Here is a 144179-nt window from a genome sequence, read left to right as displayed (position 1 = left end):
TTGCGATTACTATAGTTTCAAAACACAGCTTGTTTCAATGACATAATTGACAGTCTACACTCAAGCTATCTATCTATTATAAAAACATACAAACACAAAAAGAAGAAATTTAATAACATATGCTGCATACATGCTGAATGCAACACATTCTAAGCATTACAATGTCAAAAACTAGTTAATTAACTAGTTATTTATCAGAGTTAATGAGCAACCTATGTACAAACGTGGTTAATTATCAGCATTTTTTTGCAAAACAATAAATGCTTAGGGAGCCAAAACCCTAAACAGGGCAAACATTTACGAATGATTAAGCCAACTAGTATAGATTCTGAGTACAAACGTAGTTAACTAACAATATTTTTGCCAAAATAATAAAACGTAGCTATTGAAGATGACACAGAACATACTAGTGAAGATTTACTAGTTTCCACCTAATAGCATAGAGCTTCCAAAATTATGCCCACCCCCCAACTTAAGAGCTTGCTCTAGCCCTCCTAACTAAAGCGCTTCATGAGATCACGTTCCTTACTTATGTTCTTCCATTCAGGAGAGACAGTCAAAACGTAATAGGCATCATCTAACCCAAAATACGGTCACTCAATTGTATTTTCCCCTAGTTGGAACCTGGATCAAAGAGATTAGTTGGAACCTGCATCAAAGAGATCACTGACCCTCATCTCACGCCTTCTTCGAGAACACCATGGGTCAAAACCCAAGCTAGCCAGAATCAAGCACTACCTTCACCCTTCTAGCATTACTAATTCTCCATCTCATCCTAACAAAAAGAACCTTTCTTCCCTCCAAAATAATGTGACATGTCCACGATTGGTTCAAATCCATCTAAACGCCAAGAAATGAGTCATATACAACGAAAAGAAAAAAACATCAAGGAAGATGAGGAATAGTACTTTGTCTTCAATACGCATTGCACTAACAATACATAAATCTGTCATCAACAAACAACAATACTGATCAATGCTGGATAGTATTAGGGAAGGGAAGGTAATATTAAGCATACTAGTGAAGATGCTGGACAGTACAAACGTAGTTAATTAACTGCGTTTTTTGCAACAATAAACCCTAAAAAATAAATTAGAAAAGGCAAAAGCAAGTTCAATCAATGCTGGACAGTACAAACGTAGTTAATTAACTGTGTTTTTCGCAACAATAAACCCTAAAAACAATTTTAAAAAGGCAAAAGCAAGTTCAATTGAAAAAATTAGGGTTTCAACAATACTGATCAATGCTCCACAGTACAAACGTGGTTAAGCAAATGCATTTTTGCAGAAATAAACTCTAAAAAACAAATTAAAAAAGGCAAAAGCAAGTTCAATCGAAAAACTCAAAGTAGGGTTTCAAAAATTCAATCGTATGTTCAAAAACATTGCATCTCCCATTTGAACTCCTTGTTTGCCTACAAACATTGCTTACTTTTTAGTCCCATTTGAACTCCTTGTTTGCCTTAGCCTCATTTTTCAGAATGATCACGTCTGCTATCATTTTTTAGAATGATCACGTTTGTCGATCGTCTTCTCGCGATCTTTCTCGCGATCGCCTTCTTTCTCTCTTGTGTGATCTTCTTTTCGTCTTCTCTCTCGCTTTCCGTCTCTCTCGGTCTATCTCCCGATGGTTTTTAGTCTAGCGTGTGTTCAAAAGGTTATTTGTGGAAGAAAAAGTTAGGGCAGGACTTGGTGGGCTATGGGCTACACGGACAGGGCTTTGCTGGGCTATGCTATACGCGCATAGGACCGGCCCATAAATTCTCATTATGGTATGAAAAGCCCAAATATCTAATGCCTAGGGTAAGATTCAAATCGAGAAAAAAAGAAACAATACAATAAAAAAGAAGAAATATTATTATGGCCAACCTTGTTGAAGCTTTAAAAAACAAAATTGGCTACCTAGGAGTTTTCATTATTATGACCAATACAAACAAACTTCCAAAGTATTGATTTTTGATTGACATATTTGGCCATAGCTCTAGTGTAAAAAGAAAAAAGAAAGCCGCAGCAGCTCAATTTCATAAATACGCCACTGGAGAACTGATTTCCAACAATCCTACACCATCTAAATAAGCGACTCTTTTTTCATAATAAATATATTTTAAAAAATGTAAATGAGGGGTCCCGAATACATCCACAATTTTCAAATAATGCAAAGGATCAGAGGAGCCCGACAGCAAGATCCATTTTTGTCCTCTTCTCTTCCCCATGAACCCTTTCTTCCACCATCAACAGAGTAAGAACTTCTCTCTGAATCTCTTTCACCATTGACGCCATTTACCCCGTCACTTGAGGATACTAGTAACTCTCATCTTCGTCTTTGTTTTCTTATGCTCCAGGGAACTGCAGAAATAATCCCAAAATGAATGAAGTACAGTTATTGGAAGAAAAAAAAACACATGAACCACGTAAAAGTGCCAAGAAAGAAAATATTAGTTTTAACCTAAGGTTGTTCGATTCAGGAAAGAAAACTACAGACAACCCAAGTCTGCTAAAAAATTCACGCAAAGGGTTTACCTAAAATGGAACTCAACAAGATTTCCATGTCGCCAAGAATGCAACAACTTATGGCACACAAAAAGTAAATTCGCGGCAAAGAAGCTTTACTTTGGCAACTTCCCACAATATGAATTAGACAGCTTTTTGTTCTAAAAGCGCATTCCAGAAGACCAATCACCTCATTTTCAGATGAAGCTATCAAAAATTTGACCAAATGAAGACTTAAATTTGGATGGAATCAAAAGAATATGTGGGAGAATAAAAAGGTATGGTACACAGCGAGTCGTGTTCAAGACACATGACGTTACACTTGATTCAACTTTCTTTGCCCTATTCTGTAAGTGAGAGCTGCCTCCTGATTTAAAGCAAGTCCTTACACTAAAGTGTGTGCCTCCATGACTCCTACTCTTCCACATTTTAGGAAGTGTGGTGAAAGTGATGAGCCTTCCACATTCAGTGTCTGGAAATAACGCACGCTCACGGTACATTAGCCAAATTAACCAACCCAAGTGCCTGTTGAATGTAAAACTATCATCCAGATACACGTTTTATACTCAATTTACTGGCATAGATTTTGACGCTGTATGGCAAAAATCGGCCAGATTTTGTCGTGCACAAAAACAAGCATTAACAGGCTCAGAAAAGTAATTGACTAGTGGTAAAAAAGAACTATAAAATATAACAAAAGAAGTTCCACCTGCGACACAAAGCCTTACAATAATTCAGTCATGCCAAAGATCGGTCCATAGTTCATTTCTTGGTCAGCATCAATGTTTTGGGACAAACAGAGTGTGGTAAGCCATCAGGACTGTTATCGTGCCATACATTAAAAGCTAGCAAAAGATGGAATAAAATCCCAGATAACCGCGGGGAGGAGATTAGACTAAATGAACTGCACCTGTTAACTCCATTAGTGGTCATATTCCTCGAGAAGGCCTTTTGCATGACACTTTTGTAATACTGAGTAAATGGAGCATTCAGAGTGCCCTTTTCAAGCTGTGCAACAACAATTCAATGAACTCAGATAAAGCTACATTCATCAATTCAAAGAAGTCTATTAAATATATATATATACATATATATCCGGTGAGGGATCCCTCATTTTATTAAAATGCGGGACTCTCCTTCCCGATTGAATTTCGATGATCCGAGCCGCTCAAAGTGATCAGAACGTGATTTTAAGGGTCCCCGTGAGAAATCAGCAAAAAAAAATGACCGGGAAGGGCTTCATCCGAGCAGTTTTCATTGAACGCTTCAAAAAAAACTGTTCGGATGACGCCCTTCCCGGTCATTTTTTTTGCTGATTTCTCGCGGGGACCCTTAAAATTACGTTCTGCACACATTGAACGGTTCGGATTTTCAAAATTTGATCGGGAAATGAAAGTCCCTCATTTTAACAAAATGAGGGATCTCTCACTTGAAAATTCCTATATATATATATATATATATATATATATATACAGTCCGTCTCCCGTAAGGACCACCTCATTTTAATAAAATACAGACCTCCCTTTCCCAATTGAATTTCGATGATCCGAGCCGCTCAATGTGTTCAGAACATGATTTTAAGGGTACCCGCGAGAAATCAGCAAAAAAAATGACCGGGAAGGGCTTCATCCGAGCAGTTTTTGTTTGTTTTTTATCAAACGGTTCAAACAAAAACTGCTCGGATGAAGCCCTTCCCGGTCATTTTTTTTGTCGATTTCTCGCGGGTACCCTTAAAATCACGTTCTTAACACATTGAGCGGCTCGGATCATCGAAATTCGATTGGAAAATGGGAGAAATGAGGAAGTCCGCATTTTAACTAAAATAAGGACTCCCTCATTTGAGACTGACTGTATGTGTGTGTGTGTATATATATATATATATATAAAATCAATCCAAAGAAGAATTCATTGGCTGTAAAAATAATAGTGCAGACCTGAAGAAATGATTCGACAGATTGATGATCTTTCGGTGAGAAGGCTACCTCATCTCTTTTCTTCTGGATAAACTCAACATTCTGCTCCATCTGCAGCACCAGAAAATCATTTCATGAAAGGCAAAGACAATAATAACGTGAAGTTATCCACCACCCACTAACAAAATTCAACGAAAGGTGCTGATGTGAAATCCTCTTTTGTTCACCAATTATGGCCCTATATCCGGTAAAGATCAGGCAGTAACAAGAATGAAGCCTTTCTGCCACAACCCACAAAGCATCCGGATAAGTAGATCAATTGAAAAAATCCCAAGCCCTCGAACACAAAATTTTTAGGCAATTGAAATTAGCAGACCAGAAAGAGGATAAACTTTTAAAACTCTGACTGGCCCCACCCAACTAGAGACTTAATTAGTGAGAGATAATTAGTGTTCTTTTTCATCCCCCAAGTACAGAAATATAAATAAGCATACCAACTAACTAAACAATTTTCAAGGGCACATGCCTGATCAATCAGACGCTTCACCACGCGCCTCAAACTTTCAGTGGTTGCTATTTCATGAAACTTTCTTAGGCGGATAAGTGAAGTAGTTGCTAGTTCAGGGAAGGAGATGTGGCAGGTCCACTGAAAAAAGTGCACAGAGAGTAGTTCGACAGCAGAGAAAACACATTCCTCCTGAAAGTTTCGTGATTTTAACAAATGTTTTGGCAACTGCATCAGACATCAATTTCAAATTAATTAAGGTTAAAATCAAGATGACTATTAAGTAGGAGGGACTAGTTCTTAAAATGAAGAGAAGACGAGCGAGTAGGTAAAAAAAAAATTACCTTCAAAACAGAGGAAAAGTCGCAGACCTTTCCAGGTTTACCACCCTCCTTACCACTTTTATATTCCAACACATCTAACACTAATGATGCAACAGGAATGAAGATCCCACTCGAACTAGAAAGATGATTTAGCCATTGAATGTACTTTAATCTCAAAGGGAAATATCTTGGTCCTGGAAAAAGGCAAGCTACTCCATTTATGAGCTGAATCATCATATAAAGCATATGCTGAAGATCATAATCACGTATATTCGCTGCTATAAACAAAACCCAGAGATCAATGCAGTTTGCGTACTGCCAACTGCATATTTTCTTGAGTGCTTCCTGTCCGTCAAAGTTAAAAATCGAGAATGAGAAAAGGAGAGCATGTTAATGTCCAGATCTAATGAAAAACACAAAGCAAGACAAACCATGATTGTTGCATACCTTCTTCTTTGTTCGTAGACCCTGCTTCAATATCTTGGCAAGTTGCTGAATAGACAGAAGAGCCTTATTACATGATTTATGCACATCAAAGGAGCATAGCTCAACAAATGAGCTGCCCAAGAGCTGCATATGTTTTTTATTGACTAGGTCAACAACTTTGCTGTGAGCAATATAGGCTTTATATGTCCTTATTAAGCAAATGTCAAAGCATTCGGAGCCAAATACAACAGCCACATTCCGTATTACAAGGAAGGAACATGATGATAGAACCTCTTCACCAGAAACCCAGAATTGAACTGCAACCTGCACAGAATAATGCCATTTTCAGACCAGAAGATGACATGATTTGAAAATACTACTAGAAAGCACTATGCACCTCTCAGTAACAAACTTCTTGGGGTTTCAGAATGCCACAATTTAAACTAACAAGCACATTCCTTTCCTTCTATATGCTCCCTCTCGATCTCTCGATTAGGACGAAGTAATAATTTCTAGTCAATGCTTCATTTATGCGACATTTCTTCTGTATGCAACATTTATTTATTTTTGTTTCATTTTGGTCAATGCGAGTTCCATTGAAAAAGCTAACTTACATAGAATCAAGGAAGGCCTTAATAAATCCAATAGTGCTACCAAGTACCAACAAATAATATATTACCACTTGAATCTGTCTAGTATCCAGAATTCACTAGTAAAGTACCTTGATCAACCTGTTCAATAACGATGGAAAAGCAGAAAAAAATATCATAGAAGCTTTCAATCGGCTTAAGGAGAAAGCCAGTATCTCAGAGTCTGTGAGCTGATTCAACAGAAATAATGTGCTCCTCAGGTAAGACTTGATGAGTGGCCTAAGCCTTTTCCACCTAGGAGTATCTTTCAACTCCAAAAGGATTTCTTTCTTGTTACTTGAAGAGGGTATTTTCAACAGGCCCCGAAATATATTATCAGCCTCACGTAGCATGAACATCAATATGTGGCCGAAAGTGTCTCCATTCTGATATCTTTGGCATGATGCAGTCTCAGGGACATCAATTGACTCAGTTCCATGATGGCATGCAGCACGATACACATTTGAAAGGCTAATAAGGGCAGACTCATTCTGCTCCTCTTTAACTCGTTGACACAAAGAATTAATGACGGAACTTGTGAAAATTTTCTGCTTATTCAAAACAGGACTCTCTCCATCCACTAGCTGCGTAGTGTGATCACTTGTTCCATCTTCATCAGAATCCTATCACAGAGCAAGCATATTGAATCATCACATAGCACTAAAAAACAAGCTAAGATATAGCAATAAGGTTAAGGACGAGACACGTGTTTACTCAAAAAAAATTATGGTACACCCACATCACACAGTAGAATCTTATTACTGAAAATAAGCATATGCTACTGAACTGAAGCTGCTGTGATTTCATCAAATTAGAAGACTACGAAATCAAGTACAATTTTCCCACTGTCGCTTCAGAAATGCAGATTCATTAGATAGCTTACCACATCTTCATCTCGGAACACCTCAAGGACCTTCTCCTGGCTTGTCAAGAACTCAGTGAACTCTGGGTCCTGACATTTCCAACCACAATTGCTTTGATAAATGAAGAGTCCAAGACAGACGGCTATTATTTGTAAGAAGATAGCAAGAAAATTTTTGAATGGAAAACATGAAACAGAAAGAAGACAGAATGGATACCCAACTCAAAGTAAGCAGAAAAGTAATTGAAATGTCTAACACACTTTTTTCCATCAACTTATATATCCCTAAGTCAAATAACATGGTCCCTGACATACAAGAGACTTAAGACGGACACCTGATGCAAAAAAATTTTGGGCAGTTCCATTTGAGATTGCAGCCAGATGCAAATTTGATGTCATGCACAACAGATGTAAGTTAGCAGGAGACCTTTAAGCCATGCATATCAAACCCCTTTTTTTCTTCATTCGTTGAAGGAAACATATGGCAGTAGAAATATGCCAAAGGGGGTGCAATGCATGCACAACCGATGGGTATCTAACTTACAAAGCATGACATATAACAAGAAAGGGGAAGTCCCAATGATAGGGAGACAGTAGGAAATTGCATGCTATCAGCTGTTACTTTAGTTCCCTGTTCTTCTGATTTCCTTAACTTTTTCGAAACACCATGTTGACAATTTTGTCTTCAACCTCCTCTACTTAATCCCCCAAGTCTAGTTCTTCCTAAAATAAACAAATGCAGAATATAGCTAGCTTTTGTAGTACATGTCTTCAAAAATATGTCACTCTATAAAGTATGTACTAACACACAGAGAATTGAAAGCTTGAAAGATACTGACCACTTATGAAGTTAACCCTGTCTAACACAAGCTATGGGTTGAAGGGCCCTTAACAATACCAACAAAGTCTTCCTCAAGCTAAATTGCTAGATGGTTATCATTAATTTGGACAAAGAGCCCAATAACTTATGAGGTAGTGGACTGAAATACTGCACAACAAGGATACGCCAGTCTTTTTGCACAATAATCATGCTTGCATGTGTTGGTTAATAAACACATGGTATTGACACATGTCCAAAACCATAAACCACCCGATTGAGTGCCCTTTTTAGCACTACTATTTTTAATTTACCAAATGTAGTTTCTAGTAAGAACTAAAAAGCAACACTCTTCACAATGCTCTAGGGAAAAAATACGAGTACAAAACATCCAACATAAATATCATGCCTTCAACATTAGCTATGGTGACGCAAAGAGATTTACCTTCTTCTTCAACCTGTTCAATTTTTTCTTCTGCATAGCAAGTCCCTCGTTGATTTTAGCGTTGTGCTCTGATAGGCCCATCAGATTATTGTTGTCTGCATAGGTATTGATTAAATTCAGATAGAAAATGGTCAGCAGCTCACAGGAGAAGACAGGGAGGCAAAGGTAGGCTTAATCAGAAAGGGTTGAAAGACTGACAAAGATGATATCACCTTCTATCTTAATCTCAATTTGACTTGGGGTACTATGTGCACCATCTGAGTCCTGATAGCTAAAACACATAAGCATTGCAGAAAAGCCAAATAGAGAAAACAGATGCAAGATGAAATGAAAAATGTTTCCTTCGTAATATATAGTTCAAAACCTCTGAAAGAAATCCGTCACTGTCTGAAGCATCTTCGGCAACATCACTGTCGTCTTCAGCGAATATATCATCAAGAGATATATCTTCAAACTCTTCACCTTCAGGGTCCCTGTGAAGGATGACTATTTTCCTCAAAACTAATTTAAGACCATATCATGCATAATCATAAATACCATCCCTAACAGGTGTAGATAGCATGTCATTTGTAAACATAGTGAGCAGAAACACTGATGCCAATAGAAAAGTCTGTTGAAAGAATGGGGAAACGGTGCTAAAGGTATAAGGGTCTGTGAAACCATAAGCTCATTCTACGCGTATTTCGAGGTATTGATCAAGCAAATAAAGGGAACTTGCTTTTTTGTTACAATTAAATCAGATCCCACGATCCTCAATCCATACTCGAAAGTCCCAAACAACCCTCATAGATTCCACTTTTCTCAACCTTGATGCAGTGCAGCACAGGATTGCAAAGGCTGCAATTGGATACCAACTCAGAGACTCCCAGCTAAAAGAAAATAAATCCAGCAATAACAAGTTGAAGGGATCCAACTCCTAAGCTCTAACATAGGAGTAATAAACTCAAAGCATGGGTCCATAAGCATTTCAACAGAGTAACATAAATACTTAAATGCACATAATCACACCATAATGTGTATATATAGCTTATTTAAAGGCAAATAATTGCATATTCCACCACAATTGCATCCCCCTAAGATGTGAACAATTAAAACAGGCTCAGGAAAAGTTTGAAACAAAAGTTCCATTTAGTTCAGCCAATTCTTCGCTTTCCTAAAAAATCCATGAGAATATACACAGAAAACAGTGGAGGACCAACAGTTATTATCGCTGATAAGTGAAAGGCATATATATATGCAGATATAGTGAACTCCAGAAAGAACTCAAGAGGATGGATCAGCGTACATAGAAAAGGAAGGGAAAGGGAACATGTGAAAGCCAAAACAGAAACCAAAGGCTTCAAATGGTTTATGATATCACCAAGCATTGATTTCACCTTCTTACCTTTGTTTTGGGAGGACTGCTGTACTCCTCACCTGGTCTTGAACAATATCCTTCTTACCTTCTGCATCAAATTAATAGAACATACTAGCTCACAAAGTTTGGAGTCAATCATAGCATCATATCGAAAAAGAAAAAAAATTCCAATAGAACAATTGTCAAGCTCAAATCATCCACTCAAGCCAGAAAATAACCAAATGCACTGAGGTAAACTTTAGACAAAAAGTTTTTTTATAAGTAATAAATTTCTTGAAATGGCCTCAAGGGATGCCACCCATGTACAGAAGAAACCCCGAGAAACCAAAAGGCCAACAGTCCGACTGCACCAAAAAGAGCCCAATCATTTAAAAAATCTATACACCCCTCTAAACACCAAAAAATATCTAACATTTCAAGGAATTGATGAAGGGCCGGGTTGCAATTCCTTGTCTCCCTACTAAATAAGCTAGGAGAGAAAAGACTCTTAATTTTAAATTTTTAACAACTACATTGTCCCCGTGAGAACATCTCCCATATATTCCAGTGCCCGTAAATAAAGACAAGGAGTAGCATATCAATACATTCTTCTACCATTATTAGTAATTGAATGTGCTATAGCACAGAGTATGTTAAAAAGAAAGTAAATAGAAATTCACGGTGATGGATAAATAACTTGGTTTGATTGGTCTTATGAATCAACATGCCTAGTATCTTCGGTATCCAATATTTTTGAAGCAATAAAAATAAATCATAGTATAGTATAAATTAGGTAGTCCTATTACATCGTTTGTACTAGTTTTTAGTGTAGAGAAACACACACTTACTGGAAGAATATCTGCTCTTGAGCAGAGCCTTGGTCTTTCGTCTGGTCTTAAGAACTGACTGAAGATTCTTCTTTGCGAACTTCCTTGCCTTCTTCCCCAGCTTCCCCATTTCTACGAGTAAAAAAAAACACAGGATAAAAATAGACAACTCTAGATACGGAACGGAAGTGCTTTTATAGTTATAGTTAAATAAAGAAGAAGTGCTCTGCTACAAATCTCAGAGAAAATATCCTCACGTCCAGATGATGAAGGGAGAAAGATTGCGAGGTGGAAGCAGAAGTAGTTTACAGCCCCTTTGAATATAAAGTGTAATTAGGAACAGAGGGAAAAAGAAAAAAGTGATTGAATTGAACTGTCTTTTTTGTAACCCTAGCACTTTGTTTCTCGAGTGCTGCTATTGGACGATACCGTAGTAGAGGTATCAAACGTGTCGTGCCGTGCCGGCCCGGCCCGTTTAACTCCGTGCTTCATGCCGTGCCGGCCCGTTTACAATATTTACTCAAATCGTGTCGTGCCGTGCCGTGCCGTGCCGTTTGTCAATCGTGTCATGCCGTGCCGGCCCGTTTACTTAAATTGTGCCGTGCCGTTTGCCAATCGTGTCGTGCCGTGCCGTGCCGTGCCGCTTGCCAATCGTGTCGTACCGTGCCATTTTTCAATCGTGTCAAGCCGTGCCGGCCCATTTACTTAATCGTGTCGGGCCGTGCCGTGCCATTTTAAGTCGTGCCGTGCCTATGCCGGCACATCACCATCCAATTTTTTCTCTATACAAAGGATTTTTCTTTGGTTTTGATGGACCAATTTTTTCTCTATACAATTATACAAAGGATTTTTCTTTGGTATATGAGTGTGGCATAATAACATGGAACACACACACACCCCTGCTGGAACACAAACACACACACACACACACACACCTGCTGGAACACACACACACGCACATTTTTGAACCAAAAACCTCCAATCTTTGAACCAACCAACTAAAAATTGCACATTTTGAAACCAGCTAAAAATCCTTCAAATTCTTGTTGCCTAGCTGGGGAAGTAACAATAAAAAGAATAGCACCTCTAATTTTTTCGAGTTCTGGTCCTATATGTTTCAAATCATCTCGCACAACTAAGTTAATGATATGGAATACACAGCGCACATGAAAAAATTAGAGACATGATACACAGGCAATTTGTGATACACAATACTAATTTATGGGACAAGCATTTTGGACGGATCCTTAATTCCACCAAAGAGGAACATCAGCCAATTTACTATTTGTTACTTGTATTTAACAATTCCTACAGTTAGATAATTTAAGAAGCTTAAAAATTCCAACTTGAATACTGCTCAGCTTTAGATGAAATTGCATTGAGTAATCCTTCAATTTCATCAAGAATCATTATCAGAGATAGGTAAGAAGCTGATTCAAAAAGCAGGGTAATATTGACAACATGTCAAGGTATCAAACAAAAATACATAATCGAGGACTAAATTGAAAGACAAACCGAATCGATCATTAAGAAAACACCTTCGCCATCACTTCACATCAACCAGACATAGCGTATAGGCTATAATCATAAGCCACTTCAAATTCGAAAATTCCCAAGCTTCGTGTAAAAAGATTAAAGAACCCTACCACAGAACAAAATTCCTAAAATCCACCAAACGGAATAAAGTAAGCGCGAAACTACATTGAAGCATGAAAATCGATACATATGCATCTATAAGAAAAAAGAAATTGATAACTATTTCTAAGCATGAAAATCTGAGATCGTGAGAATGTTTCGAGGTTGCGATACTGTCAAACGATAATGACGAAAGGCTAGAGTACGAAGACATCGAACAACGAAAAAGATATCTCACCTTAAGTGATGAGATCGATGATTCGTGATGAGATACCAATGAGCCTAGGGTTTCCGAAGTGAACTCTTGGTTTGTTTCACCCGAATTCGTCCACTGATAATGGACTGAGCCGAGGGTTTTTGAAGTGGATCAAAAATCGAAAACAGATCATGTGCAGAGTGAGAGACAGAGACGACTTGAAAGTGAGAGAGAGACAGAGAGTGGGCAGCTAGGCTGCTAGGGCTTCATCTCATCGTATTTAGGGTTAATTTTTGTATTCGTCCTTCTAGTTTTACGGTTATGTTAATTTCATCCTTCTAGTTTCAATTGCTACCAAATAAATCCTGTAGTTTGTTTTATGTTTTAAATTGGTAAAATCGTTAACACCGTTAATGAAACTAACGGAAAAATATGATTGAAAAATTAAGTGCTTCAATTTTCAATCTGGTTGAACCGATGCGAAATCTTATTTTTTTATCATTTTATCTTAGATGGTCGTAATGAATTTTTGGCTCTAAGACCTTTCAACGAATATCCGAAGACCCCTTATTTAGTTTCAGGACTCTCTTAAAGTGCTCATTGAAAAGTTTTAGAGCAAAAAATTCATTATGACCATTTAAGATAAAATGATCAAAAACATAAGATTTTTGCACCGGTTCAAACAGATTAAAAACTGGAACACTTAATTTTTTAACTATATTTTTTAATATATAAACGGTGTAAAAAATAATTGTTCCAATTTTCAATCCGTTTGAACCGATGCAAAAATCTTATTTTTTTGATCATTTTATCTTAAATTGTCATAATGAATTTTTGATTCTAAGGCCTTTCAATGAGCACCCTAAAAGAGTCTTGAAACTAAATAAGGAGTCATCTGGTGCTCGTTGAAAGGTCTTAGCGTCAAAAATACATTACGACCATCTATGATAAAATGATAAAAAAAAATAAGATCTTCGCACTGGTTCAACCGGATTGAAAATTGGAGCACTTAATTTTTTTAATCATATTTTTCCTTTAGTTTCATTAATGGTGTTAACGATTTTACCAATTTGAAACATAAAACAAACTACAGGGTTTATTTAGTAGCAATTGAAACTAGAGGGACGTAATTGAGACAACCGTAAAACTAGAGGGACGATTACAAAAATTTGCCCTTGTATTCATACTAGTGCGTGATCATGTGCATTAGTCGCACTATAATCCATATGTACTCAATAATGAAAATTTCTCGTAAAGTCTTATAATGCATCATTTGACGGCCGCTCGAGCTGTTTTTTGAATATCGAAACCATCTACCTTTTTTATGTGGTAGTGATTTATATCATTTGTGAAAAAAATGAAGTAAATTGATTATCGTTATATACTTGATCGCACATAACAAAAAATTTCCTATTAATGAATCTACGTCCCAATGAAGGGACTTCCAAAACCCAACAAATCCAAAAATTTGCCAAAGTGATTAAAACACCAAAAAAACAAAATGAATGGTATGGATCGTCATAATTGTGTCGCAGTTGTGTGGCTAGCGTACATTAGACTATAGCAAAATACCTTGGTTTAGAACCAAGTAAGTTTGGTGTATAAATTTGAAAGGTAGCTATATACTCATTTTTTCAAATGTTCGATCTAAACCGTTACGATTTAACGTCTTATCAAATTTACCATTCTCACCTAAATAGGTGATAATTGGATGTCGGAAAATCATGTGATCGGAATACATTCGGTGCTTCCAAAAGCATTAAAGTACTCTGATGCACCACTTGAGGGCCGCCTAAGCTATTTTTTAAAAATCGGAACCATCTAACTTTTATGTGGGAGGGATTAGATGATTCATGCTAATAATCAAGTAAAATACTTATCGCTACATACTTGATCGGACGTAAAAAAAAATTCAATCAAACAATGAATCAACACGCCGATGAAAGAGTTTTCAAAATCTGATGCACAAAAAAATTGGATCCCAAGATTAACACACTAAGCACAACAAAATGAACGCATTGAATGGTATCGATCGTTATGATTGCGTTGTGTGGCTATTGCTTGATGGCCTCGTTTTTATATACTAGAGCTATATATTATATACTAATTTTACAAATCTATAACACAATTTAATTGGTGGCAAATGGTTTATTTGTGTATGAAAGAACCGTTTGACCTGGGTTCAAATCCTAGCCTAGTCAATCCCTTTTTGGTTTTTTTTTTTTCTTATTTCTACTATGTATTTTTTTCCTTATTTTTTGTTTGAGACTTTTTTTCTTATTTATCGTTAGATCTGGGGCAAATAATATACTACTCTTACACATTTCCTTTCGTATTAAATTACTCTTGCACCATAAATATTTTGAATTTTTTTTTAATTTTACTTGTTATCTTGTAATGTTAAATTTACAATCCAAATCCAAAGCCTATTCACTAACAAAAACAAAACAAATATTTTTTACTGAATAAAAATTGATAATTTTTTAAAGGTAAAAAAATGATTTTTAAAAAACAATTTTTTTTAAGAAATTATTATTTTTAAAATTAAATATCTTAGTTGTTTACTTTTTTTCTTAGATATGAAAAATGCGAAAAAAATATTGAATTAGGATAAAAAAAAAGTCATTTGGCTTATTTAATATTTTTTTTTGTGTTTCCGTGCCTCGTGCCGTGCCCGTGCCCGGCTGAACCGTATCGTGTCGTGCCGTTCCCGTCCACTTTCCGTGCCCGTGTCGTGCCCATCTACGACCGTGTTGTGCCGTGCCGTGTCAGACCAACTTTCATGTCGTGCCTGTGTCGTGCCGCCCACTTCCGTGCCCCGTGCCCAATAAAATCGTGTCATGTCATGCCGTGTCGGGCCAAGACCATGCATGTGACGTGTCGTGCCACCCCGTGTCGTGTCGTGCCTGCCCGGCCCATTTGACATCTCTATATCGTAGAGTGAGCGGTTTCTTGATGCGCTGCCATTTTATGTGTAGGCCCAACACAGCCCCATGAGTCTTGTTTGGCTGGAAAATGGAGAAACAATAAAATGCAGGGCTAACTATTTGCAAATACAATACAAATTTATTATACGTTGTATGTTCTAAACTTAACTCACAAATCTTGTAACAATTTGCTATATGCAACTTAACAAATATCCATGAACTACCATATTTGCCCTTCCATACCCAGAAACCAATTCTCCCCTTATGCATTCTTCTATGTCGTCGTTTTGTTCATCTTCCTCGTTGACACCACCGCCACAGCAGCAGTACACCACCAGCACACCACACACGCCACCACAACCACCATCATCGGCCAGCCTCTACCCTTCCCTATCCAAAAGTTAATTTTCTCCAAAAAAAAAAAATTGAAATCTCCCCTTCTCCTTCTCTCTCCCCTGGTTTTCTACCACCACCACCCAACCACCACCACCTCCATAACCGCTGCCTTCACCAACACCAACAAAATTTTTTTGGATACACAGTCCTTTAAAAAAAATTGAAACTCAACATGTTTGGATACACATTCAAAAAAGTTTAGAAAATGTTTGCAAACATTCCCGGTTCTCTCTTCTCTTATGCTTGACACACCACCACCACCACCACCACCACCCACCACCACTGTGTATCCAAAGTTTTCAAAATAAAAATCTCGACATAGTCGAATACACATTTCTGAAAAATTTAGACAATTTCAGGTTTTAAAACTCGAAAATGTTTACAAAATTTGGATTCTAATTTCTGAAAATCTTAGACATATTCGGATTTTGATATCTAAATAGTTTTAGAAACAAATTCATACTTTAAAATACAAAAATATCTGACACTTTCAAGTTTTAAAACCCGAACCCTTTACAAGAAAAAGTATGTTTAGTGACGAAATTAAATTTCGTCGCTAAATGAGTATATTTGGTGACGAAAAAATAAATTTGTCATTATTTTGACAACTTCCGCGACGAAATTATTTCGTCACCAAAGGTACCTATTTGGCAATGAAATAAAATTTTCGCCGCCAAAAGAGTAAAAAATGAGACGAAATTATTTTTCGTCACCAAAGATAACTACTGGGTGATGAAAAAAATATTTTGTCGCCAAGTTGTTATCTTTGGTGATGAAAAATAATTTGGACTTCTTTTTTACGTTTTCAATGACGAAACATTTATTTCGTTGCCAAATCCACCTTTGGTGATGAAATTTATAAATTACGCTTTGTCACCAAATATATTTCGGGCATAACTCTTTGCTCAGAACTCCAATTGAAATAATTTAAATTGGGTTTGAACAATAACACAAAGGGCTACAACTTTTATGTTTATCAAAATTGCTAATTTTAATGTTCAATGGTTCAAAATATATTTAAATGTTAAATGTATGTGTTATATATTAGATATTTCAAACATATGCTAAAAAGTATGTGTGGTGTAATTGGTTAAAACTTGGCGCAAATGTCACGCCCTCGATTTTCAACATAATAACAATGACATTTTAAATACAAATTTTCACAAGAGTACATACGATACCCCAAAAATTCCCGAACCTCACAAATCTGTCAAACAGGTATAGTATTCCAAAATGGAGAAAAATAGTACAATGTGGTTTGATTCACAAAGGAAGACAAGTACTTCAGAAAATAACTTTAGCCTGTGATGTCTGCGTGCACCTCACACTCTTCAAGATTGTGTTCTTGTAATGTACCTGAAAATGATAGGTTGAGTTACATTAGCCTAGTAGAAAAATCTATACTCAATCTATATGACAATGCGATGAAGTATGCACAAAGAGTGAAAGAATTCGATAAGTAAACAGGAGGAACATGGGTTTATCACAACAGACCGCCAAAGGGTTCTAGACATCTTGTAAGTATTCCTAATAGTTCTCATGTCATGTAGAAACATTAGTTTACTCCCATTAATCAAACATACTCACAATAGGTTCGCAACCATTTCGACACTCTTCTTATAGTCTCAACCACTCTGCATTTTCGTACATTGCGTTCCAGTATGCATTACCATCCCTTGCGTTGTAGTCAACATCACCCATCATTTGGGTCTCTGCATTACCACCCCATGCATTCCAGTTTGCATTTTCACCACTTGCATTGCAGTATCCTCCTCATTCCAATTCTCAATAACCGCCACTCGAATCCCAATAATCATACAACTCCTTTCTCTAATCTCATGACACATAATTAAGCACGTCAATCAAACCGATTTATAGGTCAAACACGCATCAATAATCACATTTATCCCATGTTTCCATTTTACAAATAGCATGCTATTCAATCAAGTCCAAAGCCATTTAATCAATCATATGATATTACAAAACCAACAATCTTCCGTAACGCATATAAGCGAATACATACATCCTTACCGTACCTCTAAGTACACCCCCATACCTTCACAATTCCTTTTTCTTATAACAATTATCCATATATCATTTTCCGTATAACAAACAATCATGTTTCAATTTTCAACAGAGCAGTTCGTGTTCAAAAATTTATTAAAAATAGTATACTTAATATTTTTCAATGATTCCAACGCCAAAACATCACCAACTTACCAATCTTTCAAACCCATAAGGACCTATAACCAATAGGGTCGTTTAACCATAGCTAAATGATGAAAAATACTGCTCTGAAAGCTGCCAAGATTTTTAGATTACAGGGCAATCTTCTAAAAATTACTATAAATTGAGTTCTTAATATTTTTGAGTGATTCCAGTCCCAATAGTTGCACGATTGAACAATGCTTAAAAGGTACGAAGGAACCCTCGTCAAATCTGCACTTCAAGGATGGTTAAATAGGTGTTTATTGAAGCTACACAAATTTGTCACGTAGCAACGTGATAGATTGACACACCTCAACTCAAATGATCATAACTTTTTGTGTACTAAGAGTTTTAAGGCGATTCCAGTGGCAATGAAAAATTGACTTCAATACCTCAAAATTGATATAAAATTTGCATGAATCAGACATCGGACGAGGAAGTTATGACAGTTTGAAATTGGGCTGAAACTCAAAAAACGGACAAAATTTTCAGATTCGACCGAAAACACAAAACCTAACCTCAAGCATGAAACAAAGCACGATCTAGGTACATAAACATCATATAAACATATAACAAGAGTAAGAAATCCCTACCTCATGGGTTTTGAGCAAAACCTGACCCGTTGACCAAGTCAACCGTAGCTCCACGAGGTCCGATCATGAATTTTTTTGGATATTCAGGAAGCCTGTGCCCCGTATAGCAACTTTAATTCTCAAACCTTGTCCGGAATCACACCCTAGGTAAATAAAATCGAAGAGAGAAGAGGGAGTTTTCGGAGGAGAGGAGAAGAGAGAGACTGCGAGAGAGTGAAAGAGGAAAGAGATGAGAAATAATTCTCTTGGGGAGAATTATAGAAGTGGGAAGCAATCCTCCGCTTCTCATACCACACACTCCCATGTGCACCTCTCGAACAATCACCTTTATATCCTTCCACAAATACGTCACACCGAATATTCCTACTGTACGTCTATCTTGACGGGCTGTACGTTTACAAAAGAAAAATACGGTCTAAAAAATACGAGTCTCTACATTCTACCCTCCATAAAGAAATTTCGTCCTCGAAATTAGCTCACCCAAGTCCAACCGAGTCACAAACCACAATACCAAACCTCATACTACCATTTCATAATCATCACATCATCCTCTCCTTTCTACGTAGAATTTTCTTATCTTGATTACTCCACAAAATCCTCATTATAGGGTATGGTTCTACCACTCAACACTTAATCATGAACCTCTATCATCCTTATTACATCCTCAAGTCTTAACATCTGCACAAGAACTTAGTCCCCATAAACTAATATGACAGTCATACGCAACCCGACAAATAATAACCTCATCTTTCCCAAAGTTCAGATTCCACATTTTCATTGCTCCTTATTCTACCAAAGTACTCGTCGAACTTCCTAGAAGGACAAATTGAACTGCTCATATAAACTCAAATTCTAAACTCCAAGTTCTATCTTTCCCAACCAACATCAATCAACGAATCATTTCACTCACCAATCCAAAGAACCTTAAACAATCTCCACTGAAACAAAACTAATAAGCCTCGAATCCTTAAACCACATAATGCCTCATCACCCTTTGCTCAATTTTAAACATCCACTTACCATAGTCAAACCTTTCACGCTTCATGTTATTTATATTTCTCTCGACTTCAAGAATAAATATACCTCACAACTGATTCATAATATTAATACTGCTATTAACCGACTGCAACACCATTTTCCTTAACATTTCTCAAATGACCCTTTGCCTTGTGACACTCACCTCCCTCTCATAAGGACACAATTAACCTCCATCAGTACATCAATCTACTTAGTAAAACACAAGGGCGTGGGGATCACACAAACACAAGTTGAAAGAAAGGTTGGGATTCATTTGATCCAAGAGCTGATGTGTGCTCTCCAACTCTCTTAAGAAAACACCAACACTCTTATAAATATATTACAAAAAATGCCATCGATTCTTTTTACCCACTGCTCGGCTTCTGGCATTGGCATAAAAAAATAGAAAAATATTACAAAAATGCCTGTGCCTACGGCACTACTGGGGTGCGTAGTGCCGTAGGTACGGGCAAATACTAGTATACTTATAACACAAACTGTTAGCCATTACCTCCATTTCACATCTCTATTACCTATACAACTCTCTTATAAATTCTACATAAACCTCACATGCCATTTTTTTTCCATCTAACATTCGAATACAATCAAAAGTCTAACACTACTCTACTTTCCTTAGTCCACTCAAAATCATTACTGGTTTCTACTTTTCGAAAACCCAAACTCGCTTCTATGGAATTACATTATAACTCAACACAACACAACTTTAAAACTGTTCTGATAAATTCCTAAGTTCACTATTTTTCCTTATCACAAACCATTAACTACTCCCAACCATAGGTTGACACCTTGTTGATACCTTCCATATCTAACCTTTTAATCGTTTCATATAAAAAGATAGGCACATGCCAGATTCTAACTAAGAATCCTCTCTTCATACCCACGTACCCATCGGTGTCTACTCCGCACCGTACATTAAGGCAAATCACACTCATCGGGATTACACATCAAATTAAGCATGCATGTTAATGCTAAATAACGACAAGTTTCATACATGAAGTATATCAACAAACTATTCATATGAATTACTGACTTACACAACGCCAGATCCAGTACATCACAATCTCCTAGCTCTAGCAAGCCCAACAGTAATCATTTCATCTCATCTTCGCAATACCTTTCTTGTTTTCCATTCGCCCATCAATCTCGAATACTCACATTTAGTTACTCTAGTCAAGCTAGGTACTCAATATACTTACAATCATACACATTACTGCAAATATAATATACATACCAAACACATATACCCCCAATACTTAATCATTTCTATGACTCGACAGCAATACAACCTGGCAATATCTCATTACTCAAATAGTTACACATAATAGGTGTCATGGCTGCACCAACAAACACCCAATAATCTCGAATATCTCTATGCTAATATCTAGTCACCAATACAAACCAAATTCCCTAATACCCACAAGACTCCGAGATTTCAAACAAGTCTATATTTCTTATTATGTTCTAAGACTCCAAGTATCTCATCACTTAGAAATCAATTCTATCGCACCAATAACTTCTAACAGTACCGTTCACCACAAGTTTCACAGCTCATAAATTCTTCTCTCAACTAAGTTGTCATAACGACATCAATTTTCCTCAACGATATTCACCACAGTTGCATTCAACCTTAATAATATCAACCACACCATTCCCATCATCATCACTGCAATCACTACCACTATTTAAGCTCTAGCCCTCTCAAATCTATTACCTCAATGGCATACTTCAATGCATCCTATATTGTCATCAGTCTAGTTTACGTCACCAATTAAACATCACAAATAATCTCTATACTCTAATCACTCAACTCAAAACAATCCTCATTCATATTATCCTCACTTCAAACAAGTCTCTCACCACACACTGACATCAATCACTCACCTCAAGTCACATCGATATAGTACACCTCAAGTCTTGTTTCTCATTTTATTTTTTTCACCACACAATGCTATCACTATTTTCTACCATCCTGTCATAATGACACCACCACGACATTCACCTCAATAATGAAGACTACGACACCATAACACTTCCCTTTTCTACAAAATTCCTACGTAGAGCCATTTATCTCAAGCCTAGAGATCTAACCCCTATACACAATCCTAGTGTCCAATTGACTTTTCGTGACTTCCATCTAGAAGGAGTAGTGATCAAGCGCTTCTTCCAACTGGAGCTCATCGGTAGTTGCTTGGGTGTCTAGAAGACACATACCATATCCTGATACCCCTACCTATAACCCTCTTTTCCTAAGTCAACCTTAACTACATATAAATCACTATATAGGTTTAGCTTGCCCTACCTATGCTCACTATCACAATCTCAATAACTATCACGATAACGACTACCCGCAATATAATCAACCACAAATGTTACCTCAACCGCTTACACCTCAATACACTTTTTAGCTCATCTCCTAACATATACGTTACACTCCTCGTACTTATACTTAACACAACTCATATCTCACATGATTTACTCCATGCACATAATACTTAGTACGTAATCCACACAATTTGAATAGCTACACATCAAACATTCATCTCGTGAGTCTTATCAATAGTCTATCTCTTTCATTGCATGCCAACGTATACTTTGTTTCACAAATTGTCATTACCAGTGTCACCACTACAACAATGAGGTCAAAACCTCTAACTTTCCAACACGGGTCAACAATTCTATGTCACTTTGCCATAGTTCCACATGCAACACCTCTATGATGTATTGACTCGCTCATGCAAACACACGTGTGTTTTGTAAAAAAATATATGCAGCGAATTTTGAACCCATGAGACTAAAAGGTCACTCCACGGTGTCTAGGTATTCTAGACCTATGCTCTGATACCAATTTGTCATGCTCTCGATTTTCAACATAATAACAATGTCATTTTAAATACAAATCCTCACAATAGTACATACGATACCCCAAATTACAATACAGTTCCCGAACCTCATAAATCTGTTAAAACAGGTACAGTATTCCAAGATAGTGAAAAATAAAACAATGTGGTTTGATTCCCGAAGGAAAACAAGTACTTCAGAAAATAACTTTAGCCTGTGATGTCTACATGCACGTCACACTCTTCAAGACTGTGTTCCTGTAGTGTACCTGAAAATGATAGGTTGAGCTACACTAGCCCAGTAGAGAAATCTATACTAAATCTATATAAAAATGTGATGAAGTATGCATAAAGAGTGAAAGAATTTGATAAGTGAATAGGAAGAACACGGGTTTATCACAACAGACGGCCAAAGGGTTCCAGACATCTTGTAAGTATTCCTAACAGTTCGCATGTCATGTAGAAATATTAGTATAATCCCATTAATCAAACGTACTCACAATAGGTTCGCAACTATTTCGACACTTCTCATAATCTCAACTACTCTGCATTTCCACCCATTGCGTTGCAGTCAACATCACCCATCATTTGGGTCTCTGTATTACCACACCATGCGTTGCAGTCTGTATTTCTACCCCTTGTGTTGCAGTCTCCTCCTCATTCAAATTCTCAATTACCGCCACTCGAATCCCAATAATCATACAACTCCTTCAACAAACGCTTCTCTAATCTCATGACACATAATAAAGCACGTTAATCAAACCGACTTATAGGTCAAACACGCATCGACAATCACATTTATTCCGTGTTCCAATTTCACAAATATCATGCCATTCAATCAAGTACAAAGCCATTTAATCAATCACATGATATTAAAAAAATCAACAATCTACCGTAACGCATATAAGCGAACACATCCTCACCGTACCTCAAAGTACACCCCCGTACCTTCTCAATTCCTTTTTAGTATAACAATTATCCATATTCCATTTTCCGTATAACAAACATTCATGTTCCAATTTTCAGCAGAGTAGTCAGTGTTCAAAATTTTATTAAAAATAATATACTTAATATTTTTCAATGATTCCAACGCCAAAACGTCACCAACTTACCAATATTTCAAACCCATAAAGACCAATAACCAATAGGGTCGTTTAACCATAGCTAAACGATGAAAAATGCTACTCTGAAAGCTGCCTAGATTTTTTGATTACAGGGCAATCTTCTAAAAATTACTATAAATCGAGTTCTTAATATTTTTGAGTGATTCTAGTTCCGATAGTTGCACAATTGAACAAGGCTTAAAAGGTATGAAGGATCCCTAGTCAAATATGCATTCCAAGGATAGTTAAACAAGTGTTTACTGAAGCTACACGAATCTGTCATGCAGCAACGTGATAGATTAACACACCTTCACTCAAATAACCATAACTTTTTGTGTACTAATAGTTTTAAGGCGATTCCAGTGGCAATGAAAAGCTGATTTCAATATCTCGAAATCGATATAAAGTTTTCATGAATCGAACATTGGACGAGGAAGTTATGGCCGTTTGAAGTTGGGCTGAAACTTAGAAAACGGGCAGAATTTTCAGATTCGACCGAAACACAAAACTCAACCTCAAGCATGAAACAAAGCACGATCTAGGTACATAACCATCATATAAATGTATAACAAGAGTAAGAAATCTCTACCTCATGGGTTTTAAGCAAATCCCGATCTTTTGACCAAGTCAACCGTAGCTCCACAAGGTTCAATCATGAAATTTCTTGGATATTCGGGAAACCCGTGCCCCGTATAGCAACTTTAATTCTCGGACCTTGTCTGGAGTCACACCCTAGGTAGATGAAATCGAAGAGAGAAGAGAAGAGGGAGTTTTCGAAAGAGAGGAGAAGAGAGAGACTGCCGAGAGAGTGAGAGAGGAAAGAGAGGAGAAATAATTCTCCTAGGGTGAATTATAGAAGTGGGGAGCAATCCTCAGCTTCTCGCACCACACACTTACACGTGCACCTCTCACACAATCACCCTTATATCCTTCCACGAATACGTCACACCGAATATCCACAATGTCTATCTTGACGGGCCGTACGTTTACAAAAGAAAAATACGGCCTAAAAAGTATGGGTCTCTACATTCTACCCTCCTTAAAGAAATTTTGTACTCGAAATTTGCTCACCCAAGTTCAACCGAGTCACAAACCACAATACCAAACCTCATACTGCCATCTCATATCCATCACATCATCCTCTCCTTTCTATGTAGACTTTTCTTATCTTGATTACTCCACAAAATCCTCACTATAAGGTGTGGTTCTACCATTCAACACTCAATCCATCAATGTTTGAACTTTGAAGCATCTTTGGCAACATCACTGTCGTCTTCAGCGAATATATTATCAAGAGATATATCTTCAAACTCTTCACCTTCAAGGTCCCTGGGAAGGATGACTATTTTTCACAAAACTAATTTAAGACCATATATCATGCATAATCATAAATACCATCCCTAACAGGTGTAGATAGTAGGTCATTTGTAAACTTAGTGAGCAGAAACACTGATGCCAATAGAAAAGTTTGCTGAAAGAATGGGAAAATGGTGCTAAAGGTATAAGGGTCTGTGGAACCATAAGCTCATTCTATGCATATTTCGAGGTATTGATCATGCAAATAAAGGAAACATGCTTTTTTGTTACAATTAAATCAGATCCCACGTTCCTCAATCCATACTCAAAAGTCCCAAACAATCCTCATAGATTCCACTTTTCTCAACCTTGATGCAAAGCAGCACATTGCAAAGGCTACAATTGGATACCAACCCAGAGACTCCTAGCTAAAAGAAAATAAATCCAGCAAGTTGAAGGGATCCGACTCCTAAGTTCTAACATAGGAGTAATAAACTCAAAGCATGGGTCCATAAGCATTTCAATAGGGTAACATAAATACTTAAACGCACATAATCACACCATAATGTGTATATATAGCTTATTTAAAGGCAAATAATTGCATATTCCCACCATAATTGCATCCCCCTGAGATGTGAACAATTAAAACAGGCTCAGGAAAAGTTTGAAACAAAAGTTCCATTTAGTTCAGCCAATTCTTGCTTTCATAAAAAAATCCATGAGAATATACACAGAAAATAGTGGAGGACCAATAGTTATTATCGCTGATAAGTGAAAGGCATACATATATGCAGCTATAGTGAACTCCAGAAAGAACTCAAGAGGATGGATTAGTGTACATAGAAAAGGAAGGGAAAGGGAACATGTGAAAGCCAAAACAGAAACCAAAGGCTTCAAATGGTTTATGATATCACCAAGCATTGATTTCACCTTCTTACTTTTGTTTTGGGAGGACTGCTGGGCATTATGGTTCATCCATAGGCTAATATAGCCTTGTGAGTGGTATGATGAACATCGAACACTTTTGTACACATAACTACGAATAATTTCCTGAAGTAAGCTGATTAACTTGAAGTAAACCCCAATATCTCTCTTCTTAATAAGAGTAGAATGAGTCTCTTGCTCTATAATCTTCCCATTTTGTATAGCCGATATCTGGTCCGCGTTTTTAATAGTTGAAAGCCTAGCTATGAGCCATCACAACCGTGGTCCAATTCTTCATCAACTAGTGCAACAATCCGCTTGTTGCACCACTCGCTTCGACCCCACATCCAGAGCACTGGTGGCATCATCCAAAAGCAAGATCGCCGGATTTTTTAGAACGGCCCATGCAATGATCACTCTTTGATTCTACCCACCGGATAATTGCACTCCCCTTTCTCCAACTCTAGTTGAGTAGCCCTCTGAGAGGGCACTTATAAAACTATGGGTGTTCGCTAGTTTGGCTGCTTCAATCGCTTCTCCTTCCGAGGTCCCTTCTTTCCCATAAAGGATGTTTTTGAAAATTGATGTGGCAAATAGAGCTGGTCCTATTGAACTAAGCCAATGTGTGCTCAGAGAGATTTGAGCTTGAGTTTCTTGACATCTTTCCCTGCAAGAGTTTCAAAAAACTCGTTTAACGGAATTACTGCAAATGAAAATCTTGAGTTGATTCTTGCATCGATCTACATCACAGTTTCGACGGAAATACTGCAACGTAATATTGAAGGAAAATGCATAAGGCATAACGTGATAGTAAAAAACAAAGTAAACATATCTTGGAACCAAACTCCTTTTTCTGTAATTTGAGTTTCATCTTTCCTTCTATGCTTCATTTGGTTCCCACTAGATCGATTAGAAGAAATAAACTTCTTTGGATTTAAAAACCCATAGTAAACTTTCTTAGTGGGCGATCGATTAATTTTCTTGCATCATGAATCTTCTTGGCAAATACATAAGGCCAAAACTTGGAGAACAAAATGCAGAGATAAAATGCCCCACGATGGCAATGTTGCTACACTCACTCGCCGGAACTCTCAAACACCCCATGAAAAAGCGCTTGGCGAGCTACGTGGGACCGAAATAATGGCCACCACGCGCCAATAAAAAAATAATGCTCACAAGGAATAAACAGCACGATAAAATGATCACAATTCCACAATATGAGCAGCATTAATAAATCACATGCATCTACGAGAGTTAACAACGTGCATAAGATCTACTACGGACTTGATAAAGCTTAAAACGACCGTGGTTCCGAATAAAAGGGAGAGACAAGCAAAATAGGAGGCGGCCTATAGTAACGCAAGGCAAACTACCCGGACTGGCCGCCACCTTACCTTAAACTACCAGCATGCACCCACTAGCGCCAATCAAACCAAGTCCAACGAGAAAATTAAACAACATACTAAATTATTACAGACCCAAATACTAGAAAATCAAAAATAATCCACCGACACCGAAAACATGAAATAAAACACATAAAATGACGCCGTCATTCAGCCCTATGCATCCTGGAAATCCCAACTCAATCTGAATCACTCCCAGCGAAATCATCGCTAACCTCCAGCTCCGGGAAGTTAAGCGGCTTGTATAGAGCAGAAGACTGTTCTGTCCCTGTAACACGGTTGTACAACCACTGATTCTGGTGGGCCAGTGTACGCTGGTTCTGCTCAATCTGATGCACCTCCCCCTTTAACTTCTGCTGGCCTTTAGCCACAGCTACCTCAAGACAGAAAATCTTTTTTAACCAAGTATTCGTGTTAGCATTCGCCGAGGGTTCAGTCAACAATGCCTCACGCCTATCTCTAGAATGTGCTTCACTCTTCTGAAGGATAGAACTATCAATATCACCTGGCTTAACCTCATCGTTCTTAAAATATTCGCAGGCAACCCCTCAATGGCCCTACGGATAGAGGAAATCAGACACGGGAACGGCATCCGAGTGTTGATTGCCGCATCTCTGAACTCTATGATTTTTATAAAAATATATTGGGCCCAATCACACACCGTTTCCTCATCCAAAAATGCTACTAACATGTTTCCCGTGGTTTCGAAAGGCTTATTCTCGGTCGCCCGAGGATCTAGGTTATAGCATACCAACTGATTAAAAAACCGAAACGATGGCCTAAATTTATCGGGCCGATGGGGAACCATTCCGTTCTTCTTTTTCTCATACATTATATCACAAACAGCATCCTTATTAAACTCCGAATTAAGAACTGGGTAGTTCGTTTCCCCGGTGGGTCGAGCATAATGTAAACTAGCCGCAATGATTTCTGGGGTCACCCGCACATGCACCTTACCAATCCTAGAAATAATATAGGTCCTGGGATCCAAATCAGTCCTGACCTCAGGCAATGACATATGCTTATAAAATTCCTCTACTAACTCAATATTACAACCAGGATTGGGTTTGAACCAGAAGAACAAACCTTGCCTGACAACCGCCTGAATGACGATGTTGTCCGGTGGAAAGCTATCCCTGACAATGAATCCCTCCTCCTTGGTTCCCCGGCCTTTGCATGAGGCCTCCCACGCCACCTGCTCATCCCGGGTGATTTGGTCCCGATTCCTCCTCCGTGGCAGGGGCGGAACCTCTGCTGGAGCAGGTTCTTGCTCCAAATACGGATCAACTGCATGACCGGAGGAACCCACACCTTTGCCTTTCTTTGCCTCCATAGCCCTCCTCTTGAGTGCCATATGAGTGGTGGGTTTAGTATAAGGTAGGTTAGGGATGTTGGGTAAGTAGAAATTTGGACTTTTGGTGGGGTTTAGAGAGGAATATGTGGTAGAGATGAGAAAAAGAAAAGTTTTGGCGGAGTTTGGAAGGATTTTAGTGGAGGAATAAGGATTTCGGAAGTTTTTAATGGAGGTTTGGTTATGGAGGTATGGAGGGTTAGAGAGAGAGAATGGAAAATGAAGATGAAAAGAGAGGAGAGAGAATGGTCAAAAGCGCCGGCCCTTTTTTGCTTTTAACCTTTTCTGCATTTTTTTTTTACCGAAGGAGGTTCGGTATCGATACATGTGGGACTTGTATCAATACAGTAGGGTCTGTTTGAATTCTGGCCGTTTGTCTCTTCTTCTTTTTTCTTCTTTTCTTTTGGCTAAGGATCTTGGTTAAAGAATGGTTAAAGATTTGGGTAAGAATTTCACTCACACGACACCCATCAAAAATTCTTCAATTTCACCCCCAACGACAACAATGCTCCGAACAAGACACCCACGATGCACAAGCTAGACCCCCCAACTAGAACCCAACCCACACACCGGTTTCCTAGGTTAGACTCAGGAATTGACTCGGACTGGTTTAAAAATTGGTCAAACGGACACATATGTGGTCTAATCATAGAAGAACGTCTTGTTTCATCCCCTATGCACATTACCAACTCTCATAAATGCATGTAAAAATATTAAGCTACTCAATTATGAAATAAACGCCTACTATTTTACGCAAATGCTAGAAGGGAAAAACAAAGGACATGGGAATGTTTTTAAAGATACAATATTAACCACGTGGGGACACCTACTCAACGTTAACAATAGAACAATCATGTTCACAATACGCCAAATTTATGCATGAATCTAAGTTAAACAAGCCCAAAAATATGGCTAATTTTAACATGCTAGCCCAATCACAAATTCAAGCATAACAAACGTATCCCCAACAAATCAAAAGAAATTAAAAAATTAAAAAAATAAATAAAAATTACCCCTAGCAACGCCACGAGAACGTGTACAAAGTACACCCCTCCCCCCAACTAAAAGAATGCTATGTCCCCAAAGCATGGAGACACATCAAAAGGAAAAACACAAGGGAGAAGAAATGGACCTATGTGTAGGTGGATAAATTCAAGTAGTGCTTTGAGCAGCACTGGAATGCAGCGGCTCCACGTGCCTCTTGAACGTAACCCTAATTCGTCAGAAAAACCCTTATCCTGCAAAACAGACAAGGAGTGAGCGCACCTTTGCCTCTCGTGGCAAAGGCCCTCCGATGCCTTTGTTAGTATCACGTACTAGCAATCAAACCCTAATTATCAGTAGGAAAGCAATAAGATTGCAGTGTATTGCGTACCTTTTACCTCTAGGCTTGCTCTGTTTATATAGACATTCGGATGCTTGGTGCCCAAGCATCCCTATTGCCATAGGATTCCCAGCTCGTATAGGAAACCCAGGATATCAAGGATTCTCGTTTCCTTTATCAATTTATGGAAAAGAGTCCTTTTAGGAGTCTTTTCCATTACTGACCGAACATCCCATTCTCATTGGGTATCTTTCTCAGACCCTATATTCTCGGGATCTTATTCCTTAACGGAGTACCACTGTTTCTGGACTCTTCCAGAATGTTCCCTCTATTTCATCATCTGACAGGACCTCTTTCCTTGTTCGGCTGTCTCATACCCGAACAAATGGTCTGGACCAGTTACTTCACATGTAACTGGTCCTAAGGAAACAATTTGGACCATATCCTTTCTAAGGAGCTCTCCTTCTGTTTGTCTTTTCTTTTGCCGAACAATGTATCTGAACAGTGGCATCACATGTCACTTTCCTTGTATCTGGTCCAATAACGTCTCATGTTATTGTACCGAGAATCGTACAACCTCTCTGGACCATTGACTTCTCATATCAGTGGTCCACAGTGCGTTGACCCTTTGTTGACCATGCTCGGGCTCATTTTGCACCTGTTCGGGAATACCTCCCTACACTATGGGTGGCAGCCAACCACCAAGACCTCGACCGTGGTGCGAGGAATTTCCTGATGCCGTCCGCCGAGCAAAGAACTGCACCCTGCAAAAGACATAAGTACTGCCCGGTTCGTGGTATCCGGGCTCCCAAAACAAAAATAAAAAGAAAAATACTCCACCAAATCTTCACGCGATCAACGTGTCATACTTTTCTCCCCATTCCTCGCGGATGGGTAAGGAACGGGTGGCTATACAAGACCAAGATACAATTTTTTTACTTTTCAATTTTTTACTTTTTTTTTGAATAAGAGAAACAAAATAACTTAAATAAAAGACAAGAAATAAAGAACTACGAAATAAAAGACAAATATACATAGATTGTGCCAAAAACGACAGAACTTAGTCAAATTCAACGTTACCGACACAGAATTGCCCTTACTAACCGGAGCTGGGCACACGATCCTTATTTTAATAGCGGCGTGCGAAGCTATAAAACCCAAGTCAATGATGGGTACCCCTATTGCTAAGGGCCGGGTCCACTTCTCAGTGAAGAGAGTGGTACGCGAAAGCTACCCGTCAAAACGTAGCCATAATGGCTACACAACAGGGTCGTCCGAATAAACAGGATCGACTAAAACCTCATCAGGTTCACCAACCTCCACATATTCCAAAAATGGTTTTAGACTTTGCCCATTAACTTTGGAAATATTATTATTCTTAGGGTCACAAACATCTATCAAACCATTCGAATAAACTTTATTCACAACGTAGGGACCGTCCCAACGGGACCTCAATTTACCAGGAAACAGATGGAGGCGCGAGTTATACAGTAACACTTTCTAACCAACACTAAAGGTTTTGCGTTGAATATTCCTATCATGATACGCCTTAACCTTAGCCTTATAAATTCTCGTGCTCTCATACGCGTCATTCCTAATCTCCTCGAGCTCACACAACTGGAGCTTCCTATGGGCACCCGCCTCTGGCAAACGCGCGTTAAACGACTTAATGGCCCAATAGGCCTTATGCTCCATCTCAACGGGCAAGTGGCAGGCCTTACCATAAACAAGCTGGTAGGGTGAAGCACCCAACACGGTCTTGTAAGCAGTGCGGTAGGCCCATAAGGCATCGGTCAATCGAAGTGACCAATCCTTCCTATTCGGGTTCATGGTCTTCCCTAGAATCTCCTTAATTTCACGATTCGCTAGCTCAGCCTGACCGTTGGTTTGGGGGTGATAAGCAGTAGACACCTTGTGAGAGATGCCATACTTGCTCATTAAAGCCCCAAAAGACCTATTACAAAAATGCGTGCCCTGATCAGAGATAATGGCAAGTGGCATGCCAAACCTCGACAAAATATTAGTTCGTAAGAACTCCAGCACGACTTTAGAATCACTGGACTTAGTGGGAATTGCCTCAACCCACTTTGAAACATAATCCACCGCCAGGAGGATGTACTCATAATCGTATGACACCGGAAACGGGCCCATGGAATCAATACCCCAACAATCAAAGACCTCTATCACAAAAATGTTCTGTAGAGGCATCATATTTCGTGGGCTAACCTTCCCTAATTTCTGACACCGGTCACACGACTTACAAAAGATGTACGCATCCTTAAAATGACTTGGCCAAAAGAAACCACACTCATTGACCTTGGCGGCGGTCTTCTTCGCAGAGAAATGACCTCCGCATGCTTCGGTGTGACAAAACTTTAGAATTCCCCTTTGATCAGTTTCGGGGACACACCGACGTACGATTTGGTCCGCGCAATACTTGAACACATATGGATCATCGTAGATATATTACCAGACCTCTCTCAGAAACCGCTGCTTCTCAGCTGTGGACCAATGGGTGGAATCTGCCCAGTCACCAAGTAATTGGCTATATTTGCAAACCATGGGCACACATTAGCAGCGAACAACTGCTCGTCAGGGAAAGTATCCATGATGGGGAGATAAGATGTGGGGTCCTCAAACTTCAGACGAGACAGGTGGTCGGCCACAACATTCTCAACCCCTTTCTTATCCTTAATGATGAGGTGGAATTCTTGCAACAAAAAAATCCACCGGATAAGGCGAGCTTTCATGTCTGACTTAGTCATTAAGTACTTCAAAGCCGCATGATCAGTTAAAACCACAATCTGCGACCCTACCAAGCAGGACAAGAACTTATCTAAGGCAAACACTACCGCGAGCAATTCCTTCTCGGTAGTGGTGTAATTCATTTGTGCCTCATTCAAAGTCTCGCTCGCATAATATACAATGCAGGGATCTTTCCCTCGCCACTTCCCTAAAATCACTCCGACTGCATAGTCGAAGGTGTCACACATCAACTCAAAGGGCAAACTCCAATCCGGAGGCTGGACAATCGGCGGAGTAGTGAGACTCCGCTTCAATGTATTGAATGCCTTCTCACACGCGTCAGACCACACAAAGGGTGTATCCTTCGACAACAACTGACACAACAGTTGGGAGATGGCACTGAAATTCTTAATAAAATGCCGGTAAAACCCAGCGTGACCTAAGAAAGACCAGATATCCTTGACAGTCTTAGGAGAAGGAAGATTCGCAATCAAATCAATCTTCGCCTTGTCCACTTTAATACCCTTTGATGAGATAATGTGTCCCAACACAATCCCTTGGGTCACCATGAAGTGTCACTTCTCCCAATTAAGCACAAGTTGTTTCTCCTCGCACCGTTGCAAGACCTTTCCTAAATTCTCGAGGCATTCGTCAAACGAATCCTCAAAAACTGAAAAATCATCCATAAACACCTTCACTATCTTTTCTACCATGTCACTAAATATTCGCATCATGCACCTTGAAAAGGTGCCGGGAGCATTGCACAAGCCAAATGGCATGCGACGGTAGGCAAACGTGCCATAAGGAGACGTGAAGGTGGTCTTCTTTTGATCCTCCATGGCTACCTCAATTTGATTGATTGTAGCTAGAGTACCCATCTTGGAAGCAATAAAACGCCTGGCCAGCCACCCTCTCCAGAATTTGATCAATGAATGGGAGAGGGAAGTGGTCTTTTTGGGTGCTCGCATTAAGCTTCCGGTAATCTATGCAAACTCGCCACCCAGTTTGAACACGAGTCGACACTAGCTCGCCCTCACCGTCCCTCACAACTGTCACTCCAGCCTTCTTAGGCACTACCTGCACCGGACTCACCCACTCACTATGGGCTATTGGGTAGATAATACCCGCATCCAAGAGCTTCAGCACCTCAGCCCAAACCACCTCCTTCATATTGGGGTTCAGACGACGCTGAGGTTGCCTAGAAGGCTTTACATCCTCATCTAGAAAAATGCAGTGTGTACACACCGTTGGACTAATACCCTGCAAATCCGCTATCGTCCAGCTTATCACGCCCACGTGCTTTCGTAGCAAGGCAAGCAACTTAGCCTCTTGATCCGCCGTAAGAGATGAGGAGATCACAACCAAAAAAGTATCATCGCCTTTAAGGAACATACTTAAGTGTGTCCGGCAGAGGCTTTAACTCTGGTTTAGGTGGCTGGACTGACGATGGGAGAACTTTTGAAGATGGGGCACCCAGCGGCTCAAGAACTGGGTTCCAAGCGGCGCCACACACATCCTCCACTACAAGCATCTCCATTAAACTCCCTACCTCTAGAGAATCTAAGAATGACGCCTCTTCGGCGGTTAATGCTATCTCTAGAGGATCCTTGTACAACACACTATCGACATGCTCTTGCACTAGCGTGTCGATCAAACTCACCTCATACACCTCCTCATCATCCTCAACCCGACTATCCACATTGAAAACATTCACCTCCATTTTCAAGTCCCTGAACGATAATTGGACTTGTCCAATTTTACAATTCATAACAGCACTGGAGGTGGCTAGAAAAGGACGGCCAAGGATGATAGGAGTCTTTTCAAAGACCTCTGGTATTGGGCAAGTATCCAGGACAATAAAGTCGACTGGAAAAAGAAACTCACCCACTTAAATCAGAACATCTTCCACCACTCCTTTGAGAATTCTCACACTCCGGTCAACCAACTGTAGTGTGACCGGTGTGGCTTTCAAATTGCCTAGGCCCAGCTTCAAATATACTGAATAGGGGAGCAAGTTGACACTTGCTCCCAAATCTAGCAAAGCCTTTTCAAACTTTTGGCCCGCGATAGCTATAGGGATGGTAGGATAACCAGGGTCTTTACACTTGGTGGGGATCTTAGCCTGGAGAATGGAGCTCACTTGCTCCGTTAGAAGCATTTTGTCCTGACTCTTGATTCTCCGCTTTGACGTGCACAGATCCTTCAAGACCTTAGCAAACTGAGGAATTGCGTCGATGGCTTCCATCAAAGAGATAGGAAACTGAACTTTCTTGAATAATTCAAGCATTTGAAAGTTCACATTGACCTTAGGTTTCGCCAGCAAGCGATTTGGATATGGAGCAACAGGTGGCATTGGAGTCGTAAGGGCCGCAGGAGCAGGGACCACCACTTTAGGAGACTCCGCCTCTTTCTCTTCCTCAGGAACACTTCCTAAGTCTGGGACGAGTGCTGGTGCAGCTACCGACACCGGGGGTGGCACCGATTTTTGCTTGGGAGGTAAGTCTTTGTCGATCACCGTCCCACTACTGAGAATGATCGCCTTAGCCTCTTCCAAACTGAGATTCGGATTACTTAGGCCAGAAGAATCACCCACATAAATGAGTACCAGCGGCATTGACTAAAGGTTTAGAAGGAAACTTTCCCTTCTCTTGCTGGACTTGTCCAACTGCCGCCGTTAACTGGGTCAATTGGGTCCTAATGTCACCAATTGCCTGTTTGGTTTGTTCAGTGAAGCTTAACTGAGACTGCATGAAAGCCTTCATCATCTCATTAGTCTGCTTATCCCGCGGGGGATGGTTAATACCAGGGGGTGGTCCAAAAGATGAAGGACCAAACCCCTACTGCTGTTGAGGGGGGTAACGAAACTGGGTCATTTGGCCTTGAGGAGGCCGAAACTGCTGGACTGATTGCTGCTAAGGTGGTGCCTGGGGTTGCACTGCGGCTTTTTGATCCCTCCAACCTAGAAGTGGGTTTTTGGCCCACCCAGGATTATAGGTATTTAAATACGGATCCCAACGCTGGTTAAGCGCGTTCACCTTAGCCTGATTACTAAGGTATGCATCTTTAACAATGGGGAACGCAGGGCAAACAGTGACAAGATGCCCCGGACACTCACATAACGTACACACCTCCTCAACTTTCACCTCATTTGCCTGATGGACTTGCTTAAACTTCAAGTCCTCTAATTATTTAGCCATCTTGTCCAGTTGAGACTGGACATTGTGCTCTTGCACACTAGAAGGGAAAATGCCAGACCCACTGGGTCCCTGTGCAGCCATGGCCCTATCACCAAGGTCGGAAGGTTCCCAACTTCAGTATTTCTCGGCCAACTCATCGAGGAAGTCCCACGAATTGTCTGAGGACTTATCCAGAAAATCCTCTTCCTTACAGAGGTACTTAAGTTGTTGGGTCATCGCAATATTGAAACCCAAATAGAAAAAGGACACCAATTGGGGTTTAGCAAACCCGTGGTGTGGCAAGGACAAAAGCAAGTCCTTGAACCGCTCCCAACACCTCAAAAATGATTCGCCCTCTTTCTGCTTATACGATTGAATTTGGCGAGTTAGGTGTTTCGATTTACTCTCCGAGAAATACTTCTTGTAAAATAGATCTCGGACAGCAGCCCACGTCGTGAGAGATTGTGGCTTCTTCATTCGCAACTATTTATCCACATATTCCTTGAGCGAGGCTGGGAAAAGCTTAAGGCAAGCATTTTCCCACTGAGAAGTGGTGGCAAGAGTGCGCACCAACCCCTCGAAATAACGAACGTGCTCATACGGATCCTCATTCTCCTTCCCGTAAAATAGGAGAAGGGCGTTATGCGTACCAGGCTTAATGGTGAAAGCATTACGTGCTTCCACCGTCTCAATTGGTATAACTATTGGACCGAGAGGAGTGGTCCTCTCAGGATGCATATGTGCACGCATCGACATCGGTGGATCTGCCATCGGTGGCTCAATTAATAAATCAACGAACAAACCACCGATATCAAATGACTCGCCGCTAAAAGACTCCTGATCCTCCACTGTTTCCCTCGGAACTCTCTCAATGGCTACAAGACGCCTAGTATTGTCTCGATAGTACTTAGGCTTTAGAGGTGACTGCTTTCCTACGATGGAGGATTGCTTACCTCTACCTATGTTGACTCGAAAGAACTACAGAAACTAAAAAGAAAATAAAATAAAATGACTACTCGAATTCTGAACACATGTTACCGTCCCCGGCAACGGCGCCAAAAATGCTTGACGATTTCCTAGTCCTAATTTATTGGGTTGCCCTAAGCGTAGGGCGGAGATCGACGCAACACAATATCCGGTAAGTCCGGAGTCGAATCCACAGAGATGGTGATGTGTGCTGACTAAAAACTCGGGCTTAACTAGTTTAATGGGCTCTTAGGTAGCCACCCTTTTCCGGTTTGATTGAGAAATTAACTAAAACAAGAAAATTGAATGTGCTTTTTTAGAAAATTAAAAGGAGGTAAAATCGTAGGGTTCATAGCACTTGTAACTAATCCAGATTAACCTGCTCTGTTTGGAGTTCTTAAAAACGTTTAATTTTAGATTGAAAAAGATACCCCGCAAGATGCGAGACCCTATGGTCGCCATATACCCATGCGCAGCGAAGAATGAGTTTTGGATCCCCATTCCCCCGTTCACATGGGCTCCGACGATGCCTGGGTTCGTCCGCGGGAAGTATTTTCCAATCGACAATCGTTTAATTTAATAGTTTGATAAAAGGAGCAGTGCCCGAATTAGCCACGGTGTACTAATCACCTCGCTACCCTACCTATAAGACTACTCACACATTATTAAACAACTAGGCTCTCCGTTCGTGCAAGGCACGAAAGCCATGCCCATCAAAGGGAAGAAGTTATGTTTAAGGGCAGTAATTTTTTTGGGTTTTAGCTGCATAGCTGGAACTATAAGAGGTAGTTGATAATAGCTACAAAGGCACAATACATGCATTGATCAAAACAACTAAGGGATTAGTTCTTCCTTGCATACAGAAATTACATACTAAAACTAATCGTACATTCTCACCCATTTGCACCAAGCACCAAAAGGTGGAAATCATCTGGATTCCTAACAGCAACAAAGACCAGATCAGAGTCTTGTAAGTTCAAGGTATTCTGCAAAACTTCCATACCAATAAGGCTGAAGACAACCATTTTATCTGGGAACTTTCCATGTAAAATCATTCATGTGGAAAACAATTTCGTTAATGGGCCCATCATGGAAGAAAGCTTCAAAATGTTGAGTAAGGACTTGCGATGTAGTTTTCATTAAGTTATTTGTCAAATAAACTAACACGTGACTTAGTCAATGTGAATTAGGAGAGAACCTGATTGAATGACATTTGTTGTGCGCAAACATATGCAAATTGTAGAGGATAAGCATCGGCAAGAAAAACAGAAGGTAGCCATGCTGTTTTGATTGTAGCTAGTTTATGAGTTGATAAACCCCCTTTCACTTCACCATTGTTTCCAATGAAATCACATCTTTTACTAAATGCAATGGATGCATCACAAGGATTGCTTCCATCGGAATCTTTAGATGAGTTGTTGGGAATATCGATCGATTCAATTGCTTCATGGTGAGCTGACACTAAAGCTTTGAAATCAGTTCCAGCCTGCAAAAGTTCATCGTATTTCCCAGCCTGAACAATAAGGCATTCCTTTAAAACTTGCAAAATCAAAAATGCATATTTAGAGAGAAATTACATAAAAGTTTCAATGCATGTGCTCAGTTCTCACTCTCTTCTCCTCATGCGAAAAAAAGGATACAAATTTGAGAGTTTCATGGTTCAGTGCTGCAGGCGGCTGCATTGGGCTTAAGACTAAAGTGGTCCATAATTTAAATGGTCCCATAAGGGTGCTATCTTACCAGCCTTTCCTTCACATTTTGGGGGCTAAATTCCTCTTACATTTTGGTTTGCTACTATTTCAAAGACCAATAATGCCTCGCTAAGCATTTCTAGAAGCTATGCAGATACTTTTTCTCCTTTATGTGCATGTGTGTGCATGTAAAATCCTCGAGTTAATAATAGATACAACAATTTGTAACTGACATGTCCCATCCAACAAGTAATAAGGCAGAAAACTAAACTAACATAAATGTCCCTGAATAAAAATTTATCAAACCCAGAATAGGGCAAAGACCAATAAAAGGAATTCAGATATGGACCTTCAAATCAATAACTTAAATTACCAACGTAGAAAATTCCCTTCAAAATAACTTGTATGTAGTAACTTTTTTGTATAGAAAAAAGGCAACCTTGCTATGGTAAGAGTTTACACGTCGTAAGAAGTTCATATCACCATAAATCTTCTACATCATACCATATGCAAAATAGACCAAAAGATGAATCCATACCAGTATCATATCAGCAGTAGGCAAAAATTCAACCTGGTGGGTTATGAAAATCACAGTCTTCGCGGCTAGAGCTGTCATTATGAATTCCTGCAGTTCCATGTAAAATGTTTAGCCAAACTCCATTCATTCAACTGCTAAGTGGATGACATAAGAAGTAAAATCCCAACCTTGAATAGTTCGGACCCAGTGCGTGCATTAACACTTCAACAACACTAAAGGGATCATCAAGTAAATAAATGTCGGTATCTCGATAAAGCGCCCTGGCAAGCTGCACACGTAGCTTCTGCTTACCACTCAGATTAATGCCTCTATCACCAATGATGGTTTGATCTCCATGAGAGAAAAGTTCAAGATCCTTTTTTCAGTGAACATGCATGGATAACACTCTTGTACTTTGCTTTATCCATTACAACTATACAAGCCAAGGAATAATCAACACATACAACAACAAAAAAATCATCTTAGATTGAAACCAACCCAATACATAGAATTTTTGGATTTCCAATACATGGCTTTTTGTATTCACCAGCAATAGTCAAAACCAATTACTCATAAAATGGCAGCCTTCCACAACCCAAAAAAGAAAAAAATTTAACAAATGACGAAAGTTAATGGCAACTATAATAAAATTGACGCAACCTGGACTACCAAATACTGTCAAACTGCTAGTCTCAAGAAACTACTGCAATACAAGGGTCTTATGGCTATCAAAAAAAAAATACACAGGTTTGATACTAAAGCATCTGTGGCTTCACTTGAAATCTCACTCTACGGCATGGGTAGTTCAGCTCTCATTTGATTGGGCTGTTCCAAGTGCAGATTTGGAAAGTGTCTTGTGACTTCTACAACCTCGTGTATTTTGTCGATGAGGTCAACCCTGCATTTGAAATCTCTCAGCTTCCACAGACATTGTAATCTAAATCCTTTTTGTTTATATATCCAACAGTCTCCAGCCAACAACCTATAGGCTCCTAATTTCAGTTTTTCATGTCCTTCTTGGAAAAAAGAGAATCATATGACAAAATATTGGCTTAAACCTACGCGATTCACAACTCCAAATCGAAATCATTCAGGTCACTCTAGTAGGTAGAAGTCTAAAGGGGTTTATAATGTTGAAACATAATTTGAATCACTTCTTGCATGACCCAGACTCCTAGTTTGATATCCAACTTTGACGTTTATTTCTTTCCTCGATTCCAACATAGCAATAAAGATGGGTATATGCAGTATGAGGCAACAATTTCCCCGGTCAAAGAATTTCTTGGATTGTGGTAAAATAAAAATATAGCTAGCATGCATGCTGTTATGAGAGGAAAATCGGAAGCACAACTTAAAATCTTTATTCCTAATACTTGAGAGCTCAATATACAAAGAAAGAAAATTTCCCATTGATGGCCATTGGAGAAACCATACACCAGTCTTTAATATAATTATACCAATAAAAATGCAATTTCCGACCAGTAAGGCATGAAGGTCCCAATGACTTTTTCGTCAACAACATCATCTTGATGCAAAGCCTTAAAGCATGGAGCCCAATTTTTCTGAATTCATCAAAAAACGGCAATCTGGTGCATGAAGATGTGATTCCTAGAATAGACAGCAAATGTCTGACAAACAAATGAACTTAATCAATGTGACAAAGTGTATGATAAACTGCTAATTGGAACAACCAAGTTGGGAGACCGAGCCACAAACTTAAATGGAATGTAAAAACCTGTTAAATAAACACCCTTGTCCAACACCTTGAATGTGTCCCTCAGATGGCAGTCGAAGGGCTAGGGCCTGAGGTGTATGGACATGAGGTCCAAATATCGGAAAAATACAATGGACTTGAGCTGGGCTTGGGTCGGGTTGCCGCGATGGGATCGCATCAGGATTTTGAGTTCCCACGAGGCGATCTGTCCATCTCTCTCTCTCTCTCTCTCTCTCTCTCTCTCTCTCTGTGTTCCTCTAAACCAGAGTAAGAAAAGGAGAGGGGGAGAGGTGGCTTGATTTGGTCCACGTTTTCCGCATGAGCCAAATAGATGGAATTACCCTTGTCATCAAAACCAGTAGCTCCCCAATTGAGGGGCAAATATGTCTCAAATTAAAAAATGGCAACCCAAAACTTCTTTTTACACAGGCAGGAAATTAAAAAATGTAGCAAACCATCGCCAAAACATGCTCTACAGAGGTCACCATTAACAGGACTGAAAAAACCCCCAAATAACACAGCATAGAAAATCGAATCGATTTGACACGAACTCAAAAGTGCACCCAAAATATTTCACGAAAACAAGGCAGACAAAAGATTCTTCATTTGTATCGCCATACAGGAATGCAGAGAGCTAAATAATTGGGCGAAATGGTTACCTCCACACACCAGTACAATGGCAAAATAAATCAATCTAGATTGAACTTATGTACACAAAAGTCCCAAGCGGAGTCTGGTGTGTGAAAGTTTGATTATTGTTCACCTGAATTGTTTGGTGTGTGAAAGTTTTTGCTCCTGAGAAATTGATTCCTTTTCGTTGATCTCGTAGAGTTCATCAAGGCTCTCTGGTAGATTCATCCTTCGATTTTTTAAAGACACTACAATCAGCTGTCAAAGTCATACAAATTACACAATCAATCACTAAATACTAACATTTTAGTAAAATAATATCATTGTCACATCATTCCGGTAATAGCCAGATCATGTACGAGTTTGATTATTGTTCACTCACTACGAGATATAAAGACCTGTGCGATCCTGATGACGGGGCTCTCCCCGGGCACATGGATCCGATAGAAAGGCCTTCCAACAGTGAGCACAGCATACCCAATACCAGTAACAACAGTGCAAATGAGAAACCCCCACCACCACCCTTTATTGGCGCTAACCTAGACAACAACGGTGACCCCCACGGCGGCGCCCACGTTGGTGCTGAACAGAAGGAAGTTGAAGTAACTGGCCAGAGCCTTGGCCTCTTTCGGGACCTTTTGGTCGAACTGGTCCGCACCCAGCGCGGGTAGAGCCCCTTTGACCCCGCCGGTGCCCAAGTTTGGCGAAAACAAGGAAAATACAAATCAGAATTAACAGATCTGTGCAAATTGAACACGCAATCCGTCGAAATTTGCGAAAACTTAGTATAAAAAAATCACCTCTTATTTGCCTTCTCCATTGCCGTCCTTTTCATTGTCGTTATCGTCATCGCCGTCGTGGCCGCCTTCATCGTCCTCTCTCTCTCTCTCTCTCAATCGTCGTTCTTGTAATTGTTTCTCTGCGTAAAATGTCAAAATTAAGGGGAGTAATAAAGTGGTAGGTGGGAGAAAGCGGTGGAGAAGGCGCCACGCGGGCAGGAGTAAAATTACAATTATACCCATCTGGCCTGGGCAATCTATAAAATGCCTGAAATTAAAGGGCAAATTCGTCCCAAATTGAAAGTATGACCTCCGAAAAACTCCTCCTTTATATATAGGAGGAGGAAAAGCAAAATAAACCTTAACTTGCATCATGCTTGAAATCTAATTTAAACAAAAGATTAAAACTAAATTAAGATCCACGAGCAACTTTAATTAAGAACGAAACGTAAAATAAATTACCGGAAGATGTGTTCTTGAACAAAACTTGAAGACTTCAAAGAAAAAAGAGCTCTCAAAAGCAAAGAACATAAAAAGAAAGCTGCTAATGAAAAGAACTAACCCTAAAAACGGAGTTCCGAGGGTATTTATATAAAACCCCAATATTCGAAATTAAGAAAAAAACGATTAAACAATGATTATCTCAGTTGTGCCCGTCGGTATCGATACAGGCAATAGGGGTATCGATACAATTTCCTCTGTTCAGCCTTGGACCAATCTTTGCATCACTTTGTATCGATACGGTAAATGAGAGTATCGATACCACACACGTCAACAGGCATTTCCCGAGTCTTGCATGGGATTTGGCCACCTGACATGTAAACGACGTCACCCGACGCTTATGCCTCTGTTTTGGCATCCCGGTAACATATGAACCGGCCTCGAAACCACTCATTCCAACCGTGGCGCTAAATCCGTCCTATTACCCGTGAAAATAATAAAAACACAAAACCAAAACCAAACACGGCATCAAGTGAAAAATGGAATAAAACGCGCCTCTAATGTGCTAAATCTCCCTACTTAGGCGCTCATATCCAAGATATCAAGTGCCTATCAGTCAGGGGTGTTCGGGTCAGTTTATGTCAGTGGCAGCTCCAAGAATTTTTCCAAGGGTGTTCAAAAATTGCACTATACTATCTCGAGAAACCACAACTCTATATATAAACAAAAAGTCATACATAACATCTAAAACCCAAAAATAGCAAAGTATATAAGCTATTACAATTGTCCTCGACGAGTTTTCATATTTTCAAACCGTTGCATGATATCCTCGTTATCAACGGTATCAAATACATCACTCTCTATATAAGTAACTAAGCAATCATTCATCCATTGATCTCCCATTCGATTGCGCAGATTGCTCTTTATGTACTTCATTGCTAAAAAACTTCTTTCAACTGTTGCAGTGGCAATAGGAAGAGTCAACACCAATCTCACAAGTAAATAGACCAATCTATATACAACATGTTTATCTGTCTCCACCAACTTTATAGCAAGATCACCAATTCTTTTGAGCTTTGAAAAATTTTCATTGGATTTAACATCAACAATGTAATTTTGAAGTTGAATGTCCAATGCCATTAGATCCACCTTAGAAAAGTCACACGGGTAAAGTTCCGCAAGACGAATCAACTTTTTCCTATCAAAAGTAAAAAAAGAGTTTCTAGGATTCAAGCAACTCATACAAAGTAGCAACTCCGTATTCGCCTCTGTGAAACGATTGTTTAGCTCCATAAGTTCCAAATCTATAACTGTATGAAACAGCTCATTTCGATAACAATAGGAAATTGTATTTTGTGGGGCTTTGCGTTGTGGTTGATCACTAGATACAAACATTTCACTCATGTTTGGGAAAGGAATATTATGGTTGCTGCAAAACGAAGACACTTCGGCCAATAAGGAATCCCAACCATCATCTCGTATCATTTGCAACCTTTGCTTAGACATTTCAACAAGTGCCATAGCATTTACGATATCTTGTGTCTTCTTTTGCAATGCTATTGACAACTCATTTGTGATTCCCATGACATTTTTGACCAAGTGTAAGCTAAAGACAAATTTGAAAGATAGCATTGATTTCTTAATAGAACGAGCTTGAGCTTTGTGATTTGTTGATGGGTCATCCGATGCAATCATACCAAGTACCTCAATTGCGGACTTAAACATCACAATCAAGTTAAGAAGTGTGTTATAATAAGAACCACAACGTGTATCACCAGCACGTTTAAGAGTAGTCACTTGATTGAGACCTCTTCCACTTTTAAGATCACCATTTAATGCTTTTTGGAGGTTAGCAACTTGTGCATTTTGAAGAGCATCATGTCTTTTGCAAGAGCCTCCAACAACAGTCACTATATTAGCAACATCTTCATGCTTCTTAGCAACAGCAACAAAAGTCAACTGAAGTTGATGAGCAAAGCAATGGACATAAAATGCAGATTCATTCTCCCTTAAAATTAAAGCTTTGAGACCATTGAACTTACCTCGCATATTACTTGCCCTGTCATATCCATGCCCACGTACTCTTGATAAACTCAATCCATGTCAAGCAAATGAAGATTCAATTGCCTCTTTGAGTGATAAAGAAGTTGTACTGGAAACGTGTACAATTGCAATGAATCGCACAATAACAATGCCTTGCATGTTAACATAGCGCAAAACAAGGGCCATTTGTTCTTTGTTGGAGATGTCACGAGACTCATCAACTAAAATTGAAAAAATGCTTCGCCCATTTCCTTAATGATAGCATTACTAGTCTCACACGCCGCCGCATTCACTACATCCTTTTGGATATCATGGTGGGTTAGTTTGTGATTTTTTGGAGTATTTTCCAACACAACTTTCTTGATATACTCATTATGATTGGTCAAGAATTGCAGAAGCTCAAGAAAATTCCCTCTATCACTCGAATCTTCGGATTCATCGTGACCACGAAAAGCTTGACCTCGTCGCAAAAGGAATCTTGCGACAACAATGGTTGCATAAAAGCGAGTTTGATAGTCACGTTTTTCTTGAGTCGAGTGCTTTTCAAAAACACTTTGAATATGTTGGGGTTGCTTCATGAGATCTTCACAATACTTCACAGCTAGGTTATGAGTACTATTAATGCCTCTTACATGCTCTCGCAACTTTTCTTTCCTATTCCAAAGTTTAAACCCTTCCACAACAAAAGCATTGCTCCTTTGTGACTACCGCCATCAAGACCAAAAAGGTAACAACATAGACAAAATGCTACATCCTTCTCTATACAGTATTCTAACCAATTTTTGTACCCTTCGAACCAAGCAGGATTAAAACGATGCAACAATCCAATAATTTCTCTTTGCGGAAAATTGTGTTGAATAGGTTGTCATGGGCCCTTTTGGAGATATGCTCTTCTTATATCATCTCTATCATTAGGATGATATGACAAGATTTTTTATCGTAACCCAAGATTCGAGGGGAGATTATTCAAGTCAATATGGCTTCTCTTCAAAGAGTTTTGAGAGTTGCTATCATCAAAAGATTCAATAGGAGTTGGCTCTTGCACCGTTCTTCGTTTTTTTGTAAGAAATTTGTCCATGATTTCAACTGACAATACAATATTTAAAGTGTCAGTATATATTACATAATAAATTAGTTCACTACCCAATACCAATGTTGTAACCAATAAACAAATATGTAATCATCAATGTTAAATATTTAATATGCAAAACATGATTCAAGAGCAAAAATAAAAAACGAAAGTACTAACTCGTAATGGACCTAATCGGCTAATCCACTTCCTGACTTCCACCTTTTCACATTAGCCTATAAAATAATCAATCTTTCACCAAATTTGATAAAGTGTACTTAGTAACTCACTACTTAGTAGTTAGTAACTTATATATAAACTTAGTAATCTATAATCTAATTGCTCAAAACAAATGTAAAAAGATTAGGAGAGATAGTGGTGGTCTTACTTTTTAGGGCAAAACTCGATGAATGTCAAAATGTATAGAGACAAAGAAACACCCAATATTCAATCTTTATCCATATTCTTGAAGGTTGAAGCTCAAAATCCAGAACAATTGGAAGAAAAATCAATTAAACCCAAATAGAAATTAGAAATATACAACTTAGGGTTTACCAAAAGCCCAAATCCAAAACCTGTGAGTAATTGAGAGAGAGAGAGAGAGAGAGAGAGAGAGAGAGAGAGAGAGAGAGAGAGAGAGAGAGAGAGAGAGACGAATCACAAACCTATGTGTATCAAAGTTCAAACAGAGAGCCAGAGGGTGATCTTACTTCTACGTGTGGTTTTTCTCTATTTGTTCATTAATTTTCTTATTTTCTTTTTTCATTTTGTTTTTGCTGAAATGGGTTAGTGGGCTGAAATTTAGGCTTTCAATTTCAAATGGATTAATTTGTGGGCTATTTTTTGGGGTGGGTGTTCAATAATATTTGGGGTGGGTGTTCATTGACAATTAGATTGGATGTTCAAAGTTAGGCTAGTCCAAAAATTTTACATGTATTCTAAGCAGAATTTTTTTTTTGGGTGGTCAGTTGACCATGGTTTCATGTGAGTGGAGCCGCCTCTGGTTTACGTGTACCTCAACTGATTTCCTCATCGGTCTAGTCAAATATATGTCATCCACGACAAGACTAGAGAATTTTTAAGAAATTACTTTCTTGAGGCCTGACCCTAAGAATCAAATCTGATCAATTATGTAAAGAGCAAATCCATCAGCCAACCGGCTAATCCTAGGCTGAAAAGGATTTTTCACATGGTTGGAATTCAAGAACATCATAAACGAAAGGCAAAAATACATAAACATCTCCTCAACTATCATTTTCTCTCACGGAGACCCCCTCACATTTGAAATCACCCATTGAGACCCCCTCAACTACTGGAAACGAAAAAAATGCTAACTCCGATAACCAAATGGAGGAAATGGCTAAGATACCCTTTTTTTATAAGGAGAAAGTATATAAACACCCCCTCAACTATCACTTTGTTTCACGAAGACTCCCTAACATTTATATTATACCCTTATTCTATCGGTCGTTGTTCTAATCATTTTTTTTTTGTTTTATACAATTTCTACGTCAATCATTTTAAAGAGAACCTTCTGTATATAACCCTAAAATTGCATCTTCACTTATTTCATCCATAAAAGATCAGATTCCACAAAAATTAGCGCGAAAATCGTGGCGTGACAACAGTAGGTGCCGCGATGGTTCTTTTGCTGAGAAGAAATGGAAAAGGGAAGAAGAAGAGGAAAAGGAGAGAGGTGAGGGAGAAGAGAAGTGGAGAAGAATGGTGGTGGCAGCCCGCGGCGGCTGCGTTGCTTTTCCAATCTCCTTTTTGTAGCTTGTTTGGATAGAGAGAGAGTATGTATTGAAAGAGAGAGAAGAGGTTGCCGGAGTGGGATGAAACCAGTGGTTAGTCAGTGAGGGTATAAAGAGAGAGAACAACTTAGATAGAGAGAGAGATTACTTGTGATTAAGAGGGGGGAGGAGAGTACAGTTCTTTTAAGTTTTAATCCAACCATTGATTTTAATGGTTGAGATGGAGAGTCAAAAATTGTGAGTGGAACCGGCCCCTATATATATATATATATATATATGAACAAAAGTTTCAGATCTGTTTGCTAATTTTGGGTTTTGATTGGAGTCTATTTGTAGAGGGGAGAAAGAGAAGGGTTATAGGAGGTGTATGTATGTAATGCAACAAGGGTATTTTTGTCTGATTTATGGATAAGGGGGTTCATCACAAATGGTTTTGAGACGGAAGGGTATCACTTGGGTAACGGAGATTAATTGAGGGGGTCTGTATGAGCGATTTTAAATGTGAGAGAGTTTCTATGGACAAAAGTGATAGTTGAGGGGGTGTTTACATATTTTTGCCTAAACGAAATGAATACTGCTAAGAAGGAAAAGTAAAAAACAAAGGGCGCTGCTATTCGCAGCCCTCTATTTACTCCCATAGCCCGTTAAAAATTTCCAATTATACTCGACAGTTAGTTACCGAAATTGAGATATATTTCCAGTGTCCAATTACCGAAATATAATATTTTTTTCAACAGATGTTTACCGAAAATGCATGTTCGGCAGTTGTTTACCGAAAATTGAACATATTTTCGACATGTAGTTACCGAAATATAATCTTGCTTTCAACAGCAATTTACCGAAATGTTATTTATGATTTTCAACAATCATTTACCGAAATTTAGTGGGATACGGGAGTAAATAGAGGGCTGCGAATAGCGGCGCCCAAAACAAAGGAAGAGACAAACGTATGGTGGCCTTGCCACGTTGGGTGGTGGGTACCTCCCGTGGAATCAAAGCAACTTGGTAGGACCAATACGAAAAAATCCAAACCCGAAAGTCACGGCAAGAGAAAGAGGAATTATTAGCGAGAAAGGGATAAAAATCAATGGACAAGTGGGTGGTTGTGGGTTACTTATGTTTCCATCAAGTGATTCTATAATGTAGCGGTTCAAAAAAAAAAGAAGTGATTCTATAATGTAGAACAGAAAACCTATAGAAACCGACGGGGTCTCTATCGAAATCTTACCGACGGCCGCGTCGAGCCGTCTCCGGCCGCTTGATGGTCGATTTGAGCCGTCCAAAAAAAAAAAAAACCCGAGGTTTTTGGATGTGTGTAGAGAATCAACGGCATCCGATGCATGTAGGGTACTTGATCCAAACACCATTTTTTTGTGTGTATATATATATATATACATGTTTATATGAAAAATTGGGTGTTTGGATCGAGTACCTACGCACGTCGGATGCCGTTGATTCCCGCGTGGACCCACTCGGTTTTTTTTTTAGAATTTTTTGACGGCTTGGATTGGGGCGTGGCCGTCGGTCAATTTTTGATACGGTACTTGTCGGTACCAATAGCAGAATTCAATGCAGAACATGTGGAGCCTCGGAAGCTCAAACGTTGCTTAATTTCAGATTATCCGATTTGGCAAAATTCGGATGAGCTTGGAATAGGCCCAAACTTGGTGGGATGACTTATTTTCGCTCTCCGGTCAATACTTACCACCCTAAGTTCGTGATGTATAGTGGATTTCGGCCCAATTCATTCGTTTAGGCCTTCAATTGCGTTATTTTGTCATTTTAGGAAAGTTTTGTTTCGTTAATAACTTTTAGACCGTAATTCTTTTTTAGTTGGTTCTTTTTGGGAAAGTCTTGTTTGCCCCAATTTTTTGGGATTTTTTATTTTTCAGCTTATTATTATTAGGGTTTTGGATTCCACCCTATAAAAGGGTTGTAAACCTAACGTTTTGCCTCATATTTTACATCAATAATATTCAGAGTTTTTCTCTCTTTTTCTTATGCGCAAGCTTTGCTCGTGGACTCGAGTCGTTTATTTCGGTTGGACTAGTACGCTAACTAGTCTCTTATGAGAAATAGATAGAGATAATTTATTGGAGTAACGAATAGAAAGAAATAGATAGAGAAAATTTATTGAAGACCGTGCCCATAATTTTTTAGACCCCAAAAACGAACAAACAAAGAATATCTTATTTTCTTTTTTGAGATGAGAATATCTTATTTTGAGATTATTTTATTTTCATTCAGGTAAAAATGCTACAATAAAGACAATTACCAAGAAAAGTCAAATTTTTAGTGCAATTTTTAACCTAAGGGATTCGCGTAAGCCCTTCGAACCCTACTACATTTGTCCCTACGTGTGGTATGTAGGCGACTGAATGCATTTGGAGGTATTTAAAGGGTATTGATCCTAGATAACCTAGTAGAGCCGTTGAAACTATTCATCATCTAAAGAAAAAATAAAACATGGTATTGAAATTGGGTTCCTAGAAATTTTGTTTTAATATTGCTCAACTATTTTACTGTTTTTTGAAGAATTATTTCTTACTCTTGGGCAAGAAAATGAGGGAAAAAATAGAGGGATGTTAAAATGAATTTTGAAGGACTAACGGACGAACAACACTCACAATAGGGTGTCTTCTACTAACTAAAGTAAGTACTTACTATTTTTTAAGTAAATATATAGGAGCATTTTTTAAATTAAGGTGATGTATTACGAGAGAATGACTTGTTTTGTAAAGCGGAAAATATGTGCGGAAAATAGGTACGTAAAAATTAAAAAATCTCGATGGAATGGGGCCTAAGGATAAAAAGGTAATTCTACATAACTTCAGCGACGAGGAGTGAATATGTTCAAATCCAACCAATCAATGAAGCCCGAAGATGCCACAGTCTCAGAAGTCATCGGTCTCAGAAGTCATCGTCGTCGTGTTTGACTCGGATTAGCCTATCTGGGCAATCCTGGTGGCATCTCGGTACATAACCGATAAACTCGAGGGTAGTTCGGGTACAAAATCTCGCCTATAAAAATGGAGTATATTGGAGTACGTGGTGAAGGCTCTAGAATCTCTCCTTCAACAATCATTATATATCTGTTCCTTTTTCCAATGGTGAGAACAGACTCAGGGCTCTCCTAGATTGGATCTGGATTAGGGTTTTAGCCGCCGGCGTTTTCTCCCGTCTTCGCCGACAACGATCATAAGCTTCTAACCGTCGTCTCGAATCGCGTCCGCTGTCTCCAATCGTGGCCGCCATTATCGTATTTGCCCGTTGCCGTCGTCGATTTGATCGTTAATGCGCACGTATCTACTCTCGCCTCTCTGATATTTATTGAATCGTTTGGAAGTTTTCGTCAAATCATCAGCTGCGGCGGTATTAATGAAGAGAGAACAGGTATTGAAAAACCCTAAGAATGTCTGCCTTTATACGTTATTTATTCGTTGTGTCTTCTTCACTTAGAGGAGACCATTTTTAAGCGACACAAAGGCTTTTGGCTGCCAGATCTTCGAATTGAGAAGACATAAATAAGGGTTCTCTATCAAGTCGGAAAGGCGAGGCTCATTGACGGCGTCACAAATGGCACTTTCGTAGAAATCAATCATGTGGTTCTATTACAGGATTCAATGGGCGAAGCTAGAAGCTATAATGTTGTTGATGGCATCATCTTCCTTGTGCCTTCGTTGATGGATGAATGAGCCTTCGTGTTGATTTGATTTGTTTTTCTGCTTCGCCAGGCTTTTAGCGAGCTTCATCTGTTAAGACAGTAATACTTCCTTCTTGGGCCAGCTTTGGAACCTTTTTCCAGGATCACCGTTATTGCATCCAAGTGGAATTTTATACAGAAATACTCTAGTAAATACGTGCTCTTGGGCCCTCAATTATGACGTAAGACATCCATATGGCTTCCTTATGGGAATCGGGCTACTGCCCGCAAATGCCCTGCGGCCCCGCCCATGCGTTCGTTTGTGGTTGGGCCTCACTTTCTTCCTTGGTTGTTCAATTGAGCTCAGTAACGTGGCCAGCCCGGTCAGGGCGGAATGATAAAGATAGATCTAAAAGGGGACGATATTAGGGGATGTGTGACGGTCCCTTTAAAGGCCACACATAGTTAAAACTTTAATGAAAGATTGACCTGAATGAACATTGAATCAAGTCTTTCTTCCGATCCATGAGGACTACTTGTGGCAGATTTTTGATGCAATATTGCATGCTTGTTGATGGATGTAGGGTCCTTTACATGTCTTCACTGGGTCCGTAGGACAAAAGTTGGTTAGCGTAAAGAATCGTGGCCTTTGGCGTTCTAAATGGGTTCTAGGTGATGATCTACCATGTCTTGCCAAAATGATAAAAGCTGTCATGTTATTTTGAAACTGCTGACGTTGTCATTAGTTGTTGAAAGCTTTCCTCTGATTGAAATTGCTGACCTTTTCAGTTTGTTGTTAAGATGGTTCCTTAAAGGTTGGGTACCTCTTCTAATAATGGTTTTTCTTGAAGCTATATTGGTCAGCAGTGGTTTGCATGACATTTTCGATGTTCGGTTTGGCCTCTTATTTGGAATCCTAAGATCAAGAATTCAAAATCAATGGCATCCATGTTTTGGGTTTATAGTGGAGGATTGATGGATGGTAGTGGCGATATTCCCTGAAAAAATAGATGTCACTATTTAAAAGCATGTTGGATAAACTCATGCATACAAGTGCGCAATTTTGAACACAAAATCTCAAAACTAAGTACATCCTCAACTAACTTATGGTAATTAACTAGCTCATTATTTTTACAAGTGTTGTCTCATTGAAATAATATTTTTACCTGTGTGGTGAAATGCCTTCCTCTTTTATGTTCTTCCTTTACCAGTCATTTTTTGCCGATTGGTCTACTAGGTTAGCACTTTCATATTGAATGGGTTCGATTATGGGTTTTTGTTTTCACAGTAAGGAGTACACTATGCTAGCTATGTGCTTGTCTAAAACATGTTAGAAGAATTGAAGGCAAGGTTTTTGAAATGGATTGCCAATTTAAAACCTCACTTGTGTCATTTGCAACAGTTGGAGTGGTTTTCATAGTCTGTAATTTGTATTGCTGTGAAATTATAGTATTATACATTGAGAATTTGTTGGACATGTTTTCATGAAGGATGTTAGTAATTTGCATAAGGAACGAATCAAGCATTCCTGTCGAGAGTGATCCTACGAGGGACTAAAAGTTTATGATTATGTTGTATGCTTTGTACATATTCAAGGGAACGTGTTGTAGAAACATTTAGATTTTGAAGAATTTTATCATCATTTGTTGGCAAGTTGGAATGTAGATGGGTGGAATTATAAAGTAATGATATCATCCACATCATTTTCTTGTTAAGGAAATTAATAGCTTGTTGGTTTTTTTTTTTTTAATGAGGGCAAACATATTTCTTTACTTGCAGACTCCGTCCTGTACTTGTGCTGTTTTAGTTTCTCCTGGGGTCTTAACTTGCAAGACTTGTGGAAGATCGTCTATTGAAGGAATGGGACATTCATGTGCAAACATGCTTGATACCTCCAATCTAGAACGTACTAACTTTATGGATCCTGAGCTGACTTGGAAGACAGTGAAAAAAGGCTTTAGAAGTTCATCTAGGCGTTCAAGGAAACCTGCCAGGACCTTGAATGTGGTCGTGCAACAGGTTGATAAGAGCAGTAAAAGGGGGAAGCCATCGGTTTCTGAGTCAGAGAAGGTATATTTTCCTACTTTGCCCGTAATAATGTTCTTATTGGAAGTATCCTGAACTTTTTCATGTTAACATAGTTTTCTGTATGACAGCTTGGTGTTGCTGTTCTTGGGCGACGTTTTGCTGAGAAAATAGAGCATGTTCCAATTAAGAAAAGGAGACCACCGCTCCAGTCTCCTACAACACCACCTCAAACCCCCTCACCACATTGTGAAGAGTCTCTATCATCTCAACCTTCCTCTTGTCCACAACCTGATGATTTTGATCAGAAAACAGAGAATAAAGGTATTTCAAGTCCATGGTGGTGTTCAGATGATAGTTGTTTCCCTATGGCAGTGCAGTTGAGCATGAAGAATGATTTTGTGAATAATCGAAAGCGTTCCAAGGTATGTAATGGAAAGCTTGGTTACACTGAAGACTTCTCAGGTATTGCACTTCTTGCGGCTGCCGCATGCAATAGCAGCACTAGTGATGATGCTCAGGAAGATCAGAATGGTCCAACAGTAGATGATTTCTTGACATCAGGTCGAATTGTCTCTTCGATATCTGCTACACCTTTAGGGAAAAGTACTACACCCTCGGAATCAGGCAATCTGTTTCTGAAAGAGTCTGAAAAGGAAGAGAGTATTGATGATTTGGTAGTTCAGGATAATTCTGTGGTTTTGGCGCAGAATTTACTAGATAAGGGAGAGAGTGCCAGAAAGAGTTCATCTTCTAAGAAAGAAGTCAGGCTACACTGGGATCTGAATACTGTGATGGAGGCGTGGGAGCTATCCCCCGATGATCTAAACATTGTTTCTCAAAGAAATGGTTCAGACGATGCCCCTGATGTTATTGTGCATGATGAAAAGCCCGAGAAATTGGAAGGTCGAGTCAATTATAGGGAACATGTGCATGCTCCGGAACAGTTATATTATTCTGCTGCAAGAACGGAGGTTTCTACTCAGTTTGTTAGCAAGGATAAATCCCTTGATACTTGTCTTTTCACTGGATCTGAGCCCATCTCAAACAGGCTTCTTTCTGAGGAAAAGATAAATTCATCTCCTACCAGTGTTATCATATCGAATATGGAAGCTTCTAGCGGAACATCTGCCATCCTACTTGGCCAAAAGGTATTCATAGAGAATGTTGCTCCAGGTATTCACCTTGATACAGTAATATTGGGTAAGGTTGTTTGTGAGAGTGACAGCATTCAAGCCCAAGAAGTTTCTACAAAAGCGGTTGATTTACCTGGTAATAGAACCTCTCTAACAGAGTTGGTTAGTTCAGCCACCCGTCAATTGTCAGATGTGGGGTATGCAAGTGAATCCGGGAAATCAGGTCTTTCCAACGCTTCACCGGTTCATGACAATTCTTCTGGATTAGACACCACTTTCAGAGAAGGGCAACCTATTGTTGCCGTTGATGTGGAGAGGAAACAAGACAAAGAAGCTCCTACTGCAGATGCTGTTCCTATGGATTCTTCATTCCATTGGGAGATGAAGGAACTCACGCCCAAGTATTATGAATGTTTTGGCAAGGTAGATTTAGCAGATGCTATTGATGATGGGAAGGGCTTAGATGTTTCTAACAGAAGAAATGGTCCAACTGTCTGTGCTGAGAAGATGAACCAGATTGAGGGGGGTTACGAGTCTCCGTTTGAGGATGGAGAATTGCGGGAGTCAGTCGTATATTCCTGTGAGGAGAATGACGGTGACGGTGAAACTGAATGTGTGGACTATGATTCTGATTGCAGAGACCGAGATGGATTTAATGCTGCTAATCAATGTACGTCAGAAGTTGGTTCTGATAGTTATGTAAATGGCGACAATGGAGGTTTTCCAGATAAAGAATTGCAATCTGGAAGAGCTAATCCTCTTAAGGGATCAAACCATTCGTCGAGTTTGATGATGCGTGCTGGGCAGAATCATTTTCCTGAAGGTTTTGACTGTTCTACTGAAAGGACTAGTGAAACAAATAACATTGACACACAAAAGAAATTTGCTGCTGAATTGATGGAAGGACATGATGTCGTAGGTTCTTCTGCTGGAGAGGTTGGCTCAAGGGCAAGCAGGGTCATTTTTTCATCGAATTTTGAAGGAACATCTTGTTCCGATGCCTTGCATAGAAGCGATAATGTTTATATGCAGCGGGGAAGGTAATAACATTGTACTTTTAGAATTCTTGTCTGTTGCCCTTATTTCTCAAAATGGCTTGATCACTTATTCGTTTTTTTTTGTTATATCCAGGAATGACTCCCTTTTTCAACCTGGAAGGATGTTCACTTCTGAAAAGTACTTGGAAAGGGATAGATCACTACAGCATCGAAACCAAGGGGATTCAAGAAACTATTATCAAACTGGCTACTCACAAGGTACTTGGTACCCCAGGCCAAGAAGCATTGCTAATTCTGGGGCAAAGATTGACGGATTGACCTTTCGTGATCAGAGACGGTATACGAATTATTCCTCGAAGGATGAGCATAGACCCCCAATTAGACAGAGATCGCCAGTTGACAGTGATGATGGTTATAGTGCATCTAGGAGAACGGTAGTTGCAAGAGATAACATTGATCACATTAGGAGCAGAGGCAGGGGCAGAATATATGGGCAGGGGTTTAGTAGAGTCCCGAGGGAGGAGTACGATGGACCTTTGTGTAACCACCCTGCATCTTTTTCTGTTCGTCCGCCGCATTATATTTCTAGGAGGGAACGCAGCTTTTCTCCCATTCGTGGCAGAGGCGCTAGTTTTTCCAGACCCCAACAGAATTCTCGATCGCGATCGAGAAGCAGATCGCTTACATTTCGTGTGCAGAGGGGAAGGAACATGGGAGTAAGACGCCTGAGTAGATCTCCAGAATTCAGGTCTGATGCGAGGATGGGGAGAGGCAGGATGCCCTTTCCGAAGTCCAATTATGCCACATATGATGAAGATGGTCCCATATCCCCATCAAGAACTCACTTCTCCTCACAGCGTCATCCCAGATGGATCGATGATGAAAATTGCGAGTCCAATAGTTTTGTGGAGAGAAAATCACCAGGAAGATTGATTGGTGCAAGACAAAAGCTCAATTTTGGGGGGTTTCGTGGAAGAACGAAGTCAGATGAGTGTTTTAGACCCATGATACGGGCTGGAAGGTTTGCTGATTATTCTGATGGAGGTGCTAGGGAACATAAGTATAGCGGAGGTAACAGGGAGGGGACAAAATATCACGACAAATATGATAACATTGAGAAGAATCATGGTCTGAGGCGCCGTAACACCAATGGAGTGACAAGGCGGTTCCGCATCGATGAAAAAGGTTGTTCTACGTTGCGTAATAGTCTCAATGAAGAAAGCTGTATTAACGGTACTGACAGAAGGGATATACAAAGGAGCACCACGGAAGGGCAAAGTCCCTTTCAGATTTATCAGCGAAAGGATGTATGCTTCCGGCCCCAAGTTGTCTAGAATTTTGTGTGATTCTAATGGTGATGTATCACCCAGCAGAGGATTACCGATGTGGCCTTTGCAATCATAGGCTTATCCTTTTTGCGCGGTTTTTATAGTAGATAGGATATCTTACATCTGATCAGATTCTTTTTCTCCTTTGGGTAGATAAATTTTTTTTTTTTAATTGTTAAGCTGCCTTATTCTAGCTGGCAGTGCTTAGCGCTTCTGGAAGTTATTGTTAACCATTCTATTTTTGTTGAGGGATTCTAATGGTTTTATTGTAGCTCCTCTTTCTTGGTCTTTTTTTTAACCCGTACCCCAGACTTGTGGGATTTTTCCTTTGGCGAACTCTGCCATTGTTGCTGTAATGAGGTCACTCCTCTTTCTCGGTCTTTTTTTACCAGTGCCCTGGACTTTTGGGATTTTTCCTTTGGCGAACTCTTCCATTGTTGCTGTAATGACTGTACAAAAGGCGCTTTAAATGCTCTCCTTGGTTGTTAAATATTTCTTGTATGTAGCTTCTGCCCAGTTGCAGCTGTTTTTGTATGCTATTTTTTTTCCCTTTCGTTTTGCATTATTGCGAAGGCAGTACAAGCACTAAAATCAGCTTTGTGCTTTGATGATTTTATCTTTTTACCGCTGATGTTTTTACCTTTTTGGTATGGTTTTACCAATGTGGCATCATCAGCATAACCAAAAGTTATTAGATTTGCAGAAGCTTTCAGTTCTGTAAGCATTCATATTGTTTCTTTCATGATTTGGGAAGGGATAACTTATGGTGCAATGGTTACTTATTTGCTTTAAAGTGCTATAACACAAGTTGCTGAAACAAACTTGAGGAACTCCAAGCAATATTGCTTCCAGACTTCATCCTTAGGTTTGGCATTTTTGAATCCTGCTAACTGTGGTTTATTTTATTTTATTTTGTTTTATTTTTGCTCAGAGCCTCTTTCTGGAAGTTTGCTTTGCTGATGCTTTCTCTAGCTACTATAGACAAATCACGAGGAGGATAAGAAAGGTACTGTTTTTGAGATTATTATCCTTGTTCTTATACACAGCTCTCTTTCTCTCTCATGCACGCAAGCACGCAAGTGCACACAAACACGCAAAGAGAGAAAGAAAGAATGATATTACATGCATGTATGCCTGCTCCCACTTGGCATCTATGGGTGGAGAGAATCTACAGCTGAGTTTGTTCCCTTTGATATATGCAAGTCACTGATTGGTGATGTAGAGAAGGCATTATTGGTTTGGTTATTGCTAGTTTATGTAGATGGCAATTTTTTCTATGGATAATTTGGATTGGTGAAAGCTTTTGGTATATGGTTTTCAATATATCCCTTCACTTGTTTTGGCTGTCATATGTGTGGAAAATTGCTTGTCTCGATGAGTTGTTGCAATTTGGTATTTGACGCTCTCTTTTTCATTGATTTTTCTCATGTTATGTGGAATATGATCTATACTTAAACTTGTTTGTTATGACTACAAAACATTGATAACTTTTGAAACCCCACTCTTTTTGTAGCTTTTGGAGCATCTGTGGAAGAACGCATTGAAAAAGCTTTCCCTCCTCACCAGCTAAAGCTGATTGATTTGAAATGTAGGTTATCTGACTCATGGGATGAGCAGATTGCTGCAATGTCTTGCCTCATCTTCTTTGGACCGCTAACAAGAACCCAATGGTAGATCCTTTGCACTCTTGTAGCAATTCTTCATTTTGAAAAAAATAATAAATAGACCTACTTTTGCTACTCAGTAGTCGTATAGTTGGTGGTCTAGTGAATAGTAATGCATGGTAAACAGAACAAGCATATAAAACGTATATAAGAGGAGGTGGTTGATTTTGAGGCCTATCAGTTTCAAACAAGTTAATCATCACTCTAAGAATAGTACCCACAAGGAAAATTTTAATTAATGTAGGCCACCAACTCGTTATTCTGGCGGTGAATAGAACTTTCCTGAATTAGGACAAAAGTTGAGAATGTCGGCCATGATAAATGAAAATTATGAGAGGTCAATGATTGTCAAGGTGAAGAATTTTCAGCAGGAGATATATGTTGGAAAATGAAAACGATCAATCCAGAACTAATACATATAACATCCTTGTAAAATTGATGTATCCAGAAGGGTTGCTTGTAAGAGTACCCTTTTATCCTTTGAGAACTAATGCCATCGTAATTACCATCCGAGTTTCTCCCTGAAGTTCATTTGTATATGTGGAACAATGCTCTAGGATTTCTGGACGTGTGAGTGATGCATTTGCATGAATTCTCTGTGGTCAGGTAAATCCAAAAAAAGAAGAAGAAGAGGAAAAGTGGAATGAAGAGTGTCTTTGTCCTTTGAGAACTGATGCCATCGTAATTACCTTCCTAGTTTCTCCCTTAAGTTCATTCGTATATGTGGAACAATACTCTGGGATTTATGGACGTGTGACTGATGCATTTGCATGAATTCTCCGTGGTTAGGTAAATCCAAAAAAACAGAAGGAAAAGTGGAATGAAGAGTGTCTCACACTTGATATTAGGCCTTTCACCATAATGCAGCTTTGTTTTTTGCAAAAGGGACCGTTGAGGAAAGTTTTCCAATTCTCTTTCCCCATTATAAAATGATGAACCTGGCTCTACATAAAAGCTGCTGCTGCAGTCGTAGTTTTGGAGACGCATATGGTTAACATTTTTTGAGCTGATTTTGCCTTGTATGAGAATCTCAGCTTAGTGTTGTGATCAACAGGGTAAATGTAGTATCTTGTAAGAAGGCCAATGAGCAGAAGAAATTTGAGAAATGAGGATGAAATTAAAGCTCCTAGCCAAAGCCAGCTGTATGAGCCTAAATTGTACACATCCGTGGCACTGGGCTTGAACCAGATGAGTTGGTAGAGCTTTTGGTCATCTGAAGGGAGTTCTTTCTCTATTGTTACATATTCCTCTATCCGCAAGGGCAATTGAGTAATGTCGTAGTTGGTGCCAGAGACTGGGAGGCGGAAATCTAGCATGGTGAGATCCACAGATTTCTTGAAAGCAGTAACGAGGAGAAACTGTTTTGTGCTGCAACTTCTTGTGCTTGTGCTAAAAAGGAGCTCACAAATGATAGAGCTACAAGGATTGATGTCACTCCCTCGGCTTATCGTCACTAGTGTGTCGTGGCTGCATGGTAGTATATTTCTTCCTCAAATATATGTATGACAAATGATGCATCTAACTGAGTATCAAAGCTTCCATCTTAAATAGGAGATTACTAGTTCTTTAACCTGTTTTAGACTATTCCTAGATACATTGGTGAAATTTGAGTTATTCGAAACTTATTGTAGACGATATAATTTAAGAATAACACTCGACACTTGTTCCTCGTACTTGGTACTCTAGTTATTGTCTGATTTTTTCTGTTAAAAGTATGATGAAGTTTATCATGCTGAAAATCTTCTCAAAATCTGTAACACCATGTTTGGATTACGTATTTGTGGAGGCAAAGGAAAATGGTAGGGACAGTGAAGAAACCGATTTAGCTTCTTTTACTACAATTTTCTTCTCTCTTTTTCCCCCCGTAACCTTCCTCTTCTTCTATGTACCTGTCAAGAAATTCATAATCCAAAGATAGCCTAACTTTGGGAAGGCTTTGTTGTATTTGCCTATAACTTATCTGAAAAGATGAGTTGATGCTGGTCTGGCAGGTTCTTCAACAAAGACCTCAAGGCGCTCCCGTGGAATAGGCTGCACAAGATTTTGGTACAATGTTTGATGTCAGCTTCCTTCACTTTTTATAATGATGCCTAACGTTTCAGGACTGGTATTATTGTTTGAGGTAAACGGTGAAAGGATGCCATTGAAGCTTGGAGATTTCCGTTACATGTATGAACTTGCTACTTGTTGGATTATAACTCAATCTTGACACTGGGACGAAAGAATAAGAGCATAAGTCACACCTGTAAGTTACCATCTCAAATTCCACTTTTCTTGTTCCTAATTTACTTCCTCCATCCCCATTTGTTTGTCCCTTTTCACTATTTTGGACATCTGAAAAAATGACTTATTTTCTAATTTATTTGTTTTTGACTTTTTAGATGATTTTTATATACTTTATCTACAAGAGTTAATAGTATTAGTGAAAATAATTGTTTTTTTTTTAAACCAAAATATGTTGTTTGTTGAGCCGGCTAAAATACATTGTTTGTATATCTATCATTCTGAAAGTTGAATTGGATCCTTTGTACTAGTAGGGATGACCATTTTTCTCGAACCATTGGTTTACTGAACCGTACCGAACCGATTGGTGTGTTTTTTAACCTAGGTTTTGGTTATTGATTTTAAAAAACCGGCCGGTTCGGTTCCGGTTTTGGTTTATATATGCAAATCGAACCGTAACTGAACCAGAATATAATGACATAATTAAACACCTTATATATACCCCATATACTGAAATACACCTGAGTCAGGGATATTTTGTTGTGGACATTTTGCTTCGTTTAACTTTATTAAAAATTTTGATCACCGGTGTTGGTGGAAAACAGAACCGAACCGGCAACTGTGGTTTTGGTTATTCTTCAGGTAAAATGAAAACCGTCGGTTTTGGTTTTGGTTTTAGGTATATGTTTCGGTTTTGGTTTTGGTTTTGCCAATAACCGAACTAAATCACACTGTTGTCATCTCTAATCCTATGTACTAGGCTTATTTCATAAAACAATTACTCCACCTATGAACTGTGAATTTACCTGGGATTTTAGAGATGTTGAGCTCCAGAGCTTCTTCACAAGGCAAAATACAGGCAGAAACTAAGCAGATCTTTTGCTTGGATTACAAGAAGCATATATACCGATCAATGAAAAAGAGGTAGAATCCTGGAAGCACGATGATGCAGAAGGAGAAGCCCAGATGGATGCAGAAGGAGAAGCCTGCATGGAAAATAAAGACAGACAATGAAGAGTAGAGAGAGTGAATCTAGATCAAGAGCTCAAAATTCTTGCGCCTGAAGCGGGAGAAGCTTGTGTTCCACATGTCTAATCCACAGATCAGAGCTAATTTCCCCACATCTTTTTTTGAGCATCTGCATTCCACGAAATTTATGTGAACCCTTTGTTTCCTGTATCTTTTGAGATTTTTGGATTTTTTTTATTTTTAATTTTGGATAAGAAGTTCTACTCTGTTTTACTCCCTCCGTCCCTTTTTAAGTGTCCTGCTTCGTAACTCCAACTTATTAAAAAGACATCATCATTACACCTTTCACATCAACTTTTTCTTCCATTTTCCCTACTTACCCATCATCATTACACTTTTATTTACTAACTTTTCAAAATGAAATCTACTTTTAGGGACAAAATAGACAATGCACCAACTTTTACCCTTCTAACTTTACAAAATGGACACTTATTGAGGGACAGCCCAAAATGAAATACTGAACACAAAAAAAGGGACGGAGGGAGTAGAAAATTTGTCAACTTATAAATACCTGCAAAATGATAGAATTATCTATTTGCCTTCGTTTCGTTTTGTGTTTTCGTTTACTTAGGAGAAAGAAACAATGAGCTAGTGTTTCTTGAAAGGTGGGTTGTTTCGGAAAATAAAATTCTGACCGCAGTTTCTGAAAACATTTTGCCAAACAAAATTCAATATTTGACGTTTAATTTGCATGTCTGAATGCAGTGGGGGTGTGCGTCGGAAATTTGGTTCGTCTTTTATGAACATATGTTCATTCCCTAGTGACTTTATGGAATAGTTATCACATCTTGATTGACGTTGACTCTAATGCAAATTAATCAACTTTACATGTCGTGTCATGTCAAATTTTGCAATCATTGGTCGGAGAGATGCTCAAGAGCCACAAAGGTTTCACTCCTCTCGTAGAAGCTTTTCAAAAGCTTTCATGCGGTTGTGCAATTTGCTTAGTTTGAATAGAAATACATGAAATGCAATTTTCGAAAAAATAAGATAGAAAAGTTGCCTATTTTGGTTTATTTACTTCTTTTCTAACTATTTGATCACATTTCTTTATTTTTTTCCGACTCCTCACATCAAGATGAAAAGTAAAAAAACTTTCTCTAAAGTTAATAAGTGTTCATATACACATAAAAATAAACCAATTAATAAAAGTTAAGTAAGACTGTTGCGCATTATAGTTCAACCATAGGCTAATATAGCCTTGTGAGTGGTATGAACATCGAACAATTTATTGGGAATTCTATGGCTCATACTATTCAAATTGTCTTTTGCTGCCACAACTGTTTTGGGATTTAGTAGTTGATTGGTTGTTTGTTTTCCTGGTTTGTATTTTTGGGCTGCAAAGTTGTGTGATCCAATCCTCTTGATCATGGTTTGTTTGTGCTTAAAAAGATCATATTGACCAAAAAAAATAAAGTTGCAAGAAAGCTTATTCAAAAGAGTTGCACATACAAGTAGTATATGGACTTGGTCCATAAGTGCTAAAACAGGACCTATGCCGCTCAGGCGTAAATCACCCCAAACTCCAAATGCTACATTGACTGATACATAGACTAGGCTACCGATAACAACTGCAGGTATGGGTCTAAGTGACAAGTTCATAGTCACGACATTCCTATTATCCAACTATTGGCATGGGTTTGATACCAACTCTGTCACGACCCATCCCAATAGTTGGATAATAGGAATGTCGTGACTGGCCAGTAGATCTCATTTCCACCCAAGGCCTCGTAACTACTCAGTCAAAAAAATATAGAAATTTTCAACAATTTAAAAGCTGCGGAAGCATTATTACATTTAACAAAACACCATCAGAGCCTTAGCAAATTTACAGCCTTTACAAAACATAGGTGATCTTACACAAAATGGGGGAACAGTCAATTCCTAGTTTGGTTTTCAAAAATTAGCTATACAATATCTACATGTCCACTGGGCAGTAGCATACTTCATTCCTACGCGCCATTACCTGTAGGAAAATAGTAAATTTTCATAAGTCGATAGCTCGTGTGAGATACAACACCAGAGTTATACGTTTTACCATGGAAATAACTTTCAGAAACCTTATTGACATAGCAGTCTAGCATATCATAGCTTTATCATAAATTTCATAAGAAGAATTGCATATCATCAACTTCGCATATGTAAACGATGCACATCCAACAGCTTAACATACATAGGGGAGCGACCCCACGTGGTGTGAAATGATCAAATCACTGGCAGCTAGTGCTGCATAACAATCCTTCCTTATAACCCCTTCGTTGGTCACGGTATCTTTAAAATCCGTCCTCTTGACCCGGGACACCGCTGTCTGGATGCATCAATGAACTTTAAGCTTATAGAATCGTCATATCATTTCTTTTTCACCTTTAAATGGCAAGGTGTTCATAGGATCATCACTTCTCAAACATAATTATCCTTATAAAATCATCATTTTTCAATACACAACTCGTAGCATATTTCCATGGCATAAGGTATAAGATATAAAAACATTTCATCAAATCATGCTTCCTTATAACATATCATAACTTTTGAGCATAAGAAACACATAACATAATTTTCTTGAGAAAGCAATATAACCAAGGTTAGAGTATGTCACCTTTGATTTCTCGAGTGCTACGCTAAAGACTTGGATCGTTCTCGCACGTATTCCTCAGACCAACCTATTTGTCAATTACTTGAGTCACAATACGTTCAAAACTGTAATAAGAATATTCTTAGGCCTTCTCGATTGTGAGTCGGCCTACTAGGCATCAGAAGAGGTTCGGGGTCAATCTATGGGCCTGCTATACTTAACCAAGTCATGTATCCAAAAAACAAACAAACTTAATTTAGCAATTAAGCTACCTGGACATGGGTATGTACCTAAACAATTAGTAATTTAAGAAAACCCAAATTGATTTCGTTAATTCTTTTAATCTAAGCAAAACAAGGTTTGATTTAGGGCTAATCAATGTTAGAATTCATGTATCCGTGCCTCCCAGCACCTAATACATACTCATGCACATTCTAATTTAATGATAGGTGCAAAGATAAGCAGCCTACATTACGCACAGCAACAGCAGCGCTGCAACCATTCCTTCATCCGGTTAGATTAAGGAAAAGGGAAAAAAAAAAGATATGGGAAAATCCACCATGGCCACTGCGGTGTGCGGTGGCCTGCGTAAGGAAAAGGAAGAGAGAGAGAAGAGGAAATTACCACTGCAGTTTCGGCGGTAATCGAAGAATGTCGATGGTTGGATCTAACCAAGGGTGAACGAGTTGCTCCTCTCTTTTCCTTCTCCGCTTCCTTTTTCTCTTCTAGCTGGTTCTTTTCTTTTTCTTTTTACCCCGTTTTACTTACTATTCTACTATATACATATATTAGATATTTTAGAGGTAAAACACCCCTGAGTCATCTAGAACCTAAGATATGTGTGGACACATGTACCAACCAATCCTCCTAGCTATGATACGTGTAACTCTAAGGAAATTTAAATGCCAAAATTCTAATTCTGTTTTCTAATAAAAATTCACTCTGATTCAGTTATTCATGTCCAGGTTCCAAACTCAAAAAGATTACAACGTAGACTAATTAAAATGTGTAGCTTCTTAGGGTGTCGTTCGTTTTCTAAAGAAAATATTCAACCCCTAAAATTATATCATGCTATACTCGTATCCTAAAAATATTTACTAAAGTGCATTTTTTTTAATCTCATAACCTAATTAGGATCACATAAGTATACTTTTAGATGCCGGGCCTGACATTCTCCCCACCTTAGGAAATTTGGTCCTCCAAATTTGTCGAAACTTAGGGTTGAAAATGAGTTCGGCAAATCAGTTGTACCTTTTTCAAACAGCTCCGGATATTGCCGTTGCATATCATTTTCTCTTTCCCATGTCGCCTCATCCCCCGAATGTTTCTCCCACCAAACTTTTACCAATGGAATGACTTTGCTTCGAAGTTGCTTATCTTTTCGATCCATAATCCTAACGGGTCGTTCCTCGTATTGCAGATTTTCTTCTATCTCCACTAGTGGTTGCGTGAGAACATGTGATGGGTCAGATACATACTTCCTTAGCATAGCTACGTGAAACACATCATGAATTTTTGCAAGCTCAGGTGTTAGAGCGAGTCGATAAGCCACTAGCCCAACTTTCTCTAATATTTCAAATGGTCCGACGTACCATGGATTTAGCTTCCATTTCTTTCCAAACCGCAAAATTCCCTTCATTGGAGAAACTTTAAGAAAAACCCAATCACCCTTTTGAAATTCCAATTCCCTTCGGTTAGCATCCGCATAGCTCTTTTGTCGATCCTAAGCAACCTTCAATCTGTCTTGAACCAATCGAATTTTCTCTGCACTTTCCTGCACAATATCTGGCCCAGTAATTTGTCCATCTCTCACATCTGCCCAACATAACGGAGACCTACATTGTTTACCGTACAACGCTTCAAACGGTGCCATTCCAATACTTGCCTGATAGCCATTATGATAAGCAAACTCTGCTAAAGGTAGATGTTCTTCCCAATTGCCATGAAAATCTAGCGAGCAAGCTCGTAGCATATCCTCCAATGTTTGAATTGTTTGCTCGGACTGACCATCAGTTTGGGGGTGATATGCTGTACTGAAATTTAGTTTAGTCCCCATTGCCTTCTGAAAACTTTGCCAGAATCTAGACACGAACTTTGAATCTCGATCCGAAACAATTGCCACTGGAACTCCATGCAATCGTACTATTTCTCAAACATAGATGGCAACAAGTTGATTCATTGTATGAGTATCCTTTACTAGAAGAAAGTGTGCAGTCTTAGTCAATCGATCCACAATTACCCACACCGAGTTGTTTCCCTTCTGAGTACGAGGCAACCCTATCACAAAATCCATGGTTAGATTTTCCCATTTTCTTTCAAGTATAGGTAATGGTCGTAATAACCCGGCGGGCTTTCGTTGTTCTGCTTTAATCTACTGGCACTGCAAACATCTACTAACATAATCCAAAACTTCCTTTTTCAAACCCATCCACCAATACAATTGCCTCAAATTCTGATACATTTTTGTGACTCCAGGGTGACATGCAAGCTTTGACTTGGGGTGTTCATCAAGAATTTGTTGCCTGAGCTCCGGAATATTAGGGACGCATAATCGATTCCTAAACTTCATCACTTCTCCATCAATTGAAAAATCTGCGTGCAAATTTTCTTTCACCTGATCGTATATTGTCTTCAATTTAGAATCCTCCATTTGTTGAGACTTCACCTCCTCAATCAATGCTGGTTGTGCTACTAATGCAGAACAGATACCATATGACCTTTTGGTGATTAATTCCACATTCAGTTTTTCCATCTCTTCCTGTAAGGCTTGTTGTTGATTGACAATATGATTCAACTTTCCCATTGACTTACGGCTCAAAGTGTCGGCCACTACATTCGCTTTACCAGGATGGTATTGGATCGTGATATCATAATCTTTCATTAATTCCAGCCAGTGTCGTTGTCTCAAGTTTAACTCCTTCTAAGTAAAAATATACTTCAAACTCTGGTGATCGGTATAAATCTCACAAGATACTCCATAAAGGTAATGACGCCAAGTCTTTAGAGCAAAAATGATGGCAGTTAGTTCCAGATCATGTCTCGGATAGTTCTTTTCATGAGGTTTCAGCTGTCGAGACGCATATGCCACTACTCTCCCATGTTGCATCAATACACAGCCCAATCATTGACGTGAAGCATCACTGAAAATAGCAAATCCCTCTGCTCCATTGGGAAGCATAAGAACAGGAGCCGTGGTAAGTCATCACTTTAGCTCTTGAAAACTTTGCTCTCACCTTTCTGTCCAAACAAATGGTTCTCCTTTCTTTGTCAACTCAGTTAAAGGCACTGCGATTTTGGAGAAGTCTTGCACAAATCTCCTATAGTAGCCTGCAAGGCTCATAAAACTTTGAACCTCGGTAACTGTCGTTGGCTTTGGCCATGTCACAATTGCTTCAATTTTTTGAGAATCTACTGCAATCCCTTTACTATTTATTACATGTCCCAAGAATACCACTTCATTTAACCAAAACTCGCACTTCTTGAATTTCGCATACAACTTCTGCTCCTTGAGGGTCTGCAATACAATTCGCAAGTGTTCTGCATTCTATTCCTCACTCACCGAGTATATCAAAATATCATCGATAAACACAATCAAAAAATCATCCAAATAACGTTTAAACACCCGATTCATTAGATCCATAAAGGCAGCAGGGGCATTCGTCACTCCAAAAGGCATTACTATAAATTCGTAGTGACCATACCGAGTGCGGAAAGCAGTCTTCTCAATGTCTTCTTTTCTCACTTTGAGCTGATGATATCCGGAACGCAAGTCGATTTTTTAGAAAACACAAGCTTCTTGCATCTGATCAAAGAGATCATCGATTCTTGGTAGTGGATACTTGTTTTTTTAATAGTTACCTTATTTAACGCACAATAATCAATACATAAACGCATTGTCCCATCTCTCTTCTTGACAAAAAGAACAGGTGCTCCCCAAGGCGATGTGCTTGGCCGAATAAAACCTTTTTCCAACAGATCCTGCATTTGAGTTTTCAATTCTTTCATCTCAGCAGGTGCCATTTTATAAGGGGCTTTTGAAATTGGTTGGATTCCAGGAACAAGTTCAATTGTAAACTCAATTTCTCTATCCACGGTCGCTCCTAGCAAATCATCTGGAAAAACTTCAGGAAACTCACAAACAATAGGGATATCACTAATGCTTGGACTCTCATTTGAAGTTGTAACCACAACACAAAGATACCCTCGACAACCCTTACTTAGCAATCGACGAGCATGTGTCACGGATATAAGGTACGGAGGCGGTGTTACTCCCATTCCCTTAAAATAAAATTCTTTGTCCTCGGGACTGCGAAAAGCTACACTTTTCCCAACACAATCTATAGTGGCAAAATTCTTGGATAACCAATCCATGCCGAGAACCCATCGTTATGGGTATCAGATCAGCAACCATACATCTCTCTCCAATTAGTATATCACAGTCTCTATACATAGTATTGCAAACTACTTTACTACTTAGAGGTTGTGAAACTAGTAGTTCATATCCAAGAAACTCAGGTACCCTAGGAATTTTGTCAGCAAAATGAAATGACACGAAAGAATGCGTCAAGCCAGAATACATATGCTGGTAAAGAACAAATCACTAAGGTACCTGCCACCATGTTCTCTGACTCCTGCGTGTTGCCTGGGACTAGTGCATACGCCCTTCCTTGCCTCTGTCCTGCGTTACTGGTCTGTCTTTGGTTACTGTTATTGTGCCCTGCATTTGCATTCCCTCTTTGATTCCCATTTCCTTGCGCCACAACTGGATTTGTCTGCAACTTTGGGCAGTTTTTTTTATATGTCCTGCTTCACCACAAGAATAGAAAACTCCAATTCCTTTAAGGCATATGCCTGTATGATTGGTCCCACAAGTAGGGCAGTTCGGTCGGAGCCCTCCTCGATTTTGATTTTGATTCTGATTCTGGTTCCCTCTATTTGGATTCCCAACATTTTTTCTTTTGGGTGGCCCGTTATTCACCCTTGGATTGGAGTTTGCATACTTTCTTTTCTTCAACTCTCGAATCCTCTTGTTGTTTTCTTCTTCTGTCTCGAGCATCTGTGCTCGATCTAACACCTCTGCATATGTTTGTAACTTTAGGAGTTTTACTGCTTTGCGTATATCTGGTTGGAGCCCTTCCTCAAATCTTCTTGCCTTCATACTATCATTCGGAATCAAATGCTCAGCATAATGTGCAAGTGTGGTGAATTGTGCATCATATTCGGTCACAGTCATATTTCCCCTTTGTTTCAAGTCTTGGAACTCCATACTCTTACTATCTTTAATAGCTTGGGGAAGATATTTCTGGTTGAACAACACCAAGAAACGGGTCCATTCCATTTGTGGCTCAGCCTTAGATACCAAATTCCACCATTGTTGGGCCTCACCAATTAGATTATATGCTGCTAGAGCAACTTTTTCCGTGTTCGTACATGTCATGACTTGAAATATGTTTTCTACTGACTCTAGCCACTCATTGGCTTTTACAGGATCAATCCCTTCATGGAACATAAGTGGTTTAAGTTTCTGAAAATCCCTAACTCATACCTCATTTATAACAAGCTCAGGTGGTGGAGGTAGTGGAGGATTTTCAGGTGCAATGACAGCTGGAACATTCAAATCAACATTTACTACAGGTGGAGGTGGTGGTGGTTGATTCTGATTCTGTAAGAGAGCTAATATCATACCCACTTGTTGTTCTAGTCTCTCGAGCCATTGATTTGATTCCATGACTAGTATTCTAAATCAGAGAAGAATACAATTGTAACTATTTAACATAAAAAGGCCATTTCATATATATAGAGAAACAAGTTACACACTAGGATACACATCACAGCTTATGATATTTTACATGCTGTGTTCATCGTACAACTGATTTGCCTAACTCATTTTCAACCCTAAGTTTCGACAAGTTTGGAGGACCAAATTTCCTAAGGTGGGGAGAATGTCAGGCCCGGCATCTAAAAGTATACTTATGTGATCCTAATTAGGTTATGAGATTAAAAAAAAATGCACTTTAGTAAATACTCCCTCATTTCCAAAATGAGTGGTCTTTTTGGGATTCCGTGCCATTTTAAAATGCTTATATCTTTCGATTTATGAAGTTTTATGTGATTTTGAAAACTTTGTTTAATAGAACTAATTAAAATCTATCAAACAAGATCCATATTGCATATTTTTTAACACTCATATTAAAAGATATAAGCAATTGAAAATGACGCGTTTTTCCAAAAAGGCCAGTCATTTTGGAACGGAGGGAGTATTTTTAGGATACGAGTATAGCACGCTATAATTTTAGGGGTTGAATATTTTCTTTAGAAAGCGAACGACACCCTAAGAAGCTACACATTTTAATTAGTCTACGTTGTAATCTTTTTGAGTTCAGAACCCGGACATGAATGACTGAATCAGAGTGAATTTTTATTAGAAAACAGAATTAGAATTTTGGCATTCAAATTTCCTTAGAGTTACACGTATCATAGCTAGGAGGATTGGTTGGTACATGTGTCCACACATATCTTAGGTTCTGGATGACTCAGGGGTGTTTTACCTAGAGTTGGGCAATGGACACGAAACACGATAACACGATACGAACCGGACACGAAGTTAGCAGGTTAGGGTTGAACATTTCTGACACGAAACACGAAAATGACATGACTCGAGAACACAAATTCTAAATGGGTCGGATTCGGGTTGAACACGCGAGACACGAAATTGACACGATCAACACGGTTACTAACATGTGTCACCCATTAACATGAACACACACACACATATATAAAATATATGGTATATTTGTAATTCTATATAGAGTTTGGCAACGGACACGATAACACGATACGAACCGGATACAAAGTTAACTGGTTAGGGTTGAGCATTTCTAACATGAAACACGAAAATGACACGACTCGAAAAACACGAATTCGAAATGAGTTGGGTTCAGGTTGGGTGGTTTGTGACATGAACCTAACTGACACGATACGAATACGACCCGACACGACCTGTTACCCAGGCCTAGTTTTCCCTCTAAAATATCTAATATATTTATATAGTAGAATAGTAAGTAAAAAGGGGTAAAAAGAAAAAGAAAAGAACCAGCTAGAAGAGAAAAAGGAAGCGGTGAAGGAAAAGAGAGGAGCAACTCGTTCACCCCTGGTTAGATCTGACCATCGACATCCTTTGATTACCGCTGAAACTACAGTGGTAATTTCCTCTTCTTTCTCTCTTCCTTTTCCTTATGCAGGCCACCGCACACGGCAGCGGCCATGGCGGATTTTCCCATATCTTTTTTTTTTCCCTTTTCTTTAATCTAACCTGATGAAGGAATGGTTGCAGCGCTGTTGTTGCTGTGCGTAATGTAGGCTGCTTATCTTTGCACCTATCATTAAATTAGAATGTGCATGAGTATGTATTAGGTGCTGGAAGGCATGGATACATGAATTCTAACATTGATTAGCCCTAAATCAAACCTTGTTTTGCTTAGACTAAAAGAATTAACGAAGTCAATTTGGGTTTTCTTAAATTACTGATTGTTTTGGTACATACCCATGTCCAGGTAGCTAAATTGCCAATTAAAGTTTGTTTTTTTTTTTTTTGGATACATGACTTGGTTAAGCATAGCAGACCCATAGATTGACCCCGAACCTCTTCTGACGCCCAGTAGGCCGACTCACAATCGAGAAGGCCTAAGAATATTCTGATTACATTTTTGAACTTATTGTGACTCAAGTAATTGACAAATAGGTTGGTCTGAGGAATACGTGCGAGATCGATCCAAGTCTTTAGCGTAGCACTCGAGAAATCAAAGGTGAGATACTCTAACCTTGGTTATATTGTTTTCTCAAAAAAATTATGTTCTGTGTTTCTTATGCTCAAAAGTTATGATATGTTATAAGGAAGCATGATTTGATGAAATGTTTTTATATCTTATACCTTATGCCATGGAAATATGCTACGAGTTGTGTATTGAAAGATGATGATTTTATAAGGATAATTATGTTTGAGAAGTGATGATCCTATGAACACCTTGCCATTTAAAGGTGAAAAAGAAATGATATGACGATTCTATGAGCTTAAAGTTCATTGATGCATCCAGACAGCGGTGTCCCGGGTCAGGGGGACGGATTTTAAAGATACTGTGACCAACGAAGGGGTTATAAGGAAGGATTGTTATGTGGCACCAGCTGTCAGTGATTTGATCATTTCACACCACGTGGGGTCGCTCCCCTATGTATGTTAAGCTGTTGGATGTGTATCGTTACATGTGCGAAGTTGATGATATGCAATTCTTCTTATGAAATTTATGATAAAGCTATGATATGCTAGACTGCTATGTCAATAAGGTTTCTGAAAGTTATTTCCATGGTAAAACGTATAACTTTGGTGTTATATCTCACACGAGCTATCGGCTTATGAAAATTTACTATTTTCCTACAAGTAATGGCGCGTAGGAATGAAGTATGTTGCTGCCATGTGGACATGTAGATATTGTATAGCTAATTTTTGAAAACCGAACCGAGAATTGACTATTCCCCCATTTTGTGTAAGATCACCTATGTTTTGTAAAGGCTGTAAATTTGCTAAGGCTTTGATGGTATTTTGTTAAATGTAATAATGCTTCCGCAGCTTTTAAATTGTTGAAAATTTCTGTATTTTTTTGACTGAGTAGTTATGAGGCCTTGGGTGGAATTGAGATCCACTGGCCAGTCATGACATTCCTATTATCCAACTATTGGGGTGGGTCGTGACATTCATACAATTCATGTATCCGATAAGTTTAATGGTGTTTACAAGGTGACACACAATTTCACATTAATATGAGCTTTTTATGCACAATTAAAAGGTAAATTTATATTTTCTAGATCTACCTGGAGGACTTCAGACACTCGTGCTAAGTGTCCAACACACAATCTTAAAGACATTTTTCGTGCCAAAGGTAATGGAGATCAAGCTAAAACCACATACCATAAAGCAAGGCCATAGGATGAGAAGATGAAGAATTGAGTTATGCCATAGAATATGCCAGCAATCTGACCGCGAGTTAATGACTTTCTTGAAGGGTCAACGAGTTCTTGAGCATAAAGATCCAGAACCTTCTCTTCAGAGTAGAATGCAATCACGGTGTTGATGTTACTCATCGACTCGCTAGCAAGCATGTTAGCTTTTAGATAGGCTTTGCTCAAGTTGCCATCGTATCCTTTCATAAACATTTTCTGTAACAACATGACACAAAAAACTAGTGGAAAAAAAAACCCTTCAATCTCGTTCTTATCCACAAATTGAAGTTGGAAGGAGTAGGAAACCTCACTGAGGTGACCGCTAATGATTAAGGGATGTCGCCATGACAACAAGTGCAATCCTCCAGTTCAACATGAAGCCAATAATGAATGAGGTAACAACTAAACTAGAATTTTGTATGAGAACTGTTGAGTGATCAACAACGTTTCGCAACAAAGTTGCATCACCTCTAACCGTGATGCAAGCATAGAACTTGTGTTGTTCATGTCATCAAACCATCCAATCTCGTTTTTAAAAATGGCTGTCAACAGTTACAGAAAGAAACTTTAGCCAAAAACGAATGAAAGAAAACAGAAAAGAAACCCTTCAACATCTACACAAATTAATTACTATTTTTTAACTTATTATAAATTTGGATGGCCTAATATAAACGGCGCGAACATATTTCTGTATTTTGGTTCCCATTACCTCAAGAGGAAGCAAGGCAACATGAAAATAAAGAATGTTGCACAAACTAATTTTGAACATTTGAACAACTTTAGTTCTTTTGAGTTTTAAAATTATATGCCCTTGAGAAAAAATATTTACCGAGCATGTCAAATAATACTCCTACGTCCTATATTGTTCAAAAGAAGCATTTTTTTTTTTGCTCGATTAAAGTCAAAATTGGTAGTTGTAGTTAGTAAGGTTTGAACCCATGTCAAATGTATGAGAATACATGGTGCCTACAACTTGGCTATCACTGCACTTGCTTGTTCAAAAGAAGCAATTGAGATCTTTTCATTTGTGAAAACATTTGGTAAGTTAATCACAAAAGTATTTTTCGTTGATGTGATTAAAGACAGGACTCTCAAAAATAGAAAAATAAAATGGATGGAAGGAGTACCATTGTAAAACTTTTTTATAAAGAGAACAATGGTGATTTGTGTTACATAAACTCAGGTATCAGTCTTGGGTAAGAGTATGTGTCCATGGGTCGGATTCATCTAATTTCTATCTCAAGGATATGATAGAGCACACTAATGCAATCACATTCCTTACCATATTTGTTTCAGAATGTTGGACAAATGGTATTTCGTTGGAACATTGGGACATTTCATGCATAATATAAGACCTTTACGTATAGTTTGCTTTAAATTTGAATTGCCAAATATACTTTTTAGGTGACAGTCCAATTAACTAAACATGTCGAACACAGATCCCTTGCCCTTATCCAAGCATCAAAGAGTCAAACAAGGACTACAAATGGTTATACAAGGACTACAAATGGGATGTTGACTAGTTATTTACCAGAAAACATCATTTCTTGCACGCGGAGAGTGAGCCACTCTCCCATGATTCCAAACGAGAGATGTGTGAAGACATGAACAATAACAGTTATAGCAACGCCTCCACAGAAGAGGAGTGAGATCTTCTTGACTTCATGAGTTATTGAGTCCCAGTCCATGTAGTAAGACACAAGAGCCTGAGTGACACCAAGAGCAAAAAGAGGCATTTGGGCTCTTGCAATAAGTGCACAAATTGTGCCGGCAACCCGTAAATCCATTCGGAACCCGCCATGGAGTACAATCTTCCACTGGACCCACGAGGTTGCGTAACAGTCTCTGGTCCATCAGCTCCAATTCGAACAACTAATGCTTTATCAGACTGTAAACTTGAAACGTGGCTTGTCCATGATAATTCGTAGGGAGACTTAATGCTGCAAAAATGATGAAAGATAGGGGAAAACAAGATTTTCATATGTATTAGAGATTTTTGGTGAAATGAGTTTATGTAGATTAGAGGTTTCATTGGAACATGATACCGTAAAAACAAGCATTGCAGTTGTCAAACGGAGCATAAATCAAGCCATAAAGCTTTTTCCCGAGTCCGAGTAAGTCACCCTCTGAGCTTTGTTTACTGCAATGACGTTAAGCACTAGTGAAGGGACCTGATGCAAGGAAGCTTCTTCTTGGAGTTGAACAAGCTACGCATAAGCACTATTTGGTTGTGAAACGAGTTCATCGTGACTTTCAGTTTCCACTATTTTCCTGCTTTGGACAACAGCTATCACATCTGCATTTCTAATTGTAGAAAGCCGGTGGGCCACAACTACTGTTGTTCGTCCCACCATCACTTGATCAAGTGCTTCCTGTACACTCTTCTCACACTCCGCATCCAGTGCACTTGTAGCTTCATCTAGCAGAAGTATTGAGGGGTTCTTTACTATTGTATGGATATTACAATTCTCTCTTTCTGTCCACCTGATAACTGTACTCCCCTTTCACCCACCTGCAAATGGAATTCCATTAATTTTTCCTTCAACAATAGATATTCCCTCCTCTTTTCTATTAACCTGAATCGTTGAGAGGGAGGAAGGGATAATTTTTTCAAAAAAATTAATCGGTACTTATCCGTGTATTTCCTGGAGCGGCCTGGAGTTGGTGGGAAATAGACTCCAAAAACAAGAGCGGCCCATAAAAAGCCCCATCTTAAAGTCTATAGGAACTTCGTCATCTAAAAGGTCAACAAACTCAAATTCCTCCTCTTCCGGTTTTTTTTTTGAGGGTCGTTAAGCCCACAATACATTGAGAAAACAATTTTTCGTTTGATTGCCTAACAAAAAAGTAAACCTTCTCATCTACTAGCCATAAAATGTAGAAAGCACTTTTGTATCTCGTCTTGATTTTAAGAACCTATACCACAACAGATTACAAATTTACATATTGGAAGAAAGACACAGTATTTCAACACCAAAATAGTCAATAAAAAATTAGGATGTAGAAGAACGTTTTGAAAAGTTCGCTCTAGGCCCCATTAGTATTGAGCTAGCCCTACCGTGACAAGACAATGTCTCATTATGCCACGGCAACAAAACGTGCTTCATCCTTAATATATACGCATGAGAATAAGACGCCGTGATAGTATAAAACTTCTTAATTGGAAATGTCACTATATGCAAAATGACCTGATATACGTACATATACATCTTTACATCCATGCATTTAGAGAAAGAGTGAGAGAGGTACCTCTTCAGCAATTTCACCGGCCTCGACGTAGGATTTGCAGACTCTGGCAAACGAGACCAGTGACTACAATAGCATAAATGCCATTGGCTAGGGCGATCAAGGGGACAATAGAGAGAGTGGCAAGAGTGATTTGCCAAACCATAAGAAATCTTTTGGTATTGTATTTGTATATACCGTTCTTCATTTTATTTGGTTGTGTGGTGACAACTTTGAGTTAAGAGTGGAAGAGGTGTCAACGATTAGGTGTTTGTTATCCCTTTTGAACAGCCTGAAGGCAGGAAAAAAAACTATGCTTCATGACTGGAAAACCAAAAGAGGAAGTCGCAATTTTGGCCAAATTGTATCGAATCACCCGGCATGAGTTTACACCATTTTCTTCCACCCAATACGTGCAATTAGTTTTGTTTTTTGGATTCCTCCTAATTTGAATATTAGAAAATGCAGTTGTACTAGGCTGAACAGATTTTCTAACTAAAATGCTATTTTTCCTCCTTGAGGGAAAAGAGGGAAGAAAACTTGGGGCATGCACCTTTTTATTCTTCTTGTTTTCTAATTTCTTTTAACTTTTTTCCCACCACTTTTCATTTATTTTCCTTGTTATTACTCTGAATGAAAAATCTGATCCAAAATTTGCAATTTCACAGAAGCCATATTATAGTATTATGCTACAGAAACAAATAAGAAATGCAAAAGGTTCGGACTTCGGAAGAAAAAGGAATGCCATAGTTGCAATTTCACTTGGACTGGTTGGTTTAAATTGCCATACTGGTCATGTAGTTGAAAAGGAGTTCTCTTTCTTTTTCTTTTTTCTTTTTTTGACAGTCGGGAATATCCGGACCAGTTTACATGCATCTCAACTAATTTTCTCATCGGTTCGGTCAAATACATGTCATCCACGACAAGACTAGGAAATTTTTAAAAAATTACTTTTTTGAGGTCTGACCTTAGGTAAGAATCGAACCTGATCAATTATGTAAAGAACAAATCCACCAACCAACCGGTTAATCTTGGGCTGAAAAGGATTTTTCACATGGTTGCAATGCAAGAACATGAAAAACGAAATTAATGCTCCTAAGAAGGAAAAGTCAAAAACAAAGAAACTTATGGTGGCTTTGCCACATTGGGTGGTGGGTACCTCCTGTGGAATCAAAGCAACTTGGTAGGACCGATACGGAAAAAATCCAAACCCGAAAGTCACGGCAAGAGAAAGAGGAATTATTAGTGAGGAGGAAAGGGATAAGAATCAACGGACAAGTGGGTGGTTGTGGGTTACTTATGTTTCCATCAAGTGATTCTAAAACCCATTGCCGTGTGGTTTCCTAGTTATGCTATGTTCCGTTTGGATTTTAAGGGAGATTTTTTAGAATAACGAATAGAGACATATAACCACTGAGGTGGTAGCTCAATTGGCAGGGTTCACTATCCTCCCCGATGGGGACGTGGATTCGAGCCCCGGCAAGTAGCTTATGCCAACTGTGCATTAGGTGGTGCCATGGTGACGGTCCGTCCTTCCGAATGGTAGCTATGGCTTGAATCGGACATTCCATCGGCGGGCAGAGAGCCTAGGTCACGCCCAAGAAGAGTTGCAATGCTGGTTGCTCCCTCCCACCCTTTTGATTATTTTGATTATCAAAAAAAAAAAAATAGAGAGAAATAGATAGAGAAAATTTATTGGAGATCGTGCCCATAATTTTTGAGACCCCAAAACGAACAAACAAAGAATATCTTATTTTCATTATGGTAAAAAAATTCTACAATAAAGATAATTACCAAGAAAAGTCAAATTTTTAGTGCATTTTTTAACCTAAGGGATTCGCTTAAGCCCCTCGAACCCTAATACATCTATCCCTACGTGTGATATGTAGGTGACTGCCCCGTTCGACTAAATAAGCCAACTGGCTTATTTTTTTGTCTTTATTCAAATTTTTTTCGTATTTGTTAGTTTTTCGTCAATTTTTTGGAAATTATTGCATCGTCATGACAAAAGGAATCTAAAAAGTAAAAAAGTTACGATTGAAACCTAATTTTTTTTTAATAAAGACAAATAAGCCAATAAGCCAATTTTTTCATCTTTATTTAAAAAAAATTGAATTTCGATCATAATTTTTTACTTTTTAAATTCCTCTCTTCAAGACGATGCAATAATCCCCAAAAATTGACGAAAAACTAACAAATATGAAAAAAATTTGAATAAAAACAAAAAAAATAAGCCAATTGACTTATTTAGCCGAACGGATTTTCCGAGGTACTTAAAGGGTATTGAACCTAGATAATCTAGTAGAGCCGTTGAAACTATTCATCATCTACGCAAAAAATAAAACAAGGTATTGAAATTGGGTTCCTTGAAATTTTGTTTTAGTATTGCTCAACTATTTTACTGTTTTTTGAAGAATTATTTCTTACTCTTGGGCAAGAAAATGAGGGAAAAAATAGAGCGATGTTAAAATGAATTTTGAAGGACTAGCTGACGGACAACAACACTCACAGTAGAATGTGTTCTACTAACTAAAATAAGTACTTAATATTTTTTAAGTAAATATATATTTTTAAATTAAAGGTGATGTATTACGAGAGAATGACCTGTCTCGTAAAGCGAAAAATAAGTACATAAAAAATAAAAAATCTCGATAGAACGGGGGCCTAAGGATAGGAAGGTAATTCTACATAATTTCAAGGGTGAGGAGTGAAGACGCCCAAATCCAACCAATCAGCCCGAAGATGCCACAGTCTCAGAAGTCAGAAGTCATCGTCGTCGTGTTTGACTCGGATTTAGCTTGGCAGGGCCAATTCTGGTGGCATCTCGGTACATAACCCAAAAACTCGAGGGTAGTTCGGGTACAAAATATTGCCTATAAAAATATAGGAGTGCGCGGTGAAGGCTCTCGAATCTCTCCTTCAACAATCATTATATATCTGTTCCCTTTTCCAATGGTGAGAACAGACTCAGCGCTCTCCTAGATTGGATCTGGAAAAATGGTATGCGAGGATTAGGGTTTTAGCCGCCGGCGTTTTCTCCCGCCTTAGCCGTCAACGATAATAAAGCTTCTAGTCGTCGTCTCGAATCGCCGCCGCCGTCTCCAATCGCCGCCGCCGTTATCGTATTTGCCCGTCGCCGTCGTCGATTTGATCGTTTCTCTGCTAATTAATGCGCACGGATCTACTCTCATCTCTCTGATATTTATTTAATCGTTTGAAAGTTTTCGTCAAATCATCAGGTGCGGCGGTATATTAATGAAGAGAGAACAGGTATTGAAAAACCCTAAGAATGTCTGCCTTTATACGTTATTTATTCGTTGTGTCTTCTTCATTTAGAGGAGACCATTTTTAAGCGACACAAAGGCTTTTGGCTGCCAGATCTTTGAATTGAGAAGACATAAATATAGGGTTCTCTATCAAGTCGGAATGGCGAGGCTCATTAACGGCGTCATAAATGGCACTTCCGTAGAAATCAATCATGTGGTTCTATTACTGGATTCAACAGGCGAAGCTAGAAGCTATAATGTTGTTGATGGCATCTTCTTCCTTGTGCTTTCGTCGATAGATGAATGAACCTTCTTGTTGATTTGATTAAGACAATAATACTTCCTTCTTGGGCCAGCTTTGGAACCTTTTTCCAGGATCACCGTTATTGCATCCAAGTGGAATTTTATACACAAATACTCTAGTAAATACGTGCTCTTGGTCCCTCAATTATGACGTAAGACATCCCTATGGCTTCCTTATGGGAATCGGGCAACTGCCCGCAAATGCCCCGCCCATGCGTTCGTTTCTGGTTGGGGCTCACTTTCTTCCTTGGTTCAATTGAGCTCAGTAACGAGGCCAGCCCGGTCAGGGCGGAATGATAAAGATAGATCTAGAAGGGGACGATATTAGGGGGATCGTGTGATGGTCCCTTTAAAGGCCACACATAGTTAAAACTTTAATGAAAGATTGACCTAAATGAACATTGAATCAAGTCTTTCTTCAGATCCATGAGGACGACTTGTGGCGGGATTTTTGATGCAATATTGCATGCTTGTTGATGGATGTAGTGTCCTTTACATGTCTTCACTGCATCCTTAGGACAGAAGTTGGTTAGCGTAAAGAATCGTGGCCTTTGGGGTACTAAATGGGTTCTAGGTGATGATCTACCATGTCTTGCCAAAATGGTAAAAGCTGTTATGTCATTTTGAAACTGCTGACCTTGTCATTAGTTGTTGAAAGCTTTATTCGTCTGATTGAAATTGCTGACCTTTTCAGTTTGTTGTTAAGATGGCTCCTTAAAGGTTGGGGACCTCTTCTAATAATGGTTTTTCTTGAAGCTATATTGGCCAGCAGTGGTTTGCATGACATTTTTGATGTTTGGTTTGGCCTCTTATTTGGCATCCTAAGATCAAGAATTCAAAATCAATGGCATCCATGTTTTGGGTTTTTAGTGGAGGATTGACGGATGGGAGTGGTGATATTCCCTGACAAAATAGATATCACTATTTAAAAGCATGTTGGAGAAACTCATGTGTACAAGTGTGCAATTTTGAACACAAAATCTCAAAACTAAGTGCATCCTCAACTAACTTATGGTAATTAACTAGCTCATCATTTTTACAAATATAGTCTCATTGAAAAAATATTTTTACCAGTTTAGTGAAATGCCTTCCTCTTTTATGTTCTTCCTTTACCAGTCATTTTTTTTGCCGATTGGTCTACTAGGTTAGCACTTTCATATTGAATGGGTTTTGATTATGGGTTTTTGTTTTCACAGTAAGTAAGGGGTACACTATGTTAGCTATTTGCCTGACTAAAACATGTTAGAAGAATTGAAGGCAAGGTTTTTGAAATGGATTGCCAATATAAAACCTCACCTGTGTCATTTGCAACGGTTGGAGTGGTTTTCATAGTCTGTAATTTGTATTGCCGTGAAATTATACGTTGAAAATTTGTTGGACATGTTTTTATGAAGGATGTTAGTAATTTGCATAAGAAACGAATCAAGCATTCCTGTAGATAGGGATCCTACGAGCGAGTAAAAGTTTATGATTATGTTGTATATTTTGTACATATTCAAGGGAACGTGTGGTAGAAACATTTAGAATTTGAAGCATTTTATCATCATTTGTCGGCAAGTTGGAATGTAGATGGGTGGAATTATAAGGTAATGATATCATCCACATCGTTTTCTTGTTAAGGAAATTAATAGCTGCTTGGTTTTTTTTTTTTTTAATGAGGGCGAACATATTCCTTTACTTGCAGACTCCCTCCTGTACTTGTGCCGGTTTAGTTTCTCCTGGGGTCTTAACTTGCAAGACTTGTGGAAGACCGTCTTTTGAAGGAATGGGACATTCATCTGCAAACATGCTTGATACCTGCAATCTAGAACGTACTAACTTTATGGATCCTGAACTGACTTGGAAGACAGTGAAAAAAGGCTTTAGAAGTTCATCTAGGCGTTCAAGGAAACCTGCCAGGACCTTGAATGTGGTTGTGCAACAGGTTGATAAGAGCAGTAAAAGGGGGAAGCCATCGGTTTCTGAGTCAGAGAAGGTATATTTTCCTACTTTGCAAATAATAATGTTTATTGGAAGTATCCTGAACCTTTTCATGTTAACATAGTTTTCTGTTTGACAGCTTGGTGTTGCTGTTCTTGGGCGACGTTTTGCTGAGAAAATAGAGCATGTTCCAATTAAGAAAAGGAGACCACTGCTCCAGTCTCCTACAACACCACCTCAAACCCCCTCACCACATCGTGAAGAGTCTCTATCATCTCAGCCTTCCTCTTCTCCACAACCTGATGATTTTGATCAGAAAACAGAGAATAAAGGTATTTCAAGTCCATGGTGGTGTTCAGATGATAGTTGTTTCCCTATGGCAGTGCAGTTGTGTATGAAGAATGATTTTGGGAATAATCGAAAGTGTTCCAAGGTATGTAATGGAAAGCTTGGTTACACTGAAGACTTCTCAGGTATTGCACTTCTTGCGGCTGCCGCATGCAATAGCAGCACTAGTGATGATGCTCAGGAAGATCAGAATGGTCCAACAGTAGATGATTTCTTGACATCAGGTCAAATTGTCTCTTCAATATCTGCTACACCTTTGGAGAAAAGTACTACGCCCTCGGAATCAGACAATCTGTTTCTGAAAGAGTCTGTAAACGAAGAGAGTATTGATGATTTGGTAGTTCAGGATAATTCTGTGGTTTTGGCGCAGAATTTACTGGATAAGGGAGAGAGTGCCAGAAAGAGTTCATCTTCTAAGAAAGAAGTCAGGCTACACTGGGATCTGAATACTGTGATGGAGGCGTGGGAGCTACCCCGCGATGATCTAAGCACTGTTTCTCAAAGAAATGGTTCAGACGATGCCCCTGATGTTATTGTGCATGGTGAAAAGCCAGAGAAATTGGAAGGTCGTGTCAATTATAGGGAACACTTGCATGCTCCGGAACAGTTATATTATTCTGCTGCAAGAACTGATGTTTCTACTCAGTTTGTCAGCAAGGATAAATCCCTTGATACTTGTCTTTTCCCTGGATCTGAGCCCATCTCAAACAGGGCTCTTTCTGAGGAAAAGGTAAATTCATCTCCTACCAGTGTTATCATATCGAATATGGAAGCTTCTAGTGGAATTTCTGCCATCTTACTTGGCCAAAAGGTATTCATAGAGAATGTTGCTCCCGGTATTCACCTTGATACAACAATATCGGGTAAGGTTGTTTGTGAGAGTGACAGCATTCAAGCCCAAGAAGTTTCTACAAAAGCGGTTGATTTACCTGGTGATAGAACCTCTCTAACAGAGTTGGTTAGTTCAGCCACCTGTCAATTGTCAGTTGTGGGGTATGCAAGTAAATCCGGGAAATCAGGTCTTTCCAATGCTTCACCTGTTCATGACAATTCTTTTGGATTAGACACCACTTTTAGAGAAGGGCAACCTATTGTTGCCGTTGATGTGGAGAGGAAACAAGACAAAGAAGCTCCTACTGCAGATGCTGTTCCTATGGATTCTTCATTCCATTGGGAGATGAAGGAACTCACGCCCAAGTATTATGAATGTTTTGGAAATGTTGATTTAGCAGATGCTATTGATGATGGGAAGGGCTTAGATGTTTCTAACAGAAGAAATGGTCCAACTGTCTGTGCTGAGAAGATGAACCAGATTGAGGGGGGTTACGAGTCTCCATTCGAGGATGGAGAATTGCGGGAGTCAGACATATATTCCTGTGAGGAGAATGACGGTGACGGTGAAATTGAATGTGTGGACTATGATTCTGATTGCAGAGACAGAGATGGATTTAATGTTGCTAGTCAATGTACGTCAGAAGTTGGTTCTGATAGTTATGTTAATGGTGACAATGGAGGTTTTCCAGATAAAGAATTGCAATCTGGAAGAGCTAATCCTCTTAAGGGATCAAGCCATTCGTCGAGTTTGATGAAGCGTGCTGGGCAGAATCATTTTCCTGGAGGTTTTGACTGTTCTACTGAAAGGACTAGTGAAGCAAATAATATTGACACACAAAAGAAATTTGCTGCTGAATTGATGGAAGGACATGGTGTCGTAGGTTCTTCTGCTGGAGAGGTTGGCTCAAGGGCAAGCAGGTTCATTTTTTCATCGAATTTTGAAGGAACATCTTGTTCCGATGCCTTGCATAGAAGCAATAATGTTTATATGCAGCGAGGAAGGTAATAACATTGTACTTTTAGAATTCTTGTCTGTTGCCCTTATTTCTCAAAACGGCTTGATCACTTATTAGTTTTGTTTGTTATATCCAGGAATGACACCTGTTTTCAACCTGGAAGGATGTTCACTTCTGAAAAGTACTTGGAAAGGGATAGATCACTACAGCGTCGAAACCAAGTGGATTCAAGAAACTATTATCAAACTGGCTACTCACAAGGTACTCGGTACCCCAGGCCAAGAAGTATTGCTAATTCTGGGGCAAAGATTGACAGATTGACCTTTCGTGATCAGAGACGGTATACGAATTATTCCTCGAAGGATGAGCATAGACCCCCAATTAGACAGAGATCACCGGCTGACAGTGATGATGGTTATAGTGCATCTAGGAGAACAGTAGTAGCAAGAGATACCATTGACCACATTAGGAGCAGAGGCAGGGGCAGAATATATGGACAGGGGTTTAGTAGAGTCCCGAGGGAGGATTATGATGGACCTTTGTCTAACAACCCTGCATCGTTTTCTGTTCGTCCGCCACATTATATTTCTAGGAAGGAACGCAGCTTTTCTCCCATTCATGGCAGAGGCGCTAGTTTTTCCGGACCGCAACAGAATTCTCGATCGCGATCGAGAAGCAGATCGCTTACATTTCGTGTGCAGAGGGCAAGGAACATGGTAGGGAGACGCCTGAGTAGATGTCCAGAATTCAGGTCTGATGCCAGGATGGGGAGAGGAAGGATGCCCTTTCCGAAGTCCAATTATGCCAAATATGATGAAGATGGTCCCATGTCCCCATCAAGTACTCACTTCTCACAGCGTCATCCCAGATGGATCGATGATGAAAATTGTGAGTCCAATAGTTTTGTGGAGAGAAAATCACCAGGAAGATTGATTGGTGCAAGACAAAAGTTCGATTTTGGGGGGTTTCGTGGAAGAACAAAGTCAGATGAGTGTTTTAGACCCATGACACGGCCTGGAAGGTTTGCTGATTATTCTGATGGAGGTGATAGGGAACATAAGTATAACGGAGGTGACAGGGAGAGGACAAAATATCACGACAAATATGATAACATTGGGAAGAATCATGGTCTGAGGCGCTGTAACACCAGTGGAGTGACAAGGCGGTTCCGCATCGATGAAAAAGGTTGTTCTATGTTGCGTAATAGTCTCAATGAAGAAAGCTGTATTAACGTTACTGACAGAAGAGATATACAAAGGAGCACCACGGAAGGCCAAAGTCCTTTCAGATTTAGCAGTGAAAGGATGTATGCTTCTGGCCCCAAGATGTCTAGAATTTTGTGTGATTCTAATGGTGATGTATCACCCAGCAGAGGATGACCGATGTGGCCTTTGCAATCATAGGCTTCTCCTTTTTGCACGGTTTTTACAGTAGATAGGATGTCTTACACCTGATCAGATCAGATTCTTTTTGTCCTTTTGGTTGATAAATTATTATTTTTTGAATTGTTAAGCTGCCTTATTCTAGGTCGCAGTGCTTAGTGCTTCTGGAAGTTATTGTTAACCATTCTATTTTCGTTGAGGGATTCTAATGGTTTTATTGTAGCTCCTCTTTCTCGGTCTTTTTTTTACCCGTACCCTGGACTTGTGGGATTTTTCCTTTGGCGAACTCTGCCATTGTTGCTGTCATGAGGTCACTCCTCTTTCGCGGTCTGTTTTTTACCAGTGGCCTGGACTTGTGGGATTTTTCCTTTGGCGAACTCTGCCATTTTTGCTGTAATGACATTACCAAAGGCGCTTTAAATGCTCTCCTTGGTTGTTAAATATTTCTTGTATGTAGCTTCAGCGCAGTTGCAGCTGTTTTTGTATGCTATTTTTGTCCTTTCGTTTTGCATTATTGCGAAGGCCGTACAAGCACTAAAATCAGCTTTGTGCTTCGGTAATTTTATATTTTTACTGCTGATGTTTCTACCTTTTTGGTATGGTTTTACCAATGTGGCATGGCATCAGCATACCAAAAGTTAATAGATTTGCAGAAGCTTTCAGTTCTGTAAGCATTCATATTGTTTCTTTCGTGATTTGGGAAGGGATAACTTATGGTGCAATGGTCACTCATTTGCTTCGAAGTGCTATAACACAAGTTGATGAAACAGACTTGAGGAACTCCAAGCAATATTGTTCGCAGACTTCATCCTTAGGTTTGGCATTTTTGAATCCTGCTAACTGTGGTTTATTTTATTTTGTTTTATTTTTGCACAGAGCCTCTTTCTGGAAGTTTGCTTTGCTGATGCTTTCTCTAGCTACTACAGACAAATCACGAGGAGGATAAGAGAGGTACCATTTCTGAGATTATTGTCCTTGTTCTTATACACAGCTCTCTTTCTCTCTCATGCACGTAAGCACACACAAACACGCAAAGAGAGAGAAAGAATGATATTACATTCATGTATGCCTGCTCCCACTTGCCGTCTATGGGTTGAGAGAATCTATAGCAGAGTTTGTTCCCTTTGATATATGCAAGTCACTAATTGGTGATGTAGAGAAGGCATAATTGGTTTGGTTATTGCTTCATGTAGATTCCAGATTTTTCCATGGATAATTTGGATTGGTGAAAGCTTTTGGTATATGGTTTTCAATATATTATATATCCCTTCACTTGTTTTGGCTGTCATATGTGTGGAGAACGGCTTGTCTCGATGAGTTGTTGCAATTTGATTTTTGACGCTCTCTTTTTCATTGATTTTTCCTGTGTTATGTGGAATATGATCTATACTTAAAACTTGTTTGTTATGACTACAAAACATTGATAGCTTTTGAAACCCCTCTCTTTTTGTAGCTTTTGGGGCATCTGTGGAAGAACACATTGAAAAAGCTTTCCCCTCTTCTCACCAGCTAAAGCTGATTGATTTGAAATGTAGGTTATCTGACTCATGGGACGAGCAGATTGCTGCAACGTCTTGCCTCATATTCTTTGGACCACTAACAAGAACCCAATGGTAGATCCTTTGCACTGTTGTGGCAATTCTGCATTTTGGAAAAAAATAATAAATAGACCTACTTTTGCTACCAAGTAGTCGTATAGTTGGTGGTCTAGTTAATAGTAATGCATGGTAAACAGAACAAGCATATAAAACGTATATAAGAGGAGGTGGTTGATTTTAATCATCACTCTAAGGATAGTACCCATGAGGAAAATTTTAATTACGGTAGGCCACCAACTCATTATTCTGGCGGTGAATAGAACTTTCCTGAATTAGGACAGAAGTTGAGAATGTTGGCCATGATAAATGAAAATTATGAGAGGTCAATGATTGTCAAGGCGAAGAATTTTCAGCAGGAGATATATGTTGGAAAATGAAAACGATCAATCCAGAACTAATACATATTACATCCTTGTAAAATTGATGTATCCAGAAGGGTTGCTTGTAAGAGTACCCTTTTATCCTTTGAGAACTGATGCCATCGTAATTACCTTCCTAGTTTCTCCCTGAAGTTCATTCGTATATGTGGAACAATGCTCTGGGATTTATGGACACGTGAGTGATGCATTTGAACGAATTCTCCGTGGTTAGGTTAAAAAAAATAATGAAAAGTGGAATGAACAGTGTCTCACACTTGATACTAGGCCTTTCACCATAATAAAGCTTTGTTTTTTTGCGAAAGGGACTGCTGAGAAAAATTTTCCGATTCTCTTTCCCCATTATAAAATGATGAACCTGGCTCCACATAAAAGCTGCTGCTGCAGTCGTAGTTTTGGAGACGCATATGGTTACACGTTTAGAGCTGATTTTGGCTTGTATAAGAATCTCATGTTAGTGTTGTGATCAACAGGCTTAATGCAGTTTCTTGTAAGAAGGCCAATGAGCAAAGAAATTTGAGAAATGAGGATGAAATTGAAGCTCCAAGCCAAAGCCAGCTGTTTGAGCCTAAATTGTACATCCGTGCCACTGGGTTTGAACCAGATGAGTTGGCAAAGCTTTTGGTCATCTGAAGGGATTTCTTTCTCTATTGTTACATATGCCTCAATCCACAAGGGCAATTGAGTAATGTCGTAGTTGGTGCCAGAGACTGGGAGGAGGAAATCTAGCATGGGGAGTTCCACAGATTTCTTGAAAGCAGTAATGAGGAGAAACTGTTTTGTGCTGCGACTTCTTGTGCTTGTGCTAAAAAGGAGTTCACAAATGATAGAGCTACAAGGATTAATGCCACTCCCTCGGCTTATCGTCAATAGTGTGTCGTGGCTGCAATGGTAGTATATTTCTTCCTCAAATATATGTATAACAAATGATGCATCTAACCAAGTATCAAAGCTTCCATCTTAAATAGGAGATTACTAGTTAATTAACCTGTTTTAGACTATTCCTAGATAAATTGGTGAAATTTGAGTTATTCGAAACTTATTGTAGACGATATAATATAAGAACACTCAGCACTTGTTCCTCGTACTTGGTACTCTAGTTATTGTCTGATTTTGTCTGTTAAAAGTATGATAAAGCTTATCATGCTGAAAATATTCTCAAAATCTGTAACACCATGTTTGGATTATGTATTTGTTGAGGCAAAGGAAAATGATAGGGACAGCGAAGAAACCAATTTAGCTTCTTTTACTTCAAAATTTTTTTTTTTTCTCTTTTTTCCCTCGTAACCTTCCTCTTCTTCTATGTACCTCTCAAGAAATTCATAATCCAAAGATATATAGCCTAACTTTGGGAAGGCTTTGTTGTATTTGCCGATAACTTATCTGAAAAGATGTGTTGATGCTGGTCTGTCAGGTCCTTCAACAGAGACCTCAAGGCACTCCAGTGGAATAAGCTGCGAAAGATTTGGTACAATGTTTGATATCAGCTTCCTTCACTTTTTATAATGACACTTAACCTTTCAGGACCGGTATTTTGTTGGAGGTAAACGGTGAAAGGATGCCATTGAAGCTTGGAGATTTCTGTTATGTGTATGAACATGCTACTTGTTGGATTATAACTCAATCTTGACACAGGGACGAAATAATAAGAGCATAAGTCACACCTGTAAGTTTCCATCTCAAATTCCACTTTTCATGTTCATAATTTACTTCCTCCATCCCCATTTGTTTGTCCCTTTTCACTATTTTGGACATCTGAAAAAATGACTGTATTTTCTAATTTATTTGTTTTTGACTTTTTAGATGATTATATATGCTTTATCTAAAAGAGCTAATAGTATTAGTTAAAATAATTGTTTTTTTTTTTTTAAACCAAAATATTTTGTTTGTTGAGCTGGCTAAAATACATTGTTTGTATATCTATCATTCTGAAAGTTGAATTGGATCCTTGGTACTAGTAGGGATGACAATTTTGCTCCAACCATTGGTTTACCGAACTGATTGGTGTGGTTTTTAACTGAGGTTTTGGTTATTGATTTTAAAAAACCAGCCAGTTTGGTTCCGGTTTTGGTTTTATTTGCCAATCGAACCGTAACTGAACCATAATATAATTACGTAATTAAACACCCTATATATACCCCATATACTGAAATACACCTCAGTCGGATATTTTGTTGTGGACGTTTTGCTTCTTTTAACTTTATTAAAAATTTTGATCACCGGAGTTGGTGGAAAACAGAACCGAACCGGCAACCGTGGTTTTGGTTATTCTTCAGGTAAAATGAAAACCGTCAGTTTTGGTTTTAGGTATATGTTTTGGTTTTGGTTTTGCCAATAACCAAACTAAATCACACTGTTGTCATCCCTAATCCTATGTACTAGACTTATTTCATAAAACAATTACCTATGAACTGTGAATTTACCTGGGATTTTAGAGAAGTTGAGCTCCAGAGCTTCTTCACAGGCAAAATACAGGCAGAAACTAAGCAGATCTTTTGCTTGGATTACAAGAAGCATATATTACCGATCAATGAAAAAGAGGTAGAATCCTGGAAGCATGATGATGCAGAAGGAGAAGCCCGCATGGATGCAGAAGGAGAAGCCTGCATGGACAATAAAGACAGACAATGAAGAGTAGAGAGTGAATCTAGAACAAAAGCTCAATACCTGCAAAATTTGCCTTCATTTCATTTTGTGTTTTCGTTTACTTAGGAGAAAGAAACAATGAATTAGTGTTTCTTGAAAGGTGGGTTGTTTCGGAAAATAAAATTCTGATCGCAGTTTCTGAAAACAATTTGCCAAACAAAATTCAATAGTTGACGTTTAATTTGCATGTTCAGATGCAGAGGTGGTGTGCCGCTGAAATTTGGTTCGTCTTTTATGAACAAGAGCTCATTGTTGTGGGCCCTAAACAGTCCATAACTGGACCAAACTGGTTGGAAGCCAACTGGTTGGGATCCAAGCCCCTTGACGGAATAGTTATCACATCTTTTGACTCTAATACAAATTCATCAACTTTACATGTCATGTCATGTCAAAGTTTGCAATCATTGGTCGGAGATGCTCAAGAGCCACAAAGGTTTCACTCCTCTCGTTTGTCAATGGGGGAGTTTGGAATAAAGATGGTGAAGTTAGATCTCCTTGGAGATTTTCACACTTCGTAGAATCTTCTTAAAAGCATTCATGTGGTTGTGCAATTTGCTAAGTTTGAATAGAAATACATGAAATGCAATTTACTTCTTTTCTAACTATTTGATCACAATTCTTTATTTTTTTCCGACTCCTCACGTCAAGATGAAAAGTAAAAAAACTTTTCCTAAAGTTAATAAGTGTTCATCTACACATAAAAATAAACCAATTTATAATAGTTAAGTGAGACGGCTGCACATTATGGTTAAACCATAGGCTAATATAGCATTGTGAAGGGTATGAACATTGAACACGTTTGAGCACATAACACTGCTAATAATCTTCAGTTTTGTTGCTGCTGCTGCTGTTGTAAGCTGATTAACTTGAAGTAAGCCCCATCTCTTTTCTCAACAAGAGTAGAATGAGTCCCTTGCTCTATAATCTTTCCATCTTGTATAATCGATATCTGGTCCGCATTTTTAATAGTTGAAAGCCTATGAGCCACCACAACCGTGGTCCGATTCTTCATCAACTGGTCCAATGCTTGTTGCACCACTCGCTCCGACTCCACATCCAGAGCACTGGTGGCCTCATCTAGAAGCAAGATCGCCGGATTTTTTAGAACAGCCCGAGCAATGGCCACTCTTTGTTTCTGCCCACCGGATAGTTGCACTCCCCTTTCTCCAACTATGGTTGAGTAGCCCTCTGGGAGGGCACTTATGAAACTATGGGCGTTCGCTAGTTTGGCTGCTTCAATCACTTCTCCTTCCGAGGCCCCCTCTTTCCCATAAAGGATGTTTTTGAAGATTGATGTGGCAAAGAGAGCTGGTTCCTGTTGGACTAAGCCAATGTGTGTGCGGAGAGATTTGATCTTGAGTTTTTTAACATCTTTCCCTGCAAGAGTTTCAAAAAGCTCATTTAAGGCCAAGCTGATTGTTGGGTTGGTGATGCCTGATTTGTATTGGACACCTCATCATGCATTAACGGAATTTATTTTCGAGCAATAAGGGTATTTTGGGGATTTGTTAATGGAAACCTGTCATATCTAGTTCTCGCTTACTTCGATAATATAGTAGAAGCTGGAGTAAGTCTTGCCAAACCTCGTATACTTGTGCGTTGTGCTTTGTTGTTGTGATTGATTATTTATTTGTTCGATTATGTGTGTACACAGGATGTCTGGTCTCTTAACTCATACAACTAAAAATAACACGAGCAGTGGAATTCATCAAAGTGAAACTCACCATCAATCATCACGTTCCCGTCTATGGGATCATAAAATCGTAGGACAAGTGCGAGCACTGAGCTTTTACCAGAACCGCTCCTTCCCACCAATGCCATGCTCTGGCCCACACAAACTATTAGAGTCAAGCCCACGAAAATCAGCTCATTAGGTCTTGATGGGTAGCTAAATTGGACACCCCTTAGCTCAATCGTACCCTCGACCTTTGCAAGCTCTTCTCCGGATTCACTGATTACCTCAGACTCCCGGTCAAGCACTTCAAAGACCGATGCCACCGTTTGGTTCCCTTTTAGAAGGTCAGGTACCATTGCCAAAGTTGAGCCCATGGCTAATGCCGTCACAACTAAAACCATAAATGTTTTGATGATAGATTCAAAGCTAGAAAGCTCCTTCCCCATCAAAACAGAACCATACCTGCAAAATATTAAACAAGACCGTGTATTAAAATTCATTTTATTGCAAAGTCCTAAGACTTTCATCCCGGATCCAAATTTTGCTGACTCTGTTTGGAATCTCTCAGCTGGAGAGGTGTATACAGTAAGGTCTACTTGGCAGGCCTTTAGGGTGCCTAACCCCCCTTTTTTATATGGTTTGCGCATCATATCCCTCGATGGGCTTTTATTCAGTTGCTTTCAGTGTTGGGGAGGCTGTCCACCAAAGATAGGTTATCCTCTTGGGGCATAAATGTGGATCCTAGATGTGACTCTTGCTCTGAGGAGGATGAATCCCACCCCTAGTTGTTCTTCTCTTGCATCTATGCTACACAAGTATGGTCTGCTATTCTGGTATGCAATGGGATTACTAATGGTCCAGTGGAGTTTCTTAGTGTCTTGAGTAGGACCAAGCAATTTAGATGTGGGAATTCTATGGCTTATACTGTTTTCGAATTGTCTTTTGCTGCCACAATTTATTGGCTTTCAAGGGAGAGAAATGGAAGGGTTTTTCAGAACCAGTGTCTGGGTTATTCTTCTTTGCAAGGTATCATCGTAGATGACATTCGTGCTTGCCTTAGCTCCTAGAGAGGAGTGTTAAGTCATCTTCTCAGAACCTTGCCATTACTGCTGCTTGGAGAATCAGTAGGAAGATTTTTTTCCCTAAACTGTTTTGGGGTTTAGTAGTTGATTGATTGTTTGTTTTCCTAGTTTGTGTTTCTGGGTTGCGAAGTGGTGTGACCTAGTCCTCTTGATCGTGGTTGGTTTGTGCTTAGTAAGATCGTACTGACCAAAAAAAAAAAGAAGTTACAAGAAAGCTTATTCAGAAGAGTTGCACTTGCACATATAGGTAGTACATGGACTTGGTCCAAAAGTGCTAAAAAAGGACCTATGCCACATCTGGTGATCACAGCTACATGACAGTTGACTGATACATAGACTAGGCTACCGATGACAGCTGAGGGTATGGGTCTAAGTGTCAGGTTCATACAATTCATGTTTTAACTAAAACACAAATATTGGTTTATGATTCATGTATTGGATAAGTTAAATGATGTTTAACGGGACATGCAATTTCACATTAATATGAGCTTTTTATGCACAATGAAAAGGTAAATTTATATTTTCTAGACCTAACTAGATGTCAGACACTCCTGCTAAGTTTCCAACACAAATTCTTAAAGACATTTTTCGTGCCAAAGTAACAAAGATCAAGCTAAAACCACATACCATAAAGCAAGGCCATAGGATGAGAAGATGAAGAATTGAGTTACGCCATAGAATATGCCAGCAATTTGACCGCGAGTTAATGACTTTCTTGAAGGATCAACGAGTTCTTGAGCATAAAGATCCAGAACCTTCTCTTCAGAGCAGAAAGCAATCACAGTGCGGATGTTACTTACCGACTCGCTAGCAAGCATGTTAGCTTTTAGATAGGCTTTGCTCAAGTTGCCACCGTACCCTTTCATAAACATTTTCTGTAACAACATGAAAAAGAAAACTAGTGAAAAAATCCCTTCAATCTCAATTCTTATCCACAAATCGAAGTTGGAAGGAGTAGGAAACCTCGCTGAGGTGACCGCTAATGATTAAGGGATATGTCGCCATGACAACAAGTGCAATCCTCCAGTTCAACATGAAGGCAATAACGAATGAGGTAACAACCAAACCAAAATTTTGTATGAGAATTGTTGAGCGATCAACAACTACGTTTCGCAACAAAGTTGCATCACCCTCTAACCGCGATGCAAGCATGGAACTTGTGTTGTTTACGTCATCAAACCATCCAATCTCATTTTTCAGAATGGCTGCAAACAGTTACAGAAGGATACTTTAGCCAAAAACGAAGGAAAGAAAACAGCAAAGAAACCCTTCAACATCTACACAAATAACTATTTTTTAACTTGTTATAAATTTGGATGGCCTAATATACACGAAACGAACATAATTCTGTAATTTGGTTCCCATTACCTCAAGCGGAAGCAAGAAAATAAAGAATGTTGCACAAACTAATTTTGAACAACTTTAGTTCTTTCGAGTTCTAAAAATAAATGCCCTTAAGACAAACTATTTATGGAGCGCGCCAAATAATACTCCCACGTCCCATATTGTTCAAAAGAAACAATTTTTTTTCTCGACTAAAGTCAACATTGTTAGTTGTAGTTAGTGATGTTTGAACCCCTGTTAAATGTATGGGAATACATGGTGTCTACCACTTGGCTATCAATCCACTCGCTTGTTCAAAAGAAGCAATTGAGATCTTTTCATTTGTGAAAAAATTTGGTAAGCTAATCACAAAACTATTTTTTTGGTTGATCTGATTAAAGACATGACTCTCGAAAATGGAAAAATAAAATGGATGGAGTACATTCGTAAAAACTTTATAAAGAGAACAATGGTGATATGTGTTACATAGACTCGGGTACCAGTCTTGGATAAGGGTATGTGTCCATGGGTCGGATTCATCTAATTTATATCTCAAGGACATGGCAGACCACACCAATGCAATAACGTTCCTTACTATGTTTGTTTTAGTATGTAGGACAAATGGTATTTTGTTGGAACCCTGGGACATTTCATGCATAATATAAGATCTCTATGCATAGTTCGCATTAAATTTGAATCGCAAAATATACTTTTTAGGTGAAAGTCCAACAAACTAAACATGTCGGACACAAATCCCTTGCTCTTATCCAAGCGTCAAAGAGTCAGACATGAACACCTTATGTAATTAGAAGAGTCCATGTAACATAGATGGTGATACTAGGAGTAAAGACTAGAAGTTGACTTGTTTTTTACCAGAAAACATCATTTCTCGCACGCGAAGAGTAAGCCGCTCTCCCATGATTCCAAACGAGAGATGTGTGATGACATGAACAATGACAGTTATGGCAGCGCCTCCACAGAAGAGTAGTGAGATCTTCTTGACTTCATGAGTTGTTGTGTCCCAATCCATGTAGTAAGATACAAGAGCCTGAGTGACACCAAGAGCAAAAAGAGGCATTTGGGCTCCTGCAATAAGTGCACAAATTGTGCCGGCAACCCCATAAATCCATTCAGGCCCCACCATGGAGTACAGTCTTCCACTGGACACACGGAGTGGCTTACTAGTCTTTGACCCATCAGCTCCAATTCGAACAACTAATGCTTTATCGGACTGAAAACTTGAAACGTGGCTTGTCCGGGGTAATTCATAAGGGCATTTAATGCTGCAAAAATGATCAAAAGATAGGGGAAATTAAGATGTTCTTACGTATTAGAGATTTTTGGTGAAATGAATTTATGTAGATTAGAGGTGTCATTAGAAAAAAACGCTCGCTAGAAAATGCAGTCCTCGGGAGGAAGATTATTATTATTATTATTTGAGTCAAACGTAAAAGCTGTCTTTAAGGCATTGTGGAAAATAAGTTTCTTCACTCCATCTTATATTTTTTCTCCGACCTTTTCCCATCTTTCCCACCAAACCCTCGACAAATCCAAACGCAATCTAAATGTACAAAGATGAGGAAAGTAGGACTATTTTTCTCCGTTCTTAAGAAATACAACAAAATAACAAAGTGTACTGTCAATATAGTGTCCTCTTTCGTTGTAGAGTGAACATCATATTGGTGCAACATTTTAAGGATGATGCCGCAAAAACCAGTATTGCATTTGTCAACGGAGCATATATCAAGCCACAAAGCTTTCTCCTGAGTACCGAGTAAGTCACCCTCTGAGCTTTGTTTAATGTAATATTGTTAAGCATCCCAATCTAATGTCTACACTCTACAACATCAACAAACCGTTAAATTTACCTTACCTAAGCGGTCGTCCCAAGATAGGTCCCCATGAAGGGGCTTGATACAAGGGAGCTTCTTCTTGGAGTTGAACAAGCGACGCATAAGCACTATTTGGTTGTGAAATGAGTTCATCGTGACTTCCAGTTTCTACTATTTTCCCGCTTTGGACAACAGCTATCACATCTGCATTTCTAATGGTAGAAAGCCGGTGGGCCACAACTACTGTTGTCCGTCCCACCATCACTCGATCAAGTGCTTCTTGTACACTCTTCTCACATTCCGCATCAAGTGCACTTGTAGCTTCATCCAGCAGAAGTATTGAGGGGTTCTTTACTATTGCACGTGATATTGCAATTCTCTGCTTTTGTCCACCTGATAATTGTACTCCCTTTTCACCCACCTGCAAATGAAATTTCATTAATTTTTTCTTCAACAATAGATATTCCCTCCTCGTTTTCTTTTAGCCTATGTTTTGAGAATTTCATTAGGAAGAAATTTCAGAAGGATAAGAGAAGGCTAGGGATCTTTTGGAGCTAGTTTATTTCCTCTTTTTCGCTCACTTTTAATTTCCCTCATATGTAGCATTGACACAGTCATGCAAAATGACACGACACGGACACCACACCAACACTCGAACAAGTAAAATGTGAGAAATTGGAGGGCATGGCACATTGCGGGACATACTAAAATTTTCTTTTATGTATACTATTGTAGGGATAAAAAATAACCAAATAAATAAGGCTCCCATGTAAATATGCAAACACCATATATCATTCACCTAAGTATTCGAACAAAAGCATTCTGTCATTTATGAGTCTTTATAATCAATAAAGTTATCCTCTGCCTCACAAGAAATAAGACTTCTTTAAGTTTTACTCAGAGCCAACTATTTCTGTTAACACCCGCGACTTGTTTTGTGAGTGTCCCGAGAGTACTAGAATATTTTTTAGAGTCTCTCCGGAGTGTCCCAAAGACTCCAAAAGAAAAATATTGACATAAAATAGGACAATTCGGATTTGAGTGTCAGACACGTAACTGAAGAGTGTTCGGAGAGTGTCAATGTCCGACAAGTGTCCTAACCGGTGCAAGACCTTTGAGGAATTGTTTGTGCTACATAGCCCTCCGCTAATCTCTCCAAACTCCAAGTTCGCCATTAAAGATAAAGAACCAAACTGTTCTAACTTGGCAGTGTCAATATCCAAAATTAAAATCATGAGTTGATGCTTGGACATCACAGTTTTCTACGGAAATACTGCAAAGTAATATTAGGGGAAAATGCATAAGTTATACAGGGATAGTGAAAAACATAGTAAACATATCTTGGAACCAAACTCCTCTTTCTGTAGTCTGAGTTTCATCTTTCCTTTTATGTTTCATTTGGTTCCCACCAGATCGACCAGATGAAATAAACTTCTCGGAATTTAAAAACCCATACTAAACTTTCTTAGTGGACAATCGATTAAATTTTATTGCATTTTCATGAATCTTCTTGGCAACCACGTAAGGCCAAAACTTTGAGAACAAAAACAGAGAAACAACCATGAAATGTGTTGCTCCATAGATGGCCAAATGAATAATCTTTCAGTTCGTTATACCTGAGTTTCAAATCCATCGGAAAGGTTGCTGATGAAACCGATTGCCTCAGAAAGTCTTGCAGCACGTGTAATCTCTTCAAGGGTGGCATTATTTTTCCCGTAGAGAATATTTTCCCTAATGGTTGTAGCAAAAAGTGCAGGCTCTTGATTTACCAATCCAATCTGTTTTCGTAACCACTTGAGGTCAAGCTGCCAAATATCAGTTCCATCCAGTAGTATCTGTCCAGAGAGGGGCTCATAGAATCGCTCAATCAAAGATACAACTGTGCTCTTTCCGGACCCACTTGCTCCCACAAGGGCTACAACTTTCCCGGAAGATATGTCAAGATTGAGCTTATTGAATATCATGACATCAGGTCGAGATGGGTAGCTGAAACATACGTCATTAAACTGTATATGGCCTTCAATGTTGTCTAGTTTCCTTCCATTTTTTGAGCTGGTTTTGCTTATTGTATTTCTCTCTATCATCTTAAATATGGGATAAGCAGCTGTCTTTGCTTTGATGAATGCGGAGACGTCTGGTGCTGCTTGTCCCAGTGACCTGTGTTAATTATTTAAGAGATAATGATTGAGAGGTTAATTTGCTTCCTGATTATTGACATGTGGAACACAAGTTAAGCATGCAATTAATGACACTACCTCCACTATCACTTTGAGATGTTTGATGTTCATCAATTCTCACAATAAATAAACATTCTTATTGTATTTTTTTCTATTAGACACAATGGAATACGACGTAATCTATTAGTGAAGAAGAGAGCCTCTATTGTTGCGTTCATGAAAAATAGAAGTGAACCACTGTAGTTTGTTTGTGTTCTTTCTTGTTATTCGTACTTTCCTTCCCAACTTTCTCTATCTAAAATCTAGAAATTCCATGTTCAAATATCGCTATACCTATATTTTACTACCCAAAATCGGTAACAAAAGCTATAACTCTGTGAAAAGCGTAGTGAACTTGCTTCCAATTCCATGTTGAATATGAAATATAAATTCGTGTTGTGCTAAACAGGCTAAAGTGACTACTAAAATAATTTCTTAGAACTAGAACACATGTTACACACTATCTATTTGGCAATTCTACAAACTCAAATAGCCACCTAACAGGAATAGATGAATCTCATATCCAATGCTGTGACACAAACCAAATTCTTTAGGTTGCCTTCCTATTTCCACCGATGAAGTTGTAGATTCGTCTCGATTTCACCACCATATAATCAACATCTCAAATTTAATTTCTTTGTGACAGTCAAAAAGTGGTTGAACAAAGAAGCAAGAGTACAAGACTTACAGTCCGGAAATGACAACATTGAGCATGGTAGTGAAAGAATCTCCTCCATCTGCAATGTTCTTATGAACAACAATGCTGGTAAACCAAACGAGCAATGACCATGAAAGAAAAAGAACACAATGCAGGGTGCCCAATCCCAGTCCCTTGGCAAGACCGGCATTCTTCCCATACTTGTAAGTGCTCAAAAGTGCTGTTCTATATGATCTTAATGCCCTTTCCTCTCCTACAAATGCTTGAACTGTTCTGACATTTCCAATCACCTGAGAATTTTCATAAAGTTAGAATAAAGTGAGAGAGAGCCAACGCCTACTCCTTAGTAGTAGGAACCTCCTCCCAGGGTGGCAAATCCACCTCAAAGCCTCACTCTCGCGCTCCAAAGTCAGACTTTCCTAGGAACCTCACTCCCATCGAGAAAGCCCACGTAGGATAGAACCTCTTAAGATAAAAATCTCAAAGGAAACAACAGTAAAATTAAGATACCAAGCGTGAGAAAACATGAAGGGTGGTAAGAAACTTGAAAAAGATTAACTCAAATTTTGCTAAAGTTTACTAGACATATTTTTTATATTTGTAATGGATTTTAATTATGAATCATAACATTCACTTGTTTTATATATGTTTGTTTATATATATTATTCCTAGATGCTCCCCCTCGCTCCCTTGAAGTTTATGATCTTTTGCTTCTTGTCCCCACTCTTTCCCGCCCTTGAACTTTCTTCATGCAACTAAGGTATGTTCATACACTGGATGCTCTCCACATTATCAAGTTGGACAAATGAAAGTATTGACACCTAAACCTAACCAAAAAAGGGAAAGAAAAAAACCACCATCTTGTTTTATTTTCAATGGTACTAAAAACACATGCTTGACTTCACACCCAATCTACATAAGCTATGTGCCAAAACGAAAACATTTTTTTTGTCATCTATTGTTAGTGAAAAAAGTCCAACACATAGGTACATTAATGGTTGCCGGGCAGGATAATCAATAATGTAGGTTGTGGTTCATCCTTGAGATAAGTGGGGGATTGTGTACCTCATTGGCTCAAACCTTAGGCAGGTGAAATACTTGCTCTAGGTCTACAATTTCCTAGCCTTATAAGAGGGCCCACCTCAAATTTTCAAAACTTTTGTACCTTACCTTATTTAAAATTTTTAAGCCTTGTAAAACAAATCTTATGCATCTTGAAGCCTATAGGAACCTCGTCATCTAAAAGGTCAACAAATTCAAAATTTTCCTTTTTTTTTTTTTTTGTGTTGGGGGTTGTTAAGCCCACAATACATTGGTAAAACATCGTCCGATTGCCTAACAAAAAAGTAAACCTTCTTATCTAATAGCCATAAAATGCAGAAACCGCTTTTGTCCAATTGCGCTAATACATGATGCAAAGAATCTCATCTTGATTTTAAGAAGCTATACCACAACCAATTACAAGAATACATATGGAAAGAAAGACATAGTATTTCAACACCAAAATAGTCAATAAAAAATTTAGGATGCAAAAGAACCTTTTGAAAAGTTCACTTTAGGCCCCATAGAGTATTGAGTTGGCCCTACCGTATGTGACGAGACAATGTCTCATTATGCCACGGTATGCCGTAGTCAACCTGTACAACCAAATGTAGGGTAAATCAGTCCTATCTCCGGATAACTATTTAATTTCACCTTTTTTATCGGGCAACCAAACGTGCTTCATCCATAATATGCATATACACACAAGAATAAGACCCCATGAGTCCGTGACACTATAAAACTTCTTAATTGGAAATGTCACTATATGCAAAATGACCTGATTCATTGTTGCATAAATAAATAAAAAATGCCTTGATATACGTACATATACATCTTTACATCCATGTATTGAGAGAGAGAGGGAGAGAGAGAGAGAGAGAGAGAGAGAGAGAGAGAGAGAGAGAGAGAGAGAGAGAGAGAGAGAGAGAGAGAGAGAGAGAGAGAGAGAGAGAGAGAGAGAGAGAGAGAGAGAGAGAGAGAGAGAGAGACCTCTTCAGCGATTTCACCCGCCTCGACGTAGGATTTGCGGACCTTGGCAATGAGACCAGTGACTACAAAAGCATAAACGCCACCAGCAAGGGCGATCAAGGGCACAATAGAGAGAGTGACGAGAGTGATTTGCCAAACCCTAAAGAAGCCGATTGAGAAGCCAGCTATGAACCTGCTGATGTAGTGCATAAAGTTCCCCACCTGCCACCACAACCCGTTTGGAACTTTAGAGAAAACGGAAAAAAAAAAAAACAAAGAGAAAAAAAGAGAGGGGGAAATGTTACTTCACAGAATTTAAAAGTTGCCATTTTCTTCTTTCTTTCTCTCCTAACTAAACAAGAGAGGAAGGAATTTTTTAATTTTCTCTTCTTTTCCCTTCTTTTCCATATAAGTTCCAAACAATTTATTACTATATGAACCACTGTAGTAAAAAGTAAGTCACTTTATGTGCACACTTCACAAACTACATGGTATTATGTGCACACTTTTGAGCCATAGAGAATGTATCTGCATGTGGCCGAAACCACAAGGGTCAAAAGTGAACTTTGCCCTAAACTATGGACAGATTACAGGCCAAGTTTGCCATATGGCATTGCTAAATTGGTTTTTGTTTGCTGCAGTGTTAAAAAGTCAAAAAAGTACCCCCTCCGTCCTGAATTGCCTACCCTTATGAAAAGTCGTGCAATTTTCGGTCTAGAAAAATAAAGTACTTCTATACATCATTTTTCAAGTTTCTCTACACCAAATTAAAGTACTTTAAGAGCTCTTTAATATGATGCAAAGAAATTAAAAAATGATGTGCGAAAGTATTTTATTTTTTGATCTGAAAATTACATGTCTTTTCGTGAGGGTCCAGTAATTTGGGATGGAGGAAGTAATGTTTTTTCACTGGCTTGGTGCCAATGTAATGTATGTAATGTAATATGAAATATGGACCATTGAACTCATTGCATTTGTTAAAGCAACTTATGTGGCTTAGATAAGTTTGGCAATTGCCAAAGTTGATGTCACATTTAGCACCAAAAATGACCAAAATTTGGTATTGAGTTCGGCACAAGGGTGCATAGTGTTTTGCCATTCTTGATACCGATTTTTGGCTTTGGCATAAGATTTGGTACATGAGTGAACTTGCTCTTATTACAACAAATCGTTCATATATACTTAAATGCCTTTTTCAAAAATAATTTTTAAAAGGGGAAAAAACTGAAATAGTCCCTATAGTTAAGTATTTGTGTCAATTTGGTCCCTCTAGTTGTAATTGGCTCAATTTACACTCTGTACTTTTCATTTTGTTTCAATTTGGTCCAATTACTAACTTCCGTTAGTCCGCTAAACAATAAAATCATATGACCCCATTTTTTGGGTTAAAATAGACTTGTTCGACTAAATAAGTCAACTGGCTTATTTTTTTTTATCCTTATTGAAATTTTTTTCGTATTTGTTAGTTTTTCGTCAATTTTTTTGGAGTTATTGCATCGTCATGACAAGAGGAATCTAAAAAGTAAAAAAATATGATCGAAATCCAATTTTTTTTGAATAAAGTCGAAAAAATTGGCTTATTGGCTTATTTTTGTCTTTATTCAAAAAAATTAAGTTTCGATCGTAATTTTTTACTTTTTAAATTCCTCTTGTTATGATGATGCAATAATTCCCAAAAAAATGACAAAAAACTAACAAATACGAAAAAAAATTGAATAAAGACAAAAAAATAAGCCAATTGGCTTATTTAGCTGAATAGGGTTACTCATTCCTCTCTTGCCCTAATATATCTCTAAACCAAAACACAGCTCATTCTTCCATTCTCCATTGATAAGGAGGCACTTAGGAAGAAAATTGGTTATAATTTTCTACATAAAGTTGCCATCGAATTCAGCATTTTCATGATCAGCCATGAGGCATCATAACCACTGATATTGTCTACATGTTCAACTTGTGGACAAATACTGAGATGTCTTATTTTTCTGCATAGTACTGAAAATGCATATAGAACCATATCCAAAAGTCACAACATGATATAAATCCAAAAGTCACAACATGATAAATACGAAAAATCTATGAGTACCGACCATTGGGGGAGAGAAAACGTACCGACGGCCGCCGGCGGGCCGTCTCCGGCCACCGGACGGCCGATCCGAGCCGTTCAAAAATTCTAAAAAATAAAACCGAGGGGGTCAGCGCGGGAATCAAGGGCATCCGAGGTGTTTAGGGTGCTTGATCAAAGCACCCTTTTTTCGTGTATATATGTACACACACATATATACACGAAAAAAGGGTGCTTTGATCAAGCACCCTAAACACCTCGGATGCCCTTGATTCCCGCGTTGACCCCCTCGGTTTTATTTTTTAGAATTTTTGAACGGCTCGGATCGGCCGTCCGGTGGCCGGAGACGGCCCGCCGGCGGCCGTCGGTACGTTTTCCCTCCCCGTGGTCGGTACATATAGCAACACTCTGATAAATAACCATGTCCAAAAGTCAGAATATTATATAAACTTAGTTCCAAATTTACCATGTCATAACCTAATACATAGACATAACAAACCACTCAACTAGGTTACAATAAACCTAACTTAACAGCCCAAGTGGTTACAAAAAATAATACCCTGTCATTTCATTTATTTTCCTACACTTGACCCATGCACTAATTCCTGACTAGGAATGTTGAAAAATAAACCTAAGCCAATTCTTTCGTCTTTATTCAAAAAAAATTGAATTTTGATAATAATTTTTTACTTTTTAGATTTTTCTCGTCACGAGGATGCAAGAACCCCCAAAAAATTGACAAAAAACTAACAAATACGAAAAAAAAATTGAATAAGGACAAAAAATAAGGAAGTTGGCTTATTTAGCCGAACGTGTCTGTTTTAACCCCAAAAAAGGGGGCCATATGATTTTGCTATTTAAGGACTAACGGAAGTTAGTAATTGGACCGAATTGAAACAAAATGGAAAGTACAAGGTGTAAATCGAGCCAATTATAACTACAGGGACCAAATTGATACGAGCACTTAACTACAAGGACTATTACAGTTTTTTTCCCTTTTTAAAACTTATTATAGATTACAATAGCAAAAGATTAAAAAATTACTTCCAATGCTCCTGAACCTATTTGATGTAATTTTGGTGCAATCGAAAATTAAACTTTTAAATTAAATTCGTTACTATTTTTGACGTAAATCAGATGGCGCAAGTGAAATTTAACAAAGTCAAAGTTGTTAAATTTGACATCAATGTGACTTTTTCATTTTTTTGGTTGGAATATAGAATTTATATTTTTTTCTAAAATAAGGGGCCCAAAAAGTTTCGTAGTACTATTTTTTAACGATCAAGGTTTTCACATTGTTTAATGGAGAAATAAAAAATAAAATTACCTTCTCAGAAATAGCATCCTGAATCACAATAATGTCGCTAGTAATTGCACAAATCACATCTCCAGTTGAAGCCTCTGTATCAAAATGACTAATGTCTTGATTCAACATTGACCTCAAATATGCCATCCTCATTTTCGCCGCTTGCCTTTCTCCCGTATGCATCCAACATGCCACCTCTATTTGTATATTGATTCGCATACGCATATGACATATTTTGATTAGCTAGAAATACGACATATTAACTAAAAAATGAAACATTTAGTAATAGTGATATGGTGACTGTCTTAGTGCATTATATTTTGGTACTATATGATGCGACCAGGGACCGACCCACCTTGGGGCACGTGGGGTCACGTGTCTCCACGCCCTTTAAAATTTTTTTTTGATTCTGTAAATATATTATATATGTCGAATTTGTGCAAGTAAGCAATGTTTGATGCAGTGATAAAGTGCTGGCTTTGTGAACATGGACTAGTTAATTACATGTTAAGATTGACTTCGACAAAGATTGAGTCTCTAAGACTTGGTGCCTTAAGAGTTTGCTAAGCGATTCTTTGAGTCTGGAGCGAGGGTGGACTGTAGTCCATTCTCAGTTCGGATGTGAAGATCATTAGGAAAGTAAAGAGTATCCCCACCATTCTTGTAAGCGTCACTAAAGATTGATTTTATTGTCTTTTTTTTTTTTTTTTGGATAAATTGATTTTATTGTCTTTTAGTTGCGTATAGACTGTGTGTGTTAGAGTCCCCCACTCCCCCTAAGTTTTTTTAATTTTTATTTCAAAATCTTGGCACTAGAAAATAGTTGCACCTTGGAGAAAAAACAGAAATTTATCATCCCATCGCCAGAACAAAGGTTTCCCCCTACTCTCGTAACTCTCCTAACATCTCCGATTATTTGTGTAGTAGTACTCAATATGGATCCGCACATTGCATTTATACACTTTTGGTCCCTGAAACTTGTACTCGTAGAGTTAATAATAAGAACATATGAACTTATGATAATTTTGATTTAACATATATAGTCGAGGTGCGCAAGTTTGCCCAAGTAGGTAGTTATTAAAACACATATATACTTTAAAATTGTTACTTTATCATGAATGCTAAAATTATTTTGGTGTGAATATGCTTAAAGGTAACTCATATATTACGGTTACAAATAAAATTGATGCCTCCACTATGTCAAATTTCTGGGCCCGTCTCTAGATGTGACACATGAATTAATAGCAGGGATTATCAGATGATCTTCATACATTAATTAGGCCCCGTTTCAAAAACCTTCTTAAAAAATAAGCAGCTTATTTCACATTTTCAAACTCAAAAATAAAGTAAAATGAAAAATAATTTTTCAATTTTTTTTGCATCGTATAAAAGATCTCATCGAGATCTTCCAAACAAGATCCATATTGCATATTTGTAGATTTCAATAAGTCCATAATTTTTGAGCTTGAAATTGTCTTTTTAAAAAATAAAGATTTTTTGTTTTGTTCCGCAACGGAGCCTTACTCAACAACAACTGGTTCATACCTGTCCATGATGAAAATAGTATAACCAGACTGAGGTATACGAAATCCAAAGAGTACTGCAAACAAAGAAACAGGTAAATTGTAATGACCGAAGTGGAATTCAAAAAGGGTCCCAACAAGCTAGATTAAAAATTTAGGAAAATGAGGAAATACTGGTGGGTTAAGTAGGGCGCTGCTATTCGCAGCCCCGTATTTTTTCCCATAACCCGTTAAAATTTTTCAATTATACTCGACAGTTAGTTACCGAAATTGAGATATATTTTCAGCATCCAATTACCGAAATATAATATTTTTTTCAACAGCTATTTACCGAAAATATATATTCGGCAGTTATGTACCGAAAATTGAACATATTTTTGACATGTAGTTACCGAAATATAATCTTGTTTTCAACAGTTATTTACCGAAATGTTATGTATGATTTTCAACAACTATTTACCGAAATGCGGTGGGCTATGGGAGAAAATACGGGGCTGCGAATAGCAGCGCCCGTTAAGTATTGAAATGATCACCAAAAGCATGGATTCCCAACAATAATACTTCCTTTATCCCTTAATAAGTGTTCGACGCGCAAAATTAGACCTTACAAAATATGCATGTTTTTCATTAAAAAATTAAAAAAAAATTTTACACTCTAATAGAACTCATTGCTATCTATTGATTTGTGAAAAAAAATTAATTTTTTTAACGAAATAAATGCATCTTTTTGAAGGTCTAGATTTGCACGTCGGACATTTATTTAGGAACAGAGGGAGTAACCAATACATGGTAACCATGACTTCCTTTATTTTATCTTTTTACCATTTTGTCCTTATTTTGGGGTGCAAGTCCAAGAAAAATAAAAAAAAAGTACATGAAATTGTGACAGCATACCCGTCTAATGCACAAGGCAAGTCCATAGATGGTTACCCAACGTGAGTCTACGGAATGACCACTTTCTTAGGGATGTGCAAATTTTTTGGAGAAGTCCAACAAAACCAATGAACATGTTCATGAAGTTAAGAGAGCAAGTCCATCTACTACCAAAAGGCATGTCCACATTTGGTGACCCAAAGCGGGCCCTTGCACTAAAACAAAAAAACACTTTTAGCGACAATTTTGTCATCAAATGGTACCTTTTGGCAAGAAAATGGTATTTTGTTGAGGAAATGGGATTTCATCATCCAATGGCACCTTTGCGAGGAAACTCATATTCTGTCGCTAGAAGGTATCATTTGGCGGCCAAATAGGAATTTCGTGGCCAAATGCAAGACTAATTACTTTTTAAATTTTGAAAGATTCAATATATTTTAAATAAATAATACATATCGATATATTACACATAAATTACCAAACCAAACCAAACCGAGCCTTACGTCCCAATCACTTGGGGTCGGCTATATGAATCCGTTTCCTCCATTGAGCTTTTTAAATAATTAATATTACACATAGATTATTTTAAAAATTATTTAAAAACAGTAATATATTAAAATTTGCAATATTGTCAAGGAAATAATAAGTGGCGCAATGGCGACAGTGATAGTTTAGAAACCAGTCTTCCCAAGTTCGAGCAACAACAAAGTGGAAATAAATTTTCTAGTTTGTTGTTTTTGGCAATGGAAAAAAAAAATCGTCGCCAAAAGGTGCCTATTTGTCGGCGAAAAAAATTTCGTTGCCAAATGGTGGCATCCCTTTTGGCATGAAACAAAAGATCGACGGTGAAATTTTTTGTCCCCAAAAGCTTTAGTGATGAATTTTGCATTTTAAGACCGAATTTGTTGTAGTGATTCAATGATTATTTCTTGAGGGATGTCCAGGTTTTATGGGACACGCCTAACAAATTAAGAAACAAGTTGATGAAATTATGAGAGCAATTCCATCTAATAAAAAAGGAAATTCCGATCAAAAAAAGAGTAAAAATGGAAATTCCAAAGATAGTCACCCAGAGTGGGCTAATACGCAGACTCTCTAAGGGATACGCACACTCTTTGGAGTGCAAGTCAAACAAAAGCAAGAAAGAAGTACAAAGTTATGAGAGTAAGTCCATCTAATACAAATTAAGGAAAAGTCCAAAATGGTCACCCATAATGGGCCCATGGAATGATTACTCCCTAAGGGGTGTAGGCCTCTTGTGGTGCAAAACTCACAAAAACAAGAATTATGGGAACAAGTCCATCAAATACAAAGGGAAAGTCCAAAGATGGTAACCCAAAGTGAGTCAGGGAGGAATTGTTTAGTTTGGGTTTTGAGAGAGGTCTTTGAAGTAATGAATAGTGAAGATAGATAGATAGATAAAGAAATGAGAGTATTAGTAAGAGAAAAGACTTAATGGGGAACGTGCGCAGAAAGAGAGGTTCGTTCCGGAGACCCAAAATGAACATATATAGTCATTACTCTCTGAGAGTGTACAAATCCGCATAACAAAAGGGCAAGTCCAGAGATGATCATTCAAAGAGACCAAATGGAATGATTATTCTATGAGGGATGCACTCGTTTTTGGAGTACAAGTCCAAAAAAAATAAGAAACAAGTACTTGCTCTCTTGAGTTCATGTACTTGTATCTTATCTTTGTTCAACTTGCACCCTAAAACAAGGGCAAAATGATTTGGGAAAGTAATGGTTACCATGTATTGGTCATAATTATTGGAGATGCCATGTTTCTAGCTAGTCATTTAATTCAATACTTCACACCACTGAACCGGTGAATGCTCTTCGTCCTCGATCACCATGATTTCCCCCAAAATTTGCACTCCGCGAGATATAAAGAGGTTGGGAGATAAGCTGGTTAGAATCTTGAAACACAGAAATCTACATAATAAGAGAGAATGGTTTTTGAATCTTATCTCTCTATAAATCATAACCATTGGTTTGCTCCAAAATTCCTACAGCTATCCCTCTCACTCTCTCAAACAATAGTAATTAATTAGATCTCACGTTCAAAATTCATATCTCACTCTCCTCCTCCTCCTCTCTCTCTCTCTCTCACACACACACACACAACCCCCCCCTCTAGCTCTCTGCTCCTAAAGGCGATGCTCCTTCGGTCCTGTGATTTTCTTTGAAACCGAACACCCTTTGAGAATGAACACCCCTCTAGATTAGTTTTGGTCACGAATCCAATTAATGACTCCTCCTCCTATCTCTCTATCATTTCAATAGTTTTATAATTCATTTTAGTTATGTTCAAAATGCATTGCACCGTACCTTTAGGCACGGACAAACCCTAGTCCAAGGATAAGAAAGATAGAGGATGACTCTGGTATGGATGAGAGCAGCCTTTGGGTCAATATTTTGAAAACCAAGTACTTAAACCATCACACCTTGTTCACTTGGCCTAGTACTAGGGCTCCAATATGAAAGTGTGCAGTCTCATTGACGAGGAAGGGGACTGAGACCTTTCTCATATTGCTAACTTTGTTAGCATTCAGACCTTGAACATTCTTAAAATCAATTTCCCTAGGTACTCCAAATTCCCTAACTACCCTTATTGGTATAGGCTCTCTTCAAGGTAATTTTTATGTTGCTACAGATTTTGATTTTATTACCCAGGATAGTCATAATGTGAATGGATGGCATTGGCTTAGGGAACTTAAGGTTCCAAAAAAAATTAAAGGTTTTCTATGGCTGTTCCTCCATGACAAACTCCTCACCAATCAACTTTGAACACACAGAGGCATTACCCCCATGGGATTATGATGCAGGACAAGATTTTAGTATATGGAAGCTTTATTTTCTTAATAACTTAGTTTAGAAATTTGAATTTCTGCCACTTGCTTTGGCAACTTCTTATTTAGGAATAGTATTAGTAGTTGATTTTATTTAGTATTTTTTGTTTATCACGTTTCCAATTTTACATTTTCTAGATTTTTCTGGAATCATCTTATTTCCTTATTTTTTCTTCACTTGGTCACCACTCCAAATTATATCCTTGGTAGTCATTTGTGGGATCCTAATCTAGGAAATTGTTAGAACTATGGCTCATATGTTATTGGGGGGTGCAGGGGGCGTGGTACGGTAGGGTTCGTACAGGGGTATTTTTAGGATACAAACCAAATACCGAATTAGGGTTAGAATAGAGTCAATATAAATACTCTATGTTGTAAACCCTAATTCATACTGTGATAATAAAGAACAGTAGCCGCTCCTGCTCCCGTGGACGTACCCGGTTTTGGGGAACCACGTATATCTCTGTTGATTCTTTACTGTTTATACTCGTAAATTGTGTGCGTGTGTGTGTCGATCCTAACAAGTGGTATCAAAGCTACAGGCTGTTTTAGATCACACAGAAGAATGATGTCATCGAGTTCATCTGTTTCGAAGTTCGATGGAACTTCGAATTTCGGATTGTGGCAACAATGGATAAAGGATCTGTTGGTGCAGCAGGGCTTGTACAAGGGATTGAAGGCAAAGCCAGAAGCCATATCTAACGACGATTGAGAAGAACTCCAGATGAAAGCGGTGAGTACGATTCGTCTATGTCTTGCAGACGAAGTTATGTATCACGTGTTGGGTGATGAATCGCTGGCTGGGGTCTGGACTAAACTGGAGAGCATGTATATGTCAAAATTGTTGACAAACAAACTGTTTCTAAAGCAAAAACTATTTGGGTTGAAGATGGCCGAGGGTGCTGATCTGATTCAGCATATCAACACGTTCAATTAGGTTTGTGAGCGACCTGCAACAGATTGACGTAAAGTTTGAGGAGGAAGACTAAGCGCTAATGTTACTGTGTTCATTACCAATTTCTCTCAAAACCCTAGTTACAACCTTACTCTGGGGAAATAAACCTTAGAACTAGAGGAAGTCACTGTAGCCCTTCTGGCGTATAATCAACGCAAGCAACAGACAGAATCGCTGCAGGGTGAAGGTCTGGTGGTTAAGGGGTACGGGGATCGTGGCAGGAAGAATGAGAGGGGTAAATCAGTTTCGAGGCGTGGGAGGTCTCAGTCAAAGAACAGGTCCGAGGGCACGTTTGAGTTCAAGTGTTACAGGTGTCATGAACTGGAGCACATGAAGAAAGACTATCCGCAGAAGAGTAAAGGAACTGACTGGAAGAAAAAAGGAAAGGCAGGGGAGAGAAAAGATGGATCAACTTCTGCAAACGTTGTGGAGCAGGAGTCAGATGATGGTGATATGCTTTCAGTCTCAACAAGTTCAGATCACATGGTAGATTCGTAGATTATGGATTCAGCATGTTCTTTTCACATATCTCCTATCAAGGAATGGTTCAACACATACAGGTCAGTGGATTGTGGTAATGTTCTTATGGGTAACGATGCATCGTGTAAAGTCATAGGAATAGGCATAATTAAAATCAGAATGTATGATGGTGTTGTGAGGACTTTGGAGGATGTTAGACATGTTCCAAAATTGAGAAAGAATTTAATTTCGTTGGGAACCTTAGACTTCAATGGTTGTGGGTATAAAACAGAGATTGGAGTCATGAAGGTAACGAAGGGTGCTATGGTGATGATGAAGGCTTGTAAAGTTCCTGATAATATTTACAAGTTGGTAGGGAGTACAGTTGTAGGTGGAGTTGTTGCCACTACAACAGACGATATTGATGATACTATGCTTTGGCATATGCGGTTGGGACATACGGGAGAGCGTGGGATGTTAGAGCTGCATAAGAGGAATCTGTTGAAAGGGGTTAAATCGTGTAAATTGGATTTCTGCAAGTTTTGTGTTCTGGAAAAATAGTGTAAGGTGCAGTTTAGGAATGAATGCAACTCACAGAACGAAGGGAATTCTTGACTACGTTCATTCAGATGTTTGGGGGCCAGTGAGGGTAGCTTCAAAAGGAGGATCTCTGTATTTTTTGACCTTTGTTGATGATTTTTCAAGGAAAGTTTGGGTGTACTTCATGAAGCATAAGTCTGAAGTTTTTGCTAAGTTCAGAGTGTGGAAAGCTGAAGTGGAAAACCAGATAGGGAAAAAGATTAAGTGCCTCAGGATAGATAATGGGAAAGAATTCAATAATGGGCATTTTCTGAAGTTTTGTGAGGAACATGGGATTTAGCAACACTTTACAGTTCGGAAGACACCACAGTAGAATGGGGTGACAGAAAGAATGAACAGAACCATTGCAGAAAGGGCACGGTGTTTGAGATTGAATGCGGGACTTCCGAAGGTTTTTTGGGTAGAAGCAGTGAGTATGGCATGCTTTGTTATAAACAGGTCACCGAGTGCTGCTTTGGATGGGAAGGTAGCTAAGGAGATGTGGACAGAGAAAGAGGTTGACTACTCAGGGTTGAGAATTTTTGGGTGTCCGGCCTATGTTCATGTTCCCAGTGATGAGAGGTCAAAGCTTGATGCGAAGTCTAGACAGTGTATCTTTCTTAGTTATGAGAAAGGGGTCAAAGGGTACAAGCTTTGGGATTCAGAGACAAAGAAGATGGTGATCAGTAGGGATGTGGTATTTAATGAGGACTCTATGATCAAGGCACATCAGAGGGTTCAAAATTCTAAGTCGGAGGAAGTGAACAGCAAACAGTAGGGCGTACAAATTGAGCTGGAGAGTTTTGATATAGGTGATACTCAGCCAGATGAACAGCTTGATCAACAGCAGTAGCAAAGCTTGGCTGCTGGGAGAACCAAACACACTATCAAGCCACCAGTGAGGTATGAGTTTGATAACTTGGTTTCTTATGCATTGACTATTACTAGTGGGGATCCATCTACTTTTCAGGATGCTATTACGAGTTCTGAAAGGGACCAATGGATGGAAGTCATGGTAGAGGAAATGAAGTCTTTGCATAAGAACAAGACTTGGGAGTTGAAAGAACTGCTTAAGGAAAAGAAGCCAGTGGGTTGTAAGTGGGTATACAAGCGGAAAGAGGCAGCAACAAAAAAAGGAGAGGGAAAAGTTCAAGGCTCGGTTAGTGGCAAAGGTGTATTCACAGAGGAAGGGTATTGATTTTGATGAGGTCTTTTCTCCAGTGGTAAGGCATACGTCAATCAGGATTATTTTGGCATTGGTGGCTAGCTATGATCTGAAGTTAGAGCAGATGGATATGAAAAGGCATTCCTCCATGGTGATTTGGAGGAAGTCATATACATGGAACAGCCTGAGGGGTTCAAGCAGCCAGAGACTGAACATCTTGTTTGTAAGTTGAAGAAGTCCCTTTATGGGCTGAAACAGTCTCTAAGACAATGGTACAAGAGGTTTGACTCTTTCATGATACGGATTGGGTACACACGCTGTGAGTATGATCGTTACGTTTATGTTAAGAGTCTTGATGATGGTTCCTATATTTTCTTGTTTCTTTATTTGGATAATATGCTGATTGCTACAAAGAGTATGGTTGAGGTAAACAGGTTGAAGTCTTTATTGGGTAAAGAGTTTGACATGAAGGATTTAGGAGCGGCTAGGAAGATACTTGGGATGGAGATTCGCAGAGATAGGTCAGCTGGTAAGTTGTGGTTATCTCAAAAGAATTATGTGGTGAAAGTGTTGGAGAGGTTTAGTATGAATAATGCCAAACCGGTCAGCACACCATTGGCAAGTCATTTCAGATTATCTTCAGCTCAGTGTCCGGTGTCAGATGAAGAAATTAAGGATATGTCAAGGGTGCCTTATGCAAGTGCAGTGGGTTGCTTAATGTATGCAATGGTTTGTACGAGGCCTAATTTGGCACATGCAGTTAGCATAGTCAGTAAGTACATGGCCAAACCAGGCAGAGAGCATTGGAAGGCAGTCAAGTGAATGTTCAGATACTTGAAAGGTACTTCAGATCACGGGATTATGTTTGGTAGGCAACGAGGTCAGATTTCAGTTGTTGAGTATGTGGATGCGGATTATGCTGGGGGTTTGGATGACAGAAGGTCTACAACTGGTTATGTGTTTACACTTGTAGGTGGGCCTATTTGTTGGAGATCCATGGTACAACCTCTGGTGGCTTTATCCACTACTGAGTCTGAGTATATGGCGGTGACCGAGGCAGCCAAGGAAGCATTGTGGTTGAAAGGGTTTGTTAAGGAGCTTGGCATAGATCAAGGTGGAGTTCAGTTGCATTGTGACAGTCAGAGTGCCATTTATTTGGCAAAGTATCAGGTGTATCATGCTCGAACCAAGCATATCGACGTGAGGTTTCACAAGGTGAGAGAATTGATTGATGCAGGAGATTTGATACTGAAAAAGGTGCACACTTCTGAGAATGCAGCTGATATGTTGACAAAGATGGTTACTGCAAACAAGTTCGAGCATTGCTTGGACTTGGTTAATGTCTCCCGGTGCTAGGAAAAGGGGGGCATCCCCCCAACTTACTGGATAGTGATGGTTATCTTCTGAAGGGGCGAGAGTGAATTCGTCAAGGTGGAGATTGTTAGAACTATGGCTCATATGTTATTGGGGGGTGCGGGGGGCATTGTACGGTAGGGTTCGTACAGGGGTATTTTTGGGATACAGACCAAATACCAAATTAGGGTTAGAATAGAGTCAATATAAATACTCTATGTTGTAAACCCTAATTCATACTGTGATAATAGAGAACAGCAGCCGCTCTCGCTCTCGTGGATGTACCTGGTTTTAGGGAACCACGTATATCTCTGTGTTGATTATTTACTGTTTATACTCGTAAATCGTGTGCGTGTGTGTGTCGATCCTAACAGAAAGGATCAGGGTCCTCGAAAACCTTATTAACCCCACTAACCCCATCGACGTATACAATATTGGGAAGAAAAAAAACAGATCGGAGAGAGAGAGAGAGAGAGAGAGAGAGAGAGAGAGAGAGAGAGAGAGAGAGAGAGAGAGAATGGCAGCAAAGGAAGTTGTTTGTTCGGATTTTAGCAACGACGACAACTTGGACTTTAGCGGCGATGACTTGGACGCCATGAATATGGAGGAATTGAAGGCATTTTATAAAAGAAGAGTCCAGACGGACAACAAAGTTATTGCAGATCTCGAACAAGGGAAATGCTATAATACACACCCCTTATTTGGGTGTGTATCATATGCACCCTTATAAAATGCACCAAAATGTTATGAATCCCAAAATGTTACGAATCTATTGCTAAAAAGTTACGAATCATATTGTTGAAAAGTTACGAATTTTTAGTATAAAAGTTACGATACGAAATAAAATGTTATGAATGACCGGTCCTACAAGTATTTTTTTATGAGATAGCACAATATGAACCACACAATAGGTGCATAGGTACACACCTTAAAGGGGTGTGTATTGAAGACTTTCCTCTCGAACAAGGGCTTTCGATACTCACGAAAGACACTGAGGTGACAAGAAAAAGGAAGCGATGTCACGGAAAAGAAAATATATTGAGAAGCTACAGGCACATGTTGCAGTGTTGGGGGAATTGAAGGCTTTGTCTTCAAAAAAAAGTCAAGATAGACAAGATCAACTAATGATTTTCAAGACGGACAGTTCAGATTGAACCTCACACACTTCTCTGCAGTTGACTGTAGAGAAGTCAGATCCTGTAAATATCATCGATAATATTTCAGAGTTTCTTTCTTTTTCCTTGTGGATTTAAGGTGTGCTCGTGAATTCGAGTGTTTTTCTCGTGTTTGCTATATTTTTGTCGCCAATCCAACCAGAGTGCAGATTATCTAGCCAGGCTTTATGCAAAACATAATTAAGGAAGACGTAGTGGTCACACACACAGAGGAAACCAAAACAGAACAAGCGAACTTGCAAGCTAGCCCAGGTGATTTTAGTGCTTGTTCCAAGTTTATCCCGTCTATGTTACAACTCACATAATTAAGGAAGACGTAGTGGTCACACACACAGAGGAAACCAAAACAGAACAAGCGAACTTGCAAGCTAGCCCAGGTGATTTTAGTGCTTGTTCCAAGTTTATCCCGTCTATGTTACAACTCTTCTATTTCCCACTAACATACTAATAACACTTCCAAGTCTTTCCTAAAAAGGAAAAAATTAGAGCAAGGGAATTGAGTATACTGGAGTGGAGTATTAATTAATTTCCAAACTTACCTTGGCTACCCTGTGAGAAGCTGCAGCCGGAAAGAGATAAGCCGTTCCCATTACGTTTATTATTTTCCCGAAGAAAACAAAGAAAACCGGCACCGAAGCACCGTGGATGCATGCGCCCACGGATCCAACGGACATTAGAAAGCAGTCATAAGTGTCGGCGAACGCAAATAGTTTAAGAAAGGGCACTCTTTTCGGCTTCTTGATTTCTCCCTCTTCTCCTTCTTTTGTCTTTGTATCATTTTCGGCCACCTTTTCGTTACCGGGAAAGGGACCTTCGTCGCTCATCTCTCTCATCTCTCTCTCTCTCTGCGCACACTTGTATATGTGTGAGAGTGCGTCTGTGAGAATGCACTGAATGGGATGTTTGGGTTTTTTGAGACGTTTAAAAAAAAAAACAGGCACAACAAAGTGGAACGAAAAGAGTAGTATATAATAGCAAAAGTCGACAGTGTTAGAGGGGTGGTGCCGTGGGGGTGATGTTATCTTTTGAGAGAGAGAGAGAGAGAACTGTTGATGGCCTAAGACTTGTTCCTCTCCGTAGTTTTTAATTGGATTTTGTTTCTCTCACTCATATACAATTCGACAAGGATTTGGCGAAAGTCGGTATTTTTATAATCAATGGGGTATCATATAGACCGTCACTTCTAAGTGCAAAAGAAAATTAGATACTAATCATTTAATGATTTTAAAGATTGGAATGAAATTTTCTTAATATGTTTGTCATACTGTTTTGTCGCGTCACCGAATATCTATAAAAAGAAATTTAATTGAAATAGTAAACCGGACTTTAACATTATTAAATTCCAACCTATGAAGCAAGGAATATAATCTGCTGCCGGACAAATTAGTTAAGTATGATTTTGTTTGGGTTTAAATTAAAAGGGTACCTAATTAAATAATTGAAAGCTTGTTTCGTAGCATAACTTTTAGAATTAAAAAAACATCCTAGATTACGCTATTCAAAAATTAATGTTATCATTACTGTGGTATAATAAGTATGCGGTATTATTGACCGAACGAATGTCGTGCGACAGCACTCAATTCAAAATAAAAAAATTTATAGTCGTTACTCATACGTTAAACTTTTGACTTGTTCCTTTACCGCGATATTTTGTGAATTGTTATCAGAGGTGGATGCAACAAGGGACCAGGAATTCTTAACTTCGTAAATTTTTTTTGGATAACTATGATAGCATTCCCATTTTTCTATGTTGTCTTTTCTTTATCTCCAAGGATGGGACCAAGGGAGTCTAGTGGTGGCGGCCGACAAAAATTTTAGAAAACGCAATTATTACATGTGAAAAAAAAATTTATCCCCAACTTATATAATCTCGCCACTACTAGATTTTTTTCCTTATTTTTTATTATATACTAGTCATAAATCTTCTAATTTTTTTTCAAGAAAGGAGACCCAAAAAAGTATCTAAATTCATTGGGTCAAAGTGAAATAATATAAATGATGATGTGTAATTAAGAGAAAAAAACTACACATTAATTCTAACCCTAAAATAACTTAACCTAAAAAATCAAAAAAAAAAAAATTATAATGCCATTCCCAAAAGGGAGTGTGGTTATCAATTTGGGAAATTATAGGGATCTGGGAAGTGACATTATCTTCATGCATACTGATGCTCTGGACTATCAATGAAGGAAACATGATAATGTGCACATAAATTGAATTGGGTTTCTAGGCCTGCCCTCTCTGATGCCATTTGGCTTTGATTTGGGGGCATGGTTACGCAGTAAAACACGTATATAGGGGCTACTATTTAAGTAGTATTCTGAGATCAACCACTTTGTACATATTGCCAAAAATTAGGTCTGTCTTCAATCCTCTCTCGCTCATACCCCTAATGATTGGGGACTATATGGGTTCTGTTGTTGTTGTTGTCTTCAATCCTCCCTCACTCATACCCCTAATGATTGGGGACTATATGGGTTCTATTGTTGTTGTTGTTGGAGTGGCATTATCGATGCCCAAAATTAAAATTAGTCTTTTTTTATACTCCATGTGCAAATGAAAAACATCATTTACTATAGTTTTTATAATGTTATTTTAATTTTTTATGGAACCGATGACCATATATTAATATTATAATACATCTTTTTATTTTTTTAGTATACATTTTGCTATTGCTAAGATAAAATCCTGGTTCCGTCCCTATCTATCCCCATTTAAAAGCTATGCTAGTACCCCAATATTTTAAATTGACGAAACTATCCATATGAACTTGAAACTCAAGGAAAGCATAGTTTGGTTTCTTAATTTTATGCGATACGTTTTTTGTTTTTTTTTTAATCAATGAAGCATTAGGCTTTTTGATCAATTTGTGTGTTTAATCTATAGGTTATGCTACAAGTCTACGATTGGGTTCCTCTTTTTTTTCGAGGAACAAGATCATTCCATATATATTTTTGAATGAGGGACATTAGAATAATTCCACTCACCCAAACACCTAGGCAATTGCCGACTAGATGAAGTATGAGTGGACCTTATAAACACAAACACACAATCCAAACCTCTGATGTGGGATTACCACACCAAAGGCTAGCCCATCGACACAGGCCCACAGATCATCCCATATATTATAGATAAGAAAAAACACAGAATAAAAAACGGACACTATTGGTTCGAAAATACAAAAAACAACAAAAAAAACAAAAACCAACAAACAAACAAAACAAAAGCCTTGGATTGGGTTCCTTTGATGGTTAAGGATTTTGACTAGTTCAAAAGCCTAGAATGCCTGTCCCAAATGGTACCGAAATGCATAAAATCTAGAGTTGCCGTTTGTTGCATGGGAGGATAAAAATGGAAGACATTTTTTGACGAGTACTTGTTTTTCCCATTTTTTTCCTGACCGGCTTTTGGACTTCTCCTTCTCCTTCTCCTTCTTTTGTTTTTAATCGTTGCCGGATTTTGGACTTAAAACAGTTGAACAGTAACTTGAACTTCACCCAAAAGACCGGCTTACATTTCTCAAACAAGTTTTCATAGAACATTGGCGGTAAGAAGTAAGAACGTGAAAAAATCTGCACTCATAAATAGAAACAACTTGGAAAAATTAAGATGTCTCGTTTGTTCGGTCATAAAATATTATGTCTTGTCGTGATGAATATTATATTATTTTATGATGAATGTTATAAGGGGATATTGCTTCGTATAGATATTTATTCCCAATGCAATCCCACAGTTATATTAGAGATTCGATCCAAACCTTGAAAATGACGGTGCACAATTCAAGTTGATTCTCTGTTTTTCTTGCCAAGAGGTAATGATGAATGTTGAATGGTTCGACATTATTGTCAAAGCATTTTTGCTCAAATCAGAAAATTCCAGGCTCGAAAATATTCCGTTGACTAAAATCAGAAAATTTCAGCTCCTTGTGTCAAGATGAATTGAAAAGTAGAACAACTTGCCCAAAAATTACAACGCGTTCATAAACCAATTCTTGAAAGTAAAGCCAAACAGATGCGGATTTTCAGATGAATTCCACCATATATAGGCTAATACAGCCATCTAAGAGGTATGTGTTGATCATCGGAACACAGCGTTTGATGATAGCTGGCCTAGACACCTTTAGTTATAAATATATATATATATATATATATATATTAAAAGTTACTTGTGCAAGCAAGAAATTATGAGCTGGGGGCTCAGCCAGATCAGATATTTTGGGTATCCAGCACCTCCCATCTTGAAAGTTAGGCAGTAGGGGAAAGACTATTGAATATGTTTATTATACCCTCTGTAAAATCATTTCCCCAGTATGGATGAATTATTTTCTTGTCACAGAAACAATACATTTATATGTACGCCAATAACGACAGAAAAACAAAAATGAGAAAAATGTAAAAGAAGATATATTGTCAATCAGAGCAAACAAAAATGAGATGGTTACTGCTAATTAGTTCTGTTGCTGTTGCAAGCTGATTAACTTGAAGTAAGCCCCATCTCTGTCCTCAACAAGAGTAGAGTGAGTCCCTTGCTCTATAATCTTTCCGTCTTGTATAACCGATATCTGGTCTGCGTTTTTAATGGTTGAAAGCCTATGAGCCACCACGACCGTGGTTCGGTTCATCATCAACCGGTCCAACGCTTGTTGCACCACTCGCTCTGATTCCACATCCAAAGCACTTGTGGCCTCATCTAGTAGCAAGATCGCAGGATTTTTTAGAACAGCCCGTGCAATGGCCACTCTTTGTTTCTGCCCACCGGATAGTTGCACTCCCCTCTCTCCGACTTTGGTGGAGTAGCCCTCTGGGAGGGCACTTATGAAACTATGGGCGTTTGCAAGTTTGGCTGCTTCGATTACTTCTCCTTCCGAGGCCCCTTCTTTACCGTAAAGGATGTTTTCAAAAATTGATGCGGCAAAGAGAGCCGGTTCCTGTTGGACTATGCCAATGTGAGTCCGGAGAGATTTGAGCTTGAGTTTCTTGACATCTTTCCCTGCAAGAGTTTGAAAGAACTTTTTTAAGGGCAAACTAATTGTTGGGTTTGTGAGGCCTAAAATGTATTTCGGTGATTTTTTAATGTAAACCCATCATATCTAGTTTTCGCTTCCTTCGATGATATAGAGCAAACTGTCGTGAGCCCATGGGTATAGGCAATCTTGACGAACCACATATTTATGCGCAGTGCTTTGTTTGTATGATTGATTGCGTCTTCGTTCTATTGTGTGAAATAACATGGGCAGTGAAATTCATCAAAGGGATACTCACCGTCAATCATCACGTTCCCAGCTGTTGGATCATAAAATCGTAGGATAATTGCGAGCACCGAACTTTTACCAGAACCGCTCTGCCCCACCAATGCCATGCTCTGGCCTGCACGAACTCTTAGATCAAAGCCCTTGAAAATCAGTACATCTGGCCTTGATGGGTAGCTAAATTGGACACCCCTTAGCTCAATTGTACCTTCGACCTTTGTTAGCTCTTCTCCGATGTCACCAATTACCTCAGTCTCCCGGTCAAGCACTTCAAAGACCGATGCTACCATTTGGTTCCCTTTTAGAAGGTCAGGTGCCATTGCCAAAGTCTCACCCATGGCTAATGCCGTCACAATTAAAACCATAAATGCTTTCATGATAGATTTAAAGCTAGAAATCTCCTTCCCCATCAAAACAGAACCATACCTGCAACATATAACAAGACCGGCAATTAAAATTCCTTTTTAAGTGCTACACTAAGCAAGTTACAAGAAAGCTTACTCAAAAGAGTCGCACAGATAAGGAGTTTCATGGATTTAGTTTATAAGTACATAAAAGAGGACATATGCCACATCTGTTGATCATAGGTATATGATATCAAACTCCAACCCTACGTTGACTCATACATAGACTGGGCCACCGATACCAGCTCCGGGTATGGGTCTAAGTGATAGATTCATATAATTCATGCTTTAACTGAAACGCAAACTGAAACAGGAAACGCGCAAAAGAAAACCACGATTGGAATGGGCATAGGAAGATGTATTGATGTACCAGATCGGTTAATGCTCCTAGGTTGATGCGATGTATTCCACCAGTTGACTTGACTGAAGACTTTATTATTGGTAGTTCAAGAGCTATATAGGCCGGATACTAGCTCTGTTATAGTTGCTTTCCTATGTTGCGTGAATATTTACTCATTTATCATTCATGTATTTGACAAGTTAAATGGTGTCTACAAGGTGACACACAATTTCAAATTAAGATGAGCTTTTTATGCACAATGAAAAGGTGCTACGTGTTCAACATGGGTTCTCACAGATATTTTTCGTGCCAAAGGTAACGAAGACGATGCTGAAATCACATACCATAAAGCAAGGCCATAGGATGAGAAGATGAAGAATTGAGAGACTCCATAGAATATACCAGCAATCTGTCCGCGAGTTAATGACTTTCTTGAAGGCTCAACAAGTTCTTGAGCATATAGATCCAGAACCTTCTCTTCAGAGCAGAATGCAGCCACCGTGCGGATGTTACTCACCGACTCACTAGCTAGCATGTTAGCTTTTAGATAGGCTTTGCTCAAGTTGCCACCATACCCTTTCATAAACATTTTCTGAAACAAAATGAAAAAAAAAACTAGTGAAAATAAAAACATCAATCTCACTCCACAAATCGAAATTGGAAGGAGTAGAAAACCTCGCTGAGGTGACCGCTAATGATTAAGGGATACATGGCCATGACAACAAGCGCAAGCCTCCAATTCAAGATGAAGGCAATGATGAATGAGGTAACAATCAAACCAAGATTTTGTATGAGAACTGTAGAGCGGTCAACAACTACGTTTCGCAACAAAGTTGCATCACCCTCTAACCGCGATGCAAGCATGGAACTTGTGTTGTTTATGTCATCAAACCATCCAATCTCGTTTTTCAAAATGGCTGCAAACAGTTACAGAAGGAAACTTTAGCCAAAAACGAATGAAAGAAAATAGAAAAGAAAAGAAACCCTTCGACATGAACATAAGTTTGTGTTTTGGTTCCCATTACCTCAAAAGGCAACAAGAAAAAAAAAAAAAAAGAATGTTGCACAAAACTAATTTTGAACATTGGAACAACTTTAGCTCTTTTGAGTTCTGGAAAATAAATGCCCTTGCGACAAACTATATACCAGGCATAGCAAATCATACTCTTGCTGTCCCATATCGTTCAAAACTCAAAAGAAGCAATGAGATATTTTCATTGGTGAAAGAAATTTGATAGACACAACTGTCATAAATGGACAAACAAAAGGGATGGAAGGATACCTTCATAAGAACTTTTTTACAAAGAGAACATTTGCGATCTATGTTACATAGTTTCCGGTACCTGTCACGGGTCGGGGTCGTCTAATTTCTATCTAAGGACATGGCGGACCAAACCAGAACATTCATGTTCCTTAACATACTATTTGTTCTTGCATGTTCCTTAATACACTATTTGTTTTAGCATGTAGGATAATGGTATTTCATAGGTACCTTTGGGCATTTCATGCATAATATAAGATCTCTATGCATAGTGTTCACATTAACAAATTGGGAGGTGAATTTCCAACAAACTAAACATGTCAAACACACATCCCTTACCCTTATCCAATTAAGTAGAAGAGTTCATGGAACATAGATGGGGATACAAGGAGTAAAGAAGGGAAGTTGACTTGTTTTTTACCAGAAAACATCATTTCTCGCACGCGAAGAGTAAGCCGCTCTCCCATGATTCCAAACGAGAGATGTGTGATGACATGAACAATGACAGTTATAGCAGCACCTCCACAGAAGAGAAGTGAGATCTTCTTGACTTCACGAGATGTTGTTTCCCAGTCCATGTAGTAAGATACAAGAGCCTGAGTGACACCAAGAGCAAAAAGAGGCATTTGGGCTCCTGCAATAAGTGCACAAATTGTGCCGGCAACCCCGTAAATCCATTCGGGACCCAACATGGAGTACAATCTTCCACTGGACACATGGGGTGGCGTAATAGTCTTGGTCCCATCAGTTCCAATTTGAACAACTGATGCCTTATCAGAGTGAAAACTTGCACCGTGGCTTGTCCGGGACAATTGATGGGAATACTTTGTGCTGCGAAAATTATCAAAAGAGAGGAGAAAGCAAGATGTTGATACGTATTAGTCTATTTCAAGATTTGTGGCAAGATGAGTTTATGTGGATTAGACTCATTAGAGGTGTCATTGAAAGAAATCAAACACTCAGAAGAAAATGCAATCCCTTGGAGGAAGATTAGAATAGTTTTATATAATTGTGGTGCTGATGTTGCTATTCATGCTAAAGCAATATTATGAGATGCATGCAGAGGCAACCAAAATATTAGCTCGCTTTAAGGCTTTGTGGAAACAAATAAAGAAGCTTCTTCACTTCATTATCTTATTATATTTTTTCGTTCACCTTCCTCCATTTTTGCTACCAAACCCTCAACAAATTCCTTAATCCAAATGCAACCTAAATATAGATCGAAGATAAGGAAAGTAAGCAATATTTCATTTTCTCAATTGTTAAGAAATATAGGGAAAATAAGAAAGGGTACTATCACGCATGAAGCACCGACACTTCTAGAGGCCAGCGTGCTCGCGTGTCCAACACAGGGACACGCGGGGGACATGGCAAAATACGTATGGGAAACGTAACGTGGCGGGGATACGGGAGGAATACAACGGGGACACGGGAGGCATAAAGTGGGGGACACAACAAAATATGAATAGGAGACAACACAGCAGGGACACACGGTGGGGACATGGGAGGGACACAGCGGAGACACGACAAAATACGTATGGGACACGACATAGGAGGGACACAGCGGGGACACGTAAAGGGACATGGCAGGGGTTAAATATGCAATTTTTTAAGTTTTTGGGGGGTAAATGTGTATTAATTCAAATAATTTGGATTAAAAGTGTAATATGATGTATATATGATGAACAGAACACCAATCCAGTCACCAATCCAGTATAATTGTTAAAATATATTGAAGCTTCATGATTATGCACCTAACTATATTTCCACTGGTATAAAACAAATGCTATTTATTTATATATATTTGGTCCTATCCCTTGCCGTGTCTATGTCCCCAGTTTTTAAGAAATCCCATGTCCATGCTACATAGACTGTAAGTATACTATCGTCTGATGTTGCAAAAAAAGTACTGCATCTGTCAAACGGAGCAGAAATCCAACCTCAAAGCATTGTTTTATTTTTCCTCGCAAGTCAGCCCCTAAGCTTCGATTGCTGCAATCATGTTAAGCATCCAAATCTAACTTCTAAAGAATCTATATATTGCGAAATTTAGGGTACCTAAGTTCTCGTCCCAAGGTAGGTCCTCGTGAAGGGACCCAATGCACGGAAGCTGCTTCTTGGAGTTGAACAAGCGATGCATAAGCACTGTTTGGTTGTGAGATGAGCTCATCATGACTTCCAGTTTCCACAATTTTACCGCTTTGGACAACAGCTATCACATCTGCATTTCTAATGGTAGAAAGCCGGTGGGCCACAACTACTGTTGTCCGTCCCACCATCACTCGATCAAGTGCTTCCTGTACACTCTTCTCAGACTCCGCATCAAGTGCACTTGTAGCTTCATCCAGCAGAAGTATTGAGGGGTTCTTTACTATTGCACGTGATATTGCAATTCTCTGCTTCTGTCCACCTGATAACTGTACTCCCCTTTCACCCACCTGCAAATGGCATACTATTAATTTTCCTTGAACAATAACTATGCCCTCCTCATCCTCTCTTAAATTGTGTCAGAATTATTTTATTTATGAAGGAACTTCAAAAGGAAAGAGAAGGCCAGGGATTATTAGAGCTAGTTTCTTTCCACTTTTCCGTTCACTTTTAATGTCCCACCCAAACCCAAGTTCAGCATCGGAGATAAAGAATCATACCGTTCTAACTTGCATTGTCAATATTCAAAATTAAAACCATGAGTTGATGCTAGCATCTACATCACAGTTTTCTACGTACTGAACAGTTATATATATGGAAGAGAAATGCATGAGTTACAAAGTGGTAGCAAAGAAACAGTAAAAATCTCTTTGAACCAAACTCCTCTTCCTGTATTCTGCCTTTCGGCTTTCCTTTTACGCTTCATTTGGTTCCAACAAGACCGACCAAAAGAAATTAACTTCTTCCACTGTAAACTTTCTTATTGGTCGATTGATTAAAATTTCTGGCATTTTCATGAATCATCTTGGAACCCACGTAAGGTTAGAACAATAACAGAAACAACCATGAAGTGTGCTGCCCCATAAATGGGCAAGTATATAATCTTTCCGTTCGTTATACCTGAGTTTCAAATCTATCGGAAAGGTTGCTGATGAAACCGATAGCCTCAGAAAGTTTTGCAGCACGTGTAATCTCTTCAAGGGTGGCATCATTTTTCCCGTAGAGAATGTTTTCCCTAATGGTAGTAGCAAAAAGCGCAGGCTCTTGATTTACCAGCCCAATCTGTTTTCTTAGCCATTTGATGTCAAGCTGCCAAATATCAGTTCCATCCAGTAGTATTTGTCCAGAGAGGGGCTCATAGAATCGCTCAATCAAAGATACAGCTGTGCTCTTTCCGGACCCACTTCCTCCCACAAGGGCTACAACCTTCCCAGCAGGTATGTCAAGACGGAGCTTATTAAATATTATGACATCAGGTCGAGATGGGTAGCTGAAACATACGTCATTGAATTGGATACGGCCTTCGATTTTGTCTAGTTTCCTTCCATTTTTTGAGCTGGTTTTGCTTATTGTATTTCTCTCTATCATCTCAAATATGGGAAAAGCAGCCGTCTTTGCTCTGATAAATGCTGAGATGTCTGGTGCAGCCTGTCCCAGTGACCTGTGTTAATTATGGAAGAGATCATAATTGAGAGGTTAAGTTGCTTCCTGATTATTGACATGTGGAATACAAGTTAAGCATGCAATTAATGATACTACCACCACTATGATTATGAGATGTTGGATGTTCTTCAATCTTCACAATCCGCAAGCATTCGTATTGTATTTTTTCTATTAGAGATAATAGAATACAACGCAATCTATCAATGAAGAAGAGAGCCTTGGTGTGTTCGTAATAGGAGGGAACTGTGTTAATTCATTTGTGATGTTCTTGTTATTAGTACTCTCCTTCCCATGTTTCTCTATTCGACATCTAGCAAGTCCATTGTCAAAAATAAAATAAAAAATCAGTATTAATTTCACCATCCAAAGTGGTAGCAATAGTAATAGCTATAACTACATGAAAAGCATAGTGAACTTGCTTCCGGTTCCATGTTGAATATGAGATAAAAATTCATGTTGTGCAAACCTTCTTCATATGTTATGACATGGTTCTTTATGTTTGAAAAAAAGCAGTAGCATGATAAACAGGTCAAAATCTGATTGCTAAAACAATTGTTAGAACTGGAACACTCATTATACACTATTGACTTGGCAATTCTACATTTCTACAAACATAAAGTATCCACCTAACAGTAATAGACGAATCTCATATCAAATGCTGCAACACAAACCAAATTCTTATGTTGCCTTCCTATTTCCACCAATGAATCTATGGAATCATCCAGGTTTCATCACCATGTAATTAACATTGGAAATTTCATTTTCTGCGACAGTCAAAAAGTGGATGAACTTAGAAAGAAGAGTAAAAGACTTACAATCCGGAGATGACAACATTGAGCATGGTAGTGAAAGCATCTCCTCCATTTGCAATGTTCTTATGAACAACAATGCTAGTATACCAAACAAGCAATGACCATGAAAGAAAAAGAACACAGTGCAAGGTGCCCAATCCCAGACCTTTGGCAAGACCGGCTTTCTTCCCATACTGGTAAGTGCTTAAAAGTGCTGTTCTATATGATCTTAGTGCCCTTTCCTCTCCTGCAAATGCTTGAACTGTTCTGACATTTCCAATTACCTGAGAATTTGCATAAAATTAGAAGAAAGAGAGATAGGAAGACAATGCATGCTCCTTAGTAGTAGGAACCTCCTTCCAAGGTGGTCTCAGAACCTCGCTCCCATATTCCCAAGTCAGACTCTCTTATGAAACTCGCTCCCATCGAGGAAGGCCAACCAGTATAGGACCTCTTAAGCATATAAATATCAAAGGAAACAAAAGTAAAAGATACCAAGCAAGTGAACATGAAGTGAAAGATACTTGAAAACGTTAACTCAAATTTGCACAAGTTTACTCTACAGCTAAGCCCTTGGGCCACCCACTCGAGGGTTTTGCCCGATCGTTAACTTTAGCGCCCTGGTATTGGTCGAGGTGCGAGCAGGGACGGCGACACTAGTAAACCCTGGACTCAAAAAATGTAATAAAATTTTGCAATTTTTTACATATAACTTCTTCTTCTCTTTATCATCGACTCTAAATTATTCATACGTAGCCAAAGTCAATGAAAATTCACTTAAATTTGTTTGTCAGTAGATGATATATCTCAACAAAACAAAATAAACTAGCCTAATAACTTTCAACTGAGTAAATACTTTATAATATATAGAGCTTTTTATATAAGAGAAATACAATCACTGCATTCTTATCACTTTAATTGTTCGTTTATCCTCCAATCATTACCTTGTATTACTTTGTGAGTAATACACTAATACTAATAAATATGAAGGGTAAGAGAGAAAATTCATTTACAATTGCCCATTTCCCATTTGGTTTTGAAGTGGGACAATGTTTTTGGGACAGGAAAAAGAGCTAACTGGAACAAAAAAGGGACGGAGATAGTAAAATTTCTTTATGTTTTTGTCAGAACAAAAATTCTAGACCTGCCCCTGGGTGCGCGAAAATTCTCGATCCGCCCTGGGTGCGCGCAAGCTGGCCCGAACATCATGTTATAAAAATATATATTTACAACTAAGCACATACATGTATTTGGAGTGAGAGAGAAGGTATATAAGTACCTCTTCGGCAATTTCACCGGCCTTGACATAGGATTTGCGGACTCTGGCAACTAGACCAGTGACTACAAAAGCATAAACGCCACCAGCAAGGGCGATCAAGGGGACAATAGAGAGAGTGACAAGAGTGATTTGCCAAACCCTAAAGAAGCCGATTGAGAAGCCAGCTATGAACCTGCTGATGTAGTGCATAAAGTTCCCCACCTGCCATCAAAACCCAAAGTCTCCATTCAAACTCAAATCAAACGCATTTCAGAGATTCATTTTACACATTTCTCTTCTTGAGGAAGGGAGATTCATTTTATAGCGTGAATCTGCTGATGGTAGTGCTATAGATCCATTTTTAGGTCCCTCCCAGACTCATCTTTGATCATTCGGATCGATGGTTCACTTCCACACCTCGTCGATAACTCTTTTCATGCCAAATACTAGTGTATCCTGGTTACTTATCGGATAACATTGGCCGGAGCTAGGAATCGGAATCGGAATCGGAATCGATATCGAAGGGGGCCGAATTATGAAAGAGATTTATGTTATGATGATTTTTTTTAAAAATAAATCGCGAGTTTGAGTTTTTATGAAACATTTTTTTATAATAATTAATCTTGAGTAAATTTTTTTTTTCAAACGGAAATACTTTTAATCTTGGGCATTACTATGGTATCGTTCAACGACACGCGGTATCATTATTGCATATTATTATTATTAATTAATCATAATTTAATATGCTAACAATGAAAATTGTTCTTATTGTTTACTTACGGTTGAAATTTCATACTTTCAAATATCATCTACAACAATTATGAAAATCATATTAAGAAGGGTTAATTTTAGAAATAGTCCCTCTAGTTTGCATACAATTTCAATTTCGTCCATCTAGTATTAATTGTGTCATTTTTAACCCTATAGTTTATATTTTGTCTCAATTTGGTCCCTCTCACTGACGGTGTTATTAGAACTAATGGAACTCTAGGGTAAAATTGACATTTCACTCGTAGAGGGACGAAATTGAGACAAAATGCAAATTAGAGTGACTGTTTTAAAAATTTTACATTTTATTTTTGATTTTGCAAAGACAAACTCATACCTAATATCTTTCTCACATTAATTATTTTTCTTTGATTGAATAATCAAAATATATTTGGAAAAATAAAAAATATTATTTTAGAATATAATACAGATAATATTATGAAATTTGAAAAGAATACCTTAGTTCAATAACTTTGCATTGGATTTTTTCGTTCAATGGATTTATCTTGATTTTTACAATCCCATTATGTTCTTTTTTACGCTATTAGAAAAAAGAAAAATGTTTCGCAAAAAAATGTTTCATCACAACTTTTTCCTTATTCACCAAAAAAAAAAAAATCTTTATTTTCGCTATTAGAAAGAAAGAAAAATGTTTCATATAGAGATTAACAAAGTATTTCATAACAACCTTTTTTTTTTTGTAATCGCATAGAAAAGAACATATATAACGGGATTATAAAAATTAAGATAAATCCATTGGAAAAAAATCAATGCAAAGATATTTAACTAAGGGATGCTTATCAAATTTGATAATATTATCTATAATATATTTGAAAATAAATTTTTTAATTTCCTCAATACATTTTGATTATTCAATCAGAGAAAGATTTTAGGTGTGAGTTTGTCGTTGCAAAATAAAAAAACCTCTTGCTTGTATTTTGTCTCAATTTCGTCCCTCTAAGAGTGAAATGTCAAATTTACCCACGAGTTCCATTAGTTTTAATTACGCTGTCAGTTAGAGGGACGAAATTGAGACAAAATATAAACTATAGGATTAAAAATGACACAATTAATACTATAGGGATGAAATTGAGATTGCACGGAAACTAGAGGGACTATTTCTAAAATTAACCCTATTAAGAAATAAAAAATTCGGTGGGACCGGGGCCTCCTCCAACCCCACAATAGCTCCATCTCTATCGGATATTATTTGACTTGTTTTCGTGCACATTTATCTTGAAAAAAACAAGCTTTAAAACATTTATTTGCCACTTTTTTCACACTTATATATTGCAACACTGGATTGAAATGTGATTTTTTGCATTACCAATGTGCTTAATCTCAAATAAGGTCTAAGAGATAAATGATCTTGATCATCAAAATATATCCAGGACGGGTTCGAAAATGGGCCGGTCTAAACTATGCAAAGGATTCAAGTCCTATCAGAATTAGTTCAAGTGTACCTAATAATAAAATCTTGATTTGAAAAATTTATTAGTTTTCGAGTCAATCACAAACTGGTTTGATTGAGCACTCGTTTGATTCTTCTTTAGGCTAGGTCTATGATAATTTATTAATATTGTGTTTTTATCCATTTGGAACTGCTTAAGTTTTTCGTTTTTTTAGATTTTTTGATATAGTTTTACTTTTTCGATTTGTTTGGACATGAGAAACAAGAAACAAAAATACCGACAAAAGTCAAATAGAAAATTTTAAATTCTTTCTTTCTATATTTCTCAATTTTTTTGGTATCTTAATTTTTCGATTATACTAGTCAAGAAATACTAGAAACTAAAAAGATCCAAAAAATTGACAATTTAGAGATTCAAACACAGTATTGATAAAAACAATGAAGAATTTAAACTTAACATATCTCCAAGCTTAAAAACCTAACGAGTGTCAAAATAAAACATAACTTGGCTTGTCTAAAAATTAAGATTTTTATCTAAAAATTAGGTAAATTTATTTCGATTAGGCTTTTAATAATTGAACATGAGGCAAAACCCAAATCTCTTTTTCTTGGTAACAAAAAGGACATGGGATCTCCATGGGCTTCCGTGGCCCACCCTTTTTGTCCAAAAAAATTATTAAAATAGAGAGAGGGAGATCACAGTGTCACAGATACTATATATGAAGACTTTTGTTTTTTTAAATTTTGTACACTTAAGACTTCTTCTTTTTTCCCCAAAGTTGAGAGATAGTATTCATCTAAAGATCACCATAGGAAAAGGTTGAAAGTCTACAAATCGGACACTCTAACAAAAAAAGTATATAAGTGCATAAATGCGTCACCCTACAAAATGAGAAGAAACCCCTCAAAGGAAGACAACCCCGGAGGACAAAACCCTACGAGGGAGGACAAACCCCCCAAAAGAGGACATTATTAAAACAAATAACAAAATAAAAGAAATAAAATTCCAACTGCTTATTAAAACAAAATGGGATGTTATCAAAACAAATACGAGTAACACTTAAGACATATGCTTACAAAATGGGTTCAACATGGGGTGTTATCTGTCATTGTTGGGGCATTGAATTTTTCTCTTCTGTTGCATCTACCCAATGGGATGTATGTGCATTTTTTTAAGAGCTAATTAAATTCCAACTGCCCATACCAAATACTGGTACTATCTTTTTTTAATAAGTTTTGTTGCTTAATCAACCGATCTATTAATGCGGTGATAAAGACAACATAAAGAACAAAAAATTTCCCCAATTTTAATATGGGACCACGGCTAACGAAATAGTGATAGTGGTTTTTTATAATCTGTATTTTTAACTTAGCCCCAACACTTAATTTTGAAGAGAAGAAAATAGGGGAGTAATTTTCACACTACACTTTTTACAATTCACACTCCATTTTTTTTTATCAGCATGAATTTATCATGTTATCCTTTTTTCAATATATTTTTTCACACATTCAAGAACAATATTGTAAATTCACGAGAATAAATTGAAAAAAAGAGACGAATCATTAATAAAAGGGGAGTGTAAAGAATTTCGGGAAAAAAAAATGTGGGTGATTTTTTATTTTTTATTTTTTCTGTACTTGGCTCCAAATCACTCCACAGAAAGGCTAGCTTTGTCAGAAAAATCCCCCAACAGGATTCCCTTTCTATCATGTGCAAAAGACAAAAGTAAACCATTTATGCTAAAACCACGAACACTTTTACACACGAATGCGCGCACAAATTCACTCATATTTACATGTGTTTGTAATTTTAGATTATTTTAATGAAAGTCAAGATATTCTTTTCACAGAAAATTTATCTTCAAAACTTTTAAATGTTTTCAACATTCATGTTTTTTCTCATCTTTAGTAAATTTTTATTAAATCTTTTATTTATGTTTTACTTTTTGGATGCATGCACATAACGTACCTCTATTCACAAAATAAATTTTTTATTAAAATGTTAATGATTTGACTAAAGACAAAAACTTACACAAACTTATACAACTTTTTAATATCTAAAAACTGCCAAACCAAACAAGATGATTGTATATATGAACGCAAAAGATTTCTTTCCGTGCCCAATTTCTTTCACACCCATTTAAAAAGACATAAATCATTCCTAAACAAAAAGTATATGACCACAAACGCATTCACACAACTAAATACTCACAACACATGTGGTTGTAGCAAAATTGTTCCCTAAATGCCCTCATCTTCTTTCTACTTATCCTAAACTTAATTTTTCGTCTATATTTTCTTACAACCAATCACCATCCACCATCAACCACCACGATTGAATGGTTACAGCAAAACAAGTCTCTAAAGCACTAGACCTCAACAACATGCAGCCCTCTGGCATGAAATCCGACAGCCGAATTAATTTATCACTGGATGCATGTATCCTTTATTTAATTTGGTTGTTTGTTTGTCTTTATGTATCTATAATTTGTCTTTATTAATTTGTCTCTAATCGTATTAGTTGCATCCGGTAGGTTGTATTATTCAATCATTAATGAATTTCTACACTTTACAGATATACTCATTTATGAACTAATGGCACTAACTTTTAAAGAAAACCATATAAGGGGGGCACTAATAATTTTGGAAAACTTATTAAAGAAAGCACAATAGATGAGATGAAAAGAGGTGGAAAAGTACGTACACCATCAAAAAAATGGCATTTAATTATTGATGCACCTACTCTTTAATGATCAAGGCATTCCCCTTAAATATTAATGGAGAACTTCTTCTTCTTTTTTTTAAATCAGAACTAATGGAGAACCGAGAAAAATATACTCATTTCGTCCTTTAATAAACGTCTACCCTGCAAATCTAGACTTTTAAAAAGATACATTTTTTTGGTTAAAAAATTCAATTTTTTTCACAACTTGAAAGAACTCATATCTATTGATTAGTGAAAATAAATTGCAATTTTTAAACGAATAAAATGTACTGTATCATTTTAGAGACCTAGGTTTACGGTCCAGGCATTTATTTAGGGACGGAGGTAGTGATAATTACCTTCTCAGAAATAGCATCTTGAACTACAATAATGTCGCTAGTAATTGCAGAAATCACATCTCCGGTGGAACCCTCTGTGTCAAAATGACTAATGTCTTGATTCAACATTGATCTCAAATATGCCATCCTCATCTTCGCCGCCTGTCTTTCTCCCGTATGCATCCAACATGCCACCTCTTTTATACATACATATTCATGTACAACACATTTTGATTAGCAAAAAATAAGACAAATTAACAAGAAACGAAAAATTAACAGCTGTCATATAATGACCGTTTAAGCCCATTAATAGCTTTTGGTTTCAGATAATTATGTGAATCAAGAATAACTGCAGGGACTATCTAGATGACCTTCACATAACACATGTGATTGGTTTACAATAATGCTACGCACGTATGTACACAATTTTTTACCACAACCAAAATAAACGTATTTAATGTGGCTTACTATATATCTAGCTAATATATATATATATGATCCTTATACATGCATTACGCAGAAGCAACTAGTTCATACCTGTCCAAGATGAAAAGAGTATGACCACACTGAGATATACGAAATCCAAAGAGTACTGCAAAAAAAAAAAAAAAATGTTAAAGTGTATTGACCAACGTAAATTGTTACAAACAGAATATACATACAGACAAATATTACAGAGACTGAGGATTAGTTTGGATGGGGGTAGAAGTGACATTTCACATCTCTTGGCACAAAACGGAGCAAGTCATGAAATTGAGTCTAACTACTAATGGAGTATTACGTACCTTGGCAACGCTGTGAGAAGCTGCAGCCGGAAAGAGATAAGCCGTTCCCATGATGTTTATTAAGTTGCCGAAGAAAACAAAGAAAAACGGCACCGAAGCGCCGTGAATGCACGCGCCGACGGATCCAATGAACATTAGAACGCAATCGTAAGTGTCAGCGAACGCAAAGAGTTTCATAAACGCCACCCTTTTCGGCCTCTTATTCTCTCCGGTCTCTTCTTTTTCTTTTGTCGTTGTATCATTTTCGTCGGTTGCCTTTCCGTTTCCGGGAATGGGAGTCCCTTCCATGCTCATCTCTCTCTCTCTCTCTCTCTCTCTCTCTCTCTGTGTATGTCTATGTACGTTTGCGTGTGTATGTGTATCCGTGCACGGATGAGTGTGTGTGAATGAAGAGGACCTAGAAAATGAGATTGTGGGTTAATTTATAGAGAGAGAGAGAGAGAGAGAGAGAGAGAGAGAGAGAGAGAGAGAGAGAGAGAGAGAGTTGGTTAGATGTGTCATTAAGTGCAAAGCTTAACTATTACTATTGCAAAAAGTTGACGGTGTTAGGAGGGTGGCGGTGGTGGTATCTTGTGAGAGAGAGACGGCTGCAGTTATGATGTAACGAACCACCCTCACCGGCCCATAATATGATGTAACGACCACCCTCAACGGCCCATAATATGGCCTATTACTTGTGTCTCTCCGTTGTTTCAATTTCAATAAGATTTCGTTCACTCTCCCCCCTCTAGGACAAGGATGTTAGAGCCGGCGCCGAGCGGGCCAAGTGGGGGCGATCACAATGATTTTAAATTTTTCGGTGTCGGATGGGTACCACGTGGTATCCGCTTGGCGCATCTGGACCGTCCATTTCGGTTTTGAATTGCTCAGATTTAGAGAGAGAAAGAAGAAAGAGAGTGGTGAAGTGAGAGAAGAGGAGAGAAATGATTTCAATCTAAGTTATCCAACACACTTTTAGACAGCCCAGATGAATTGCTCGGACACCACATGGGAACAGCCACGTGGCACCACCCGATACCGGAAAATTTCTCAGCAACTCGAGTAGTATTTTTCTTAGTATTGTCAAACTATACAGTCCCACGTGCTATCTTTAGGTTTTTATAAACAACAAGCGGTTGGTTTACTAATCAATGCCTTAAACTTATGGGTCTGATGCCTCCTAAGTTTCGGTTTCGAAACCTTTTGAAGTGATGCAGACTCTTTTGGGGCTAGTGGATCCATACAAAAACTTAAGCACGAGGCATCACTATCATTATGTACTATTTAATTATAAAAATTAAAAAAAATGTAAGCACGAGCCATCACTATAGAGCAAGGCAATCTTTAGTCATTGATCAGTTTGTTTAGAGTGGCTTAGAATCGACACTTGTACAAGTTAACATATGTTATCATTATGCATTATTTGATCTCTTTTCATTTACTCAATCTATCCCAAATTGTTGGACTCCTACAAAATTAAGATGTGCAATTTTAAGATCAATATGAAATACTTCTGTGCATCATTTTTAAAATTTCTTTGCACCATATTAAAAGAGCTCTTGAAGTACTTTAATTTGGCGTAAAGAAACTTGAAAAATGATGCTTGGAAGTACTTTATTTTCCGAATCGAAAATTGCACAAATTTTCGTAGGGTTCAAACAATTTGGGACGGAAGGAGTAATATTTATTTTTTATTCCATCAACAAACACCACCATGCTAAGCTGCTATGGAGACAAACAATATTGCATTGACGCTAAACCTTACAAAAAGAAAATTTATCGGCTCTATGATGTAGGTAGGCAGTGGAATTTGTATTATATATAAGGGTTATGGGTATCGGGTTCGTTTATTCGGACGAATAAGTTGGTTAATTTTGGGTAGATAAGGAATAAAGGTGATAAGAGATGAATACATTATGAGGGCCGGGGATTGACTAAGATGAAGGATTAACTTGTACTTCATTTGAATAGTAATTGATATGGGTGGATAAGAGTAATAAGAGTGGATGATGTATAAATATACTTAATTGCCCTCATTAAATAATTGCATTAAAAATTTTAAAAATGTTTGAGGGTCAATTTGGTCTTTCTCTCCACCCATATAAGTTTATCCTAAAATGGGGCCGGAATTAGCTAAAGCCCCTCCAAGAACATAAGCTATATCCCCTCCCCCTTTCTTTCTCCCCCTAACAAACACCATCTCCCTTGTCCCTTTCCCTCCCTTAACACCCCAGCAAACAGGGTTAACGTTAGAAATTGAGACTGTGCTCATGGATTGAAATTTGCATGTGCCTTAATTGGATATTGTTTTCATAACGTGCATGCATAGCACGAATTATCTTCTTCACCTAAAAAAGAATATAGATGTGTATGCAATTATTTAATGAGGGCAATTAAGTATCTTCATACATCATTCACTTTCATCACGTGCTGCAAGTTTTATGTTCAATATAAAAAAATAAAACTTTTTAATGGTTGAAAGTATACATTAACATTTTTAAGTATTTTGTGTGTTACGATTTACATGCATAACACAGTTTGATGCTAGTATACTAAGAATACATGCACCCAACTATAAACACATAAAAAAAAATACAGAAGTGTTCAGAACCATCCGACGATGATAAGTTTCGTACAATAGGTGTGGAAGATATAAAGATTCAATGATTTCTGAAATATTCGTATTTGGATCTGTGTCCCTCCATCTCTGTGGCATACTGGCATTTCTCAATAATTGAACTCTAAACATTTGATAAAACAGGCTAAAGTTTGACTTCACGTCCGGATATTATGGGAAATAATTGAGTCCACATATAGTACTCTAGCAGTGAATCACTCATTAAAGTTTGCGTCGGCCTAGTTTTACTGTACAATGATTGTCATTAGATTCTCCATTCATTCGTAAACACTTGTTTTGATTGGTTGTGTGAGGCCCACAAAGTGTGTAGACCAAAACTGCAACTTTTACACATATATCCCTGTGGTGGAGAGAATCTTATTCACAGAGGAACCGTGAATAAAGCTCACGGCGCTTAATCTCGGCCGTCCGTGAGTATTTTGAATAATCTAGATTGAAAATAATCTATTAACAATAATAGATAATTTATTATCCTGAATAGATTGTTTTCAATCCGGATCATCCAAAATACTTTTGGATGATCGAGATTGCGCAAAACCGTGAATAACTTATTGTAATCCCTCATGATTTTGATCAGCTATTCCACTCATTCGGCGAATTAAAGCTCTAGGAATCGGCAGATGGGAATTAAACACCAGAACGAGCACTTTTTCAAAAATAAAAATAAAAAATTGAGATAATGATACAGGCTGCGCCGGCCGGGCCTGGGTGCATGAGTTATGTAAGAAAAATTGGGTTTAGAATCCATTTATCTTGGGAATAAAACATATATTTCAAATGGGTGTGAGGAGAAAATCGGGACTAGCTAGCTGGGGAGAACTTGTTAATATATATAGGAGTAGTTGATTTATGCACTCTCTAAATTATTAACTTTGAAGAGTACGGTTAACAATTTGAGTAGTTCAAAAAATCACTCCCCTCAAATGATTTTGATTCGTTTGAAAGAGTCTGACATGCAGTGGAACCCACGTGCACCATTTTTAATTAACCGATTCTATTTTATTTTTCGGTGAAAGATGCAATTCTGATTTTACTTGATATATAATGCAGTGTTTGTTTCTCAAAAGAAATATCAATGCGTTTCCACATTCTTTGGGGCGGACCAATCTTCCAATGGATGTAACACTAGGCTCTATTTGGAAAAGTTTTTATTTTTGTTTTTGATATTTTTTGAAAAAGGCACCCATAAAACATGTTTGTGTTATTGTATTTGTATTTGTTTACAAAATACATAATCAATTCTATTAGTTTACGGAAATTCTACAAACACAAATATTGCATTTTCATTTGTTTTCAAACACTTTCGACAACTCAAAAAATAAATAAATAAAAACTATTATGGTCACCAAACATATTTTTTATTTTTATTTTTCATAAACGATAAACAAAAAGCGTAACTTTATCAAATAGAGCCTTGGTATTTGACTGCAAAATTTTCAAAAATTCCACTTGCCAAGTCAATTGTAGTAAACCTTAATTTCAAGGACCTGGGGTGCTGTAGTGCACCCTCGCACTACACGTGTAGTGCGGTCAATTCGGCCGTCCATCTCGATAATGGATGACTCGGATTTTCATCCAAACAATGGACGGCTAGAATTTATAGGAGTTCAGATTAAATACAAGCCATTTGCACCGAGATGAACGATCAAATCAGCCGCACTACACAGCTTAGCGTGGCGGATGCACTACGGTACCTTCCATTCCTAATTTCAACCTCTCTTTTTGACATTTTTATATTGGACTATGCTTTTCTGCTGCTCTTTTTGTTGGTCCTTCCCGATTCTTCAACAAAGATCAAAATTTTATTTTTCAGATCTTGTCGAGTACATCATCAGTTGAGCCAAAACATCATGTCGGTGGGTACCAGTACCACATATATGATGTTGGAATCCATTTATTTATCTTGAGATATTTAGGTTTCGATTAAGTGTGTCGACATATATAATTTTCTGTGAATAATAGATTTCCAAATTCTAACTTCGCCAAAAAATCATGCCGATGGGGTACGACAGATATGATGTCGGAATCCATTATCTTGAGATAATTGGGTTCTGATTTAGTGATGTCAACATGTTTTTTTTCAAGATAAATATATTTTGAATCATATCTTTGGACACCTGATCAATATATTTTTTTAAAGAATGATACAATATGAACAAGTTTTACAAATAAAACTATACTAATCATAGTTGCATTCTGGACAAAAGGCCCACAAACAGAGCCGAGCTTTAGCTGCAATCCTTAGACGGGAGTAGCTAGAGACCCATCCTTTTTTATTTCTTTTATTAACTATTTTACATGGAAGGTGATTCTCTCACCTATCTGACGGGGCGGAATTCACGAGAGACTAGTTAGCGTACTAGTCCAAACGAGATAAACAACTCGTCGCAACGAGCAATTCTTGCGCACAAGAAAGAAAGAGAAAATCTCTGCAATATTATTGATAAAAGTTATAAAAGTTCAATAATTGAATAGGTTACAGTCCTTTTTATAAGACCTTAACCCTAGAAATCCTACTGTAAAAGAAATAATAAATCATGCCAAAACAAGCGGCATTAAATAAAAGATATTTCCTAATTAATTAAAATAAAATCCTAATTCTTGTAGACCAAGAATCCTAATAAAGGTAGAAATCAAAATCAAACCGAATACGGAAAGTTAATAATTCTAATCTAAACGAAAATATTCCTAATCAAAATCTTATTCTAAAACAATAAAAATAAAATACAAAAATTCTCCATTTTTGTCCTACATCACTATCTCTAATATTAGCATGCAAGGTGTCCCAGAATTTATAATTAATTTGATGATTAAAAGGGCTTCTTTTCTAAATTTTATCATTTTTGCATATTTAGAGCAAATTATACTGGATGATTTTTATATGACCATTCACAAGGCATTAAAACAATGTTATTAACTTGTCAAATCATGACAATTGACATGTCATGGGATTAAATTAAATCATCATACATATCTAACTTGTTTTGTTTATTCAAAAAAAAACTCAAAAAGTAAACGGTTTGAGCTGATACCAATTAATGAGCTCTTAGCTCAGTTGATATTTCCTCAGCCTCCCTTAGAGGAGGCATGGGTTCAAGCCCCACGAGGGATAGTTTGGGATTCAGGGCTATGGATAGCCTCTGAATTTTCTGTAGATTAACATACTAACACCCCGCTAACCCTGCTAATGTATACAATAATTGAAAAAAAAAGAGTTATCGAGTTTATATCTTTTGAAACGCATTGTTCGCTAATAGAAAGGGGAGAGGATCCTCTTCTATCCTATATAGATGTGAAATAGTGCTTGAACGACATAAACAAGAACATGTCAAAAGAAAAGTCAAAATTATTACTGGGTTTTTTTTTTTTTAACAAGAATAAAGGGGTAACAAAAAATCCGGTATTGACATATTGGTTGTCGAAATTGATGTGAATATTAGAGGGGAATTGAAGTGGTTGTAATTATTGGAGTGTGTAATTGTAATACAGAAAGTCTAAGCTTCCCGACCAAAAATCCCGACCGGAATTCCGACGCCCCGCCGGGCACATTCCAGCCACCAGACGGCCGATCCGAGCCGTCCAAAAATTCTAAAAAAAAAATCCGAGTGGGCTACCGCGGGAATAAACAGCATCCGACATGTGTAGATGGCCGATCCAAACAATCTATTTTTGTGTTTGGATCGGCCAAAATTGGAGTGTTTGGATCAGCCAAAAATGGAGTGCTTGGATCGGCCATTTAGACATGTCGGATGCCATTTATTCCTGTGCCAACCCCCTCGGGTTTTTTTTTAAAAATTTTTGGACGGCTTGGATCGGCCGTCTGGTGGCCGGAGTGTGCCCCGCCGGGCGTCAAGATTCCGATCGGAAATCCTTCCATCGGGAACTGTAGCACCACTCATTGTAATAGGTCCTTGAACAGCATTGAATGAGTAGGTTCTCAGAGTAATGAGATCGAGCTGGCTGCCTCCCTCCTCGATCGTCTTTGGACCCATTGCACATGAAAAATTGGTGGGAACTCAAAATGTAGTTGGCAGAGTTTGAAGAATATTGAGAGTAACACATTCTTGGTGTCAGTACGTTGAGAAGACCAGTGATATCATTAAAACATAGGGAGAATAACAAGACAGGTGTTTTTTTTTAGTTTTATAAATAAAACGGGTAAAAGGGGCCGACCAGTCTTCGGCTAAATTGAAATGGAAATTAGTTTCCTTTTCTTTATTATAAAAAAAAAATCCGTGTGCTAGATCTAAGTCACATAATTCGCATGCGTGAGCACGAGTGAAACCGTGAAAACGTCTTTGAAACTCACCTCAGTCTACTGAAATCTGCGAAAACGAGGATTGAAAGCACGACCACAGTGCAAAAATTGAGGATATTTTGAAAATTTTATGTGACTAAAGTGCCAGATATATACTGTACTATGTTTACATAATTTATATCTTTGGGTCAAGAGTAGTTAGATTTTTTTTTATCATAAGAGTAGTTAGATGGGATAGAAAATGACGGCCCATGACGTGTTTTGATAATTAATACCCTTTAAGGACATTTTCAGTATTAATAAATTTTTTTAGCTTGTCCTTGACAAATATTAATTATCAAAACACGTTTTTGATCGTCATTTTTCCAAGCCGAGGAGGGCCCAGATCATTGAATGGGCTGACTTTTCCGCATCAGACATGGCCCAACTCTATCCACGACTCATTGGAAAGTTGGAACTTAAAGCCTAGGCTGCTCCTCTAGTTAGTTGTATTCATCGTTGGCCGTCATTGTTGGCAAGATAGAAATTACTAGTATTAATTATTTTAGTGAAATAATCAAATGCATTGATAAGATGTGACGCGTATTAAATTCATTTAACTAATTTAAGAAGATCATGTGCAATGATTATTCCAATTTTCCACCGTCTTTTACAGCCCTCCTTTTGGTGTTTTGAATTTTGAATTTTAATCATTATTCTATTTTTCTTCAATCATTATTTTTATTTTTTCTCTCTATCTCTCTCCAATTATTATTCCTATTTTCAATCATTACTCTATTTCTCTCTACACTTATTACTTATAAATCCAAATCCAAATCCAAATCCAAAATCCCAAAACGAACGGGATCAGTGTTATTCCATCCTTCTCGATTTGTTTGTCCAATCTCGGGTTTTCAATTTATTAAGAAAAACTAAATCTGATCCATTGATTTAAAAATTTATACAATCTGATCCATTAATTTTGAAATTGGACAACCAATTTAGAACATGTATAAGTCAAAAAGGAGGCAAACTAATCAGGACAGAGGAAGTATTATTCTCAGCTCATGTGGGATTATTTGACCTTCGAATAATAATGGTAGGCCAAAGGGAATCTAGTCCAATGGTATTTCTTAGTCTTTTTGTGGGAGGCTAGGGTTTGAGTTCTGTCGTGAGCGTTTGTGGTTTAGAACTATGGACGGCCTTTGAATTTCATATGGACTACTCCCTCCGTCCCAATTTGTTTGTCCCCTTTTTGAATTTTTGAGAGCGTTTGACCTCTAAAAAAATTGTCTATAATTTTCAATTCGTAGTGTTTTTAATATGCAATATGAATCTTGTTTGGTAGATCTCAATTAGTTTTATTATACAAAATTTTCAAAGTCATAAAAAAAAGGTTATAAAATGTAAGATATAAGTATATTTTTGAAAAATACGAATTTTGAAAATTGGACAAACAAATTGGGACGGAGGGAGTAACTTACTAGATTTCTATAATTCCCGATGTATCAGTCTTGGCCAAAAATAATAATAATACAACCAGATAAGTGGCACCCAAACAAGACCTTATCATACTCCAAAGAAAAAAGAAGAAAACAAGTAGAGATAAAATGGATAATTATCGATAAATTATTTCAGTGAAAGTGAATTGGAAGAGGAACATAAGGAAGCAATCTCTACCATCCATCCATCTAATTTAAGCACACAAATGATAAAAAGTACTTTCCAACATCCATATCCCATATAATCAGAGAAGTCTGCGAAAAATTGTGGAAAAACGTCAACGTCTACTAATTTATTTGTCAAAAAAAAATAAAGTTCGGTACAAAGGATTAATAGGTCAGTTGAATATTCGAGAGAAAACGAAGCCGTTAATTTGAAAAGTCATTTTGAATTATTTACTTAAATTTTGATAAGCTCTCAGTAATTCATAGAAGAATGAATCGGAAAAAATCCTATAACCGCACCAGTTACGAGAAAAAATCTCATGATAGTAAATATGGGTCCTCACCACCCATCAATGCTTGGCGTTCTTCGACTCATCGTTACTCTAGATGGTGATGTCAACCAATATTAGGTTATTTACATAGAGGGATGAAAAAAATTGCAGAAAACCGAACAATTATACATTAGTGCCATTATGCTAAAAATGTGCTTTCCAACATCCATATTCCCTGAATTGACTTTTGTGTATTGTTTTGTGGAAGGGGAAGAGTGGAGAGAAAAAAGTGAACCTAATATATATATATATATATATATATATATATATATATATATATATATAAATAGAGAGAGAGAGAGAGAGAGAGAGAGAGAGAGAGAGAGGGGGACCCTTAAAAAATCCTCTAAAAAATCCCCCCAAGTTCCCAATCGAATTAATTTGATGATCCAAGCCGCTCAATGTAATCAGAACGTGATTTTAAGGGTACTCGCGAGAAATCAGCAAAAAAAATGACCGGGAAGGGCTTCATCTGAACAGCTTTTCATTGAACTTTATTGAATGGTTCAATAAAAAACTGCTCAAATCAAGCCCTTCCTAGTTATTTTTTTTGCCAATTTCTCGCGAGCACCCTTAAAATCACGTTTTGAACCCATTGAGCGGCTCGGATCATCAAAATTTGATCTGAAACTATGAGATTAAGATTTGGAGGGTTTTTTTAAGGGTCCCCGGAACCGCCCCTATATATATACACAGACACAGTGGGCTTTCTCTAAGGTCGCTCTTAAAAGAGTAAAATGTGGACATCAATCTCGGCCATTGGATTGTGTTTTCAATGGTCTAGATTTTAATGAAACTTTTCCAGGAAAAAATTAATTGTGGCCGGTCATAAACCTTTCTCAGACCATTGAAAACACGATCCAACGGCTAACAACAGAAGTCTACAAATAACGAAAATAAGAGCGCCCTTATTAGAAGCACCATGTGTGTGTATGTATATATAATTACTCAATCCCATTAAGTTGGTAGTTTAAAATAATGTGAGTAGTCACTAAAAATTAGATTGTGACGGTGATCGAATAAATTTTTTTTCACACATATTAGAGTCATATATCGTAATTTGACGCAAAAATTGAATCAATTGAAACAGGTAGATTTAATTCATGGCAATTTTGAGCTCAATGTGCCTCACCATTTACGTACAATACACGATTTTATTTCAACAGTTATTATTTTCATTTTTTTGCTAACTAACAACTGTAACTGTAATTGTTGCACCTATTGAAGGAGACAAGCGAATATATAGTTGCGGTCGGAGGGGAGGCAAGGAGGTTCGAATCCTCCCGTCCCAGCTAGAGCATATTCGAATAAAGATGTTTTTTCGTACAACTTTCTGCAAAGAAGAAATCTACCCTCTTCTATATCGGCACCTTGGATTCATAAAAGCCACAATGCCTAGAACCTCACTTGGACTTTCGATCCTATTGAACGAATAAAGGTTTTATCTGGAAAAAAAAATGCGTGAAAGGGATCCTCTCTGTCAAAAGTGGTCTTTCTAATCGTATGCATCGTATCTCTCCTCTCTGTCCGCTTT

The 144179-nt window shown here is 38.3% G+C and overlaps 8 protein-coding genes, 2 long non-coding RNA genes, 1 other non-coding gene and 1 pseudogene across 24 annotated transcripts; 3 read left to right on the top strand and 9 right to left on the bottom strand.

The window, feature by feature from the left end:
• Positions 1-1839: 1839 nt before the first annotated feature.
• LOC131333676 (protein REBELOTE) lies at positions 1840-12654 on the bottom strand. Of its 7 annotated transcripts, none has more exons than XM_058368333.1 (14): positions 12446-12653; positions 10594-10704; positions 9794-9854; positions 8774-8882; positions 8622-8673; positions 8410-8504; positions 7169-7237; positions 6378-6908; positions 5678-5980; positions 5252-5575; positions 4929-5135; positions 4424-4513; positions 3400-3497; positions 1840-2345 (listed from the first exon to the last, which is right to left on the bottom strand). In XM_058368333.1, exons 2-14 carry the CDS (start codon positions 10700-10702, stop codon positions 2288-2290), a joined length of 2106 nt encoding a protein of 701 aa, XP_058224316.1. In that variant the 5' UTR covers positions 10703-10704; positions 12446-12653; the 3' UTR covers positions 1840-2287. The 7 variants fall into 7 exon arrangements, with proteins under 7 accessions (XP_058224316.1, XP_058224314.1, XP_058224311.1 ...); XM_058368331.1 differs by adding an exon at positions 12088-12214 and having other exon boundaries at positions 2269-3497; positions 12446-12654; XM_058368328.1 differs by adding an exon at positions 12111-12214 and having other exon boundaries at positions 2269-3497; positions 12446-12654.
• Positions 12655-31060: 18406 nt separating this feature from the next.
• On the bottom strand, positions 31061-32014 carry LOC131332691 (uncharacterized). Its single transcript, XM_058366987.1, has 3 exons — positions 31576-32014; positions 31309-31446; positions 31061-31197 (listed from the first exon to the last, which is right to left on the bottom strand). The coding sequence occupies exons 1-3, from the start codon at positions 32012-32014 to the stop codon at positions 31061-31063; spliced, it is 714 nt and encodes a 237-aa protein (XP_058222970.1).
• Positions 32015-41375: 9361 nt separating this feature from the next.
• Positions 41376-42320, bottom strand: LOC131333732 (uncharacterized). The gene is made up of 3 exons (XR_009201873.1): positions 41831-42320; positions 41625-41781; positions 41376-41500 (listed from the first exon to the last, which is right to left on the bottom strand). It is a non-coding gene; the product is annotated as an uncharacterized LOC131333732 (long non-coding RNA).
• A 773-nt stretch (positions 42321-43093) lies between these two features.
• On the bottom strand, positions 43094-44534 carry LOC131332690 (uncharacterized). Its single transcript, XM_058366986.1, has 3 exons — positions 44505-44534; positions 43277-44421; positions 43094-43175 (listed from the first exon to the last, which is right to left on the bottom strand). Exons 1-3 carry the CDS (start codon positions 44532-44534, stop codon positions 43094-43096), a joined length of 1257 nt encoding a protein of 418 aa, XP_058222969.1.
• Positions 44535-50382: 5848 nt separating this feature from the next.
• LOC131333674 (uncharacterized) lies at positions 50383-89013 on the top strand. Of its 2 annotated transcripts, XM_058368317.1 has the most exons (6): positions 50383-50721; positions 52751-53041; positions 53128-55172; positions 55264-58128; positions 59177-59596; positions 88564-89013. In XM_058368317.1, exons 1-4 carry the CDS (start codon positions 50707-50709, stop codon positions 56462-56464), a joined length of 3552 nt encoding a protein of 1183 aa, XP_058224300.1. In that variant the 5' UTR covers positions 50383-50706; the 3' UTR covers positions 56465-58128; positions 59177-59596; positions 88564-89013. The 2 variants fall into 2 exon arrangements, with proteins under 2 accessions (XP_058224300.1, XP_058224301.1); XM_058368318.1 differs by lacking the exons at positions 50383-50721; positions 59177-59596; positions 88564-89013 and adding an exon at positions 51828-52080 and having other exon boundaries at positions 55264-56785.
• On the bottom strand, positions 63112-69557 carry LOC131333703 (uncharacterized). Of its 4 annotated transcripts, XR_009201867.1 has the most exons (3): positions 68556-69557; positions 63971-64034; positions 63128-63340 (listed from the first exon to the last, which is right to left on the bottom strand). XR_009201867.1 is itself a non-coding variant. In XM_058368376.1 (2 exons), the coding sequence occupies exon 1, from the start codon at positions 69453-69455 to the stop codon at positions 68595-68597; it is 861 nt and encodes a 286-aa protein (XP_058224359.1). In that variant the 5' UTR covers positions 69456-69557; the 3' UTR covers positions 63123-64034; positions 68556-68594. The 4 variants fall into 4 exon arrangements, 2 of the variants coding, with proteins under 2 accessions (XP_058224359.1, XP_058224360.1); XR_009201868.1 differs by lacking the exon at positions 68556-69557 and adding an exon at positions 64571-64644 and having other exon boundaries at positions 63112-64034; XM_058368376.1 differs by having other exon boundaries at positions 63123-64034.
• On the bottom strand, positions 72876-77736 carry LOC131332688 (ABC transporter B family member 10-like; annotated as a pseudogene).
• Positions 79065-85396, top strand: LOC131333673 (uncharacterized). 4 transcript variants are annotated; one of them, XM_058368316.1, is made up of 5 exons: positions 79065-79435; positions 79573-80308; positions 81419-81709; positions 81794-83838; positions 83929-85396. In XM_058368316.1, exons 3-5 carry the CDS (start codon positions 81500-81502, stop codon positions 85169-85171), a joined length of 3498 nt encoding a protein of 1165 aa, XP_058224299.1. In that variant the 5' UTR covers positions 79065-79435; positions 79573-80308; positions 81419-81499; the 3' UTR covers positions 85172-85396. The 4 variants fall into 4 exon arrangements, with proteins under 4 accessions (XP_058224299.1, XP_058224296.1, XP_058224298.1 ...); XM_058368313.1 differs by lacking the exon at positions 79573-80308; XM_058368315.1 differs by having other exon boundaries at positions 79065-80308.
• LOC131333742 (uncharacterized) lies at positions 85283-88567 on the bottom strand. Its single transcript, XR_009201885.1, has 2 exons — positions 88216-88567; positions 85283-88137 (listed from the first exon to the last, which is right to left on the bottom strand). It is a non-coding gene; the product is annotated as an uncharacterized LOC131333742 (long non-coding RNA).
• Positions 89014-90602: 1589 nt separating the features above from the next.
• Positions 90603-115718, bottom strand: LOC131333670 (ABC transporter B family member 2-like). The gene is made up of 12 exons (XM_058368307.1): positions 115433-115718; positions 105505-105559; positions 103981-104156; positions 100613-100813; positions 98612-98871; positions 97324-97864; positions 95749-96128; positions 94749-95158; positions 93516-93757; positions 93180-93427; positions 91520-91932; positions 90603-91172 (listed from the first exon to the last, which is right to left on the bottom strand). Exons 1-12 carry the CDS (start codon positions 115715-115717, stop codon positions 90622-90624), a joined length of 3762 nt encoding a protein of 1253 aa, XP_058224290.1. The 5' UTR covers position 115718; the 3' UTR covers positions 90603-90621.
• Positions 115719-117074: 1356 nt separating this feature from the next.
• On the top strand, positions 117075-117182 carry LOC131334932 (small nucleolar RNA snoR100). Its single transcript, XR_009202334.1, has one exon. It is a non-coding gene; the product is annotated as a small nucleolar RNA snoR100 (small nucleolar RNA).
• A 1984-nt stretch (positions 117183-119166) lies between these two features.
• LOC131333669 (ABC transporter B family member 2-like) lies at positions 119167-134181 on the bottom strand. Its single transcript, XM_058368306.1, has 12 exons — positions 133793-134181; positions 133545-133599; positions 133029-133204; positions 127808-128008; positions 126553-126812; positions 125195-125735; positions 124205-124584; positions 122568-122977; positions 121561-121802; positions 121230-121477; positions 120155-120567; positions 119167-119882 (listed from the first exon to the last, which is right to left on the bottom strand). Exons 1-12 carry the CDS (start codon positions 134084-134086, stop codon positions 119341-119343), a joined length of 3762 nt encoding a protein of 1253 aa, XP_058224289.1. The 5' UTR covers positions 134087-134181; the 3' UTR covers positions 119167-119340.
• Positions 134182-144179: the final 9998 nt, after the last annotated feature.

Source organism: Rhododendron vialii, chromosome 7a, assembly GCF_030253575.1.
Source record: "Rhododendron vialii isolate Sample 1 chromosome 7a, ASM3025357v1".
NCBI lineage: Eukaryota > Viridiplantae > Streptophyta > Magnoliopsida > Ericales > Ericaceae > Rhododendron > Rhododendron vialii.
Note: the sequence above shows the minus strand (reverse complement) of the source record. Positions and strands in the feature narration are given on the sequence as shown.

Bases quoted from the DNA above. Each gene is read 5' to 3' on its own strand.
- LOC131333676 (XM_058368331.1), bottom strand. From the start codon at position 10,702: ATGGGGAAGCTGGGGAAGAAGGCAAGGAAGTTCGCAAAGAAGAATCTT. The intron at 7,238-8,409 runs GTAAATCTCTTT...TGGAAATGTCAG, and splicing joins TGAACAGGTTGAAGAAGAAG to GACCCAGAGTTCACTGAGTT. The intron at 4,514-4,928 runs GCATGTGCCCTT...CTGGTGCTGCAG, and splicing joins TGAAGCGTCTGATTGATCAG to ATGGAGCAGAATGTTGAGTT.
- LOC131332691 (XM_058366987.1), bottom strand. From the start codon at position 32,014: ATGATGCCTCTACAGAACATTTTTGTGATAGAGGTCTTTGATTGTTGG. The intron at 31,447-31,575 runs GCACTGCTTACA...CGCGTTTGCCAG, and splicing joins CGATGCCTTATGGGCCTACC to AGGCGGGTGCCCATAGGAAG. The intron at 31,198-31,308 runs GTTAGAAAGTGT...ATGGTTTGATAG, and splicing joins ACGCAAAACCTTTAGTGTTG to ATGTTTGTGACCCTAAGAAT.
- LOC131332690 (XM_058366986.1), bottom strand. From the start codon at position 44,534: ATGGATATGACAGGGCAAGTAATATGCGAG. The intron at 44,422-44,504 runs GTAAGTTCAATG...CATCAACTTCAG, and splicing joins CAGGGCAAGTAATATGCGAG to TTGACTTTTGTTGCTGTTGC. The intron at 43,176-43,276 runs GTTTGAAAATAT...GTTTATATATAG, and splicing joins AACGAGGATATCATGCAACG to AGTTGTGGTTTCTCGAGATA.
- LOC131333674 (XM_058368317.1), top strand. The intron at 53,042-53,127 runs GTATATTTTCCT...TCTGTATGACAG, and splicing joins CGGTTTCTGAGTCAGAGAAG to CTTGGTGTTGCTGTTCTTGG. The intron at 55,173-55,263 runs GTAATAACATTG...TGTTATATCCAG, and splicing joins GTTTATATGCAGCGGGGAAG to GAATGACTCCCTTTTTCAAC.
- LOC131333703 (XM_058368376.1), bottom strand. From the start codon at position 69,455: ATGTTCCATGAAGGGATTGATCCTGTAAAAGCCAATGAGTGGCTAGAG.
- LOC131333673 (XM_058368313.1), top strand. The intron at 81,710-81,793 runs GTATATTTTCCT...TCTGTTTGACAG, and splicing joins CGGTTTCTGAGTCAGAGAAG to CTTGGTGTTGCTGTTCTTGG. The intron at 83,839-83,928 runs GTAATAACATTG...TGTTATATCCAG, and splicing joins GTTTATATGCAGCGAGGAAG to GAATGACACCTGTTTTCAAC.
- LOC131333670 (XM_058368307.1), bottom strand. From the start codon at position 115,717: ATGAGCGACGAAGGTCCCTTTCCCGGTAACGAAAAGGTGGCCGAAAAT. The intron at 104,157-105,504 runs GTATGAACCAGT...ATATACAAATAG, and splicing joins ACTATTTTCATCATGGACAG to AGGTGGCATGTTGGATGCAT. The intron at 100,814-103,980 runs GTAATTTTATTT...TTGTGGTGGCAG, and splicing joins AGGATGCTATTTCTGAGAAG to GTGGGGAACTTTATGCACTA.
- LOC131333669 (XM_058368306.1), bottom strand. From the start codon at position 134,086: ATGAGCATGGAAGGGACTCCCATTCCCGGAAACGGAAAGGCAACCGAC. The intron at 128,009-133,028 runs GTAATTATCACT...TTTTGATGGCAG, and splicing joins AAGATGCTATTTCTGAGAAG to GTGGGGAACTTTATGCACTA. The intron at 121,803-122,567 runs GTAAAAAACAAG...AACTGTTTGCAG, and splicing joins GCGAGAAATGATGTTTTCTG to CCATTTTGAAAAACGAGATT.